Here is a 106,331-nt window from a genome sequence, read left to right on the forward strand (position 1 = left end):
GCCTTATTGTGGTGGGATAATCCAGGATAATTTTTTCTGTCAACACATCCACTGAAAAGAAAGGATTTCAGTTATAGCACTTATTCTGGCTGCTTTTGTTTGTAATGAATCATTTTGAAAGTGTCATGACATTTTGTTCTGTCAGATAATTAATCTGTACTTTTCCTTAATATTCATTGTAACTTTATGAGTCATGTTATAGCTAATAAAAGACAGCCTGTAACAAAAAGCGTGGAATGTGTGAAGATATGTGGTGCCTGTATGTTGAAGTTAAGGCCATACATTCAGCAGGTTTCCTTCATGTCTCCCTTGTACACCAGGGACCATGTTGGTGCTACAAGAGAAAAATGAAAGAGAAGCAACTGTCCCTGTTCTTAAGGACCCCACAGCCCAGGTAAAGAATAATCAATTATGAAACAATGAGAAAGTTCTCTAAGGGTTACTTGTTGTGGTACCCCAGAGCAAAGACTGACTAATTTGTAGGATGTGAGGACTCACTGGATGTGAGTTGGGTTCTACGTGTGTTGGTCCTACAGGATTAACTATGTTCTTTAGAATACGTCCTCTCTTGGTAAGAAAGGAACAGAGATTCCAACTAAAAGAAAGGCAAGATGGACCCCCCAAAACATGGGATCTCCAGATAAAAAGGTTATTTTGTTTTGACAGTAAATATCCCACAAAGGATTATACTCTTTTCAGTTTGTAAATCAAATAATGGCATCAGGGCACTCAGTAATTCTGCATTTATTTGGATTGGAGAAACATTCTGAAGGAATTTATCTCCTGCCAGAAAACTGAATTTATTATTAAAGCCATTAAAGCGAGGCATTTAAGCAGAACACCTCAAAAGAGTGTTTGTCAGGCACTGTGAAAGCTGCTAAAGGGCCTTTTTCTCTCTTTGAAGCAATCCAATTAAAGGCTATAGAGTTAGACCCTACAGAAGGAAAAAAATACTTCTTTTTGCTCCAATTTTTTTCCCCGTAGTATTTCAAGTCCATTTATGTCAGATGAAGTGTGGTCTTATCTCTTCAACTGTGTGGTTTAGCTTGACCCAAGAATGAGATTGAGAGTGAATGAGAGTGAGGGGAAGAGAAGCTATCTCTAGTAACATTTTCATTCGCTATTTTTTTTCTACTTAGGCTGATTTTTTTTTTTTTTTTTTTTTTTTAAGTAGCAGATGTTAGTAAGAGTAAGTTGTTAGTAATCTCCCATGGTTTGTGTTCAGATCTGGTTATCTTCAAATCCTTAGCATATCATGCCAGATAATATCTCATCCACTGAGATTTCAGTAATGGCTGCAAAATGTGTATGCTAGTTAAGTTGCATATCGTTAGTATAATATATGACTAGGTTATTTACCCAATACAGTGTACTCAGAAAGTTCCTTTCTTTTTCTGAAATGTAATGTTATTTTTAAATTTTAAAAATCAGAATGTACCTGATGATAAATGTTTAATGAACAGCTTTTACGTATGTTCACAAAGAGAATATCCCCAAATCTAATAAATTGTGTCCTCTTCTTGGGGATCCTTATATAGGAAATACTTATACACATGGGGTTGCTCAGACCAGCAGATTAGCTGGCATCTGCCACAATACTATTTACTGATTGAAACTTGAAATGCTCCTACCTGTTTCTTCTGACCAGCTCCAGTATTTTCTTATACCACTGTGTCGTCCCTCATTCAGTCTCACTGCTCTCTGTTCTGTCTCTTGAACACATGAAATAATTCCCACCTCAGAACACTTGTACTTGCTGTTTCCTCTGCTGGAATAATTTTCCATCAGATTGATCTTTCTCTCTCTCTCCCTCTCTCTCTGTGTATGTGGTGGGGGGGGAGCATGTGGGTGTGAAGCAGCTCCTTTTGGAACCCACTTGCCATACAGAATAAAGTATTCTCGTCAACAGCCCAAGCAAAGGTCTCAGCCAACAGCCAGCACCAACTGCCAGACATAAGAGCAAGCCTCCAGATGATTCTAGTTCCTAGCCTTTGAGCCACTCTAGCTGATACCAACTGAAGCAGAAATAAGCCACTCTGCAAATGCCCGCCCAAATGTCAGCAAAGTACACATTGTTATTATTTTAAGCCATAAAGTTTTGGAGTTATCTGTTATACAGACATAGTAACTAGAACAGAGTTTTGGTAAGCACCTTGTACAGTACATACACACACAATTATTAAACTGCACAAGAAATACATTATTGTTTTCATGCTTTCATAAACAATGTTATTTTATCTGATCAATACTCATATACTCATATATCTTCCCTTTCCAGTTTTTTTCATTCTTTTTTGCAGCCCCATGCTTCCACCTGTGATCATTTCCTTTGTGTAAAGTATACCCTTGAGTATATCTTTAGTTTGATTCTGCTGGTGACAATTTTTTTTTAAGTTTTTTATTGTTATGTTAATCACTATACATTACATCATTAGTTTTTGATGTAGTGTTCCATGATTCATTGTGTGCATATAACACCCAGTGCTCCATTCAATACATGCCCTCTTTAATACCCATCACCAGGCTGACCCATCCCCCCACCCCACTCCCCTGTAAAACCCTCAGTTTGTTTCTCAGAGTCCATAGTCTCTCATGGTTCGTCTCCCCATCCGATTTGTCACTCTGAGATAATTTTTTTTTTTACTTTTTATTTGAAGATGGTTTAATATTGCCTTAATTTTTGAAAGATATTTTCACTGAGTATAGAATTATGGATTGGACGTTATTTTCCTTTGGCACTTTGAAGGGAAAATTCCTTTGCCATTCTATTGCTCTGTAGAAGATAATATGCCTTTTTTTCTCTCACTGCTTATATATTGCTTCTTTGTCTTTGGTTTTCAGCAGTTTAATTATGCTGTCCCCATGTATGGTTTTCTTTGTATTCATCCTGCTTGGAATTAGTAGAGGCTTCCTAAATCTTTCTTAGCCATTATCTCTTCAAATGTAGTTTCTGCCATATCTTGTCTCTGCTCATTCTGGGACTATAATTTTATACATGTTGGAACTTTTCATCCTAAACCATATAACATGCACTTATTTGTGTGTGTTTTCCATTCTTTTACCTCTCTGTGCTTCAGTCTGGATATTTTCTTCTGATCTATATTCCAGTTCACCAATTCTCTCTTCAGTTTTGATTAAACTGATGATAAACTATTTATTCAATTATTAATTTCAGTTGTCTTTCCAGTTCTAGAAATTCTATGTATTCTTTTTCTTATACTTTTCTTCTCTATCTAAATATCTTCATACTTAACTTATAAAGCATCTTAATCATATTACTTTAAATTCCAAGTTTGATAATTTCATAATCCCAATATATGACTCTTCTGTGTGTTCTGTTGCTCAGATTTTTTTTTTTTTTCTCTTGGCTTTCATTCAGTTCTGGTATTTTTATACATCCAGTTACTTTAGATTGAGTGCCAAATACTGTGAAAGCTCTAAATGATGTTATCTTCCACCAGAGAGGATTTACAATTGCTCTTGGCAGGCAGCTAGGCTAGGCGGAGATTACCATAATCTAATCAGGCACTGATCTAATTTAAAATTGGGCCTCCATTATTGTGAGGGGTAGTTTATTACTAATATACCCTTTCTCCTAGAGATTAGCCCTTTGGGGTTCCAACTAATACCTTCATGTATTTACCGGGGCTTCTCCGCAGAAAGCTCCAGACTCTGGCAGCATCCAGAGACTGCTAAAATTTCAGCTCAGTTTGTCCTCTAAGCCAAGGTTTTAACTTCAGTTTCTCAGTTGCCACTTTTGAATCAGCAAATGCCTCAAGGGGAAAACTGATGCCAAATGTTGGATTCATTTCTGTGTTTCTCCTCACACAGCCTCACTGTCTTGATATCCCTCTGAAGCCATCAAATATATTGTTTTATTTATTCCAGCTTCATAGTTATTCCCAGCGGGAGGGTTGGTAAGAAACAAACTAAGTCTGCCATTACGGAAAACTGAGCCCTGGCGGGCTTATTCTTGAGCATCGGATGACTGCCAAAATGTTACTGCGTTCAGAGAGGCCTTGATTCGCCAACTCATTCTATTCCTTTTCCTTTACTTCCCTTCCTTTTCCTTCGTATCTTATTTATTTATCAATATCTGCAATTACCCTGTTTTATTATTGTGTATGTACTAGTGATTTTTAAAGTCATTGCTCCCAACTAGAACATAAGTTTCATGATAATGATGTGGGAACCAAAGGCAGAAGAAAAATGATTAAATTTCCTTACGCTCTAGAGCCCACGGACAAGTCCTTGAAACAGGCGGAGTGACATGCCTCCAGGGACTCAACTGCCTCCCTGTTAATACTTTGCTAAGGGCAAAAGACAATCCTAGCCCGAAACCCTCCCCCCACCACCAGGATCCTGTAAGTCTACTTTAATGTATAAAAGTTCCTTTGGAAACTTCCTTTATCTCTAAACCCCCCAAGATGCATGTTGGCAATCAGCCCGCAAGCGTATGGCCCACCGATATACATCTGAAGGGTCTCGTGACTAAGGCTTTATTAGACGGTAATCAATGACCTTTCCCCAACAGTAGCTATACCCCTCAAGGTCCCGGAAACCTTGCTTCCAAAATTCCTTAGAGACTTACGCCATCCCTAACCCCCTCCCAACCTGAAAGCACATAATCAGCCATGACCCCGGTGCAGTGGCTCTTTCTGTCCACAGGTCCTGTCCCGGTGCTTTCATAAAATCACCTTTTGGCACCAAAGACGTCTCAAGAATTCCTTCTCGGCTGACGGCTTCAAACCCTAATAACGTCTTTCCTACATCAATAACAGGAACATAATACTCTTCATCATGAATACACCCCACAGCCCAGCACTATCCTGAAAACACTCAATTAATATTACTTATATGAATAAATAAATGATTAAATTGCTTTCTAGTCAGTCAGAAGATTCAAGAGGTGCTTTCCAAAAAGAAATAACTAAATAGGTAACATTAGTTGCAGTGAACACTTTATTCTATGTATTTATTACTAATATAAAGAGTAAGGATGTTGGGATGGATAAAGTTTAGAGAAATCATATCTGAATTCTATGACAGTTTGTCAGCCTTGTCAATCACTTAACAAGTATTTATTGAGTGGCTATTACATGCTGTGCTAATAACATCCTTTCTCTGAAAATTATGAGAAGCCATGGGAGCATTTGGAAACAAGCACTCCTTCATTTTTTTCCTTTACTTAAATCAGTAGGTATTATGACTACCAATATTCCTCTCTTTAGATTACTCTACAATTACTACTACTACTACTACAATTGCAAGACATTTTCTTCTTCCAGTATTTCTTTCTCCATCTTTCTACTTCATATTACTGAAAGTGTTTTTTAGGGAATGGATTTTGTATTTATTTCTTTTGATAAACTTCTCTTACTTTCAGAGTTATTGTATATGTGCATATACAGGCATGTATATATGCAGGGAGTAAGGAGGGAGATAGAGAAAATCAAATGGTGGCAGGACTCTGAAATATATTATTAATGAATTCACTCTAAATTTCATTCAGTTTGCCGGAGTATTCAATTTGCCTGAATCTCTGAACCATGCTCAAGAGGACAAGGACATTTTAATAGAAGTTTGTTTTTATCTCTTCTAATATTCAGGGAGAAATATGCCCTGCAGCTAACCTGAAACTTGGTGTGTGTGAAAAACATAAAGAACGAATTCTTGGAATCTGCTTACAAGATCCGTTTCAGGGCCGATTGTGGCAGCTGGTGATAAAGCACTGCAAGTTTGTGCCATGTTGCTGCCTTAGTGAACCTCTTCACACCAAAGAGGAGATGACCTTTAATACACCACTGATACAATAATTCTTTCCAGGTACTAGTCACAGACAGATCTTCCAGAATGGGGATGTTTTACTTACTTTTCCAGAAGAGTTAGTTCTGTCCTATTACATCTGGATGAGTAATAAAAAGGAAAGGTGCTGAAACCAATCTCACATGTATTGATTACTATTGGAAGGCCGATGGAGGATGTGAAGGACATAAAACATTTCATCCTTCCTTCATGTTCTTCTAGTCACAAAATTCAGCTTCAAACCTATTGAAGATAAAGTGTGAGCTAATTTTTAAACATTGGTCAGAAATCAAAATTTTAGAACAGAGGTTGTAAACTGGCAACCCATGGACTAAATTGACTCTCACATATGTGTTTCCTGGCATAGGCATCTAAAAAATTAAAATTTAATGCTTCTGGATTGGAAATGTTTCCTTCACTCTGCCAGTTGTTCCCTACTGCCTGGTATTTTATATGAAGCATGAGTCAGTCAGTTATCCTGCACGCCTGGCCTCTTACAGGCATTTCAGATTGCAATCTGAATTTTAGAAGGTATGCATTCAGATTTTTAAAATAAGTAAAATTATCTTTAAAAAATTAAATGTATCAAATTAGTTTGCAAAGTCTTCAAGAATCTTAAATAATGATCATTATAATTTTTATTTTAAAGTAAATATTCCATATATTCAATCACTCAAGTTCAATCAATAGCTAGAAACTCACAGTCTAGAGTTAGAAGGAGGCAGAGCATTTGGGTTCCACTTCATATTATTCTGTTGGATTGACCCAAATCCTCTACCCCAATTACACCAGTTACATATTATTATAATGTTCAATTTATCTGTAAAATAGGAATAACAACCATAACACTTCACTGGCGTAGCGGTATACAAGAAAGATTTGTGCTCAGAAGACCGTGGTTTGGCTAGGTGATTTTGCTGATTTGAGTTGGGTTCACTGAGGCTCAACCATGTGTCTGCTGGAGGTCAAGTGGGGATAGGCTGGTCTAAGGTAATCTTAGTTAAGACACTGGTCTCTCACACTCCAGCAGACTAACCTATGGTAGCAGCTCAACAAAAGAGCACAAGACTTCAAGATCTAGGCTCAGAGCGGGGACACCATCACAGCATGAAATTGGAGGAAGTAAGCCTCAAGGCTGGGCCAGATTCACGGGGTGGGGAAGAGACTCCACCCTTTGATGTCGGGTCACATCTGAAAACCTGTATCACAGAGAGGTGTAGAAAATTGAGGCCATTTTTAAAATCAATCTATTTAAGTAGCATTTTAATCTTTTTTTTAATATACCATAAGATCCTTAGAAATAAAAAAGCCCTCAAAGATACAAATGTAGGGATCCGAAGGGGTACGTGCACCCCAATGTTTATAGCAGCAAGCTCCAAAATAGCCAAACCAAGGAAAGAGCCAAGATGTCCATTGACAGATGAATGGATAAAGATGTGGTATATATACACAATGGAATATTCTGCAGCCATCAAAAGGAATGAGATCTTGCCATTGGCAATGATGTGAATGGAACTGAAGGGTTTTATGCTGAGTGAAATAAGTCAATCAGAGAAAGACATGTATCATATGACCTCACTGATATGAGGAATTCTTAATCTCAGGAAACAAACCGAGGGTTGCTGGAGTGGTGGAGGGTGGGAGGGATGGGGTGGCTGGGTGATAGACATTGGGGAGGGTACGTGCTATGGTGAGCGCTGTGAATTGTGCAAGACTGTTGAATCACAGATCTGTACCTCTGAAACAGATAATGCAATATATGTTAAGAAAAAAAAGAAGAAGAAGATAACAGGAGGGGAAGAATGAAGGGGGGTAAATCGGAGGGGGAGATGAACCATGAGAGACGATGGACTCTGAAAAATAACCTGAGGGTTCTAGAGGGGCGGGGGGTGGGGGGATGGGTTAGCCTGGTGATGGGTATTAAGGAGGGCACGTTCTGCGTAGAGCACTGGGTGTTATGCACAAACAATGAATCATGGAACACTACATCAAAAACTAATGATGTAATGTATGGTGATTAACATAACAATAAAAAAATTAAAGAAAAAAAATGCCCTCAACCAATTTCTTAGGAATGTTTTCACATTTAATGTTGCCTTGGGGGTCTGAGGATTCATGTTCTAAGAATATGTTTGAGATTTATAACTTTGAACCTCATAGCAAGACTAAAGAGGCTAAGAAAAACAAAATAATTTAAATTTAGTGAAAGAATTAGAAGTACGTACTTCCTCAGCTACCACTCTGATTATCCTTAAACCTTGTTGTTTTTTTCTTTTTCTTTTCTTTTCTTTTGTTGTTAAGGTTATCTCTTATCTGTAATATAATAATAATTCCCAAGAGCTTTCTCTGCTTCCAATATGGAAACTCTCCAGTGCACCTCACTCACAACTGCCAAAATGACCCTTAAAAATACATCTAATCATACAACTTCACTCTGTAAAATCCTTCAGTAATTTCCCTATTCCCTCAGGATAAAGTCCAAATCCTTGATTCAGCACCATACATGTATACACATACCACACACCACCGAGAACCATCTGATTTCTTCCCATTTCTAACTACATCGCCCCTTACCTCCACACACTCCTTATGTTCTACCTGCACCTCAACATTCTAAGAATGTACCGTGTTGTATCATATCTTTGAGTCTTTGAAATGCTAGTTGTGTATGAAACTGATGAAGATTTAAAAGATAATTAAGGTGTAGAAAAACATACTTAAATACACTATGGTAAGAGTCTAAATTATTGTCAACTTTCTGGAAAATATCCAAATCTTTATTTTATACTAAAATATAAGATATTTCCATGTTAGGGGGAAAGTATATTGCACCTTAATCTTCCTTCTTCAATTTCTATCCCAAAGTTGAATATTAGAATAAGAATGAGAACCAGGAAGTGAAATTTAACTGAAATTTGACAAGAAACTCTGTTAAATAAGTGAGATTCTAAGTAATTAATATGTATCATATAGCCTAAAAATCCAGAAATACACATGTTTATAACCACTGAAATTTAAGTCTTTTTCCTAAGAGTGAAGTTTTTCTTTCAGCATTTCTTCTAAGCATCAGAATATATATTAAAAGAAAACTAAAAGCTTGTAACCTTCATGAGAAAGAACTGGCTCAAAAAGGCAAGCTATTACTAGAGATGGCCTTCGAGCAATCCTGTACCTCTTTGGGCCCTCATTAGAGTTTATTTTTTTGTAAGACATACATTGAAGGTCAGTCTGCTATACTGAGTAAATTGAATGTGAATGCCCCTTTGAGTTTGGTTGTGAGGAAGACTTGGACCAATCCCAAAAATGAAATAAGCTTACTGTTTTTGAAAGTGAAAAGAATGCTGCTAGCACCTTAGTGAAGTTTGCGGTTTTGCTGTCAAGTCCCTTCTGGTGGGTCAGGTGGACAGCACAAGCTGAAAAAGGGTGAGTGATAAACAGATGATAGACCAACATGACCAGAATGTTCAGAGAGGCAGTGAGGCAAATGCTGACCCCCTGGCTCGCTGCATACAAATCTGTGTCATCAGCTAAATGTGGGAGAAAAAGAGCTGACTCTGTCTGCTTTTTGAAAATGACCCCACACATCCTCATTCACCCACCTACTTACCAATCCTTAAAACATGTCTCTTCATTGGAGCCTTCGGAGGATGCACTAACATAAACCACTTTTAAGCAAAGTTTATGGAAAGTACACACTCCAAAGTCTATCCTGAGCAAATAGAAATAAATTGCAGACAAACAACTGGCATTGGGTTTTTTTCTATGCTTTCATAGTTTTATTAAGCACTTTTCATAAATATAACTAAATAATTCATGTCAAGCTTACAAGCAAATACAATTTGGCTATGAAGTATGGGCATTTGAGACAGATATTTACTGATAAATAACTAAGTTTTTACTATCAGCCAATGTATTCAATAGAGTTGAGAACTAGAAGTTAGCCCAGGAACTAAATGTAAGTAGCAAATTCCTTAAACTAGAACCTAACTTCAGATGCCCACAAAGAAAATCATATACCAATTAAATGGCAAAGTGTTAGTAATAGTTTTATAAAGGGATATCAGAAGAGGGAAACAAAACCCTTTTCTTTTTTTTTAAGATTTTATTTATTTATTTGAGAGAGAGCACAAGAGGGGGTAAGGTCAGAAGGAGAAGCAGACTCCCTGCTAAGTAGGGAGCCTGATGCGGGACTCGATTCCGGGACTCCAGGGTCATGACCTGAGCCAAAGGCAGTCGCTTAACCAATTGAACCACTCAGGCATGCAAAACTCCTTTCTACTCTCAGAAAAATGCACCAGCACATATAGACACTGACCTACAATAGCATGAATTTTAATAAATCACAGAATGGTGTTTTAGGGGAAAAAAGTAAAATTTTTTCTTCCATGTATATTTTATTATCATTTCTATTTTTTAGGATAGAATAGATTATTTCATTACTAGTACAATTTAGGAGTCATGTGATTTTTTTTTTTTAACTAAGAGGATAAATCTATTATGTATCTTAACTGGAATTGAAAACAGAGCCATTCCCAAAGCCTTAACAAATACTCCAGACAAACTAGCCCAGTACAGATGACTCCAGCTTACTTAATTTGGCTGCAGTGCTTTTTTTCCCCATTTCTGAATTATAGACTATGTTTTAATCTCATATAAGGAAAAATAATGTCATTTAAAAATTATGGGAACAGGATAAAAGCTTACAAACTAAACTAGGAAAATATGTTCTTCTAGATATAATGTTTGTTATTTTCAATACTTTAACACAAGTATAGGACTCTACTCTTTCCCAATGTGGTAGGCAGAATTCTAAAATGACCCCCAAGATTCCCACACCCTAGTGCATAAGCACCCTGTACATCCCCTTTGAGTGGGAAAGGACCTACTAATATGATAGGCTATCACTCCTGTAACTAGGTTATGTTATTTGGAGAAAAGTGAAGGGATTTTGCATATGTAATTAAGCCCAATGGGTTACTTTAAGTTCATTAAAGAGATCGTCCTAGGTGGGCCTGACCCAATCAGGTAAGGATTTTATTTAAAAAAAAGGAGAGTCTAGAGATCAGAAACAGGAGAAATGAGAGAGGTTCTTCAGCCATGATGTGAACTGAGTGTGGGGAGAGACAGTCTCTGGGAACTGAAGTCCACTGTCCTATGACTGCAAGGAACTGAATTCTGCCCCCAACCTTAATGAGGTTTGAAGGGGACTCCAAACCTGACATGAGATTATAGCCCCAGCTAACACCTTGATTTTAACTGAGTGTGACCTAAACAAAGCTATTTCATACCCGGACTCCTAACTGTAAAACTGTGAAATAATATTTATATTGTTTTAGGCCACTAAGTTTGTAAGTAATGTGTTATGGAGCAATAAAAACTAATGCAACCAATAAGCTATTGGTCAAGTTTTGTGGTATAGTCTCAAGTAGAAAGGATATTAAAAGTCATCTAGTCCAACTCTTTATCCAAACAGATATATACATACTTTCCTGATTAGAGAAATTAATTAACCTATCCTCATTTCTTTCACTACATCCTTTATAATACATTGAAGAGCTGTGTGTAGCTTTTAGAAACTGATTTCATAATCCATTCATTTCCTCAGATATCCTTCACATGCTTACCTATGTGGCTGGAACCAACACAGGCAGAGATCATTATGGTGCTGCAAAGTGGTCCACTTAGCAATGCACGGGGCTACATGGTGCTTAGTTAAAATTAAGTGGTCCAAAACCAGGTCTGAGATTTAGCCATCCAATTTAACTCATTAGGATGTGAACCATTGACCAAGTTCAAAAAACTGAATGTGGATACATTCTAGACAATTATAAATGGAAGGGAATTTATAAATTCACATAACTTTGAAACGGACTCTGAAGATTTAGATACAGATTCTGTTTCCAACGCTAATTCATCATGTCATTTTATACAAGGCCAAAATTTCCATACATAATTTGTGAAGTCATGCTAATTATTAGAGAAACTCTCTAATGTCCCTTCTATTACAAATGTTCTAAGATCATGTTAGTTCATTTCTTTAAGTAGGGCTGAGCCTGCATCTTTTCAGATGATTGCTGTGGTCTACCACCTGAAAAAACTGTTTTATTTTTATTTTTTCTAAATGAAGAATAGCAATGATTAATACTACTCACAGAAATGGCATAAGAGAATCTTTGGCACCCACCCAGCTAGTTCATAGTAGAAAGAAAAGATGGGGGGCTATGAAGGAGAGGGAGAGAAGGCACCAACATGAGAGACAGAAAATACGGATAAAGAGTAGATAGGTGGTAGACAGAAATTATAAATGTTATAGGCATTGATTACCAATTTCCCTAACCTCCCCTCTTTCCAGAAAAGGAATTCCAGAGATGAAATTATTCAAGAGTCCCATATAAAGAGGACTTTATGTAGATCCCAGAATCTAAAACAAAACAAAACAAAAAACTATGAACCAGCCTCTAGCCTACCTGTAATATGAATTCAGAATCTCCCTAGAAACGACTATAGGATACACTGAATCTTAAAGGCATCTCAGATTTCCATTACAAAACTCTACACATATTAGAGAAGATGTAGTCTCTGTGAGATGCCCTGAAATTATGATATCACTAAGACCCTATAAGGTGGAGTAAATGTTTAATAATGTTCTGCATTGTCTAGAACCTTGCTGCATAAAATATTAGTCCCCATTAAGTGCTTTTCAAATCCTACTAGTAAGAGATTTTTAAATAATACCACCCAGAAAAGAATAATTCAACCATCTGTTCCTTTTAAACATCAGTGAGTACATATTTAAAAATCTTAAAATAAGTTGGCAGTGAATGCCTAGGGGGCCGTACGATTACTATAATGTCCCTTAAAGAAATCTTACCCGGGAACCTCATGGATCTAGGGTATGTGAATCAAAAACATACTATCTGGATCTTTAACAGGCATTAATTTCAAACGATCTGGTAACTAAAAGGGAAACAAATGTATTCTTATTAGCAAATGTTTCCATACATGTCATGGAAGACATGATTCATACAATCTACATCTGTAAGATTCTTGTTAGGATAAAGAATTGGTAAAGGGGGAGCTTAAGGCACAGATATTAACAATATTATGAAGAACTAAGACAAAAATTTTTGAACTTTATAGTGCTAATCAAAAATATAATTCAATAGAAAGAAAGGTGTTATTTCCCTCAGATTTCACTTACCTTTCCACAGAAGATAAAAGTAAATGCTATATTGAGAAACTCTTTTGTGGAAGAAAGTGCTAAATCTCCAATTACATCTCAGAAAGAAAAAAAAACTCAATAGTCACTCATCATAGAAAATGACACATATTTTGAGATCAAGAGTCAGCCACCTGCCTGGTACATAGAGTGAAAGAAAGATTAAAAAAACTATCCTATAGTCTGTGATAATATAAGTTTGATAAGAAAAATGATAGGGAAGATTAATACATAGCATAGCTGCATGCACATAGTTAAAATTAATGGCCTTCAGAGTTCTTTTCTGACTCTACTGTGAGTGTCAAAAAAAAGTCCTTTTGAAATTTCCAAGGTTTCATGTTGCATTTTGGGGTCACAAGGTAAAAATCAATTATGAAATAGTTTTGCAAGCTATTTTTAATTTTTGTATGGTAAAAATTACATGTACCTGTGCATACACATATATGTAAACATATATGTGTATGCACACACATATAATTTTCTATGAAATGCTTATACCTTTAATACCCCCCAGTCTTTTAATCTTTATGGTATTAAGCTTTTACTATTATAACAACTAATAATTCAGAGTTTTATCTATGAAATATTTCCTTCTCAGAAAGAGACATAGAAACCCAATGACAAAGAAAGATAAACTACAGGCAAACTAGAGGACAGAAAACTATTTTGAAAGCAAAATTTCAAGAGCCATACAGGACTTCTTGGGAAGATGGCAGAGGATTCTAAGCTCACCTTGTCCCACTGATAGAACTATATAACAGCCACATCAGTGTAAATAACCCAGAAAATGACCTGAAGACTGGCAGGACAAACTCTCCACAGCTTAATATAGAGAAGAGACCACATCAAAGAGGGTAGAAAGGGTGAAGACACAGTTAGGAGCCAAAAGGACTGCAGGAATGTCCCCGGTAGGGAGGGAACGTGCAGGCATGGAAAAGAAAAAGAAACAGACTCACACCAGGGAGCACACACAGGGAAGATGAGTCCCCATTACATTTGGCCTTGACAATGATAGGGAGGGGCCAAATTTTACAAGTTCTTACAATCAGCAGGGCTTAAAACCTGGAACTTTAAAAATCAGCCAGCTGGTGGGAAAGCTGGGAGGGTGAGAGGAAACTGAGTTCCTCCCATCCCCTTAAAGAGACAGCACAAAAACAGCCCCTTTGAAATACAACATAGAAGCAGCAATTTGAAAAACACCTAGGGTATATGGGAGGGAGATTTGTTTACTAATCTCAGAGTGTGTGCTGGAGAGGCAGGGATCATTGGGAGACTTCTTCAGAAACAAAGGAGCTGGTGGGCACCATTTCCCTCCCCTGCTCCCCAACATAAACACATAGACACCTGTGGGTACCAGTAGCATCAATACTCCCTTACCTGGTAATAGCATACCCCACCCTCATGGTTCCCTGTGGATATGTCCCCTCCAGTGAGGCCTCCACTCTAAGTCCCTTCCTATAGCAGACTTGCACAAAGCTTGCTAGTACCACACATTGCCTGTGTGCTTCTGCAGATTCTCCAGCTCCAACCAACCTGCTTTGTCCCAGCAGCTACAGGTCCCCTCCCCACAGCACAAGCCTTGCTGGCACTGCATGCCTGGCCCCATATTCTCCTGCCATCTCTGCATCTCTGGCAAACACCTGTTCTGACTCAACTTAAGCTCAAGGCAGTCCCAGAATGTCTATTAACAGCACAAGGACCAAACCCTTCCCCCAACAAGCAAAAAGAGCCATTGCAGATTACTGGACTGAAGGCAAATGCAGCTCAGTCAAAGCTGTAGGGCACATACAACATACATGGGAGACATCCCTGAAACACCAGATTCTGGTGAGCAGGGCACACTGCACTGCAGGGCACTACAGGACCCCTTTTCACAAGGCCACTCTTTCTTTTCTTTTTTTTAAATTTTATTTATTTATTTAAGAGAGAGATAGCACTAGCAGGGGGAGCGGCAGAGGGAGAAGCAGCCTCCCCACTGAGCAGGGAGCCTGCTGTAGGGCTCAATCCCAGGACCCTGGGATTATGACCTGAGCCTAAGACAGATACTTAACCTACTAAGCACCCAGGAGCCCCGTAAGGCCACTCTTTCAAGAACAGGAAACAGCTGAATTTCCTAACACATAGAAATAGACACAGAGAGTTAGACAAAATGAAGAGACAGGGGGATATGTCCCAAGTGAAAAACCAGGACAAAATCACAAGAAACCTAAACAAAATGGAGAGAAGTAATATGCCTGATAGAGAATTTAAAGTAATGGTCATAACAATACTCACTGGACTTGAGAAAAGAGTAGAAGACCTCAATGAGACCCTCAACAAAGAGGGAGAAAACAATAACAACAACAACAACAACCACAAAAACGAACCAGGGGAACCTGGGTGGCACAGTCAGTTAAGTGTTTGACTCTTGGTTTTAGCTCAAGTCATGATCTCAGGGTCCTGGGATTGAGCCCCACATCAAGCTCCACACTTAATGTGGAATTTGCTTGGATTCTCTCTTCCTCTCCTTCTGACCCTCCCCATTGTGCTAGCTTTCTCTCTTAAAAAAAAAAAAAGGAAAGGAACCAATTAGAGATGAAAAACTCAACAACTGAAATTAGAAATACACTAGATGGAATAAATCGTACACTAGAGGAAGAAGAAGAACAGATCAGTGACTTGGAGGACAGAGTAAATGCTGCCTACAAGACTTATTTCAGACTTAAAGACACATGCAGATTGAAAATGAGGGGATGGAAAAGCATTCTATCCTGCAAACTAAAGTGAAAAGAAAGCAGAGGTAGCAATACTTATATTGGACAAAATAGACTTTTGTAGAACAAACAAAACCTAAAACAAGTAGAAGGAAGGAAATAATAAAGATTAGAGCAGAAGTAAATGAAATACAAACTAAAAAACAATAGAACAAATCAATGAAACCAGGAGCTGGTTATTTGAAAAGATCAACAAAATTGACAAACTTTAGCCAGACTCATAAAAAAAAATAAAGAGAGAGAGGAGGAGGAGAACTCAAACAAAAACAGAAATGAAAGAGAAATAATCTACACCATAGAAATACAAGCAAATTTAAGAGAATTTTATGAAAAATTATATGCCAACAAAACTGGACAATATAGAAGAAATGGATAAATTCCTAGAAACATACAATAGCCCAAAACTGAATCAGAACAAAAAGAAAATTTGAAAGAACAATTACCAGCAATAAAATTTAATGAATAATCAAAAACTCCCAACAAACAAAAGTCCAGAACCAGATGGCTTCACAGGTAAATTCTACCAAACACTTAAAGAAGAGTTAGTATCCATTAACATGATCCATCACATCAACAAGAGAAAGGATTAAAACCATATGATCATTTTAATAGATACAGAAAAAACATTTGACAAAGTACACAGCACAGCATCCATTCATGATAAAAAACTCTCAACAAAGTAGGTTTAGAGAGAACATATCTCAACACAAGAAAAGCCATATATGAAAAACCCATAGCTAACGCCATACTCAAGGGTGAAAAACTGAAAGACTTCCTGCCAGGATTAGGAACAAACTGGGGGGCGCCTGGGTGGCTCAGTCTTTAAGCATCTGCCTTTGGCTCAGATCATGATCCCAGGGTCCTGGGATCGAGTCCCGCATCAGGCTCCCTGCTCAGCCTGCTTCTCCCTCTCCCTCTGCTACTCTCCCTGCTTGTGCTCTCTCTCTCTCTTTCAAATAAATAAGTAAAAAATACTTATTTATTTATTTTTATTTTTTATTATTTTATTTTTTTATTATTATGTTCTAACCTCTTCGACATTGGCCACAGTGACCTCTGTCAAGACATGTCTCTAAAGGTAAAGGGAAACAAAAGCAAAAATGAACTTTTGGGACTTCATCAAGCTAAAAAAGCTTTTGCACAGCAAAGGAAACAGTCAACAGAACTAAGAGGCAACCCACGGAATGGGAGAAGATATTTGCAAATGACATTACAGATAAAGGGCTGGTATCCAAAATCTATAAAGAACTTCTCAAGCTCAACACTCAAAAAACAAATAATCCAGTCAATAAAGGGGCAGAAGTAAAAAAATATTAAAAGAAACAAAAGGAACAAGACAAGGATGTTCATTCTCACCACTTTTATTCAACATAATACTGGAAGTCCTTGCCATGGCAATCAAACAACAAAAAAGAAATAAAAGGCATCCAAATCAGTAAGGAAGAAGTAAAACTTTCACTATTTGCAGATGACATGATACTATATATAGAAAACCCTAAAGACTCCAAAAAACTGCTAGAACTGATAAATGAATTCAGTAATATCACAGGATACAGAGCCAATATAGAGAAATCTGTTGCATTCTATACACTAATGCAATAGCAGAAAGTGAAATTAAGAAAACAATCACTTTTACAATTGCACCAAAAGTTATAAAATATCTAGGAATAAAGTTAACCAAGGAGGTGAAAGACCCGTACTCTGCAAACTGTAAGACACTGATGAGAGAAATTGACAGCACAAACATATGGAAAGATATTCCATGCTCATGGATTGTAAGAACAAATACTGTTAAAATGTCCATACTACGCAAAGCAATCTATAGTTTTAATGCAGTCCCTATCAAAATACCAAAAGCATATTTCACAGAACTAAAACAAATAATCCTAAACTTTGTATGGAACCACAAAAACCCCGAAATAGCCAAAGAAATCTTGAAAAAGAAAAACAAAACTGGAGGTATCAGAATCCCAGATTTCAAGATATACAAAGCTGTAGTAATCAAAACAGTATGGCACTGGCACAAAAACAAACATACAGATCAACAGAACAGAATAGAGAGCCCAGACATAAACCCAAAGTATATGGTCAATTAATCTTTGACAAAGAAAGCAAGAATATGGTATGGAAAAAAGACAGTCTCTTCAACAAATGGTATTGGGAAAACTGGACAGCTACATACAAAATAATGAAATTGGACCACTTCTTTACACCATACACAAAAACAAACTCAAAATGGATTAAGAATCTAAACCATACAAGAAGATATAACAATTGTAAATATTTATGTATCCAACATGGGAGCACCCAGATATATAAAATGGCCAATAACAAACATAAAGAAAGTAATCAATAGTAATACAATAATAACAGGGGGGCTTTAAAATCCTGAAACCATACAAATCCTAGAAAATTGGTAGTAATGAACATAGGCAGTAATCTTTCTGACAGGCAATAATTTGTCTGACATCAGCCATAGCAACATTTTTCTAGATATGTTGCCTGAGGCAAGGGGAACAAAAGCAAAATTAAACTATTGGGACTACATCAAAATAAAAAGCTTCTGTGCAGCAAAGGAAACAATCAACAAAACTAAAAGACAACCTACTGAATGGGAAAAGATATATGCAAATGACATATCTGATAAGGGGTTAGTATTCAAAATATATAAAGAACTTACAGAACTCAACACCAAAAAAACAAATAATCCCATTGAAAATGGTAATTGTCTTTCTCTGCTTGACTTATTTCACTTAGCATAATCCCCTCCAGTTCCATCCATGTAAATGCAAATGGTAGTTATTCACCCTTTCGGATGTCTGAGTAATATTCCATTATATATATGAACCACATCTCCTTTATCCATTCATCTGCTGAAGGACATCTCATCTCCTTCCACAGTTTGGCTATTGTGGACATTGATGCTATGAACACTGGGGTGCGTGTGCCCCTTCTGGGAAAGGGAGGGAAAACTGAATGGGAAGAAATCAGAGAGGGAGACAAACAATGAGAGACTCTGGACTCTGGGAAACAAACTGGAGGGATGGGGTAACCGGGTGATTGGTATTAAGGAGGGCGCGTGTTGTGATGAGCACTGGGTGTTATATGCAACTAATGAATCGTTGAACACTGCATCAAAAACTAATATGTACTATATTTGGCTAATGGAACATAATAATAAAAAAAGAAGCAAACTATGAAATTAGAAGTACACCATGTTCACAAAAATAGAAAACATCCACGGGAATAATCTAAAATGACTGTGACCATCTTAGAGTAGAAGGACATGGATTAATTAAAAAATGTTTCTCTGTTTAGTGAAATTTCTTTAATGTTATTAAATCACTTTAATAATTACCAAAAAAATGGGCAGAAGACATGAACAGACATTTCTCCAAAGACATACAGATGGCCAACAGACACATGAAAAGATACTCAACATCACTCATCATCAGGGAAATATAAATCAAAACCACAATGAGATATTGCCTCACACCTGTCAGAATGGCTAAAATCAAACACAAGAAATAACAAGTGTTGGTGAGGATGTGGAGAAAAAGGAACTCTTGTGCACTGTTGGAGGGAATGCAAACTGGTGCAGCCACTGTGGAAAACAATATGGAGGTTCCTCAAAAAGTTAAAAATAGAACTACCCAGTAATTCCACTACTGGGTATTTACCCAAAGAACATGAGAACACTAATTTGAAAAGATACATGCACCCCTATGTTTATTGCAGCATCCTTTATAATAGCTAAATTATGGAAGCTGCCCCAGTGTCCACTGATAGATGAATGGAAAAGAAGGTGTGATTTTATATATATATATAATATATATATAATTTTATATATACATATATAATATATATATAATTTATATATATATATAATATATATATAATTCAGCCATAAAAAAGAATGAAATCTTGCTATTTGCAACAACATGGATGGATCTAGGGAGTACAGTGCTAATTGAAATAAGTCAAAGAAAGACAGACACCGTATAATTTCACTCATATGCAGAATTTAAGAAACAAAACAAATGAATGAAGATAAAAGGATACAAACCAAAAAAAAAAAAAAAAAATGAAGAGACTCTTAACTATAGAGAACAAAGTGATGGTCACCAGAGGGGAGACAGGTGGGAAGGGATGGATGAAATAGGTGATGGGGATTAAGAGTATACTTACCACCATGAGCACTGAGTAAAGTACAGAATTTCTGAATCACTATATTGTACACATGAAGCTATTATAACACTGTATGTTAACTCCAATAGAATTAAAAATATATAAATAAATATAGATCTACATACATATCTACATGCGTACATACCTCAATGTCACACAGACACCAGACAGGGAAAGAAAATGATCATTGTAAAAATTTAGCGGGAACAAAAAGAAGATGGTATGTGCTCCTGAAAAATCTGAACTCTAGGAAAAATAAACAGAAATCTGGGGACTGAATGGCAAGGATTAGCTGTTCCTAATACACACTTCCTTGCCAATAGAGAACCATCTGTAAATGAATAGAATTATTGATGAGTCACAGCACAAGCTCTTGATTGAAACTTACTTTTAAGTATGAAGAAATAGTTTTGTGACTTGCAAAGCCCACTTTAACCTTACACACATGTACAGTTGTTCCTCATTTGCAAGGTATATTCATTCTTTTGATACTTATCAAATAAGTACTGTATTTATTTACTGTAGTGACAGGGAATGTTACTCAAGAAAAATTCACTGGAAAGAAAAAGTTTAGGAACAAAGTATAGAGTATACTATCCTTTGTGGAAAAGAAGTAGGGCATATATTGAAATGTATATAGACTATCCCAGGAAGGATTCATGAAAACTAGTTGCCTCCTATTTGGAGGTCTAGAGAATTAGGGATAAAAGTTGCAGGAAGACTTACTTTGACTATATACATTTTGTATTCTGGTCTGATGTTTTACCATAAGCACATGTTACTTTTTTAAACAAGTAAAAATAAATAAAAATGGTATGCACTTGCTGTCTATGACAAGTGGTGGGGATTACAAAGAAAGCAGAGTATATAGAGCCAGCCCACATACAACTGTAGAATTACATCCCCATTCCCAAGTGAATGAGGCAGAAAAGCCCTCCAGATTTGGTTGTAGCTTCATCTAACCAGCCATTAGATCACTACGTCTTCACCCGGTGCCTTGTCAGCCCTGCCAGTGTTGAAGTGATGATCACAGAACACTTACAGACATCAGCTGTCTCATCCTGACAATGACCCTGCCAGGTCAGTATTCTTTTCTGCCTTTTAACTGAAGTTTGGTAAGGTAAAGACGCTTGCCCAAGGTCTCACAGATCCCTAGTAGCAGAGTGAGGAAGAACCTCTCAGGATATGTGGCCCCTAGCTACATGCTCCCCTGCTGCTCAAGAGTTGAGGATGCAAGTATTAGGAGAAGCATGATATAAAAAGCAAGGATGGCAGCTGACAGCCTACAGGCTGGAGGGGATAAAGAAAGCAACCTCAGAGTTGTATCATCCATCCTTCAACTCTCTCATGAGGTTCCAAAGTTACTGCTCATGGTTAAAGGCAGTGAAGTATGTTACACCGTATTAACTTTCCTATTGCTGCTGTAATGAATTACCACAAATTTGGTGGCTGAAATCAACACAAATTTGTCTTATGTTTCTAGAAGTCTGTCCAAAATGAGTCTCACCAGACTAAACTCAAGGTGTGAGCAGGGGTATGTTCATTCTGGAGGCTCTAGGGGACAATCCATTTTCTTCCTAGGCTTGCAGCCCCATTTCGTCTCGGAAGCCAGCAATGGTCATTGAAGTCTTTCTCTTGCTGCATCACTCTGACACCAACTCTCCTGCCTCCTGATTCCTCTTGTGATAGCTTTGGGCCCACTTGGATAATCCAGGATAATTTTTTTGTCTTAAAGTCAGTTGATGAACAACCTTAATTCTATCAACAGCCTTATTTCTCCCTTGCCACATAAAAAACATACTTAAAGGTTCCAGGGATTATAATATGGACAGCTTTGAGAAGCCATTATTCTGCCTATCAGATAGACATTTTAGGAAAAATTTTCATCAATAATATTAAAATGAAGTGGCTTTGGGGAGCACCTGGGTGGATCAGTTGGCTAAAGGTCAGACTCTTGATCTTGGCTCAGGTCTTGATCTCAGGGTCGTGAGTTCAAGTCCCACATCGGGCTCCACGTTGGGTGTGGAGCCTACTTTAAAAAAAAGTGGCTTTGGCATTTTAATTTCTGCAAAATTTATATATATGATACCTTGATATTTCTGGGGATAAATGCATTCCTCTTCTTGAAAGTTAGTTTATTTTGAAAAGAAAAGCCATATTGTGTACATAAGTACTTACACATTTAGGAGCTTGGATAAATTACATAAATCATTATGGATAATAATATGCAACTGTGTCGTAAATTTTTAACTTCACATGTTCCTACTTCTTCAACATCCCCACAAATAGGTTGTGAATTCCCTGCCAGGTGACCAGGTGCACCACTGTGACAGACTGGCCCCTGCCCTAAGCTCCTTTTCTTGCCCTCTTCCTGACTGTGGCCTAGGAGCACTGAAACTCAATAATTAAACCCCCTCCTGTCTTTTACCTATGTACCCCCTCAACTCTCCCCCCACACCTGCTCTGAATATAAGGTGCTTTCTCTGGATGCTCACTTTTTCGTAAGTCCCCACCTCCTTGCTTGAGCCCCCTTCCTTGGCCTCTCCCCACGTGGTCTGCTATGTGGTACACATGCTTCCCTCTTCTAGGACCCGTGAGTATGATGAATCTTCTAATTTCATATGCTTCTCCAAGTGTAATTCCCATGAACAGTGTTGCAATGATCCTTAAAGACTTCACAGGGGGTCTTACTCTCCCATTTATACAGCACAGTGACTACTTTATAATTTGCTTATAATGTTCGTAATACTCAGTACAAAAATTCATGAAATAGGGGCACCTGGGTGGCTCAGTCATTAAGCATCTGCCTTCGGCTTAGGTCGATCCCAGGGTCCTGGGATCGAGCCCCGCATTGGGCTCCCTGCTCAGCGGGAAGCCTGCTTCTCCCTCTCCCACTCCCCCTGCTTGTGTTCTCTCTCTCTCGCTGTGTCTCTCTCTGTCAAATAAATAAATAAAATCCTTTTTAAAAAAAAGAATTCACAAAATAACCGGTACTCATCTTGTAACTTTGTATGTAATTTTACCTCTCTATGTATATCAGACATATTCATGTGGCTGAGAAGGCCCTGCCAGGCTCATCTACAATGAATGCCCCATAGGTACAGAGCTGTCATTTATGAATCTTCCTGACCCCACATCATCAGTCTAAGACTTACCTTTTAACATCCCCAAACCCTTACCAGAAACCAACAAATCCAACAGTTTATGTAGTAAAGGAGATCAAATATTTTAAGTGCCCAACTGGTCCATAGTTCCACATTTAGCTAACTGGCCATCTGCCCTTATAGCCATCTGCTGAAAAGCCAAATGGCACCAAAGAAAAAAGAAGAATCTGACTAGTAGAAAAATTATAGAATCCTTAAAGAATCTAGACTCTATTAGAGATAATAATTGAAATTAATCTTTATAGACATAATAAAATCTAATAAAATCACCCAAACTTGTATTTTTCTAACAAAGAACATTGTTGGCTAAAGATATGGCCGATGATTGCTTCCAAAACAGTTGAAACAAAATATCTAATTTGAGAATTTAGTGTATGTATGCATGTTCTAGTTGCAGCAGGTTTGCCCAAACACTAAGTTATGCTGCAAATCACAATTTGTCAGGTGTGGCACTGTGTAGCTTACAGTTATTAGTTTTGGTTCAATGCTTGTAGCCTTAGGAACATAGGCGTAACATTCTATGCACATTTGGAAAGAAATTTCATAAACTTAAAATGCCAACAGTTTCCCATAAATGTTGCTATAATTATTTTAAATCACCTAATAATATTCTAGGAAAAAAGGTGATTTAACTGTGTTGTGCCCAAGTCCATTTCACAGAAAACAACAGCTTGTCCCAGAGCTGAGAGATTTTTTTGTTTTCTTTCTTAATCAAGATGTCTATTGTAGTTCAATTATTAATATGGTTTTCAAGAAGTCATCTTTAAGCAGGCATAAAAATGATTCAATTGATTTAAAGAACACTGACTAATGTGGAAGATTAATAGACTAGGGAGATATACAAAAGTTTTTTTTCATAGGCTAAAAATTTCCAACTTGATCCATATCTACCAGCATGGGAAAATCTTAAGAGATCATTTTACATTCAACTCAGTTACATTTCATTGTTAGCTTATACACTGCTTCCTTCAGAAATCCTATTTTCACTAGTGATAATAATGAGAAAATATGACCTATGCAAATATGAAGAAAAGTCTAAAATAATGATCTGTTAAAGGCTTTTTTCATTAAAGCATCAGAACTTCTGAATAAGTAAACATATTTTCCACCCCAAACAATCAAGGTTTTTTTTTGTTGGTTTGTATTTTATTCTTTATGAAGCATTCTTATTACCTGGGTTTATAGTGACAGTGGATGAAATGTATCTGGATAGCTTTTTCATGCTGTGCAACAGGATCTCATCTACAACATTCTCAGTACTTTCCATAGCCGGCAATGTCCATAGGTACTAGCTGTGATACTTGAGTTTGTAGGATTCAGAAGGTCAAAGAACATATCAGTTCAGCCTTCATCCTAAGCTCACCTGTCAAGGTATACTAGGTAAACAAAATGAAGGTGCTGTTTTATAGTTAATAAAGAATTGAGTACTATTCCCTAAAATATTCTTCAAATTTTACTATGTATTTGGAATTTTTCATAATAAAAATGTTAGAGAAAAAAGGATCAAATATAAGCATATTCATATATGTACCCTATTAGTATTCCCTAATTCTGTATCTTTGAATTTCTGAAAGTAGACTCCTAAACCTTCTGTACTGTGATCCTCAGTTCTGGCTACTTGTACTTAATTGACCAGTGTCTCAGTTCCTATCTGGTGGCATCTATGCATGCTGCCACCCAAAACCTAAGTAAAACAAAGTTGTGAGGTTGAATGTCTGAAAATAAGCCACCAAAAAGTTTCCTGTGCTCAAGCTGCCCCTAGTCATTAACACAGAAGCCATCAGGCTTTTGTTAAGTCCCAGCTTCCTCTGGGAGTTCCTTCACACATTCATCTAAATGTGTTTTATCCACCTGGTTCTCAGTATGTGCTTCCTCTTCAGCTTTCCACCTACACTCAGTGCAGTCCCTACAGCACCACCCTCCAAGCTTTTCCCAACTCAGTCTTTCCTTTTGAAGTACCACCAGTTTCAAGATTCTCTCAGGCATGTCTGTTGATTATGAGGACTTGCTCAGTGCATCCTGCATGTAGACACAAAATAGTCAGTCATATAACCTATTTTGAGTGGTTATAGTCTGTACTTTCTTTTTTTTAAGATTTTATTTATTTATTTGACAGAGAGAGACACAGCAAGAGAGGGAACACAGCAGAGGGAGTGGGAGAGGGAGAAGCAGGCTTCCCACGGAGCAGGGAGCCCGATGTGGGGCTCGATCCCAGGACCCTGGGATCATGACCTGAGCCGAAAGCAGACGCTTAATGACTGAGCCACCTAGGCGCCCCTATAGTCTGTATTTTCAAAATGGCTACACACAGTGAAAAAGGATACCACAAGGAAGCTGAGCCTGCCACCTGGACTATTTGTTAAACATTCAACCAACATTTATTGAGACAATGATCTAACATGATGGCCTTACCAAAAACAAAAAACAAAAAAACCAAAAAACCTCACAAGCTTATGATGACTCCTAATGAATTTCAATGTAAATATTTCCTTTAGTTAAAGTATAAATTTCAATTTTTAATCTTTCCCATTTTTATTTTTATGCAAGTACTAAATTCACTTAGCTTTAAAAGTCTAATGGTACTATAAGCCTAATAATAAAAATTAGCAATACCCCAATCCAACACATTCCCCACTTAAAATTTCCAACAAAAAGGAGAAGCCCCTGTCAATTCTCTTAGCTAAATAATTTATAAGAATTATATAATAATAATTTAAGAACATATAGTTTATTTTAGTGAACAAATACTTTCATGGTGTGTATTATGTGCCCGGAACCTTCTAACATTAACATTGTTTCTTATACAAGGTAGCTACAGGGCAGCTATTCCTACTTTCTAGATAGGAAATTGAGAGAGAGAAAGATTAAGTAACTTTTACCCAAGGTTATATAGCCAGTAAGGCATGGATCCAAAAGTCTAACCCAAGCAAGTCAGGTTTAAACTCATCAGTATAGCCACAACAATGTGTGTGTGTGTGTGTGTGTGTGTGTGTATTTATAAGTATATATATTTTTTACATATAATATTTGTGTTTCTAAGTGGTAATCTTAGACTAGTACTGTTTTAATTTTTCAATTTTTGACAATATTGATTTCTTATGATGAAAAATTAGGATAATTTTCCACACAAAATACAAATGCACACACTCACATACACATATTTCTTCCCCACCTTTCCCCAATATACTTATGATATTTTTGTGAAATTACCATCCAGTTTACACTTTTGTAATAGCTGATCCATTCAGTGCACTTTGATTACATTTTCTATCTTGTATAGATTTTGTTTTTAAGATTTTGTTTTGAAGAAAATTCTTAGATCACACCTTGAAATATTTGATCTGTTTGTTTTGCTAGTCCTCTAAAGCAGATGATACCCCTGTGATCTTAATAGGTTTAGATTATCCCTATTTCCCAATCTAAACAGTTTTTAGGAGATTCATTAATTATATATGAAGAAGAGATTAATCATCCAGAATCTCCTACATCATAATTGACACATACAATGCTGGTAAATAATATAGATTTAACTGAAGGACTATATACATTGCCTTATTTATGTATTTCCTCCCTTTTATCAATAGATATTTTATTGCTAAACTTATTAAAATTGAAATTTGCACATTTCCCTGACTAATGCTGAGCAGACATCTAGGAAATACTAGAATTTCCACAATTCTAGTTTGAAGAATATCCCCACCCCCACCCTCAATATTACAGAGAGAAGCCCCAGAATGCTTGGAAAGAACAACTAACAAACACTTAGTTCCTTTCACTTTTACCCTCCCCCCCACAAAAAAGGCCAAAATTATTTTATAGTTCTTATCAAGCTTTGAAAGTCACAGGAAAAACACAAAAAGAATTATGGAGGAAAAGTCAGATACTTCATTCAAAATTTGTGAATCATAACACATAAGGAAATATTACATTACTAAAATTAAAGGTACATTCAATAGTTAAATGTATAGTATTCCTAAAAGAATTTCCAGATTTGTTAAAAGTTAAAAGTTAACTGTACTACATTAAGTGTACATTATTTGAACTTGGTTTAACCTGTTTTGACAAATACATTTTTAAAAGCAAATTCATAATTATAAAACAAATCTTCAAATTTGTTGAAAAATCCTTTGTAAATAAAGATCTCCTTGTTTATATTGTTTATTTCCTTAAAAACTTATGTTTCAAATAATGAAAAGTAAACATTTAGCTAGACTGCTTCTTTAATAAATACAAACCGTGAATCAGTGAAGTCTATATTCATAACACCAAATTGAAATCACTACATGGTGTTAAAATAAAATATTTTAACAAGTTTACATATCAACTATTAATGTTTCTCATTTCTCAAAATCACCTTTCAATTTTCAAACTGAAAAGCAAAACATAAAGTAAGTAAATCTTAAATATATATTGATAAGAAAGAAATTTGAAAACATATTTCCAATTATGTCAGAAATTATTAGAATTACAAATTCTAACATTTCATTTCTAGATAATTGTTTTTTAGACCATATTATTGTAAGTACCTCACCCAACTGTGGAAAAGTTTGGTAGAATTTAATCTTGTATTCAAAACCCAATCTTCCTGTGGTGCAAGCTTTGAAAATATTAACATTTTCCCCCCAGTATCAGCTCAACACAGTAAGAGAAAATAAATCACATGGCATAATTCATTCTGTCAGGAAGGAATCCATCAAGTCATTGTAGACAGCAAAGACTCAGCAATAGGACATGAGTAATAGATCAAGCTCAGGAACCTACAAATAAGTTTCAAATCATTGTACACATAGAAAATTGGCATTAAAAAAAAAGGCAGCAGGTTTCTGAAAAATAAGCCATCTACACATGCATTCTATATCTTCTATACAAACTAGAACTTTTAGATATAAAGAGGGTAAATTTAACAAAATCATCAAAAAAGGAAAAAAATCAGAGGATTTAAAATTCAATGAATTTTCAGCAACTAAACAAATAATTTTAAAGTTTAGTCATTGGCTCTGCTCTCCTCAGAACTACCTATACCTGATCCCTAAAATTAAATAGGTTTCATACACTTCATGAGCAGATACAGGCCAATGTCCAGGCCTATATCTAACCTGAGAGGAACAGATAATATATTTTGTGAGGCTGGTATACTTGATGGAGATACAATTCCAACTTTAGATCCAGTGACCTAGCAACAGTTGCAGGACTTCTGGTCATTTTGTTGCTCTAGTCGTACCCACTGTCAGGTTCAGTTTTCTTTTTAGATAACAGACTTGGGATCTGGGACACACATCTGAGTGAAGATGCTCTGCCCTACATACAGTGGATGGGATGTTGACAAGCTCTATGATACTATGCTGCAAATTCCAGCTTGGCAATAAATGGAAGAGGCAATAATTCAAATTGCCATTCTATGAATTTCATGCAATTACTCTGTGGACTTATATATATATATATATATATATATATATATATATATATATATATATATTTGAGGAATTGTATGTAACTTACCATAAAACTCATATAAAATGTAAGGATAAAGAATTAGCTAAAAAGATGTGAATGGGGTCTCTACTCTGGCTATAATGTAATAACACAGTTTAAATTCACTTTCCTAATGTAAACAACTAGAAAATGGGACAACATACTTAAAATAACTGTTATCAGACAACAGGCAGCACCGACTATAAGAAATCCACTTTAAATATAAAGACATGAATAAATTGAAGTAAATATATAGAGAAAAATAAACAATGCAAAAACTGGAAAGGCTGTTTTAATATCAAATATAGTAGAGTTAAGAACAATGATTTTTATTTTCTTTCAATGAAGAGTAGCAATGATGAAAACTACACATAATAGAATCTTTGGCATCTCGCCCAGCTCGTATCCTAGGTCATAGTAGAAAAAAAGATGGGAAGCTTAGAAAGAGAATAAAAAAACACTAACAGGAGACAGGAAATAAGGATAAGGGGAACATAGGCTGTAGACAGGAATTATAAATGTTAGGAGCAATTAATACCAATTTCCCCAATCTCCTCTCTTTCCAGGAAAGGAATTACAGAGATGAAATTATTTAAGAATCCCTTATAGAAAATGTCTTTATGTAGATTCCCAGAATCTAAGAAAGCTATAAAGAACTTCTAGCCTACCTATAATATGAATTCATAATATGTCTCCCTAGAATTTTAAGAAATTGGAAATTAAAAATTTTAATGCCATTCAAAATAATATCAATGACATGAAATCATTTAAAAAATTTAGCAGCTCTAAGAGTTAACACATGTGGAATTTAAGGTACAAAACAGGAGGATAGGGGAAAAGAGGGAAAAATAAAACAAGATGAAATCAGAGAGGGAGATAAACCATAAGAGACTCTTAATCATAGGAAACAAACTGAGGGTTGCTAGAGGGGAGGTGGGTGGGGGCATGGGGTAACTGGGTAACAGGCATTAAGGAGGGCATATGATATAATGAGCACTGGGTGTTATATACAACTGATGAATCACTGAAATCTACCTCTGAAACTAATATTACACTATATGTTAATTAATTGAATTTAAATAAAAACCTAAATTAAATAAAATAAAAGATCTAGGAGTTAAGATGGTGGAGGAGTAGGAGGACCCTAAGTTCATCTTATCCCTCGAATACAAATAAATAGCTATCAAATCAGTCCGAACAACCCAGAAATCAATTGGAGATTTGAGAAAAACAATGCTACAAGTCTACAAGTAGAAAAGCGGCCACCATTTGGAAGATGGGGGTGCAGAGACTTGAATCCTATATGATATAGCTGAGGATATGGCGGGGAGAAGGGAGCCTGCTTAAGGAGGCTACCATAAAGTATTATAAGCAGTGGAGTATAAAGTCAGAACTCAGAAGTCTGCTACAGTGGGGGATGTCCCCGGCCTAAAGGTGCTCAGGTGGTGAAGCGGTGCAGAATCCCAGGTGTGACAATGTGGTCTGAGGATCCCTGGGGTTGCAAAAGGAGTGGGTGGTGCCTTAGTGCAGCAGAGTTCCCGGGCAAAGGAGTGGGGAAGCCCGCTAAGAACAGCAAGCCTAGGTGCCAGCTTTTATGCTCTGTATTGCCATAAACTATGAACCGATTCCCGGTCCTGCAACTGCTTTCCTGAGAGGGGTCCAGCAAAAGGCAGAAGCGTGGGGAGATCCTTCCCAGGAGGAATAGTGTGGGTCCACATTGCGGGAGTCCTAAACTTTGGAGTTTTGAAATTCAGTCACATGCGGGGCGCCTGGGTGGCTCAATCGTTAAGCCTCTGCCTTCGGCTCAGGTCACGATCCCAGCGTCCTGGGATCGAGCCCCACGTCGGGCTCCCGGCTCCGCGGGAAGCCTGTTCTCCCTCTCCCACTCCCCCTGCTTGTGTTCCCTCTCTCACTGTGTCTGTCTCTGTCAAATAAATAAATAAAATCTTAAAAAAAAAAAGAAAGAAATTCAGTCACATGCCTGAGATCAAAATGCTTGTGACTACAAGTCAGGTGAACACAGTTTTGAAAGAAACTGGGGTAACAAGAATGACTGATTGCTTTTCTGTGAAGGCTCACTGAAGAGTGGGGGCAATGTGAATTTCCAGCTCCAGGGCTAGAGAGCAGGGCACAACCATATTCATCCTGCCCGTCAGAGCTGAAAGTCTTTGGGGAGCAAAAGGGAGCCACCTAGTAGAGTCCTGCTGAGCCCGGCTACCCTGCACACTGGAGGCACATTTCCACTAGGACAAGTCCACCTGAGATTCAGTGCAACAGGCTCCTCCCCTAGAAGGCCAGAACAGACAACTGACTCACACAAAGTTTACTGATCATAGAGGGCTGCAAAGCTTCAGCTCTTGGGGAAAACAGTATATAGCATTCCTTTTTAAATTAGTTTTTATATATACTATATGTATTTTTAAATTTTTAAAAAATTTTTGGTTCCTTTCCTTTTATTTTATATATATACTTTTATATATATAATAAAACATATATATATATACATACGTGTGTGTGTGTATATTGTGTGTGTATATATATACACACACATATGTTTTCCTTTCTTTCTGATTTTGGGATCTGGTTTCTTTTAATAAGGAGACCAAACATACCCAGGATGTAGTTTTTGTTTTTGTTGTTGTTGTTGTTATTGTTGTTTCTGGGTTTTTTTTCCCCTTTATTTTGTCTTTTCTGGACAAAATGACAAGATGGAGAAATTCACCCCAAAAGAAAGAACAGGAGGTAGTACACAGCCAGGGATTTAGCCAATACAGATATAAGTAATATGTCTGAACTAGAATTTAAAATGATTATAAAAATACTAGCTGGGCTTGAAAAAAGCATAGAAGATACTAGAGATTCCCTTATTTTAGAGAAAAAATTAAAATCTGATCAGGCTGAAATTAAAAATGCTATGACTGAGATACCATAAAAACAAGGATGGACAAAGCAGAAGAGTGAATCAGTGATATAGAAGATAAAATTATGGAAAATAAGGAAACTGAAAAGAAGAAGGAAAGAAAACTATTAGATCATGAAGGTAGACTTAGGGAACACAGCAATTCCATAAAGTGAAATAATAGCCATATTAGAGGAATCCCAGAAGATGAAGAGCAGGAAAAAGGGACAGCAGGTTTATTTGAACAAATTATAGCTGAGAACTTCCCTAATCAGGGGTAGGAAACAGTCATTCAAGTCCAAGAGCCACAGAGAACTCCCCTCAAAAATCAATAAAAATAGGTCAACACTTTCACATATTATAGTGAAATTTGCAAATTACAAAGATATAGAGAAAATCCTGAAATCAGCTCAGGACAAGAGGTCCTTAACCTACTAGGGTAGACACATAAGGCTGGCAACAGACCTGTCCACAGAGACATGGCAGCCTAGAAAGCACTGGCATGATATTTTCAACATGCTAAATGGGAAAAATACATAGCCAAGAATACTTTATCCAGCAAGGTTGTCATTCAGAATAGGAGAAATAGTTTCCAAGACAAACAAAAACTAGAGGAAGTTGTGTACACTAAATAGCCCTGAAAGAAATATTAAAGGGAACACTTTGAGTGGAGAGAGAGACCAAAAGTAACAAAGACCAGAAAGGAACAACGACTATACAAGTAATACAGTGGCACTACATTCATATCTTTCAATAATTACTCTGAATGTAAATGGACTAAATGCTCCAATCAAAAGACATAGGGTATCAGAATGGATAAAAAAAACAAGACCCCCAGATATGCTGCCTACAAGAGACTCATTTTAGATCCAAAGACACCTCCAGATAGAAAGTGAGGGGGTAGAGAACCAATTATCATGCTAATGGACATCAAAAGAAAGCTGGAGTAGCCATAATTATAACAGACAAACTAGATTTTAAACCAAAGACTGTTAACAAGAGAGGAAGAAGAGCACCAAATCATAATAAAGGGGTCTATCCAACAAGAAGATCTAACAATTGTAAATATAGATGCCCCCAACTTGGGAGCACCCAAATATATAAAACAATTAATAACAAACATAAAGAAACTCATTGATAATAATACAATAATAGTAGGGGACTTTAATACCCTACTGACAGCAATGGACAGATCATATAAGCAGAAGATCAGCAAGGAAACAGGGCTTTGAATGACACACTGGACCAGATGGACTTCACAGATATATTCAGAACATTTCATTCCAAAGCAACAAAATACACATTCTTTTTGAATGCACATGAAATATTCTCCAGAATAGATCACATACTGGGTCACAAATCAGGTCTCAACCAGTACAGAAAGGTTGAGATCATACCATGCATATTTTCAGACCACAGTGCTATGAAACTTGAAGTCAACCACAGGAAAAAATTTGGAAGGACCACAGATATATGGAAGTTGAAGAACATCCTACTAAGGAATGAATGGGTAAAACAGGAAATTAAGGAAGAATTTAAAAAATACGTGAAAGCAAATGAAAATGAAAACATGACAGTTCAAAGTATATAGCAATACAGGCCTTCCTCAGAAAGCAAGAAAAGTCTCAAATATACAACTTATCGTTACACCTAAAGGAACTGGAAAAGGAACAGCAAATAAAGCCTAAATCCAGCAGGAAAAGAGAAATAATAAAGATTAGAGCAGAAATCAATGATGTAGAAATCAAAAAAATATTAGAACAGATCAATGAAACTAGGAGCTGGTTCTTTGAAAGAATTAACAAGATTGATAAACCCCTAGCCAGATTTATCAAAAAGAAAACAATGAGGACCCAAATAAATAAAATCATGAATAAGAGAGGAGAGATGACAACCAATACCAAAGAAATGCAAACCATTATAAGAGAATATTATGAGCAATTATATGCCAACAAATTATGCAATCTGGAAGAAATGGATACATTCCTAAAAACATATAAACTACCAAAACCGAAACAGGAAGAAATGGAAAACTTGAACAGACCCATAACCAGCAAGGAAATTGAATCAGTAATAAAAAAATCTCCCAACAAAAAAGAGTCCAGGGCCAGAATTCCAGGGGAATTCTACCAAGCATTTAAAGAAGAATTATTAACTATTCTTCTGAAACTGTTCCAAAAAAATAGAAATGGAAAGAAAACTTCCAAAGTCAATCTATTAGGCCAGGATTACCTTGATCCTAAAACCAAACAAAGACCCCAGTAAAAAGGAGAATTACAGACCAATATCCTTGATGAACATGGATGAAAAAATTCTCACCAAGATACTACCTAATAGGACCAACAGTACATTAAAGGATTATTCACCACAACCAAGTGGGATTCATTCCTGGGTGGCAAGGGTGGTTCAAAGTTCACAAATCAATCAATGTGATACACCACATTAATAAAAGAAAGGATAAGAACCATATGATCCTCTCAATAGATGCAGAAAAAGCATCTGACAAAATGCAATTTCACCAAAAACCATGATACCCCTAGGAATAAACCTAATCAAAGACGTAAAAGATCTGTACTCTGAAAACTATAGAACACTTGTAAAGGAAATTTTTTTTAAAGATGTTATTTATTTATTTGAGAGAGAGAGAATGAGAGATAGAGAGCACGAGAGGGAAGAGGGTCAGAGGGAGAAGCAGACTCCCTGCTGAGCAGGGAGCCCAATGTGGGACTCGATCCCGGGACTCCAGGATCATGACCTGAGCTGAAGGCAGTCGCTCAACCGACTGAGCCACGCAGGTGCCCCACTTGTAAAGGAAATTGAGGAAGACACAAAGAAAAGGAAAAACATTCCATGCTCATGGATTGGAAGAACAAATATTGTTAAAATGTCTATGTTACCTAAAACAATCTACACATTCAACACAATCCATATCAAAATAACCACCAGCATTTTTCACAGAGCTGGAGCAAACAATTCTAAAATTTGGCTGAAACCAGAAAAGACTCCGAATAACCAGAGGAATATTGAAAAAGAAAACCAAAGCTGGAGGCATCACAATTCCAGACCTCAAGCTGTGTTACAAAGCTATAATCATCAAGACAGTATGATACTGGCACAAAAACAGACACATAGATGAATGGAACAGAACAGAGAACCCAGAAACGGACCCTCAATTCTACGGTCAACTAATCTTCAACAAAGCTGGAAAGAATATCCAATTAAAAAAAGTCTCTTCAATAAATGGTGTTGGGAAAATTGGACAGCCACATTCAGAAGAATGAAATTGGACCACATTCTTACACCATACAAAAAAATAGACTCAAAATGGATGAAAGACCTAAATGTGAGACAGGAATCCATCAAAATCCTAGAGGAGAACACAGGCAGCAACCCCTTTGACCTCAGCCACAGCAACCTCTTTGACCTTGACTGCAAAAACTTCTTCCTTAGACAGGTCTCCAAAGGGAAGGGAAATAAAAGCAAAAATGAACTATTGGGACTTAATCAGGATAAAAAGCTTTTGCACAGCAAATGAAATAACAAAACTAAAAGGCAACCAACAGAATGGGAGAAGATATTTGCAAATGACATGTCTGATAAAGGGTTAATATCCAAAATATATAAAGAACTTATCAAATTCAACACCCGAAAAACAACAACAACAAAAATACAGTCAAGAAATGGGCAGGGGACATGAACAGACATTTCTCCAAGGACATACAAATGGCTAACAGACTCATGAAAAAAATGCTCAACATCACTCAGCATCAGGTAAATACAAATCAAAACCACAAGGAGATACCACTTCATACTAGTCAGAATGGCTAAAATAACCACTCAGGAAACAACAGATGTTGGTGAAGATGTGGAGAAAGGGGAACCCTCTTACTCTGTTGGTAGGAATGCAAACTGGTGCAGTCACTCTGGAAAACAGTATGGAGTTTCCTCAAAAAGTTAAAAATAGAACTGCCCTACGACCCAGCAATTGTACTACTAGGTATTTATCCAAAGGATACAAAAATAGTGACTCAAAGGGACACATGCACCCCAATGCTTATAGCAGCAATGTCCACAATAGCCAAAATATAGAAAGCCCAGATGCCCATTGATAGATGAATGGATAACGAAGATGTGTTATATATATGCAATGGAATAGTATTCAGCCACCAAAAAGAATGAAATCTTGCCATTTGCAATGATATGGATGGAACTAGAGGGTATTATGCTAAGCAAAATAAGTCAGTCAGGGAAAGACAAATACCATATGATTTCAATCATATGTGGAATTTAAGAAACAAAACAGATGAAAAGAGGGGAAGGAAAGGAAAAATAAAATAAAATAAAAACAGAGAAGGAATCAAAACATAAGAGCTTCTTAACTATAGGAAACAAACTGAGGGTTTCTGGGGGGACGTAGATGGGGGAATGGGGGAATTGGTGATGGGAATTAAGGAAGGCACTTGATGTAGTGAGCATTGGTGTTATATGCAACTGATGAATCACTAAATTCTACCCCTGAAACTAGTAATACACTATACATTAACTAAGTTGAATTTAAATAAAAAGTTTTTCAATTTAAAAATAAATAAATAAATAAATGAATAATTTAATAAAACATGAACAAGATATAGATACTAAAAATTACAACATATGGAGAGAAATTACAGAAGATGTAAATAAAAACAGATGTATCATATTTATTAATTGGAAGATTTGTTTTTGTTAAGATGTCAATTTTCTCTAAATTAAACTATAGATTCAATGTAATCACAAAATTGCAGTCAGATTTTTTATTAAAAATTGTCAAGCTAATTCTCAAATTTATGTAAGATATGCAAATGATCTAGAAAAGCACAACTTCAAAAAAGACAAAAGTCAAGGATTCTTTAAAAAGAGAGGTACTATATCTATATAAATATCAGATAAAATGAACTTCAGGCTAAATGCATTACTAGAGTTAAACTGGATTTCAGAAAGATGGTCAACTCACCAGTAAAATGTACCGATTTAATTTATAATCATGATGACTTCAAATATACAAAGCAGAGATTCATAGAAGTATAAGAAAATGTAGACAAATCTATACTGGTAAAAGATTTTAATCCCTCTCTCTAAGTAATTGAGAAAACACATAGACCAAAAAAACTCTGAGTATAGAAAATTTCATCAATATTAATAACAAATGATCTAGTAAACATGTATAGAACATTTTAACCAATTTGCACAAAATACATATTCTTTTCAAACACATAGAAAACTTTTACAAAAACTGACCATATTCTGGCCATACATGGATATATATGACACAGGTAGCACTGAAAATAAGTGGGTAACCTAGCAATATGAGAGAAGACTAATACCTCGATAGCAAGGAGGGTTTATCCTTGGAATGCAAGGCTGGTTTTAGATTCAAAAATCAATCAATACAATCCATCATATTTACAGATGATGAAAAAATATCTGATCATCTGAACTGATACCGAAAAGGCACTGACAAAATTCGACATCCATTCATGACCTCTTAATGCCCCGGTATTATACAGGAACTTTCTTAGCCTGATTAAGAGAAACTTGTAGCTAACATCATACTTAATGGTTGGAACACTGAATGCTTTCCCACTAAGATCGGAAACAAGTCTTGAATGATTTTTTCCAGAAAAATAAATAAATGGTAAGCTTTCCAATTCTTGCCTGTATTCAAATGTTTATCTTGCTCTTACCCATCACTGTTTGATTTGTTGAATTATATTTCAACAATTTTAGGAGGAACACTCATCTCCACATATCAACCCTCTTCTCCTTTGAGGGTCCCATCTTTGAGCCTTTCCTCATTTTTCCATCAGAAAAATCTCTTCATCCAGGGAGTCCCCCACTCTCTTTTTAATTCTTTGATACCCAGCATATTCTGTGGTATATAACGGTTACTTTTGCAATTCCTTCTTCTCACTGGTCAGTTAAAATCTCCTTGAATAGACTTTATCTTTCCTATCTTTTCTTATCAGCAGCCACCTGAACCCTCTATGGAAAGTTGGTGATCAATTAATATTTTTTAAATAGGATAGAAAGTTGCTGCTAAACACTGGAGAAGAACTGGTGAAACATTTAACCTTACTTGTCATCTGAAAGCACTGAAGCTTGCTCATTTCATTCATTTAGGGCACCTCTTGCTATCTAGTGCATCTTCTGCTGACATAGTTGTTAAAATTCAAATGAGGCACCAATTAACTGCTACACATTCCCTTTTTACAAGCATCTAGTGTGTTGGTGGCTTCACATAACCAAAGAACTATAGCAGTTAAGTTAAGCAAATAGAACTCTTTTCCAAATAGGAAAATACAATTAACAGTATTTCTTATTTTCCAATTAAAAGAAGAAGAAAAAAAAAAAAAAAACCCTGGTCCCTCACCAAGGGAAATTACTAAACTGATGCTTCACAAAGTTTTGCAATATCAGAGGCCAAAATGAAATTATGGAAGTGTAGGGACAGGTAATATAATTTTTTTCTCCAGTCATGTCACAGATGGTGAGGTAGATAACTTTGAGAAGTCTATCAGAAATGGAACTGGCTCTTTCAGATGCTAGGAAAAAATAGATCATTTATTTATGAGGAACTTCAGATAAAAACTCAGTGTCTTGTGCCAAACACATTTGAAAATATGCTTTTTTAAATCACTATTCTGAAGCACAGAAGTTTTGGAAAGATGAAAAAAATGCGTGAAAAGATCAAGCCTTTCACCAATAACATGACTTTTTTTCAAAGTAGTGATATCCATGCACATTAATAGCAAAATATTAATTTTCTTTACATTTGATATTGGAATCCTTCTGACCTATGTGGATAGTATATGTGTTTAAAACTAGTTAAATATATGAAATAATTATGTGTTCTATGTCTTTATCATTATACCTTATATATAGCCTTTTGGCAAGATTATACAATAATAATTTCTCATTAAAAAGACCAGAATATTTTCTGAAAGATGAAAATGCACAGATCTATTACTTAACACAATGCATGGTACATGGTAATCACTCAGTAAATACTTGTAGAAGGAAGAAAAGAAGGAAGCAAGCAACCAAGCAAGCAAAAAAAAAAAAAAAAAAAGAAAAGAAAAGGAGTCAAATACATCTTTCTACCTCTATTCAAAATAGATGTTTTGCAGTTAGAATCATAAATGAGTCATTAAAAATGGAAGCAACTATTTAGAATGAAGTCAAATTCTTCATTGAATGTGTATATTAATTACAGCAATTTTATTTCAGATTCCTCTAAATGATTCCTTTCCAATCTCAAACAACCTCCATGGGTTTAATTAAGGGTTTTGGGGGGTTTTATTTTCATTTTTTAGACTTCTTCCCTTAATCATAGTATTTTCCTTATAGGTAGCTCTGGAATTGCAAAATTTTGGATTCACTCTTTGTGTAGCTTATCACAGCTACACAAAATAAATGGTGTTTGTTGAGAAGACTTCATCTTTTAATAACAAATTATTTTATTTGATTGAGATTTTAAAGTTCTGTTTGGCTCAACCACTTTGCCTCCAGCTTTTAAGGCAATCAAGAATAAATTTATGTGAACTGCAGTGTTACCAGGAGTTAAAGGGAAATTGTCATATAGGCAGAGACAGGGAAAAATGAAGGCATTCTGTCTACACATTCAAGAAGGTAGTACCTCTTAGACAGGAGGGCCTGGTCCTGTTAAGGAAAATTTATCTCTGTGGTCTTCTACCTATATCCCTGAGATTGCAAGTTCACTTAGCTCCTTTCCAATCTCAGTGTGATTTACCAAATAGTCTTCTTTATGAGAAAGACAATGCACTGATGGGCCTAAGTTAATAAAAGCAACAGCAATAGCAATCGTATCTCTCATTGTAAAGGACTACATTTGCTTTCCAGTGCATGTTATCCTATTGTAAGCTTGGGGATCTATAAATTTTCCTTGGGGACTGGTCACATCTTGAATGACTTGGCCATTCTAATTTTGGAAGGTAGATAGATGAAAGGAAATCCTGATGTACAGAAAAGTAACCAGGCTTTCTTGACCATCATCCTATTTCCCACTAGGACATCTGGGGAAGGGGGAGAGCAAGTGTGACTCTAAAGTCAGCAGGTATGGCAAAATCAGTTACTCAAAATCATATTTGAAAATTCCCTTAGATTTGGTCTAGTATTTGGATGAGTTGTAACGAATGAGAAAAAGACAAGTTCAAAAACATTAGATGCAAATCAGAGTCCCTAGAATGGCCAGGTGCATTGTCCAAAATCAACATCCTTTTGAAATACTTCATATATAATAAGTAAACAGTATGCAGCAGTAACCCTTGCTACTCTCTTTACTTAACTAGAAAATACACAAATTTTCATGTGTACCAACTGTTTATTGTGTCATTACCTATAATAGCAAACTATTGGAAATAACACAGTTGCCCATAAATAGGGGACTATTTGAATAAGCTAGGGCACATCATTAAAATGAAGTACTATGTGGCCATACACTGGAGGAAGATCCCATTTTGATCTGAAGTGGTTAAGATATATTATTAGTTGAGAAAAAACAAAGTACATAATAAAGTATATTACTCTTTTGTGTAAGAAAGGAGGAAAATTCAAGTATGTGCATTCAGATATGTGTATTTGTATCTGTATTTGCTTATATTTTCAGAAAAAAACACAGGAAGATAAGTGATGGCAATTTATAGGAAGAGAGAGATGGAAAAGGGAAGGATACAATTGTGGCTTTTGTCAATATTCCTTGTTATATAGTTTGACTTTGGAATCACGAAAATAATTTACATATTTTAAAAGTAAAATCAAATAAAAAGAACAAGTAGCCCATAAAAAGATGAAACAAACAACAATAAACCTGTGTCAAGTTATCAGAATAACCATGTAAAGGAAGATTTATATCAAGTGACTTTAAAAAAGCAATAATTTTGCTGCATACTCTTAGTGGAATACATACAAAAGACAAAATTTCCTTTTTTACATCTTTTTTTTTGCCCTACAAATTTCATATCAAAGTTTTTAAAGACTTTTTAAAATGATAGCTGTTTCACATTTTCTGGCCAAAAACCATCACATTCTATAAAAGCAAAAATGAATTTGTACAAATAAGAAAGCAAACTATAATTCTGTTCAGAAGCAAATTTCAAAGAGAAACTTGCTGTTTTTGATTATTGTATGTCATCTTTTCAATTTTTTTTTCTCATGAAGGGGATCCCAGATATCTAGTGCATTTTCAGGATAAACAAATGTAGTGTGTAGCGTCAGCCTTTTTAGATTCCTTCTTTCCTTAGAAAGAACTTGCCATCTACAAAGAACTACAACTTTTGAGTTCTACCCTACTTATGGAAACAAACAAGGAAACAAATAAAAAATTGTCTAAGAGTCAATTATAGTGGAAAGAAATAAAAGAAATATAAATCAATATTTGACATGTTCAACAAAATTTTAAATGCCATATTAAATCTCTTACAGTCAGGCCTTTACAAAAGAAGAATGAGATAGGTTTTATACAAGTTTCATTAAGAATAAAGCAGGCTTTCATGAGTCTTTGCTAGAATTCATCAAAATGATATTTATTTTCAGAGTAAAAAGAAATATATATATTCTACTTGGCACAGAATATTAACTAAGAACCTGCTTCAAACATACCATGGCCATCAACTGAGCATTACAATTTCATAATGACTTTAGCTCCATTTTATGTCATATCTTAGAAATAATAGTATAAAAGCCAGGATGCCACCCCAAAGGAGGGCTCAATACGGCCACGAGGGAGGTTGTCCAAATTAGTCATTGGACATCCTGCCAGAACAGAAAAAGTCAAACTGTAGCAGAGAGAAGATAAAACCTGCACTGAATCCAAGCCTCAAGGATAAGGATAGGATGTGATGGAGTAAGAGGCAATAACCTAAGTGGCTGAGAGAACGTGGAAAAACAGGCCAAGGAAAAAAGCTGGGATTGACTTGCATTGTTAAGGAGTTGGCTTCCAGTGAAGGTTGACATCATTTACAAGTGCCTATAAGCACTTAAGTCAAGTGAAACATCATGAGAGAGGTTTCTTTTCCAGAATTTTTTAAAAGTTACCATTCAAATAAATATATTGTAGGAAAAGAAAGAAAACAATTGCAGAATTATAAGCATGCAAATTTGTTGCCAGCTTGACTATCTCTCCACATTTGGAGCCTAACAATGCCATGGTTTCTATCAATAATATTCACTAAGTATCTACTTTAAGAAACTATTTATAATTGAGTATCCACTCTATATGGTACCATGGGGAATAAAATGATGAACAGGACATAGTACTTGACACCAAGAATTTATGGTTATCAATATCTGGGAAGGGCACTCTCTCCAGTTTATAGTCTTTTCCTTTACACACCCACACCCCAAACCCTCCTATTCCCATACTCTTTCACCGAGGAAATAATAATCTAACTGAACAGGTTCCAAGATTCCAACTGAGCCAGCTTTGCAAATACGCAGATTAAACATTTTCTTTGCATGTGAGAACTCAGAAAGTTTACCTACCACACACCCATTCTTGAGGTTATACTTTTAACAAAACAAGGGAGAAAAATCAAGCAATTCAGAAGATGGTGCATTCAACTGAGAAAGTAGTAGCAAAAGGAAGCTCAAGGATAGATCATCTCAGGGCTTGCAAGCAAACATATAAATTGTGACTAAAAGGTCCTGAGAAAGAGGTTTTCCAGAAAAATGGAGACTCCATGCAATAGGCACTAAAACTGAGAGGCTATATGAATGAGGATATGGCAAAGACTCATTTTTTAAAATCGATAATAAAAAAGAAAGGTGAGTAGATTTCAGAGGGAAAAATAAAAAGGTATAAAAGAAAATAATGTGAGATTATACAATTGTTTGAAGCATAAGAAAAAATAATCCATTTTGACTGTTCCTGGAAACATCCTCTTTGAGTAATACAAGAGTCATCATTTTGCATTAATAATAAAGGAAACATAATTGTTAGCAATATTTACATTATTAAAATGTAAATACTGTCTATTAGATTTTTAGTTTTATTCATTCATTGGCTCTCTTCCAGGCACTACTCTAGGAACTGATTATAATTTATTTAAACAAACCTTTAGAGAAAGAATAGAAGACTAATTTTGATTATGGAACAGAATTAAATGTAATAGTGCCACAGTAGTTATGACTCAGAGACAATGAGAAGTAGATGATAGGAAGGGAAGGTAAAGGAAAACTAGAAAGGCCTAATAATATTACACTATATAAACAAGAGTCTATAGTGATTAAGTTAGAGAAACAAGAAATGGAATTAAAAATATGTTGTTTAAAATTCCAATAATTAATAAAATTTGGAGTAGGAGAAATAAGAGAATGTAGAATTTCGTGAATCATGCATCGTAGGGATTCTATAGCTCCTGTCTTGATGGAGTGGATTATCAAGCAAAAGAAACCTGAGCATGTTATGCAGAGGTTTAATTAGAGGTTTTCTAAGTCCCTCTGAAATGACTGCTACATTTTTCATTCATTTTTGTATTAAATATATACAATTATCTAAGACTAACATTATTTTCAATATTAATTGTGTATCCATAAGAAAGATATATATTTATAATGATTCAGATATATTTATGTTCTTTCATAGAGTTTTAAAATCTTCTCTATAAAAGTCTTATGGACTTATTCTTCCAACCATTGAACAAATATTTATTGAGCATCTCCACATGCTATGTGCAAGGCACTGAGGATACAGGAGAGAAAAAGACATATCCTTTGTAAAGAAGCTTGCATTTTTAGTGGTGATTGTTCTTTAATAAGTTCCTAACAGTTTGTAGTTTTTGTAGTGATTTTAAAATTATGTTTTATTTTATGGACTTATGAGTTTGTTATTGCTATTATGGGGGAACGTTATTGATCTTTGTATATTGATCTTCATTTGGCATACTTTCTGAACCCCCTTATTTTAATACTTGGTCTACTGATTCTCTTGGGTTTTTATGTAAAGTCTTTATCATTATTTATCAGTAAACAATGACAGTTTTCTCTTTCCTTTTAATCTTTATACATCTTTTTTTCCCTTGTTGTATTATATCTAGTCTGTCTTTTCAATATTTAAATCCTATTACTTCCCTACTTAAATAGCTTTCTATTGCCCCAACATAAAAAAATTTGACCCTCTCTTTCCAGCTTCATCTCATACCCAATATACCCCTCACTTTCCCCACTGCAGATTCATTTACCTGTCCCTTAGATATGCTCTGACCTCTTCCAACAGAGTGTTGTCGTGGTCCCCTATTTGCCCAGAAAGCTCTTCCATTCATTTGATCCAGTTAACATCCTATGTATCAATTGTACAAATTTCAGATCAAGGATCTCACTTTGTCAAAGACTTTCTCCCTGATCAGTCCAAATCTTTTTCTAATAGGACTTTATTTTACATTTGTTTATAAGATTGTTTTATTAATACTTATATCCTTCTATCTAGTAGGCTGTAAGCAGTCCAGGGACTATCTGAGGGAGGAACAATAACTATTTCCCCCCCTCACCATTTTATCTCAAGATCTTTGCATTATTCCTGGCACATGGCAAAAATTCAGCAAATATGAACTTCTTTTTTTTTTAAGATTTTATTTATTTGGGAGAAAAAGAGCAAGCAGGAGCAGGGGAAAGGGGCAGAAGGAGAGGGAGAATCAGGCTCTCCACTGAGCATGAAGCCCCACATGGGGCTCGATCCCAGGACTCTGGGATCATGACCTGAGCCAAAGGCAGATGTTTAATGAACTGAGCCACCCAGGTGCCCCTGAACTTCTTGAATGAATTAATTAAAGTTAAGAATTTTTTTCCTTAAGAGAGTTTGGATGAGTTTTCATGAGATACTATCTAGAAAAACAAAAATTTCAAGGCCACAATTTTTGTCATTATAAATAGAAAGCATCTTACTGAATCCCATGTAAAAAAAAGTTTTAAACTTAGAAAATCTCCTTTACTAAATAAAAAAATGTTAATAAAAAATTTGCCACTTTTTTTTTCAACTAATATTTCAATGTGGGGCTGAAAGGAAACAACATGAAGAGAACTTTCTGTCAGCTCTTTTATGTATATAGTATTTTAGTGTTTACATTTTCTCATTTCATTTTCAAAACAACTCCACAAGACCTGTATTTATTATGTCTACTTTAAGTTGTAAGAAATGAGGCACAGGGAGGGTATATGATTGCCTTCCAATGCAACATTGCCTGAGGGCCTTTCGGAGGGAGAAGCTAATCACTGTGCTAAGGGTTGAATAAAACCTACTCTCTTCCCTTAGCATAATCCCCCCCCCCAAAAAAAACTACTCTTTTCCATCACTTCCCACCTCATGGTAGGATCTCCCGACTAGCTGCCTGGCCAGGGCAGAGTAACATTAATATATATATTAATTAATATACATATATGTTGGGCGCCTGGGTGGCTCAGTTGGTTAAGCGACTGCCTTCGGCTCAGGTCATGATCCTGGAGACTTGGATCAAGTCCCGCATCGGGCTCCCTGCTCAGCAGGGAGTCTGCTTCTCCCTCTGACCCTCCCCCCATCTCATGTGCTTTCTCTCTCATTCTCTCTGTCTCTCAAATAAATAAATAAAATCTTTAAAAAAATATATATATATATAATATTAATAAGTGTCACTAAGCCTACTGTCTATGCAAAAAGCATTGTGTCTCTGCTTTTGGCACCAATGCAATAAGGAATTAGAAATCTCCACCTAAAGTAACAGCAAAAAACAGTTTTAATAAAACAACAGTACACTCTCAGGGTGGGAGAGCAGGCAAAGTTCCTGGCGGTGTAGGTTCTGGCCCTAGGTTGTTTTAGGATTAGATATTTGTTGTACCTCTCTGGGTTGGGAGGACCTGTGATGTACAGTGGGGTGGTCTCTAATGGAGGCTGCTTCCAATCATTTGGGGGACTCCTCCCACAAGTATTCTACGATGTTTCTATAGAACGGTAAATGCAGCCTTTCTCCATGGGTGGGTGTGGGGGATGGGAGGGTGGGGGGCTATAACTACAGTGCAAATGCATTATAATGAGTCTAGGAGTTACCCTGAGGCAGATGTGGAAGAGGAGAGCTCTATACCTGTGGCTTTTGGTCTATTAGCACCAAATATCTTTGAAGATACGAGGTCAGGATGTTGTGTTCCTTGGGCTTCTAATGTGTAACCTATTTATCACCAGCCTTCACTCTACTAACGTCTCTAACTCCTCCCCCAAACCTAGGCCATACCTGCATTGTCCAACGGCAATCGCTATTCAGTTGCTTATTCTGGAGGAATTTTCTACTTTAAACTCAATGCTTTAAATAAATTGAAAAACTGCCTTTGAAAGTAGCTCAAAACCATATTTTGAAGTTAGGCCAGCTAGAGTGGACTAAGGGCTGTGGGCTGTTTATATCCATCTCAGAGTAAACTGAAATTCAAGTTAAATCATAAGGTCACCTTGACTCTGAGACCTTGAAACCCAGCTGTACATTTCATTCCAAACATGACTTTCACACCAGCTAAGCTTTTGTAGCACTTGGGAATATATAGAATGGCTATTATTATAGAACAACTTTAAAAAATATATATTTTAAATAAATCATATTGAATAGTCCAGAACATATCACTATGTATTTTTGTTCAGTAATATGGGTGGGGAGCATATCACTATATAAAGTATATATAATATAATAATTTATATTATAAATATCATAATTTATATTATGAACTTTTTTGTTCCATTGTAATAAACCATCTTCAGTCTCTGGCCACTGAGTAGAAAATTAAAAAATAAATTCTTCAAACATTGCAATGTTAGAATTAAGAACATGTAGAATAGTGTCAGAGATGAGAAAAAAGTAAACAGGTACATGAATGAAAGTAAGAAATGAGAGGAACTGAAGAGGTAGTCAAGAGATTTTCAAAAGATATAATAATCAACAGTTGGCAACTTGGATAGAGAGATAAAAGAAACTAGTAGTATAGAAAGAACCCGATATTTTTGGCTTGAGCAAATTTCAGTCCGGCCATACTATAGGTAATCTCATTTCAGAAACATAATTTGGGGTGATAAAGAAAATACATGATTTAGTTTTGTATAATTTTGAGGGTTTGTGGGCTATCTAAGCAGAAATACCTAGTAGTTAGATATGTATCTATAACTCAGAAAAATTGGGCCTAGGTATATTTTTTTCAGTTTTATTTGATGTAGAATTTATAAACCATAAATTCATTCATTGCAAATATACAGTTTGATGATTTTTAGTAAATTTTGTAGTTGTGCTAACCATTGTGATATTCTACTTTTAGAACACTCCCATGTCCAACCCCATGCAGACACTGATCCACATTCTGTCTGTATGGTTTAGAAATTTCATACAAATTGGGTAATCCAAGATGTATACTTTTGTGTCAGGTTTCTTTCACTTAGCATAATGAGTTTGAGGTTCATCTGTGTCACTGCATGTATCAGTAGTTCATTCCTTTTCATTGCTGGATAGTATTCCATTCTATGGATATACACTAATTTTGTTTAGCCATTCACATGTTACTGGAAATTGACTATATGTTTGGTTATTATGGACATTTGCAAAACATCTTTGTGTGAACATGTTTTTATTTCTCTTAGGTAAATATGTAGGAATAAAATTGCTGGGTCACATAATAGGTATACATTTGACTTTTTAAGAAACCACAAATTGCTTCAAGTGACATTCCCACTAGCAATATATGAGGATAGAGATATACATTTGATTGTTGGTGGTAGTAGAAACATGGATGTGATCACCCAGCATACTGATAAGATTAGGCTAGTGTATACTGCATCAGCAAACACTTTAAAACCTCATTGATTTATAATAACAAAGGTTTTCTTCCTGGTCATGCAACATGTCCATCAAGAGTTGGTTGCAACTCTACTTGAATTGTTCCTTACTCTGGAATTCAGGCTGATGGAGCAGGCCCTACCTATGTGGAGCATTTGTCTTTTGTGATAGTGAGAAAAAAAGAGAATGTAGCAAAGCAAAAGCTGGTTCTTCATGAGAGACGATGGACTCTGAGAAACAAACTGAGGGTTCTAGAGGGGAGGGGGGTGGGGGGATGGGTTAGCCTGGTGATGGGTATTAAAGAGGGCACGTTCTGCATGGAGCACTGGGTGTTATACGCAAACAATGAATCGTGGAACACTACATCAAAAACTAATGATGTAATGTACAGTGATTAACATAACATAATAAAATTAAAAAAAAACGCTGGTTCTTAAAGCTTGAAAGTAACACATTGCCAGTTCCATTCATATTTCTTTGGTCAATTTAGTCACATGGGTAAGCCTAACTTTAATGAATAGGAACAGTATATTCCTTCTCCAGGGAAGGGAGAAGCAGATATTGGCAAAACTTAAGTTTGTAATCTACCACACTTCAGAAAGACAGTAAGTGGCCAGAAATGGACAAGGACAAAACCCTGTGGAATGCCAGAATTCCTTTCTTTTTAATCACGTGTTAATGAGCATCTACAATGTGTCAGTGATAATGTGTCTCTCATTGTCCAGCACGCTAGCCTGGGCTTGTTCCTATGGTGGTGGCATGGGACCAAGAGGACAAGTTGAAGCATTTAAGGCCCCTGGAGGCCGATGCCTGGAACTGGCACAGTTTCACCACATTATCTGCAGCAAGGCATGAGATCCACCCAGTTTAAAGAGATCAAGACATAGACTCTATCTCTTGATGTGAGGAGCAAATTCACACACTGCAAAGGGCATAAATACAAAAAAGATTAATAACTGTGATCATTTTTACAACCAATTTACCATACATCAAAATGCCAAGTATTGCCCAAAATCATCTATATTGAAAACTTTAATTGCAAATGGATTGTTGAGATTCACCCAAGATATTACAGTTTAAAAGGTAAATACTGGTCGAGTCTCAAGAATTCATGCTGTTTTCTGCTGGGGTGGGGTTTCTGCCCCCAGAAGCTCCTCTGGTTGTCCCTTCTCCCATGGCTCCTCTGACCATTAGTCCCATCCTTTGAAACAAAGTGGAAACAGCTTCTTCCCCACCTCCACTGCACCCTGGGCCACCTCCTACCACAGAACTGTCAGAATCACCTTTGGGCATCCTTCTTTCCTTGACTTGAATAATAGCACAGTTCACAACCAAATAATTACAGTTCAGGTCTAAGAAACTCAACTGTCTCCTATTTTCTGTTTCTTTTGGTCTCAGCCAGCAGTGTTTCCACTGGTATAATCACATCTCTATTTCTGGCTTTTGTTGAGATGGTTGATTAAATCCACGGTTCACACCCATACCAATCTCCTTGCCCAATGCTTGGTTTGTCACATCCTTAGTGTTGTCTTCTGAACAGCTTTCTCGTTTTTTTTGTGCGTTTTTCTTGTTGTCGTTGTTGTTTTCTTTTGATAATATGGACAGGTTGAGAATTTTCAAATCTTTAAGGACCAGGTTCCTTTTTGCTTAATAATTTCATCTTTCATCTTCAGTTCATTTCTCTCTTCTTGCATTTTACAATAAGCAGTGAAGAGGAACCAAGCTCCTCCTTTATCATATTTCTTAGGAATCTCCTTTGCTAAATATCCAATTTCATCACTTATAAGTTCCACCATCCACAAAACACTAAAAAATGAGCACAAGTCAGCCAGGTTCTTTGCCATTTTATGAAAGGTTGCCTTTCTTCTAGTTTCCAGTATCATATTCTTCATTTCCATCTGAGATTTCATCAGAATGGCCCTTACTGTCCATATTTCTACTAACATTCTGCTCATGGTTACTTGGGTTTTCTCTCTAAGAAGATGGAAACTTTCTCTACAGCTCTTCTCTTTTCTGTCTGAGCTCTTACCAAAATCTTTTAAAAATTTGTTTATGGCAATTTAGGCTTTTTCTAACATGCACCTCAAAATTCTTCCAGTCTCTACTCATTACCCAGTCCCAAAGCTGCTTCCACATTTTTAGTATCTGTCATAGCAGCATTCCCAATTCTAAGTACCAATTTCTGTTTTAGCCCATTCGGGCTTTTATAACAGAGTACCATAGACTGGGTGGATTATAAACAACAGAAATTTATTTCTCACAGTTCTGGATGCTGCAAGTCTGAGACCAGGGTGCCAATATAGTTGGGTTCTGGTGAGAGCTCTCTTTGGGACTGCAAACTGCCAACTTCTCACCATATCCTCGCTTGGCAAAAAGAAAGAGAGAGAAATCTCTGGGGTATTTTATAAGAGCATGAATTCTATTCATGAGAGCTCTACCTTCATGACCTAATCATCCCCCAAAGTCCCGTTCTCCTAATACCACCACATTGGGGGTTAGAATTTCAACATATGAATTTAGTTCATAACACCACTGAATTGTTTCCTTCCTTTATAGTAATAAAGAAGTTTCTATATCTCATGAGACCCAGTAATGATCAGTATGGTAACTATAATCAAAATCCCATATGCCAGAGGATTGAAAGTATGCTTTTTTTTTAATGCAATATGAAAGCAGTTTGGCTATAGTCTTATTAAAATTTGCAGATTTGTATGGAATTGTTCAAACTCCAAAATATACCAGAATATAGTCCTAATATATTGTGATACAGAGGTACATGATTTCTGGAACATATCATGTGTAAAAAAAAAAAAAAACATATCATGTAATGCCAGAAGATCTGATTGGGCACTGAATAAGCTAAAGACCAATTTCTGGTTGGAAAATTTGTCTTCCATTTATTTTTCCTCCAATAACCAGAAAAAGCTGTCAGCTTGTAACAATCTGTTTGAGATAAATAGACTAAAATAGAGGATTATCCCAAAGATCTGGAATTAGAAAGATAAAGAGTGATTTGAATGTTACTAGCATTAAGAGCCCAGTAATTACTACATAAGCAAAACATCATTTTAAACTCATCACTTGCTTGGTGAAATAGCCTTAAGAATAGTTTTCTATACTGGGGCACTTGGGTGGTACAGTCAGTTAAGTGTCCAACTCTTGGTTTCAGCTCAGGTCATGATCTCAGTGTTGTGATCTCAGGGTCATGAGATCAAACCCCATGTTGGGCTCTGCACCAAGTGGGAAGTCTACTTAAGACTCTCTCCTTCTGCCTCTGCCCCTCCCCTGCCCTGCTCTCTCTTCTCTCAAATAAATAAATTTTAAAAAAATGAATAGTTTTCTGCACTACTCATGACTGAACCTGCCTGCAAGCTACATGGACTTCCTTTCACATTAGTTCTCACCTATACAGGCAGAGTTAGCCACTGATGCTAGACTGAAGAAGACATTTTATTTTGAAAAATTGTAAGGTGTCACTTTGAGTATCACTTGCATTTGGAAACAGAACAAACTAAAATGAAATCAAATGCCTGAATTTGAAAAAAACAAAACAAAAACAAACCTCACCTTCCATTTTTGATGAAAGAATTATGAATCATTTGCAAAACAATTACCATCCAAGGCAATTTCAAAATGGATAAATTAATATAATTCATATCAAACTAAGTGCATAAATATATACACAAATGTATTTTATATACCTAAAGTCTTGGCAGTTGTTAGCCAAAGAGTTGGGGTAGAGATGTCCACATTAGTGATATCCCGTGATAATGTATGCAATAAGATGGGAAAAGATACAGCTCCACTTTTCTGCTGATTTACTACCACTCAAAAGGCTGACAGAACGTTGCACCCAAGGCATCAATATTAATCACCCCACAGCTGTTCTTAATTTACCTCTTGAGCTTCCCAAATGTTAATAGCATGTACTAGTCCAGAATGGCAAAAAATTTTAAGTAAGATTTAGATATTTATCAGGAAAGATATAGATGACCTCTCTCTCTCATCTACTGAGAGTTTATAAGGCTCTAAATTAATTTTAGATACAAAAATTGATTCTCTTCCAAAGTGGCTTTAAAAAGCCTTAGGGGAAAATAAAACCTTGGGTGGTAGATAATTTACTTAATCTCCCTCTGAACTTTTTGTTTTCCAAGTCTATAAAATAAAAATAATATCATCTTCCTCATAAGAGTTGCTGTAGGATTAAATGTGATAATTTACATTTTTTAAACCTTTAAGAGTAATTCCTATCAAGAATGTATACAATGATGGTCTACTTTCTTTGCTTGCTGGCTGGGTGGCTAACTGAGGGAATAAATACTCCAAGCTTACTCTCTTCACTCCTGATGTCCTTCCAACCAGAAGCCAGTGGGCAAATTCTCCATGGATGTGATTCATATTAGATCAGCCTTGTGTAGAAGAGAAGGATTAAGAATGAATTTGGAAGGGCAAATGGAAGATACCTGGCACATTAAATTTTTCATTGATGTTTCTTGAATACCATGAAGGTTGGATATAACCCTTTACAACTCTTATAAAATTCTTTATTTCTTCTACCATCAACTTCCCACACCACAACTCCTATACCACACTATGTTCTTCCAAATTACCAGAAGCAAATAAAAACTTGCTCTGGAAATCAGCCCTAGCTTTTCCTTCTTCCCTTTCATGACAGCCCAGCAATGGCAGAAATCTCCCCAGAGGTGATGGGTAGAGAAGAAAATAAGTCAACAATTTTGATATCCTCTTTCCCTGTTAAGGGGTAGAGGAAGGCTTAGAATATTCATATGATATTTTTTCCCAGTACAATTGCGTAAGTCTTCTCACAGCTATTTTTGCTTTTTTCTGCTCACTCTTTTTCCCACTGCTATTAGTGTAATTACCTTAAATACAAATTTGATCTTATCATTTATTACAAAACAATTCAGTGATTTTTGCCATAACATAAAACAAGAACAAAAACACATATACCACACACAGTTCTCCACCCAGGCCCCCTTTATAATGCTGATATTGCTGGTCTTATTATTAAGAGGGATAGTCTAATTCCTCCTGTTCCTAGGAACCATGTCACCTTCCGTGAATAAGCCTAAACTGCCTTGCTGGGTAATGAGAGACACTTGTCCTAACAATCTCTGTCACTCTACCTAATAGCCAGCCAGCCACCAGACATGTGTGTAAGGCCATCCCACCCAGACAACCACAGACCATCGAGCAAGTCTAGCCAGTTCAGTGGGGCCTACCAGAGATCAGTATTATTAGCCAGTAAAACCCTTGGCTTATATTAATAAGTGGTTATTAGTTTAAGCCATGAAGTTTTGGGATTGTCTGTTATGTAACAACTGATAATTGATAATTCCCCATCATGTATAATATTAAAACTCTGAACTTCTTATATGACAGTAAGACCCTCACAAAGCTTAACATAAATATCCAGCTTTATACTCCGATCTCTAAACCTATCTGTATTACAGTTTAGTCCTTAGAGTCTAATCAGTGTTCTGCAATCAAGTGTACACTTTCATACCTCTGTGCTTTGCACATAGCTGTAAAACAGAAAAGAAAATTGGAACTAACATGTACAGAATGCCTACAGTTTCCTAAGATTTTTACATGTGTCTGCTAATTATACCTTAACAATAACCCTTTAAAGTTGTAGTTATCCCCATTTTATAGATTGGAACACTGTGGCACAAAAAGATGAGATTTCTCAAGGCTATAAAACTAACAAGTGATAGATTTATGAGATTTCAAAGTCCATGATCTTCCTATTGCAAAACTGGTTCTCAGTTTGGTAGCCAGATGGGGAATGAGCTGGAGCAGAATTCATTTCAGAATTATCCTGATAGTGCTTTCAAAAATGATTTGTCTACTCTATCCTGTTGGACACAAGAATTTTAGCAGGGATGGAAACTGGCTCCTCTAATTCAGCTCTCTCTCTACCACACTCCTCTTTTGGAAAACCACCATACTTGCTTTATCTATATTCTTGTCTCTGCCTGGAAAAACACTTCCTTCTTTTCCATTCTGGATAAACCATACTCACTCTTCAAGGCCCAGCTAAAAATCTAATCTTTTTAGTGAAAGTTAAATAGAAATACTGAAATGAATGCCCACTCCTCAGGGCTTCAAAACCATTCTGTCAATGTCTTTATCAGAGTACACTGTACTTAGTTGTCTACCTTTCCCTTCTCCTTTATGGACTAAGTGAGGACAAGAGCCATGTTTTATTCATTTGCATCCCTGAAACTTAGCACTATATCTGGTGTATAGCAAATGCTCACTAAATATTTGTGGAATTATAGTGACTGCCTTTCCATGTCCTTAACAAGAGATGGAGGAAATATGTTGCTTTTTCAAAATTTAGAGTAAGAGAGCTGGTTTTGACTAGGAAAGATCTTCACTGAAACCCCAAATTCTGCTGCTATTCTTCAATAAGAAAATGTATTTTTTCAGATTCCTTTTATTAGGTAATTTACAGTACAATTAATGTCAATAATTAAAGACTGAAGCCCTCCAGAGAAGAAAAAAACGACAGCAGTGTCTGGGGTAATTGGGAAATGTAATCGTGAATTTACACAATAGACAAATAGAACTATGGAAGAGATCCATCCTCCTAAATGTAGTTATTAGCAAAGCACATATTCATCTTCTCATGCCAGATAAAACTTTGTACTTAAACTTTTACCTAGTTGATTTCTTAGCTAACAAAGTGGTAATTACGGCTGCAAATTTTAAAAGAAATGTCAAGATATTGAAGTAGCCTGGTCTAGAATTGTGAAAGTTATTGGTTTGTGTTAAGCCATTTTGTTGGATAATGTCTTTTTCGGAGAAAAAGAATGAGAATGAAAAGAGTATATATTATAACTAAATGTTGGGAATCTTACCAAATTTCCCCCAACCCACATCTAAACTTCCAAAGGGAAGGGCCTCTTGAACTAGGCTTTCTAAGCAACTGGGGCTCCCTAATGATTTAGTCCCATTCTTACATGGCAATATATATTTCAGAGTTCAATGAAATTTAAACATGTGAATTGGAAAGAAAATTGCCACTTAGACTAACCATGAAAATCTCCAAAATTTAACCTCAATTGTCTAGGACAATGATGGGATATATAACTATGGACTTTTTTTTTTAAGTGAAAATACAAAAATAACATCATCTTCAAACTTAGTTATTTTGTTAACAATAGTGAAAGCTAAATCATGAGAAATTTCATCCTAAATCATATATTTTTATGTCTCTGATAGCTCATAGAGAAATATAATTAAAACATAATTTTGAAACATAATTGAAAACTTGGGACCGATTCTACATGTTTTCTTGTATTTTTCCCCACTAAAGATTTTGGTTTGAGTTCTATTTTCTTTGCTGCTTTCACCTGCCTGAAGTCATAATCTTCCAATTGTAACATAAAAAACCTTTTCTGTAACAACCAGCTGTGATACCTCAAACAGAGGACTACACTTTGAGATTTGAAAAAGCAGCAGGAAATGCCTGTCAAAAGTTAAAAAAAAAAAAAAAAAAAAAAACCCTCTCCCAGCAAAGAACTAAGCAAGAGAAGTTCAGAGAACATAATGTAGAAACAGAAATGACCTTCCAGAGACTAATTTTCCCAAAGAGATTTCACAGATTCTGTTAGGCCCTTTCACAAAATACAATCAGCCAGGATTCATCTTGGAAATAATGACAAAGCTTCAGAATGCAGAGAATTTAAGGCCCAGGAATTGCTTAAAACTCATAGTTCTAAAGAATCTTACTATCCCAAATAGAAATCTCTTGGAACTAATTTCTTAAAAATGATTGGGTAAATATTATTAAGTCAAACTGTGAGATAAATATTAAAGAAATAAGCTACCAAATAGAAATGTTATAATATTCCACTAAGTTATGTGTTGCCTCTATTTATTAAAAGAATTTTTAACAATCATAGAATTGGCACAGTAGGTAACAAAAAGTTGGCCTCTGTTGAAACATGAAATAATTTTGAAATGAAGAAGTATTTAAATTATGTTCTTTGGAAGACATAATTAAATTATAAAAAGAAAATCCTAAATTAACAACTATGTGATATCTATTGCTCAAAAAGAATTCCACAAGCTATTGAGCAACCAAAGATCACTACAACACTAAAAACAAACAAACAAAAACCACACACACAAAAAACTAGATTGTTATAGGAATTAAAAGAGATAATATACATGAAAATACTTTATAAATATGGTGCATTTGGCATATGAAATGAATTCTAATAATCATTTTTGGGGGGTTGACACAAATGATCACACATGAAGATTCTGGAATATTTTACACAATCACCAGATTTTGACTCTTTCAATCCAAATGTATTATTCTTTTTTTCTGATTTGCTCAGGAAACATTTTCTTTTTATCTTCAGTACTACATCTCTTGGTAATATTTTTAAGACATTATACTAGAGGAGGTAAGTATACTACTTGCTTCTGATCTAGCTCATCTAAAGGCTAATAACTCTCTTAGTTTGGAGATCCCTGAAAACAGAGTCTGACATGAGAACCTGTATGTGGGTGAGTTTATTGTGGAAAGAAAGTAAGACTGAGAAGAAGGACAAGCTAATAAAATAGTGAGTTGTTGAGGTTACTGCTGTAGGCATCAGAGGCTTGCTTCTGTGAAATATATGGAATTGTCCACTTGAAGAGCACTAGACTGGAACTTTAATTTACTGACTCTAGCCTCCACTGGGTTAGTGGTTCTTCCAGAGCATTAAGACCCTTATACTTCCAATGTGTCATTACACAGAGCCAAAGAAGACCCTGGGGTAGAAAAAAGATGGACGCACCAGTGTTCTCTTGAGATAGGATGCTGCCACTGTGCGGTACATCTGGGATCACACAGAACTATATACAGAAGTTAAGGCTATGTTAGTTTTCTATTACTGTGTATTAAATTACCACAACCAGCAGCTTAAGACAATACCCATTTATTAGTCTACAGTTTCTGAAGGTCAGAAGTCCAGGCATAACTAGATTTTCTGCTTAGGGTCTCACTGGACTGAAATCAAGTTTGGTTGGGACTGTGGTTCTCCTCTGGATGCTGGGTCCTATTCCAGGCTCACTGGTTATTAGCAGAATCCACTTCCTTGTGGTTGTAGGACTGAAGTCCCTGTTCGGAAAAATTAGTCCCTGTATTCCTGCTAGCTGGCAGCTAGAGACTGCTGTTTGCTCCTAGAACCTTCCTACATTTCCTTGCCATGTGAACCACCCTACGTAGTTCGCAAGACGGATGTGTGCTTTCTTCCAGGCCATTAGGAGTGCATCTCTCTGACTTCCTTTTCTGTCACCAGGGGAGGAAACTCTAATTTTAAAAGGTTCATGTGTTGTGTCAAATAATCAACTGATTAGGACTTTAACTGCAATGCCAAAATCCCTTCACAGCAGTGTCTATATTAGAGATTGATTAAATAATTGGGAAAAGGTGTGTTAGATTAAACCCCAGAGTGGGGGGAAAAAAAAAAAAAAAAACCTCTCCCAGCAAAGAATTAAGCAAAAGAAGTTCAGAGAACATAATGTAGAAACAGAAATGACCTTCCAGAGACTAATTTTCCCAAAGAGATTTCACAGATTCTGTTAAGCCCTTTCACGAAACACAATCAGCCAGGATTCATCTTGGAAATAATGACAGAGCTTCAGAATGCAGAGAATTTAAGGCCCAGGAATTGCTTAAAACTCATAGTTTTAAGCCCACCCCAGAGTGAAATCACAGATTGGTTGAGGGGATGTGACATGGGACACCAAAAGCATCTGCTGCAGCAATTTTAAAAAGTGAGTTTGTTTTTTGCTTAATCTAATTAAGGGACAGCCAAAATCTAGCAAGATGGGTCTGAATTAAGAAGTATCCATTAAGTTTGGTTTAGGGAATTAAGTGGTCATATTTTTCTGGTACTTATAGAACCAAATAGAGCAGATCTCAACATCCATCACAACGCAGGCTTTCAATTATTTTCCATGATGTCTTCTACACAGGATGCATAAATAGGTGCGTCTGTTAAATAAGAACTATGCCATAAAACTGATTGCTCTGAAGAACTGTGCAACTACTGAAGGAGGTAAAGTGAGAGATTTTTTAAAGATTTACTTCCCATTTATCCTGTTTTGTGAGCATTATTTGAATGAATTACAACAGACTCAATTTTTTCATACATAATTGTTACATTTTATCTGGCCTATTAAATCTAACATTTAAATTAAAAAACCTACTATAAATTAAATATCTGCCAATTTTATGGCTATGAGCACATGCTAATCTTCATGCTGGAAGATGAGCCATGCAGATTGCAAGCATCCAAACTATATTTAGAAGCACATTACTTAAGAGCTGGGTATTCAAATTTGAGCTCTGCTAGATCTTGTATGAAGTTCGTTTCCATTTTGTAAAAAGTATGTTCAACAGTGCTTCTAATTGTGTAACTTAACTACTGAAGAGCCTAGGTGGCATTACCTATGGCTCTGCAGACATCAGTGCTGTGTTTGTGGTTACTGCCACACAAAAGCAGCACTCTAATTTTTCCGAACGCATTTCCAGTATTATATGGCATCACTAGTAATCTGTCCCATCGCTTCCTGAGCAGCTCTCTGAGGTAGTGATGAGCAAGAGAGAAGCAAAGAGAAATATAAACCATAGAAATATAAACCTTACTCTCAATGCACCCTGCTCAGTCTACTCCTTGCCAGATTTGAGAGAGGGAGTATCACACAATCCTGTGAAAACTTACTATATGCCAAGTGCTATGGTGACAACTTAATTTATATGGTTTAGTCTCATTTAACCTTCATAAAAACTTTAGGAAATAGGCATTAGTTATACGCTTATTTTACAGATGAGGTTACAGAAGAGCTTATGTGACTTGCATATGGCTAATAAGGTTGCATAGCTAATAATAAGCTAATAAGGATTCAAGCCCAGGCAGCCTAATTCCACAGCCAGTGTTCTGAACCTTTATGCTATAACATCACAGAGGTGGTGAATAAATTTTCTAAAATTATATATTCTACAATTGAGAGGAAAAACAGGTTTTGACAATGACACCCCCTACCTTTTTAAAATCTAATCACTGAAAGAAACATCATGTTTCAAAAAGCATTACAGAGATATTTTTTTCTCTCATTTTTTTATTATGTTATGTTAATCACCATACATTACATCATTAGTTTTTGATGTAGTGTTCCATGATTCATTGTTTGCGTATAACACCCAGTGCTCCATGCAGAACATGCCCTCTTTAATACCCATCACCAGGCTAACCCATCTCTCCACCCCTCCCCTCTAGAACCTTCAGTTTGTTTCTCAGAGTTCATAGTCTCTCCTGGTTCGTCTCCCCCTCCGATTTCCCCCCCTTCATTTTTTCCTTCCTGCTATTATGAACATATTTTTAAAATTCGCTTTCTCTAATGTTGTAGAAATTATAGCATGTGACCTTAAATTTTCTAAAATTGCTACTCAAGGTCTAGAAAATTAGTAAATTTTCCCTCAGATCCTTAAAACCAAGATGACTGGAGGATTCAGATTCGTGAAGTGCTATAAAATGCTGCACATAAATATGCCACCAAGTACAACTTGATATGAAGCACTTGAAGTTCCCAAGGCTTCTTTTCCTCTTATACAATATGCCATTTATTGAGCCATAAACAGAACTTCTATTATCAAATGTTGATTCCCCAAAAGAAACAATAACTATAGAATTATTTTCTATTTTAAAATTTAAAAAATGTGATTACCAGAGCAACTGTCTCACGATCAGAATTTGTTTTCTGTTCATTTTCTTTTCTTAAATGTCAATTACTTTTGAAAAATAAGGCAAAAAATATCTCACGTTCCATATACTCCCACCTGCTGAGCACTCAGACCTCTGGGTCCTATTTTCCCCAAATCCCCAGCCAGTTCTCGCTGCCTTCACTCAGGCAGGATTCATGACAGATTTTAAGGGTAATCATTTACAAAGGCAAAAGACAGAAAACTACTAACATGCACTTACTATTACTTGTCAGAGAAATTATCCTCTTGAAGGTTGGTGCTTATTTGAAGGGAACAAACATTTCAAAAATGAAAAGACTACCAAATGGTGATTCATAGCTCAAATGCCTTGGTTCCATGGTCTAAAAGCAGAATGTTAAGCAAAGTCTTTAAATTGCCCATGTGGATTTTATAGGCTAAATGAGGCTAAGAACTGAACCACGGAAATACAGCGTGGATAAATTTCACCAAACTACTTCCAAATTTAGTGTTATAAATTTCCAATCCACATCTTACAGAATTTTGTATAATATTAGAGAACCAACATGTAAGCTTATGCAGCTCATCTTTTAAAGGGTTCTGATATTCCTGAGATAGAAAATAATGCTCCACAGCTAGAGAAGATCACCCATATTCTATGTTCGCATTAATATATAATCATAATGTAAGAATAAAACTACAGGGTTTTTTTCCAGTTTGCTGAGTAAAACATTTACATATTCAAAGTAAGAATTATAGAATCAGTGAAAGAAATACAATATTTTAAGATACTTGCAATTAAATGCTTAGCATAAGTGATCCACACTATCAGAAAACCTTATTATGCACATAATTTGTGAAGTCCCTATTATAGATTCTACAAAGAGAGATGGTGAGTACAAGATATGATCTTTTAAAGAGAATAATCTACTAATAAACCATTAATACCATAGTGCCATAAAGTTATGTATAAGAAAATTATCTCTTTAAATGAAGCATGTTACTTTGTTTTAACATTTATGTATTTTTTTCTTTAGAGCAGCAATTAATTCAAAGTACAAACTCCAAAATATTATACTCAGCTATTATAGTGATATGATAAATAAACATATCAAATTTTAAATCACAGAGGGATGCCTAATATACCATAATCTGTTGCATTTTGAGAAAGAGCAAAAGTCTTTTTCTGTAAAAGACAATTGAGGGGTGATTTTCTCATTCAGTTTAATATTTATACATTAGGTATAATTCTGATACCTTTGTTATTTAATGACATGTTAAGTCTTATTTAATCATTTTGCTGGAGATACCTGAATCATGAAGGAGTCATACTTCTGATTAAGCTCCCATCCAGAAACCAAGGAAACAAGCCCAGTAAGCAAGTCCAAATCAGAATGTAGAATGAAAAATTTAAAGTTTTATATATATATATATATAAACTTATATATATATATATATATATATACAGATATAGAGAGACAGGAAAAGAGAGAGAAAGACAGAGATGGGTGCGGGGGGAATACATATATGTTTAAAACTGATAAAAAGCAAAGACAACAGACATTATATGTTCTTCACTAGGCAGACAACTGAGGAAGGTGGGAAATGTAGTGTTTGTGACCCCAAGCTTAGATGACAGACCTGTGTTTAAAAAAGAGTGTTTACTGGACCCATAAAACTAACCTCTTTTTCATAAATGGAACTAACACCGTAACTCATTGGTTTGTTGTGAAATAACACATATCAAACAGTGAATGGGAGAAAATACACTTTTGAAACTGTAATTAAAATAGTAGCACTATTATTTAATCATTACAATAACCGAATTACTATCCTAATTTTTTAGATAAAGATATAAAGGCTCAGAGAAGCTAAATAACTTGTTCATGGATGCCTACACAGAACATGATAAAGCTAACATTTGAAACAATATCTGTCTGATTTTTCACTTATACCACATTGCCAACTATATTCTACAATTCTCAAAATCCCCCAAAGGAGGATTTTTATTTTTTATTTTTCTCATTGTCATTTATAGTCTCTGCATTAATTTGCTAGGACTGTTGTGGCAAAGTACCAAAACACGGGTGTCTGAGAATAACAGATACTTTTTGTCTCTCAGTTCTGGAGGCTAAGAGTCCTAGGTCAAGGTGTTGGTAGTGTTGGTTCCTTCTTTTATTATTATTATTATTATTATTAACATATAATGTATTATTTGTTTCAGAGGTACAGGTCTGTGATTCATCAGTCTTATACAATTCACAGCACTCACCACAGCACATACCCTCCCTGATGTCTATCACCCAGCCACCCTGTCCCTCCCACACCCCTCCACTCCAGCAACCCTGTTTGTTTCCTGAGATTAAGAGTCTCGTATGATTTGTCTCCCTCTCTGGTTTTGTCCCATTTCATTTTTTCCCTTCTTCCCCACGATCCTCTGCCTTGTTTCTCAAATTTCACATATCAGTGAGATGATATGATAATTGTCTTCCTCTAGTTGACTTATTTTACTTAGTATAATACCCTCTAGTTCTATCCATGTCGTTGCGAATGGCAAGATTTCAATTTTTTGATGGCTGCATAATATTCCATTGTGTATATATACCACATCTTCTTTAGCCATTCATCTGTTGATGGACATCTAGGCTCTTTTCATAGTTTGGCTATTCTGGACATTGCTGCTATATAGACAATGTCTATAAACATTGGGGTGCATGTACCCCTTCGGATCACTACATTTGTATCTTTAGGGTAAATACCCAGTAGTGCAATTGCTGGGTCGTATAGTAGCTCTATTTTCAACTTTTTGAGGAACTTCTATACTGTTTTCCAGAGTGGCTGCACCAGCTTGCATTCCCACTAACAGCGTAGGAGGGTTCCCCTTTCTCCACATCCTCGCCAACATCCGTCATTTCCTGACTTGTCAACTTTAACCATTGTGACTGGTGTGAGGTGGTATCTCATTGTGGTTTTGATTTGGATTTCCCGATGCCAAGTGATGTTGAGCACTTTTTCATGTGTCTGTTGACCATTTGGATGTCTTCTTTGCAGAAATGTCTGTTCATGTCTTCTGCCCATTTCTTGATTAGATTATTTGTTCTTTGGATGTTGAGTTTGATAAGTTCTTTAAAGATTTTGGATACTAGCCCTTTATCTGATACGTCACTTGCAAATATCTTCTCCCATTCTGTCGGTTGTCTTCTGGTTTTGTTGACTGTTTTCTTTGCTATGCAGTAGTTTTTTATCTTGATGAAGTCCCAATAGTTCATTTTTGCCCTTGCTTCCCTTGCCTTTGGTGATGTTTCTAGAAAGAAGTTGCTGTGGCTGAGGTCGAAGAGGTTGCTGCCTGTGTTCTCCTCTAGGATTTTTTTATTGTTATGTTAATCACCAAATATTACATCATTTGTTTTGGTGTAGTGTTCCATGATTCATTGTTTGTGCATAACACCCAGTGCTCCATGCAGAATGTGCCCTCTTTAATACCCATCACCAGGCTAACCCATCCCCCTACCCTCCTCCCCTCTAGAAACCTCAGTTTGTTTTTCAGAGTCCATCATCTCTCCTGGTTCGTCTCCCCCTCTGACTTACTCCCCTTCATTCTTCCTCTCCTGCTGTCTTCTTCTTTTCCTTTCTTTTTAAAATATGTTGCGTTATTTGTTTCAGAAGTACAGATCTGTGATTCAACAGTCTTACACAATTCACAGCGCACACCGTAGCACATACCCTCCCCAATGTCTATCACCCAGCCACCTCATCCCTCCCACCCCCCACCACTCCAGCAACCCTCAGTTTGTTCCTGAGATTAAGAATTCCTCATATCAGTGAGGTCATATGATACATGTCTTTCTCTGATTGACTTATTTCACTCAGCATAACACCCTCCAGTTCCATCCACGTCATTGCAAATGGCAAAATCTCATTCCTTTTGATGGCTGCATAATATTCCATTGTGTATATATACCACTTCTTCTTTATCCAATCATCTGTCCATGGACATCTTGGCTCTTTCCACAGTTTGGCTATTGTGGACATTGCTGCTATAAACATTGGGGTGCATGTACCCCTTCGGGTCCCTACATTTGTATCTTTGGGGTAAATACCCAGTAGTGCAATTGCTGGATCGAATGGTAGCTCTAATTTCAACTGTTTGAGGAACCTCCATACTGTTTTCCAGAGGGGTTGCACGAGTTTGCATTCCCACCAACAGTGTAGGAGGGTTCCCCTTTCTCCGCATCCCCGCCAACATCTGTCGTTCCCTGACTTGTTAATTTTAGCCATTCTGATGGGTGTGAGCTGGTATCTCATTGAGGTTTTGATTTGGATTTCCCTGATGCCGAGCGATGTGGAGCACTTTTTCATGCGTCTGTTGGCCATTTGGATGTCTTCTTTGGAAAAATGTCTGTTCATGTCTTCTGCCCATTTCTTGATTGGATTATTTGTTCTTTGGGTGTTGAGTTTGATAAGTTCTTTATAGATTTTGGATACTAGTCCTTTATCTGATAGGTCATTTGCAAATATTTTCTCCCATTCTGTCGGTTGTCTTTTGGTTTTGTGGACTGTTTCTTTTGCTGTGCAAAAGCTTTTTATCTTGATGAAATCCCAATAGTTCATTTTTGCCCTGGCTTCCCGTGCCTTTGGTGATGTTTCTAGGAAGAAGTTGCTGCGGCTGAGGTCGAAGAGGTTGCTACCTGTGTTCTCCTTTAGGATTTTGATGGACTCCTGTCTCACGTTTAGGTCTTTCAACGATTTGGAGTCTATTTTTGTGTGTGGTGTAAGGAAATGGCCCAGTTTCATTCTTCTGCATGTGGCTGTCCAATTTTCCCAACACCATTTGTTGAAGAGACTATCTTTTTTCCATTGGATATTCTTTCCTGCTTTGTCAAAGATTAGTTGACCGTAGAGAGTTGAGGGTCCTTTTCTGGGCTCTCTATTCTGTTCCATTGATCCACGTGTCTGTTTTTGTGCCGGTATCATACTGTCTTGATGATTATAGCTTTGTAATAGAGCTTAAAGTCCGGAATTGTGATGCTACCAGCTTTGCTTTTCTTTTTCAACATTCCTCTGGCATTTGGGGTCTTTTCTGGTTTCATACAAATTTTAGGATTATCTCTGAAGGCTGTAAGGAAGGTTCTGTTCTATTCTCTTCTCCCAGCTTCTGGTGGTTTTGCTATCAATCTTTGGTGTTCCTGGGCTTCTGCTGCATCACCTTGATTTCTGCCTTCTTCTTCATATGGTGTTCTTCCTGTGTGTGTCTGTCTCCAAATTTCTCCTCTTTGTAAGGACACTAATTATTTTGGATTAGGGGTGCACTCTACTCCAGTATGACTTCATCTTAACTAATTATATCTTCAATGACCCTATTTCCAAATAAGGCCACATTCTAGAGTATGGAGCTTGGTTAGGGGTGGGGGATAGAACTTCAACATATAAATTTTGGAGAGAAACAATTCAACCCATAATAGTTCCGAAAGAGAAAACAAATCTTCCCATGTAGGCAAGTGTGGAGTTTTGTAATACTGCCATTCACTGATATGATTTGACCACACAGTAGCTGGTGTGTAGATGGGGTCACTTTGTTGCTATGCTGTCTGCTGGCTTGGGCTACTCACTGCATTCTAATTGTACAGTCAACTGTAACACCCAAAGCTAGCTATCTTACTGATCTGATGTCTTCTCAAACCAACATCTTTTGATCATTCAAGGCTCCCACCAGCCCTTATGAATACCTAGAGGTTCTACTGGAAAGCTAGGAAGATCTCAGACCAGTGATTGCAGCTCTCTGGCTGCACATGCAGCTCTAGCAATCACCGACTTCTCAGGGCAACTTCCATACCCTATTTCGGACTTCAACAACTCCTTTAGAATTGCATGGAGCACTGGGTGTTCTATGCAAACAATGAATCATGGAACACTACATCAAAAACTAATGATGTAATGTATGATGATTAACATAACATAATAATAATAAAAAATAAGTATAAGTTAAAAAAAAAGAATTACCTCGAAATTGAATCTTCTGTTTTTCTTTCTGAGTGGCAAATTCTTCTTACCTTAGGGTTGTTATCACTAAAGATTGTCCATTCACATTTCTACTTTCAAAGATTACCTGTCATTACCAAGGTGACATATTCCTGCTTCAAGATGTTTGTGTTTATGCTGCTTTTCACAGCATTATCACTGATTGACTCTTGAGTTAGAAGTTAACCTATACCTCACCAAAGCCATCCCAAAAGATGATAGAGCATTTTTCCTGCAAATGGCCAAATCTATCTTTCCAGGCACCAACAAACTAACTCAATTTGTTCTTAGGTTCTAAGATCAATTATAATTTAGCAACTATGAGCATGTGTTATACTTCTCTTGATATGAAGGGGGCAAGATATCTAGACCTGAAATGTCTCCTTTTTTTGTTTATGGGTATGTCTTGTTTTTCAGATATGGGAAATTTAAAAAAATCCAATATTATAGGATTTATAAATATATATCATATATATGTAAAATAACATAATATATGATACGGTATGATATGATATAATATATATAAAACACCTAGAGTTCCATGGGTTCCCTCAATAATTAATTCCAGTTAATATAGATTCTCATGGAGAAGTAGGATTAAAGTTTAAGTGCTCAAGCTATAGGGTTTGGCAAGGTCAAGTTCAAGTCTTATTTCTAACACCACCCAGTTCTGTGACCTTGAGCAAGTTAATCAACCTCAATAACTTCTTCATGTGTAAAATGAGAAATAAAAATACCACCCACACATAAGCTTGTATTTGTGTAAAGCAGTGTTTCCAAAACTTTTTTAGTGATAAAAATCATCTGGAACACATTAAAACACAAATTCTAAGAACTCTTCCTCCAGGGAATAGAATTCAGCAGATTTGGGTGCAGGGCTCCAAAATCAATATTTTCAGTAAGTACCCCAAAATGATCAGTATCGTAGGCAAGTTTAGGAAATATTACTGTTTTGCACAGTTCATATCCCATTCGGTAAATGTTAGTGTTATTTCCATTTATCAAAATTCATTCCTGAGAGACCCATAGGAAGGAAATTGGCTCCTCCATGTTGATTGTGGGGGCCATGTCTCATATTTCCCGTCCTGATTCTACAGCTCATGTAAGCCCAAATCACTCTTTAGGTTTTCTGTAAAACAAAACAAAACAAAACAAACAACAACAACAAAAACACAAAACCACATGCATTCTCATAGAGTCTGTCTTCCTCAGTAAACTAAATATGAAATTCAACAACCCCTTCATCTATTTCCACAAAAGTTACATCAAATTGTTAATGAGAATGGAACACCTTACTAACGAGCAGGGATCATGAGAAGGAATCACATTGCACCTCTAAGATCCTTACTAGTCATTCCATATATATTTTCTCATCTCACAGAGAGCAACTCAATCTCCTGTTTTAAAACTTTTTTCAATTCTCAGGGTCTTGGGTCTCACCTTTTAATACTAAAGCCTAATAAGATGTTTTTTCCTAACAAAGTTCTCTCCTCTATAAGTCAGGATTCTTTTTGTTGAAAGTTACTAAAGCCAACAAAGTAACTTAAGCCACAAAGGGGGACTTACTGGCTCATGTAACTGGGAAGTTGGGAGTAGATCAAGATTCTCACTGACTGACCTGCTTCTCTTGGGATGTTGGCTCTTCTCTCAGACCTGTCTGTGTTGTAGGAAATATGGCAACTAGCAGCCAGGAGTCATATCATTAGAACTCACAATTCAGTGGAATAAGAGACTCACTTAATATGTTATTGTCATTCTTTAGAAGGAGGATGGATCCTTACCCAAAGTTTAGATCAGATGTCAAAACTGATGACATGACATACATATACCATGAGACTATGAAAAAGTCTTATTACTTACATATAAGGTTTTCTGGAGAGACCAGGGCAGGCTTGCCAAGCTAGTAAAAAAAATGGCTTGAGAGAACAAGGAAAGGAGACTAGCTTGAGGCTTCTATTGTGATTAGGAGGTAGGGTCAGAGTGAGAGTTCCTGTGCCTGGGCAAGAGCTTATGTGGTCTGAATCTCCCACAAGCACCAAAGGAGAAGCACTGGGCTTTCTTAGCTTGCTCAGATGTGATGCAGGTAGGATAAGGGAGAAGTGAGGCCTAAAAGCTTGTCAGCAGTCAAACACCAAAAGACGAAGTCCATCTCTATTACAATATCTCAATTTGAGTTACATGTTCACATGTCAGAATCATCATTGCATTTAGAAGACTACAATACTATTACAGATGTTGTGTTCACATCTGTAGTCAAACGGACAAGATGCTGAAATTGGAGCCCCACCAGATCAAATGTAATGGTAGGGAGAAAATAGTGGATCCTCAAAGAAAAGAGATGTTCTTGCTAGAAGAAGTTAAGGGAGCACATCGAGCAGAAAAATAAATAAACAAACAAATAACATTCATACCATACCCCAATAAAAATATTATAGAGCTACCCAATAAGATTAAAAAAAAAATTCTGTACCTTGTCATGTGTGGTTGGTAGCACAAGTAATCAACAGAGGTGCTTAATATAAAAAGCACTGGGATTTGGATTCAAAATAAAGTAGGTAAGAATATAAGCCCTTTCACTAGCTCTGGGGACTTGGTAAAAGTAAAAGAAGATGAAGGGAAAAAAAGAAGGAAATAAATACTTTTAAAGAGTGCCTTACTAAGTGCCAAAGAGCATACTAACTGCTTTACATGGGTTATCTCATTAAACCTCCCATTAGCAACTTATGTTTTCAGTATAGTTATAACCTCCATTTTATACATATGAAACTGAAGATTAGACAAGTTAAATAACTTCCCCAAATGCTACCACTAGAAAGTTATGGATCCTGAATTCAACTCAAGTGCAAAGCCTACATGATTCACCGCCATGGCTTAACTTCTATAAAACTTAGTTTTATTCCACTGCAAAACAAAGATAAAGCTACTGTATAGATTTATCGTGAAGAGTACATTATACAGGGAGCATTCCATCAGCATCTAACACATAGTAAATACTCCACAGTCATTCGTAAGTTTCATCTCTTCCATATAAATATGATGGTAGTTGAGGTTGAGAGACACGGTATTTGCTAAGGTTGAAATAAACTGCATACTTTGGTTGGATCAAATAATAAAGTGTTCATATTTGGCCAAAAACAATTATCACCATGATAGGTTACATTTCTTTGATATAATAATATATGTAAAATATTGTTATAAAATTTTAGATAATGGTTACAAATTTATTATTAAAAATTTTAGCAGCCAAAAATTAAAACTCTGACATTTTTTATCAAAACAACTATTTATCAACCCTATAAGCTTCCTGATTGCTCCAGAGGTCACTGTGCTGTATGTTTTTGGTAACTTGAGAGAGGAGAAATTTACTTTATAAGCTGCTCATTTTTCCTCTAAAGCTTTCTTCTTTCCTTCATGCTTTTCATACTTTGATTTTAAAATGACTAGTCAATACTTTGTAGGCTATTCTATGCTGCAGTAACAGATTAGCTCTGACATCTCTGCTCCTCAACCAATCTTCCCAACTTCAACTCTAATTTTATTTTCATTATATTATATAAAGTAGATTTCATCTCCTCTTCATCTTTTCCAGCGTCAAACTACTTCTCAAAGAGCTCATCTTCAGGCCCAAACATTTCTTAAAGTGTTTTCAAATTAAGATAATTCTCTTTCTGAGATGAATTTTTGTGGTAACTGTTAAGGAGATTTAATTTTTCTATCTCTTTGAATATAAAAATAAAAATGGTAGAGAACAACAATAGCACTATTATCTCACATGTAGTAGTTGAATCAAGTTTTACCAGGTGTTAGTAAAAATCAGATAAAGTCAAAATTACCTTTAAAAGCCCATTCAGGCCTCTACATGAGACAAACATTTAATTCATAATTTATTAAGTCCAACACAGCCAAATCTTCCTCTGGCACTGAAGAATATCACTCTTTATGATTGAGTCTCATAAAATATTGGACTTGTGTTTAAGAAGTTACCTATGAAATATTTATACCTTTAATCACTAGAATTACATTCAACACGACAAGAAACTCACACCATAAAAGGTATAAGAAATTAGGGTTAGTTGTGGCAAGAGTGGATTCAATGTGTCTTAGAATAAACATGAAAGAGACAAGATCATATTGGCATTTAAGGGGGATTATTCTTTTTTATTTTCTTTAAATTTTTTTAGTGTTATGTTAATCACCATACATTACATCATTAGTTTTTGATGTAGTGTTCCATGATTCATTGTTTGTGCATAACACCCAGTGCTCCACGCAGACTGTACCCTCCTTAATACCCATCACCAGGCTAACCCATCCCCCCACCCCCTCCCCTCTTGAACCCTCAGTTTGTTTTTCAGAGTCCATCGTCTCTCATGGTTCGTCTCCCCCTCAGATTTCCCCCCCTTCTTTCTTCCCCTCCTGCTATCTTCTTCTTTTTTTTTTTTTAACATATATTACATTTTTTGTTTCAGAGGTACAGATCTGTGATTCAACAGTCTTGCATAATTCACAGCGCTCACCATAGCACGTACCCTCCCCAATGTCTATCACCCAGCCTCCTCATCCCTCCCACCCCACCCCCACTTCAGCAACCCTCAGTTTGTTTCCTGAGATTAAGAATTCCTCATATCAGTGAGGTCATATGATATCTGTCTTTCTCTGATTGACTTATTTCACTCAGCATAACACCCTCCAGTTCCATCCACGTCGTTGCAAATGGCAAGATCTCATTCCTTTTGATGGCTACATAATATTCCATTGTGTATATATACCACATCTTCTTTATCCATTCATCTGTCAATGGACATCTTGGCTCTTTCCACAGTTTGGCTATTGTGGACATTGCTGCTATAAACATCGGGGTGCATGTACCCCTTCAGATCCCTACATTTGTATCTTTGGGGTAAATACCCAGTAGTGAAATTGCTGGATCATATGGTAGCTCTATTTTCAACTTTCTGAGGAACCTCCATACTGTTTTCCAGAGTGGTTGCACCAGCTTGCATTCCCGCCAACAGTGTAGGAGGGTTCTAAGGGGGATTATTCTTATTTGGATGTAGAAAACAATTGAGAGAAAAGAGACCAGCATGAAGACTATTGTAAGACTCCCAAAAGAAAAATAATGGTAGTGCAAACTCAGGTAGTTGCAGTGGGGGTGGAAAGAAGGAACTGATTCAAGTATTAATTATTAAGGAAGTAGACATAATAGAAGTTGGAATTTAAGTGGATGTAGGAGTTGAAGAAAGAGTCAAGAATAAAGATTAGGTATTAAGATGATTTATGTATGATACTAGCAACATAGAAACACTGAAACAATTACTTTTCATCATATGGGATACTATCTTTCCATTAAAGCAGCGTAAGATAATTGCTCTTTCTGGGGCACCCAGGTGGCTCAGTCGGTTAAGTGTCTGCCTTCGGCTCAGGTCATGATCTTGGGGTCCTGGGATTGAGCCCCGCATCGGGCTCCCTGTTCAGCATGTAGCCTTCCTCTCCCTCTACCTCTGCTGCTCCACCCACTTATGCTCTCTCTCTGTCAAATAAATAAATAAATAAAATCTTAAAAAAAAGATAATTGCTCTTTCAATATTATATTAATCTTTTAGTCAACTACATCCCCAGGTCTTCTTTGTATATATATATATATATATATATATATATATATATATATATATATACTTCTGCCAAGTTAATGCTCCCCAATCTTGTATTTCATACACATTTTTTAACTCACTGTTCCAACTTGGGGCAATTCTCAGTTTTGACACTTTCATTTGAAAATGTGTGAACTACAATTGAATATGAGAAACATGATTAGATCTATGAATAAATTAAAAATTGTACACTCAGTTCTTTTTCCTCTTTTACTATCTATGAGATATGTCTATCTGTCATGTGGAAGAGGGAACAGAAATTTCTATGTGATTCCGTGGAATAGAAATAATGCTATATGGTTATGAGCTCCAGGAAGATAAATTTTAGCTCTATATAAGGAAAGCCTTCCTAGTACTTGTAGGTATACAATAATGGAATGAGATAGTAGATGTTTTTTCTCTGATGGTGTTTAAGAGGATTCAAGCATTACTAGAAGAATCTGGCTAGATGATCCTTCTTATAGAAATAATGGTGATGATGATGATGAAAAATACTATATTGAAGCTAAAATATATGCTATCATAAAGAATGCAAAAAACGAAAAGCCTTTATTTACTATACTATGACCCTATCTTTGAGCTTTAGAGCTCAAATTCCTGATGATTGCAGTAGAAAATAGTTCCTTCTAGTTTAGTAAAAATATCTTTTCATATAAATTCTGTTGGGTTTTTAACTTCTTCCAAATGGATTCACAGGGTGGCTCAGTCATTAAGTGTCTGCCTTTGGCTCAGGTCATGATCCCAGGGTCCTGGGATTGAATCCTGTGTCAGGCTCCCTGCTCTGCGGGAAGCCTGCTTCTCCCTCTCCTGCTCCCCCCCCACTTGTGTTCCCTCTCTCACTGTCTCTCTCTATCAAATAAATAAAATCTTTAAAAAACAAAACAAAAAAATGGATTCACAATCTTTTTTCCTTTTCTCAAGGTGATATCTGGGTATATAGTTGAGCATAAGAATACACGCAGAGTTTCTTCTTGTGCTGTCTTCCCAATTCTCACTGGGCTACGCTAAGATATCCCAATTCTGTCTGATTACCAGGTGTCCACAGTAGCCACTTACTGATATGTGGGAGGCCTTTTCTGGCTTGGTGGCTATTACACTGAAGCCTGTGGCTGAAATCAGTGATCTCTTTCATATTCTCTTATCACTCTGCAATCTCTTTGTTCTTGTCTTAGGTCAATTCATGTCCACCAGTTCTCTCAAAACTTCTTATCTACCCTGGAACATGTGGAAATTATAAAGCCTCAAAATGTCACATCCAAGCTGAGGACTTTAAACAGCAATCTTAGGACCATCTAATTAGCACCTCCATCCACTGATGCTACTCAGCTGATGCTCCTACACCATATTGGATGTTACACTGCATCAGATAGACAGCTTCTTTGAGAGGTTTACAAGCTTCCTAGGATATACAAGAGAAAGTGAAGCATTGGTCTGGAAAATTGTGGATTCATACAAATCTATGTGATATTTTTACCTGACTTTTCTCATTTCCAGTGTTCTCTCCCAAAGAAAAAGATGGCCAAGACCTTGCCTCTTACTTTTCTTTTCTTATAACTTATTTTCCTGTTTCTTTTTATCAGTCATCTATTGCCACAGTAATACTGTGCAACAAGTCGTTCCAAAAATTAAGTGGCTTAAAACAACCATCATTTATATTTATTCATACATCTGCAAGTTAGGAGTTGGGGATTGGTGAACCGAGACAGGCTTATTTGGCTTAGCTTCACGTTGAAGTTTGGATCCAAACCAGCTTCTCCTGTTTCTCACCCTCATGGGGCCAGGGGGTACAAGAGGTCAAGCTCAATGACAGGATCACATTCAAGCTTGCGTTTATGTCATATCTGTTAGCCTTCCAGTGGCCAACTACTTTCCACCTACTGTAAGGCCAAAGCAAGTAACATGACCAAATCTAACATTCATGAGATAGTGATGTATACTCCATCCATGGAGATGAAGAAGAGGCAGGTAGATATATGTGAATTATTATCTAATAAACCTCTTTCCAGTACCAGAAAAGTTCTCTATTTCCTCTTTCTGTTTGACAGAAAGAGAGGTGACATCGATCCTGCCATTTACCTTCCTATGGAAGAATGCCATTGGATTGCTGAAAAGAGAAAAACACTGGGCACCATTTCAAATATATTATCCTAAAAGTGATTGCTAATATCATTTAGTTCAGGCTTGTAGTAAGCCCTTTACAAGTTCAAGTCATTTAATTCTTTTTTTTCTTTTTTTTTAAGATTTTATTTATTTATTTGACAGAGAGAGAGAGCGCGCACAAGCAGGGGGAGCAGCAGGCAGAGGGAGAAGCAGGCTCCTCATTGAGCTGAGAGCCCAATGAGGGACTTGATCCCAACACCCTGGGATAATGACCTGAGCCGAACACAGATGCTTAACTGACTGAGTCACCCAGGCATCCCAATAATATTTTCATGGGAAGATGTGGCAAGAACTATGAAGGGACTGAGATTTTACCCTTCTTGCAAACTCACAATTAGCCTGCCACAGTTTTCTGGAAGCTGGCAGAAGTCCAACCAAGACTCCTGGGTCAGGGACAAAAGACTTTGTTAATCACCCAGGCAGCATGAACCTCATGTTTGCATCACTTCATCAGCCTAAGTAGATCCTAAGCATATAACTGAGAGTGTGGGAAACTCCACTCTTTTTTAAAAAGTCTGCTAGCAAACCTCACCAATCTTCATCTTAGAGTGGGACATTATCCTTTTTATCCTGATCAGCAAACAAATCCTCCCCCTGCCCCAAAAGGAGATGTTACCTCTCATTTCCAATGCTGTTCTCTCTACAAACATCCTTAAAAATATAGTCTGTAACAAAGGCTGTCAATGCCTCTGCTGGGAAGACAGATAGAAACAGTCATTTAATTCTTAACACAACCTAATTTAACAATTTACTAGTCCCTATTTTACAACTATGGACAATTATAAAGTTCAAAAACTTGACCAATGTCATACAGGCAAATGAAAGAGACAAAACTCAAACCCAATTCTATATGACACAATAATGTATCATCAACAAGAATTCAAGTTCAGCAAAGAAAGTTAAGAAAATACTTTGTAATCCCTGAAAATAGACCAGCAAGAGAAGACTAAATTTATTAGAATTTTATGGCTAAATTTTAACTTTTCCTATAGACTTATTGTTTCAATGAGCATTCATCATATTGTCTTAGTGGTCATTGGCACGCCACTAATTTGTTTTGCTTAGTGACCTCATATTTTGCTCCAAAATTCATGGTTCATGAGTCAGAAACTATGACATTTCATTATTTAGCACCATCTAGTCTCCAGATGTAAGGCATTGCTATCTGTCATGGTAACTTTATATCTTAATTTGAAAAAATCAATAAGAGCAATAGGGGCAGAAGTCCTAGCAGTAACAGATCAGGAATGAAATGTACTTGTGTGAAACAAATAACAAAAGGTCCTTCTGAAAGATGCACACACAAACCATAAACTACCAGGAGAAGTCCCCAAATCTGCCACCATAAGTTATTACTATCACAAGGTGTGATATCAGTAATGACAACAGCAATGATTCAAGTTAATTGAATTCTGAGCTCCTCTACTGTTATCTTCACACCCAAATAGGTGCTCAGGTCTCTCTTTCTCTGACTGAAATCATCTATATAAATACTTTCCACTCTCTCCTCCCAATGTGCATAATATGTAAGAAATAAAATCAAATTTTTCTTTCTGCAAGCAGTTCATAAAATGGCTGAGTCTTGTGCCCTTTGCTCACTTTTTCTGCAAAACTGTCCTCAGTTCAAAATGGTATTTTTCATGTTATGTACCATACATTGACCTAGACTCTGGAATACAAAGGTGAACAAGAGATATAGGTCTTTGCTTTGTAGAATTTCTATTCTAGGAAAGAAATATAGACAATAAATAATAAACAAATGAAAGACAGTTTTATATATTAACACTTACTATGAATTATTATGTGATGATGGTTGAGAAGGGCTGGCAAATTTAGTTGCATATAACGAAAGATTTTCCATGAATGAGTATCGATCAAAACAGCCAGTGTCCTTCTCAATAACAGATAACCACAAAATCTCAGCCAGTTTCTCTGTTCCAGGTCAGAACAACCCTCCAGGGTAAATAATATTTGTATGATGATACAACAACATAGGCTGGTAGGGATCTCCACTTTCCTGCACCTGCACCATCTGAAATAGCTCACTTTTTCACCTGATATAACAGGAAGAGAAAGAGTGAAAGGCAGCACAATCCAAACAGCTTTTCACTATCACTCTCCCTCACAGCCTGTTGGCCAGAACTAGTCACACAGCCATCAACACCAACCATTCATTGGTACTCTGCCCTTGAGATGTGTCCTTAAACTTGGTATATAAGGGCCATTTTGACCTGAGTGCTCCACTGTTCATCTCCCCAACCTCTCCCCCTCCTAAAGCTGGGTGGGGTGTGTTCACTTGACACGTTTGCTTCCAGTTCCTGAGAAACCCTTCCTGACACACTTTACATCCTTAATTTTCTCAGGTATAATTTGTACTTGTGTTTCATAACCCAGGATACTTGCCATCTCCTTTAGAGAATCTTCTGTTATTCCCCAAACCTGGGTTACTGTCCTCTTCTATACTCATATACTACCTACACTTAACTCTGTACTTGTCACACATTATTTGTTTCTCTGCCAGGCTCTCCATTACACTGCAAATTTATAGATGGTGTAACTGTGTCCTCCTAATTACTGTCAACCAAAATAGGTTCTAAAAAACATAACAGATAGTTAAATATTTGTTAAAAGAAAAAATGGGGAGAAAAAGATAAACTGGAAGAAATATAATGGCTTTTTAAGTGTCGTTGACTAAGAATATAGAAACTTTCATTTTAAGAAAATGGAGAGAATCATGAGAACAAGCAGATTTGATACAAGAAGAAAACTATAATTTTTTGAGTGCCTGCCTGCAATATGCCAAGTACTGAGCTAGAAGTATTATGGATATTCAGTTAATGTTTGGACATAATAAGCTTGAGATATTATTGGTATAATGAGAACATGTCCAAAAGATAGTTTAGACTGAAGTCCAGTTGTCATGGATGAAAACTGAGATTTGAGAGTCATCCATATGGGTGATGAATGTTGCATAGTATGGATCTCTACATCTCAAACTCTGCATGACAATACTTGATAGAAATTGATTCTGGTGAAATCAAAAGCCAGCAAGCATTGGGTAATAGTGAAGAAAAAGCACATCTGACATCCTGTAAGATATAGCTGGGAATTGTAAAGGGTATATTCTATGGCAAACGGGAGTTAATGAAAAAATGTGGCTCAGGTTAATTCCATTATAGTTTTTTTGGTGTTCAGCTTGATTTTGCTGCCCTGACTATGCACCACATCAATTTTACATGCCCCACAATCCTATTCTGCATTAAAGGTATCACCATTTCTAAAAATAGTTCAACAATATCTTTATGATGAAGAGAGAAAGAACCATGAGGATTGAGAGAAAGAAGGGAGGAGTGAAACTGGAGAGGGAAGCAGGGCAGGAGAGGAAATTCAGCATGAAACTTAAGGGGCAAATATATTTCAAAACAGGAGAAAAATAGCCAAAGGGCTAGGGAAGAAACAGTTATGCAGATGTGGAGTATAGTCAGGGAGTGTTTCTAGTGATTATTTCCAAATTCATTAAATAAATGAAGGAGCTTGAGGAAGAGCAAGGAAGAGGGAAAGCCAATAGGAAGAAAGGTAAATTAGTTATTACTTGCTTCATGATGAAACAAATAATTTTCAATTTACAATTAACCCCTGGGTATTCTCTGAAAAGAAAATTGTTTTATTTACTAGTTGAAATTCTGCTTCCCTGATTTGATTTTTCACATCACTCATCTTTGATGCAAGGACTAGTTAACTATAAGCACAAATCTGGGAAATGTAACATATTTGCTGGGTCTGCCTGACTGCTCTTCTGCAGTGTGACTGGAACAGTCATTTCAGTATATAGTCTTTCAGTTCGTGACGACAGTCCTTTGAGATAGTGCTTGAAACCTCTCTGTTTCATGCCATTTGTAGAACATATAGGTTGTAATCACTGACAGGCAGGAAATCTTTTGCCCATGTCAACTGAACTCCAGTCCTGTAAATACTGCTGTCATGGAGTTGTCCCATAGATCTCTTTGCTTTTGATTTCACTCATCCAGAATTTGCAATATATTGACTCATTCCTGGATGAAGTTTATTTTTTTCCTAAAATCTAAAAACTCTCTGAGTTTACATTTCTAGAAAGTATGTAACCAAATTATCTTTGAAGTACATTCTGCAGAATAGTCAGTTTTTGTTTTTCTGTTTTATTTTTTTAAACTCAGGAATAAGCAAAGTCAAACAGCTATATTTATAATGAAATTTCTAAGATTTGTTAATATGCTAATGTTGCAGTGGGCATTAACTGTTTCCATAAGTTATTTGAACTTGGAACCCTTTTCACAGAATACATTTTGGAAATATTAATCTAGCTTAAGGCATCCCAGTGCAGATTTCATTTATTTTGAGAGCATCTACTATGTGATAGGCACTGTGCTAGCACAGTCTGAGGAAGCAGACTTAATTTCTGTCTGTGTAAGACACACATTAAATTATAATTAATCTAATAATTCTGAGTGGGCAAATTACTGTTAGAAAAATACAGAGATTCTAACCTAGTGCAGGAGGTGAGGGAAGGTCTTTCTGTGAAATGATGTGTAAGCTAAGACCCATAATATTGGTGTGAGTTTGTTAGATAAAGAGAGGCAAAGAGAATGTTCCAGGTAGAGGAAACAGCAAATGCAGTGGCTCCAAGGCAGGAAAAAGTATGGCCAATTTGAATAATTGATAACAATCCAGGAGAGCTCAAGGCAAGAGACAGCCCTCATGAAACTTATTTTCTAGTTGGTGAGGAAGACATCTTCTATACTTTGCCCTTCTAATTCCAAACCATGAGGAGTCACCTTTTCCAGCAAATGATGAACTAATTGTTTAGGACTGACACACCACTAAGAATAACCTGAAAAGCAGGAATAAACATCTTTTTGAAGGCACTGGAGAGCTACCAAAGCAAACACCTATGGGAATACAATTCCAGAAAAAAGAAAAAAAAAGGGGGGGAAGCTCAGAGAGGTGAGGAAAATATTGGGAACCTCTCTTAACCTGGAGGCATTAGCCAGTTTGAAAGCTTCAGCTGAAAGGTTGGAAGCTTAGCAAAGCACTCAGCAGTTTCACAGGGTTTGGGGAACAAAAATTATGTCCAGGCCCTGCATGGAGAAGGGAGATACCCGTTGAAATATTGAAGGCCTTCATTTGGGAAAACACCCAAAGGACTATACCCTATGTCTAGAGTGAGTGTTCATAAAGGCTCACTCCCAGCATCAAATCAGCTCAATCTTTGTTTAGATTAGAGTGAACTACCCTGCCTTAATTGCCTACCAACAGCAAAAGTAAATTTTCTCAGGAGGAAGAGATCATCATTTCAAGCCTCAAATTATCTCCACAAATTGTAATTCACAATGGAAGTAACTAAAGAAGAAAACACCAGACTGAAGAAGAAAAAGGAAAAAATATGGAAAATATAGAACACTGCCTGAGGAAGCTTTGGGGCTTGGAAAAAAATGTCTAACATACCTTGAAATTTCAGCATGAAAGGAGTGAGGAATGGAGCAAAAGCAATATTTCAACAGCTAATGACCAATAATCTTCTAAAACTAATGAAAAATATTAAGCACAGATAAAAGATGCACTATAATTTCTGAGCAGTTTAAAGGCAAAGAAAACCACATCTAGACATACCATAGCAAAATGTAGAAAACAAAAGATGACGTCAGTCTTAAAAACAAGAGAGAGCAGGACACATTACTTCCAAAGATTCAACAATAATATTGAAGCTGACTTTTAAACAAACAAACAAAAAAACAGAAGCCAAAAAATATCTACAAAAAGTTGGGGGGAAAAAAACCTTGCCAAACTAGAACTATATCTCCAGCCATATTAAAAAATGAAGGTGAATAGGAGACACCTGGGTGGCTCAGTCGTTAAGTGTCTGTCTTCAGCTCAAGTCATGATCCCAGGGTCCTGAAATCGAGCCCCGCATCGGGCTCCCCACTCTGAGGGAAGCCTGCTTCTCCCTCCCCCACTCCCCCTGCTTGTGTTCCCTCTCTCGCTGTCTCTCTCTCTGTCAAATAAATAAATAAAATCTTTAAAAATAATTTAAAAAATAAAAAAGTGAAAGTGAAATAAAAACGTGATCAAATAAATAAAGCTGAGAGAATAACACTCCACTAGACCTCTGCTACAAGAGACACCAAACAGGATTTTCAGGCAGAATAAATTAATGGAAGCATGGAAATGACAAAAGGAATGAGAATGAGGATAAATGTGTAGGTAAATCTAAATAAAAATTGGCAGAATTAAAAATTATGGCTTGAGGTTATATATATAAACATATATGTATAAACATATGTGTATATGTATGTGTGTGTGTGTGTGTATGTATATATAAACATAGGGCAAAAATAGTACAAAAATCTAGGGGAGGTTAAATAAAATGTTCTAAGTTTCTTGCATTGTCCAGGAAATGATAAAACAGTAAGTTTATACTACACATTACAATTCAAGAATGCATGTTGTAAAATGTATGGTAATTCTAAAGAAAAATAAGCGTACATAATTAAGAAGTGGTAAGGAAACACCGAATTGAAGTTCTTAATTGAATTTTGCTTCAATTACATACAGAACTTGCCCAACCATCATAAACAATTAGAAAACCGGACAAATTACATGAAACAACTATTTTAAAACATTAAAATAAAAGCAACACACTATTATGATCCCTGAGAAAAAGAAAATAAATGAGGTAGACTTACTAGCCCTGGCATTCCATATGGAGTCGTTTTCAAGACTACAGCACAGAAAGATTTAACCAAACAGAATATGGATGTCTCACTGAATTTGGAACTGGAAATCAGAGTTTGAGGTGACTGACATGGCTGGCAGTAGTGGGACAAACTAGCATAGAAAAGGAAGATATGCAGAAAAAGAGATCTAGAAATCTGCATAGGGACCTCTTGAATTGGCTGCTAAATAACAAGCTCTGTATAGATAGGGTAAGACTGGACGAGCCCAGGCAAAAAGCTATCAAGAACAAGCCGAGCAATTCCAAAGCTCGCGCAGGCTAGGAGACATTCTAGTTCCAACCAGTCAGCGTAAAGAAGCTCTTTTGATTATCCAGAGCATTCAGTAAGATCCCGGAAGGGTCATACCTTAGCAGCAGAACTAAACTGGCCTTAGAATAAAGACAACTCTCAATCTACTTTCTTTTAAAAAGATGAAAAGAAATAAAGGGGAAGAAAATGGGGGAGGAACTTGAAAGGATCAAGGTGATACACAAAAGTCAGCGCAAGAAAAGACACAAATCTCACTCAGAAAGCTGTGCCAACACCATGGCTCCCTGCTGAACATGCACTCTGGGTCCTTCTTCCAGGACAAGGTGAAAGCAATATTATTGGTTAAAAAAAAAAAACCAGATTGCTTAGAGCACTATTATCCTATTGAAATTTAATGCACACCACATATATAATTTTAAATTGTCTAAGTGGCTACTTTGAGAAAAACAGATAAAATTAATTTTAATAATATATTTTATTTAACTTGGCATTTCCAAAATACTATCATTTCAGCATGTATCCAATGGAAAATAAATTATTATTGAGGTATTTTACTTTTTTTCATGAAAACTCTATAAAATACAGTGTGTATTAAACTTTCAGCAATCTCAATTCAGACTAGCCTCATTTCAAATGCTCTCCAGCCATATGTAGCTAATGGCTACTGTTTTGAACAGCACAGACCTAAAGTTGAGAATTCTGGAATTGTTAACTGTATATATATAGGAGTTGTTTAGGAAAGGCAGTTCCTGGGGACCTTCAGCTCATAGGAAGTTGTAGCCCCTCCATCTGGGGATACAAATTCATGATTCTCTTGGGAAAGTAACCTTAGGAGCCGAGTTTGGATTCAGCTCCTTATGATCTTCCAGAGTTATTTCTGGGCAATACTATTTTTATACCATCGAATAATATTGTTAATATCCAAAATAGTTAATGTGTCTGTCCTCTTTCATTAAAATAATGTAGCTCTTCCATGAACTTCTTTAGACCATGAGATAAACAGGAATAACCCATGGCAAGAATGTCCAATCTTTCAGAATCATTGACTACCAGATGTCACCAATGGCGACAGCAAACTGATGAGGATCATTTCCATAATGGATCATATTTAAAAGACATACTATTCATTGGAAAAAAATTCACCTACTTTACTACTGTCTATAGGCAGTATACTATAAACAGTAGTAAAATAGCGGTTTAAGAACTATAAATAGAGAATGAAAGTGAGTAGCTCCTGGGTATAAAACTGCTTGTTGTAAAAATTCATAGATCTTAGTCACAAAAGAGAGATAGATCTCCTTTGGTCTCTAATAGTAATTGGCCACATTACAGCTAAAAGCCACAGAGCCAGAAATACTCAAAAGGTTTATTTGGTTAAGTGAGTATGAGGTGGATATTGTCTGGCTCCGTGATTATGGAGGTCCTGAAGACTATGGTTAAGCCTCACCAGTATATGTGCTTAATGAGTCTCTGAATTTCTCCTTTCAATTTGATATTCAGGACTTCATTAGCAATTTTCAGGTTCCTTAGAATGCTTCTTTAATCTATTTTAGGAGTATATAAGAAAAATAATAGCATTCCTTTAAAATGAGCATCTAAAACTTCTTCAGTGACTCTCACAGGTTTCTTCCTATAGCCAGGATCCTCAAATGAAAGCTGTGGCAAATGCTCCTTTCTAAATGGCTCTCCTGTTGGGGAGTTCATGCCGCCAAGAACATAACCACACCCCCAGGTACACCCCCAAATATGACTATGTAACTTTGAGCTAGAAGACTTAATATCTGCACACTTTTGGCTTCAATGCAGCAACAACAGTCAGAATAAACCTAATGAGGGAATTTCTGCAAAATTATTAACAACAAAGACAAGATCAATACTGGTATCCTGTATCTAGTGAATGCTTATTACATACAGGCATTGGTCTAAATATGTCACGTTTCCCTAATTCTACATGCGTAACAACCTTTAAAGGAGGTACTCTAATAACTTTCCCCTGAGGGAATATTAGGGGCAAAATAACTTATCCAAACTCACCACACTAGTAATGGTGGAACTGGGGTTTGGACCTAGACAGTCTGTTTTTAGATCTCATGCCACTTCTTGCTACACATACTGTACATAGTAACTCTCACTTGTGAAGATGCTAAATCCCACTGATACAGTAGACTCTTGAACAGTGCCAGGGTTAGGGACTCTGGCCCCTGTGCAGTCAAAATTGTGTGTATAACTTTTGACTTCCCCAAAACTTAACTACTAATAGCCTAGTGTTGACCAGAAGACTTGCCAATGACATAAAGTCAATTAACACACATTTTGTATGTTGTATGTATTATATACTGTGTTCTTACAATAAAGTAAGCTAGAGAAAAGAAAATGTCATTAAGAAAATCAAAAGGAAGAGAAAATACAATTATAGTACTATACTGTAAAAACTCTGTGTATAGGCAGTGGTCCCAGTGGACCCAGGAATCAGCCTCTTGCTTCAACAGTGTTCAAACAGAACAGACTCAGGGACACCCCTTCTTCCAGCCTCCTACCACCCTCCAACCTCCCTCCCAGTTGCAACTTTTGGAACCATCTTCTCAGCCATCCTCTACCTCAGGACCAGCCAACACGATTTTTTTAGCTTAGCTCCTTATTGCCAATCAACTGTGAGCTCTCAAATTCATCAGAATTATTCCACTGAGGTGAAGGCCACCATCAATCACCCATCAGTATGCGTCTGTGGGCCTCCTACACCTACCTCTCTCTGGGCTTCTATTTCTATAGTGACAGTGTGGCTCTAGAGGGCATGGGCCACTTCTGGAGCTGGCTGAAGAGAAGTACAAGGGCACCAAGCAAAATCAAAGCAGCAACTGCACTCTCTTTCAGGATGTGCAGAAGCCATCCCAAGATGAGTGGGTAAAACTGCAGAAGCCATGGAAGCTACCATGGCCCTGGAGAAGGACCTCAACTAGGCCCTTTTGGAGCTGCATGCCCTGGGTTCTGCCAGTGCAGACCCTATCTTTATGACTTTCTGGAGACCCACTTCCTAGATGAGGAGGTGAAACTCATCAAGAAGATAGCAACCACCTGACTGATCTCTACCAGGTAGCTGGCTCCCAGGCTGGGCTGGGTGAGTATCTTTTCAAAATGCTCACATTTAAGCACTACTAGGCATCTCCCGAGCCCAGCAAGCCCACCTGGCATTGCCCTGATGTCAAGGCTTCTGCCTAACCCTCTCCCTGCAGCCATTAGGCAGCTTTTTAACCACCTGGAGCCTTCTCCAAGCCCTGACCAAATGGAAATAAAGGTTTCTGCACGAAAAAAAAAATCCAAATACAAGTGGATTTGCACGTTCAAATCTGTGTTATTTAAGGGTCAACAGTACTTCAAAATGAATCCAGATTTCTCCAACAACCCTCTCTGTACCCCATTCTGGATCTAGAACTTGGCTAATCATCCTTCTTCTTTTCTCCCAAAGCATTACCCATTCACCGCACTTACAGTATTATTTACGTTATCTATTTACTCCTCAGTGTCTCCCACTAGATTTAAATTTCTTTAAGGTAATGGTTTTCAGCTAAAAGTGATTTTGCCTGTCAGGGCACGTTTGGTAATATCTGGAGACACTTTGAATTCTCACAACTGGCAAAAGGGTGCTACCAGTATGTAGTAGGTAGAGGCCTATGAGGCAACTAAACATTTTACAGTGCACAGGACAGTTTCCCACTAGAAAGAAATATCTGGCCCAAAATTTCAGCAGTGTTGAGGTTAAGAAACCCTTCTTTAAGGCAAGACCAACCATAATGTTTGTATTCAGCACCCAAGGCAATAGCTGGTACATAGTAAGTGCTCAATAGATGCTTACTGAACAGACTCAAAAGATATTGTAGGTTAGAAAATTATGCTCCATTTTCTATTCATTTGAAAATCCTTTCCCTAATCTTCCCAGATTGAATTTGCTCCTCCAACGTCTATGAGCTATCATTACCTTAAGTCATCCACCAGACTGCAGAAAACCTCTCTGCATTAACATGTTTGTTAGATGGTGACCTCTACCAGGCTTAAATATCTTTGCATCTCAGTCAGTTTTTAAAGATATTTTAAAAGAGTACATAGAGAAATACCATAATTGGGTGACTTGTTAGGAATGCATAGTTCTTCTTAGTCTCAAATCCTATAAGGCATGTAGCCACAAGGGGACCTACAAGCAGCAGAGTGTAAAATCATCTGGGTGGGGTGAAGGCTGATCCTGATGTACACCACCATTTTTTATTGTCTAGTTTTCTATTAGGTAAGCCTGTAATATTCCATTTTATTACAGCTGTCCCTACTCAAGTTTCTCTTAAACTTATATTTTCCCATTAAAGTTGTGATTTTATTTTCATCTGTTTTTCACAAGTCTGAAAAAGCCTGTTGCCAAAACTGGTGTCAGGACACTGTAGAGTAGGGACTTCTTGCAGAGGTATAAGCAAGCATTTGCCTGTGAACTTGCTTCAGAAAGAGCTGTGATTTTTCTCATTGAAAATGGGTGAAATAGAATCAAGGGCCATAACAGGTTGCTCACATTCAAGAGCAAGAAAGTAAAAGCCTTTCTCATAAAAGGCATTTAAAAATGTCTGTTAAATTTTATTGAGTTATTAACAACATAGTCAGCTTCTTTTCATTAATATTGTGGTTTGATAGCAGTCTAACAGTTTAGTATTGGTAGAATAATGGTAATCCTAATGTCCCCCAAATTTTTGATGAATTATGACCTGTTGTACACTTTTCTTAGTTTAGTATCTCAGTCTTTCTTAGGCTGCTCAATTCTTCTTTCTAGTTTAAGATTTATTTTTTTTAAAGATTTTATTTATTTATTTGACAGAGAGAGACACAGTAAGAGAGGGAACACAAGCAGGGTGAGTGGGAGAGGGAGAAGCAGGCTTCCCGCTGAGCAGGGAGCCCGACACGGGGCTCGATCCCAGGACCCCGGGATCATGACCCGAGCCGAAGACAGAAGTTTAACGACTGAGCCACCCAGGTGCCCTCTAGTTTAAGATTTAATTAAGATGTTACCCTCATATTTTTTAAGCACTAGATTAATGATCTTTTGTCATTAGATCATTCTTTACATAGAAGAAAATGCCATTACAACTTCCACCTTTAGCTATGATAGAATAGCTACCAGCAGATCAAAAGTCATACCAAAAACATACATAGAAGAAAATGCCATTACAACTTCCACCTTTAGCTATGATAGAATAGCTACCAGCAGATTAAAAGTCATACCAAAAGTCATACCAAAAACAACCAAAAGTCATACCAAAAACCAGAAAAGATAGATATTTTTAAAAAATCATTTTAGAGATATTAGAAAGCTTCAAAGCAGACAGGACTTGAAGGGCCAAGCACTCAAAGAAACAAAATGCTTATTGGAATGAGCTTGACATCCTATGTTCCAGTTATCCCCTTTGAGGCATTTACTAAATCTTTAGGATTTGGGCACAAGAAACAAGAGGCTGGTCAGTAGAAGAAGCAGAAATTAGCAGATGAATGGAGCACTCAGTTGTTTCAAATTGCTGGAGAAATAACAATTTGAGTTCAGACCTGACAGAGGCAGCCAGGCCTTGAGAGACCTGAAAATCTGTGCAGTCTGCCTGGCATGGGGTGAGACTGTAAATGTGGCCCTGAAAAAGTGAGCAGAGAGAAGGAGCATCAGTGGCCATTATAGGGCATTAGAGGGAAACAGTGAGTCAATTAATAAAAAGAATAAAGGGAGAAAAATTGGAGCAGAAAGAAAAAGCTAACAATTAGAGCATTTTCAGGAGAAAGGGAAAATGAACATGTGTTCATCTGTATCCAGGGAAGCAAAGCCCAGTTACATAACTGAGCACTGAGTAAAGACTGAATCACTTTACACAGAAAGAAATAGGAAGAGGAGAGAGGAGGATGAGTGATGAAGGCAGCAGATCAAATGCTAAGGCACCTTTCCTCATCCAGGGGGCAAAGCTAAATGCACATTTTTGTGCATTGTAACATCACTGATGTTCAATTTAGCTATTTAGTAAATTCAGTTATTATTTCATTTTAAAGCTAATTTTTAAAAAATTAGCAAGACTTCAAAAAGAATTCTAAAAGACCATTAGTTTAATATATTTTTTTTAGTTTCCAAATTCCAGAGGACTGATGCCCAGTAAGCCTGTACAGAACAGAGGCATGTACCCTCCCTACCCAGTGGAGAGGAAATGGGAATATTATGTGGCAAATTCCCTAAGTAAGGGTGATTTGAAGGATGCCCATGGTCAAGATCACATTTGAAGGGGCAGAGTAAAACCTGGTACACAAATCTTCTGCTTTTGTACCCTGAGTCTATGCAGTTAGGGTTTGGTCTTTCTTCATAAATATGGCTAAAACCCAGTACTGAAATTGTCATTGGGTCAATAGACACTGCTAAGAATTCAAAATTAAAACTAATATTAGAACCTGTTAGACGCTTCTTTTTTAAAAATGCAGGCTCACGTAAAACATACCCTAGGTAGGTTATTAAAGCTCTGAGCTGAAATAATTTTTTTCCATGAAGTTAAAATGTTAATGAAATGTCATTACCAGGGGCAAGGGGAAGGAAAGGATTAAACAAACTACTGTTGTGTAACTCCGACTTAAGGGACAATATCCATGATGAACCTATTATCTCTGTTTCCAGGCAAGATATTTACTGAATCTACTTTTTAAACCAGCCAAAATTGCAAAATGCAATTCATTCTTTAAATAATTGGAAATCAGTATTGTGAATGGATTTTGATTGCTAGAAAAAAATGTTAGCTTCTTCTTATTAGCAAGGCACAGCCAAAAATGAAGATGGAAGACAAATAAAATATGAACTTGTTCATGGACCTTGGAAAAATAAATGAGGTTTTCTTAATTTCTTAGTGACTGTGGAGAGAGTGTTTATGTCAAAATGAAGAAGACAGCTCTGTCACAGCTCTGAAAAGTAAGTAGGAAGCATTAGAAATGAGTGTTGAATTAGGTCTTTTTTTCCTCCCTAGCAACTTTCTAAAAGACTTAAAAAAAAAAAAAAACCCACTACATATTAAATCACTTATTCAGGATTTATTTTTCTTATATTTGTTAAAGTCTTAAATATCTAAGAAATATATTGATTCCAGAGGTCAACAAGCTTTCAAAGTATGTAATTTGATATAAAGTGTTGAGTCTTAAATCTGGAAATAGATGGGAAAAAAGGCTCTACTCCAGAATGAACCTGTAACTGATTGGAGTTGTTCACTTAACTTCTGAGTGTTCATTTACTCATTTGTAAAGTAGAGAAAATAGTATCATCCAACAGATCTCAATACTCATTGTGAAAATCAAATTAGATAACAGAGGGAACAGGTTGTTGAAAGTGATTCTTCCTATTTCTAGCATCTCATTCCTTGGCTGGACTTTTGCTAACTTGCAGATGCTCATATGCCCACTACGGGGTTGCCACTGGAGTAAAGAATGATGAGACTGTGTATTAGCCTTTCTAGAGAAACAGAATCAATAAGAGATCTATCTATCTATCTATCTATCTATCTATCTATCTATCTATCTATCTACCTATCTAGACATTTACTATGAGGAATCAGCTCACAGAATTATAGATGCTAAGTCTCATGATCTGCCATCTGCAAGATGGCACCCAGGAAATCGGGTGGTATAAATTCTGGTCCAAGGACAGAAAAAGATGAGATGTCCCAGCTCAATCAGTGAAACAGGTAAAAAGGGATAAATATTTCCTTCCTCAACTTTTGGTTTAATCAGTCCCTCAACAAATTGGATAATGCCCACCCACATTGGGTAGGGCAATCTACAAAGTCAACCAACTCAAATGCTACTCTCACCTGGAAACACTCCCACAGACACACCCAGAAACAAAGCTTAATCTGGGAACTTGTGGCCTACTCAAGTTGACCCATAAAATAAACTGTCACAGGCTGACATTGAAAGAACTTGGCAATAGTCCTCCAAGAGACTAGCACATACTTATACATAGAGACTGATTCTTACTTCCTGCCTGGAGAACTATGAATACAAAAGTCTGGTTAGAGCACTATAATGTCAAGGAAAGAAGAGAAGCTGCAATGGGCAGCTTCCTGTAAACCAAGTGGACCCACGAAAGTCACCAGACTTAAGCTATATTTACGTTATACCCTTCCAAGGGGGTACCTTGCATTAAAATGCTATGAAGCATTGCCAAAGGCAAGAGCTTGGAAGTCAAGGAAATGCTTCACAAAAGGTCAGCAAGGGAATTCATTCCAGCTTCAGGGAATGATACTTAGTCCATTTGGGCTGCAGGAACCATAGACTGAGTTGCTTATAAAAATACCATAGACTGAGTTGCTTATAAACAACAAGCATTTATTTCTCACAGTTATGGAGGCTAGACGTCCAAGATCAAGGTGCCAGCAGATTCATTTTCTGGTGTGAGCCCTCTTTCTTCTAAGGGCAGGCAGGACTGCCATCATTCTCCAAGTCTTGTGCCAAAAGTAAAGCTAAGAGGACACATGGAAAGGTCCACTGAGAAGCAACACTAGAAGTCCACTGACTGAGAAGCAGGGGTAAATTATGGCATATTCTCCTTGTCTTGAATTTATTTCCTTTTCAGGGTGTTGGCTAAACCCCATTCCAGTAATTGATCATATCTAATTAAACTACCTATACGTTTTCAATTTGTTACGGCATTTTTCAGTGTTCCTACTCTACCAGAGTTGGATAAAATATTTTCCAAGTGTATCATTTTGTAAACCTCTCCAGAGTGAAAAATGAGATTAGTATAAGGTCATAATTTTGATGATGAAAGCATATTCTTACACTTATGTTCAAAATTTTTATAATGATCTGAGGAAAAAAAAAAAAACTCTTGTCATTACAAAATGTAATCAATGAAAATGTATGTCATCCAAACATTAAAATTAAATTGATTAGGTTGATTAATTGATATTCTCTGCTTTGTTTTCACATGGCTTCTGTTAAATTTTCAAGCCCATATCTAAAAAAGACCAGTCAGGTACTTATTAGTCAATTTCCCTGTCAGTGCACTCTTGTTTTAGGAAATGTGGGCCCCACAGTCCCTACTGAGTGGACAGGAAATCGTCTGTCCCTGGGTCTAGTTCATTTGATGAGGGCAATTACCTGACCTAAGCTGGACCAGTTGTAATTTCTGTCAAAAATAATCCAAGTACTCAAAAACTCTTGTCAATCTCTGTTGGGCATTTGACCCAATACAGATGCAATACCAAGGTGGGGATAACTATGTTAGGCTTATAAGCAAATGGAGCAGAAGAAGTCTATCTGCAAAAAGAGAATTATGAAGCAGGCACACACAGAGATTATCTTAGCAGAGAGACCTCACAGCCTACAAGACAGAAAGAGGGAAAGAGACTGCCTTGATTTCTGCTGTTTCCTCTATTCTGCTTCCAAACCAAGTGACTGACAGCTAATTTATTCCTTTTGATTCTAAAAAGATGTCCTTGTATACTTATAAGTTAGACATTTTATTTTTTTAGATTTTATTTATTTATTTGACAGAGAGAGAGACAGCGAGAGAGGGAACACAAGCAGGGGGAGTGGGAGAGGGAGAAGCAGGCTCCCCACCAAGCAGGGAGCCCAATGCAGGGCTCGATCCCAGGACCCTGGATCATGACCTGAGCCAAAGGCAGACGCTTAAAGACTGAGCCACCCAGGCTCCCCTTATAAGTTAGACATTTTAATTATACTGACTTAAGTGGTCTCTAAGATCAATCATCTTTCATAAAGAATAAATAGATTTTACCATCCATAATTCTGTATTTCTATGATGACATTTTGTATGCAGTCCATATTTAAAAATGAAGTTAAACCAAACCCTCATAAGGATCCTGTGATATAGGTACTATTGTAATCACCATTATATAAATGATAAAATTGAGTAACAAGAAGTAACTTGTCCAATGTCATTCAACTAGTGTTTAAGGTCATTCAGTTAGGAATCGAACACAGACTTTGCAGCTCCAGGTTTCACACTCCTAAGAACTATATAACTTACAGCATATCAATTGTTTTGCTATGATCCAAATAATAATATTTTAGAGAAGGCATATGGTAACTCATAATTTATTTATAAATTGCATTAAGCAGAGTAAATTAAAAAAATACAGCCATTAGAACAAGCCTAAGAAAACTATAAGTATTTGGAATTATGAGTTTTATATGCAGATTAAAGTCATAAAACCTTTAACCTTCCTTTATAGAATGCCTCATTGGCCACCCTTTCTCAGAAGAGTTACAAAGAAGATTGATATATGATAAAATCATTATGAAAATTAGGGGATTTATTTTAATTTTCCAATGAATAAGCAAACATGAACTAGAGAGTAATAAGACCAAATATTTATTAATCATTCAAGAGAGTCTGAGTACAGTTCTTGCATGGTTGAGAATCTCTTTCCAGGTTAAAATAATTTCTGTACATAGACTTCCTTCCTCTATAACATATATTTACTTAACATGAGACATATGAAACTAAGACATATGAAACATGAGACATATGAAGCTAAAACAAAGCTATTGTGTGACTGAACTGACATTTTAAAGGTTTGGGAATTTTTGTTTTTTTGTTTTTACTAAAATCAATACCATCTTAAGATAAAACCAAATATAAACTAAAAGTAAGATTTAAAATGTTAATGACCAAGAACATAACAATAATAAGCAACGTTGTGTTTTGGATCATTAAGAATTAGACAATAATAACCTGCTGTGTATACTCTGAGTCCAAATCTATGAGGCCAGGAAAAATAAAGTGCAAAATCCCTGCCACTAAGAGCATACAGTCTGGCTTGGAACAGGAAAGGGGCCCACAAGAAACAAGTGCACACTGACAAAAGAGGGTATGTTTTGTTATTTATTTATGCCTCCCAACCCACTAAAAAGAGAGAGAGAGAGATCTGGTCAACTTTAAATAGAAGCATGTAATCCAGGCATACATTATGTGGTACAAAAATAAAAGTCTAACAGAGAAAGGTAAGAGTGGTGATGTGTAGCAGGAAGGTAAGTCCTTACTTTATCTTTACAAGATGAGAGTATTTCAATAAGCAGAAATCCAGAGAAGCAGCATAAACATAAGCTTGGGGACAGGCAGCATTATATTGTGATTAATCTTCTCAACATCCATTCTTGCAACCATGTGGGTTACAAGATAATGGCTCCAGCTCCAGCAATGAACTGGGCCTCAGGCAATTAGGGTAAATCCATTCTTCTTTCCATAGTGACTGGTCCAAATTGTCCAGGTGTAAGTCAATCAGTAAATGGTGCCCACTGGTTTCCATGGTTCAAGGGAGGACTCTTAATTTTGTTGTGGAAAGGCATGGTTTCTCTCACATTGGTCATAATTAAGCTTGGGTTTCTGGTTATCGTGGGTATTCTTGAGTATTAAAACATAAAAATTATGATTCTTCATAATGATGAGAAACAGAGATGCTTTCTACTAAAGAAATATTGTCAGCATGTAATACCACTGATTTGTTATTCTAGTCACATCCTTAAAATGTGACATCTATAAAGAAGAGTTTGTTTTGATAACATATCAACGATGAAAAAAGTACAGAAGCGATTTGCAAAACATTTCTACTGCGTATAATGTCCAATCTACTTGACTTCAGTGATTATCACTTCATTAATAGTGAAACATTTTTTAAATCTATCTCACAGAGATATTTTGAGTCAGGGTTTATAAAAGGAGCATGTAGTGATGCACAAGTTTTAAGAAGAATATAAGCATAATTGTACTAAAATGAAAATCACTGCTAAGACAGTTAATGGCCAAATTTATATCTCTTTTCAATAAATAAGTTTTATTAATGTGTTCTAGTTCCTAAAATACCCAGGATGCTAGTCTTAAAGCTTCTTTAATCAATCAGAGTTTCTCTGAATCATTTTCTTTTCTTGCATAGTTGAAATATTTGGAGTAGCATAACATAGACAAAATAAAAAAAATAGAGTAACTTTATGTAACTCCCACATCCAATAAGGAAAAGTACAATGAAACTAATCCACATTTCTTTGAAGTCAGTTACAATATTATTTCAAACACCTAAATTCCTTGTTTTTCCTCTTGATATCTAAAGTTCTTTCATTTCTTGTAGTCAGTGATTTCTAACTGGGACTTGAGTCACTTAACTGTCCTCTTTTTCCCCCATCCTAGCTTCCAAGTCTCTAGTTTCATCATTTCACTTCCAGTCAGCACAATTCATAAATACACAAAATCAATACTCAGTGTGATAGATATTGGACTAATTTTAACAAACTTTATCTCAATCAAACCTTATTCCAAATGTGATCCGTATTTAAATGTCCTATATTACTTAGTGTCTAAAGTTCTTTGCATTTCATTCTGAATACCTCTCTCTCTTCACACTGTCAATGATAGCTTGTCTACTTTTCTTATGATTTTTGATTGGGAAATGTATGCCACCGAATAAGCAGCAACAATTGATTTTTTTTCACCTACATTACATCTTTCAAAATGTTTTTAATGTATGGAAATGACTTCATACCTACTGAAAAGAATAATAATTAACGCTTATAGACCAACAATTCTGGTTTATTAGACCTCCATAATATGCTTCGTTTTTGAACAGATTTTAAAAGAGAAAATTTTACAAGTCAATAATGTTTTGTTTTCTTTTTTTAAATTTTTTAAAGATTTTATTTATTTGAGAGAGACAGTATGAGAGAGAGCACATGAAGGGGGGAGGGTCAGAGGGAGAAGCAGACTCCCCACCGAGCGGGGAGCCCGATGCAGGACTCGATTCCAGGACTCCAAGATCATGACCTGAGCCGAAGGCAGTCGCTTAACCTACTGAGCCACCCAGGCGCCCTGTTTTGTTGTTTTCTAAACTCCTAAAATAATCCCTTTTACAAAAACATGAAATCTAAAACTTTATGAGAAACAGAAATTCCATCTTTTTTGAAAGGTATTTGTATAACTTTTTGCTGAGATGCTCAAAATATTACCCAATAGTTTGTTAATAAAGCCAAACCAAGTTTATCTGGACTCACTGCATTGAGGGAGAGCACCTCCTTAACAGTGTCTTAGAAGAATAATGTCAGAAATTAGATATTTTTAAGACTTTGAAGTTTGAGTTCAAGTGATTAAAGGTGGGTCTTTCTAGGCAGGGAACTTACCGGGATTCAATAAAAATTTGTGATTATAATAGTTTAAGACTGGTAGACTTAGCAAAGCAAGTGTCTTGAAGCAAATCTTGGAAAGTAAATTCTTGTTTGATAAGTAAGCAGTATGCCCAGGTGAGTAGATTTTTGTCTGCAATAAATTGATCTGTAGGAAATGCCTAAAGTAATCAGTGAAGTTATTTATTGGTTTATGGCATTATTTCTCCCAGGCAATATTTTCTTGTAACAAGCAACTAAGACAGGTTGACATAGTTGGTCTAAAACCTTATTGAAGTTCTGTTGAAACTCAATACTCAGCCTTCCCTTTTGATCATTCTTCAGCCTGATATAGAGTATAGATGGTTATCATAAGGGGAAATGATTAAATAGATGTTTGTAGAGTCATCATTACATATCAGAGTTCTGTTGGTAGTTGGTGGTCATTTCAACCTTTATATAAATCAGATTTTCTTATTTTTGTTGTTGTTGGACTATCATTTGATGGAGCAGTGCCTATGAAAGGCATTTAAAATTCTAGAGGTTACATATTTGAACATGTAACACAGTCAAGTACTAAGAATACTATGATTAGATTATACAGTCCACATCTAAGCCAAAAACCAAAGGTGGTCTAATTAACTCAAGAGAACAGACTGCATCCACAATAAAGCCTACAAAGTAGATATAGGCATATTACCTAAATTACCTAATCTCATAATTTCCTTTATTTGTTTCTTGGACCCTCTTAGTAATAATAAAATTCTCAGAAATATCTATTGGATTGTAAATACAATATTCTTTCCCTAAAGTGATACATGTAATACCTCTGAAGTCTGGTTACATCTAGGTCTTTTTACTTTGTGAACAGAGAAGGAGTTCTATGGATATCTTGACATTATCTAACTCCCTTTTCAATCTCTGAACCACAGCATGTTAAAATTTCCATGCGTCTAGCACAAAGTGATATAAAGAGGCTAAGGACAGAAGAAAAACATCCATACTTTCCCTTGAATTCAGATCTCTACAGAAATCTGTTTTTTTTCCTCCTTCTTGAAACAAGCTACATAAATAATCTCTTTCCCTGAGCATAAAATAGTAGACCCAAATGTAGACTGTGATATCAGAGACTACTGAGTACTCTGAAACAGGCATCCAATTTACTAAGATAACAAGTACCTGTCCAATTTATCGATAGTAGTCAGTAGGCTTTTGTGTTGCAAATTTTATACCTGTGGTAGGGGGCATTCCAATGACAAGTTCTTAGGCAAAATACCCCTATGTGGATGTCTAGTCTTATTGTATAGTTTTGTACTCTTCTAGGGTATTTAGGTACTAGGTGGGAGAATATATAGTAAAGATGCCATGAAATAGATGAAATGTTATATCTTATAGGAGATTCCAAAAATTTCCTACATAGTAAACCTTGTTTGTAAGGTGTGTAACATGAGACAGGTATTCAATAAATTCCACAGGTTCATTTTCTGAGTCTTACCTCTGTGAAAGTTCAGTTATATAGAGGTATTCTCCTATGAGTGATGTCTGGGTGTTGCAGAAACTTGCCTTCCTACCCTCCTAGGTCTGACATAATAAGGTGTTTTAGTTTTTGATTATCTGCCTGACTTGCTCTCTTACACACACAATAAATAAACAGCAACAACAAAACAAAAAACCACGCATTAATAATTGAGGCAAATGACTGATGAAACCAAATGTTTTATTGTAAAGGACTAGAACTAAAAGGAGTTAGCTGACGCTCAGAAAAGTGGTTGGAAGCCCAGCAATTGGTACAATTTTATGTTTTACCCAAATCCAAATCATGAACAAATTGTATCCAGGTGTTGGACTTATTCATAGGAGTGAATAAAAATACAGAAAGTGGAGTGCCTGGGTGCACAGTTGGCTGAGTGGCCAACTCCTGGTTTCAACTGAGGGTGGTGAGGTCGAGCCCCATATGGGGCTCCATGCTTAGCACGGAGTCTGCTTAAGACTGTCTGCCCCTCCCCCTGCCCTCTCTCTCAATCCCTCCCTCTCTAAATTCATCCACCAATCAATCAATCTTAAAAAATAAAAGAGGAATACAGAAAGCACACAGTTTAAAGAATGACAATTTGTTTCTAAGATCAAGGCTTTGCAAAATTTTATAACAGTCCCAACAAAATGAGTACTTTTATCACTGGAGATTTGGAAACATAAAATCAAGAAATTTGTTTGCTATTGTCAGAACCATAGCTGCCCAGAAAGGAAATGCTACTCTAAGAATAAGCCAGCAATGACCAGGATGACATATTCAAAACCCATATGATGAAGGATGTTAGTAGACTTATTGTGGTAACCATTTCAAAATATATACAAATATTGAATCATTATGTTGTACATCTGAAACTAATGTTATGTTTCAATTATATCTCAATCAAAATAAAACACAGAAGGAGGTAATTATATGACCTCCTTTAAAAAAAAAAAATGTTCACAGGGACTTTGAGGCTTGGGCTCTTGTCCATGTTCCTTCTATGTAGACATGTACCAGAGATACCCTTAGTAATCTTAGTAAAAATATCCCCACCAATGTTGATTGACTGTAGTGGTCAATTTGTCTTTATTGTGGTAAGTAGTTTCAAGTGAAATTTTTGGCAAGATTCTAGTTAAAATCCTCTGGTGTCACCAAGTATCCACTCTGAAGTATCAGAGATATTATTTGTGCAATTTACAACTGCAGTTTCTCTGATAACTCTCCAGATTCTGGAGCCAATCACTGGCATTCTATAATACCTTCTTCAACCTCTCAAAAGAGTTGGCTTCTAGGACTATCCTGATGGCCAGGACCTTAGTAAGGCCTACCTGCTATATTCATTATCTAGGCATGTCCTTTGGCTTTCATGCTATCTGTTTTTGCATGGCTTCAACATTTATGATAGACATCACTTTAGGAAGTACAAGATCATTTAGGAGTCATTTAATCTGTTAACCATTTTAACTGGGTTAATGGCTGGGGTCAAAAACCTTTATTGTTACCAATTCACACTCATTAGGATCGCGATTATCAAAAAATATGAAAAATAACAAATGTTAGTGAGGATGTGAACAAATCAGAACAGTGGTGCTTTTCTGGTAGGAATGTAAAATGATTCAGCCACTGTAGAAAATAGTTTATGTTGTATTAATATGTTTACATTAATATGTTATATGATGCTATGTGAGATAAGCCAGACACAAAAGGAAAAATATCGTAATGATTCCATATATATATATATAACATATATATATATATATAAAATAAAAATTCATAGAGACCGAAAATAGAATAGAGGTTACTAGGGCTAGGGGGAGACAACAATGAGGAGTTATTGTTTCATGAGAAAATAGTTTCTATATGGGATAATAAAAAAGTTCTGGAAATAGATCATGGTGATGGTTTCACAACACTGTGCATACACTTACTGCCACTGAAGGGTATATTTAAAAATGGTTAAAGTGGTAAATTTTTTGATATATGTATAGAATGTTTGAGTCTCCCCCTAAGTTTAAATGCTGAAATCTTAACTTTTAATGTGATGGCATTATGAGGTGGGGCCTATAAAAACAGATTAATGCCCTTATAAAAGAGACACCATAGAGTTCCTTGCTTCTTCTGCCTGTGAAAACGTAATGAGAAGGTGGAAGTCTATAAACCAAGAAGCAGGTCCTCATTAGACACTGAATCTTCTGGCACCTTTACCTGAGAATTCCCAGACTCTAGAACTGTGAGAAATAAATGTTGTTTAAGCCACCCAGCCTATGGTAATTTTTTTGTAGCTTCCCAAATGGACTAAGATATGTGTGTGATTATGTGCGTGTGTGGTGTGTGTGCGTGCACACGTATATGTGTAGTATAACCATAATTTTTAAAAAATCTCCAGTTCTTCTAAAGCATTTCACAATCATGGATTACTCCAATGGCCTACCTGGTATGAGTATATATATTAACTCTTATCTCTTGCCAATTTGCAAGTTCTGGAAAGTACACGAAATTCTACCATCTGGGCTAAATTTACTTCTGATAACAGGTTATAGTCTCTTTTTTTTTAAGATTCCTTTATTTATTTGAGAGAGAGAGAGAGAAAGAGCACACACTAGTGGGGGGAGGGAGAAAAGGAGAGGGACAAGCAGATTCCTCGCTGAGTGTGGAGCCCGATGCAGGGCTCGATCCCAGGACCCTGAGATCATGACCTGAGCTGAAGGCAGATGCCTAACCAAGTGAGCCACCCAGGCACCCCCACGATAACAAGTTATATTCTAAGAGTTAATTGAAATCTGTCGTGGCATGCCTTACCTAAAGTGTTCCAGTTTCGGAATTAAGAGATGGCCAATCAATAAATGATACTAAATCAGGATTTCTAGGGATGTTTATAATAAATCTGTTCAAGGTATAGTCAATTCTTGAACAGAAGGTAGACAGTCATGGGATTCCCTTCCTTTGAGTAATGAGAAAAGATTAGTAGGATTTAAAATAATCCCATGATGGATACAGTGTGTGAAGGGGAAAATGATAAAATTTCATAGCAATTAAGCCTGCTTGCTGAAAATTTTATCTATTTTCAGTAAGTGACAAAGATTACGAAGCATGAGCCACCATCAAGTTAAAGAACATCCTAAAACCAAGTCAGTAAAAGCCTCCACTTGTTTGGGTGCTGCTGCTTGGACAAGGAGATTATGGGTCTAGGGAAAGGTGGAAATAAGCAATTGGTCTGGGATAATTCCCATGGGTTTGCATCAGAACACTAAGGGATAATCCAGGGCATTCATGTACAAATAGGTGGAAAGATTTATAATTAGGAAGACATAGAGAGCAGGGGGATTTTGAAGAGTTTATTTTAAGTCATAAAATGGCTGTTAATATTTAGATTCTCAGGAAAGAGTTTCAGTTACCAAGGACTACCTAAGTCATATAGAGATATGATGATTTTTTTGTAAGTTGGGAACCCACTGCTTGCAGTAACCAGTGAAAACCAGAACCCTCTTAGTTATCTCTTAATAATCTGTCTAGGAAAATTTTGAGTGGCTTGTAATATATCAAAAATAAAAATTATGTTCTTCAGAATAGAGAGCCTGGAAATAAACCCATAGTTATATGGTCAATTAGTCTTCCACGAAGGAGACAAGAATATGTAATGGGAAAAGACAGCCTCTTCGACAAATGGTATCGGGAAAACTGGACAGCTACATGCAAAAGAATAAAACTGGGCCACTTTCTTATACCATATGCAAAAATAAACCCAAAATATTTTAAGGACCTAAATGTGAGACCTGAAACCATACAATCCTAGAAGAGAGCACAGGCAGTAATTTCTCTGACATTGGCATAGAAATATTTTTCTAGATATGTCACCTGAGGCAAGGAAAACAAAAGCAAAAATAAACTATTGGGATTACATCAAAATAAAAAGCTTCTGTGCAGCAAAGGAAACAAACAACAAAACTAAAAGACAACCTACTGAATGGGAAACGATATTTGCAAAAGACATATCCAATAAGGGGATAGTATTCAAAATGTATAAAGAACTTATAGAACTCAAGACCAAAAAACCCCACAAATAATCCAATTAAAAAAATGGGCAGAAGACATGAACAGACATTTCTCCAAAGAAGACACGCAGATGGCCAACAGACATGAAAAGATACTCATCATCAGAGAAATACAAATCAAAACCACAATAAAATATCACCTCACACCTGTCAGAATGGCTGAAATAAAAAACACAAGGAGCAACAAGTGTTGGTGAGGATGTGGAGAAAAAGGAACACTGTGCACTGTTCGTGGGAATGCAAACTGGTACAGCCACTGTGAAAAACAGTATGGAGTTTCCTCAAAAAGTTAAAAATAGAACTACCATATGACCCAGTAATTCCACTACTGGATATTTACCCAAAGAACATGAAAACACTAATTTGAAAAGACATATGCACCCCAATGTTCATTGCAGCATTCTTTACAATTACTAAATTATGGAAGCTGCCCAAGTGTCCATCTATAGACGAATGGATAAGGAAGATGTGTATATATAATGGAATATTACTCAGTCATAAAAAAGAATGAAATCTTGCCATTAGCAACAATATGGATGGATCCAGAGAGTATAATGCTAAATGAAATAAGTTAGTCAGAGAAAGACAAGTACCATATGATTTCACTCATATACGGAATTTAAGAAACAAACAAACAAACAAAAAAACGAACAAAGAAAAAAAGAAACAAAAAAAAGGAAAAGAGAGACTTTTAACTTATGGAGAACAATCTGATTGTTACCAGAGGGGAGGTAAGTGGGCAGATGGGTAAAATAGGTGAAGGGGATTAAGAGTACACTTAACACAACGAGCACGGAGTGATGTATAGAATTGTTGAACCACTATATTGTACACCTAAAACTAATATAACGTTGTATGTTGACTATACTGGAATTAAATATACAATGGAATATTAACCATAAGAAAAGAAAGAAATCTTGCCATTTACAGTGACGTGGAGGGAGCTAGAGAGTATTATGCTAAGCAAAATAAATCAGAGAAAGACAAATACCATATAATTTTATTCATGTATAATTTAAGAAACAAAACAAATGAGTAAAGGGAAAAAAAGAGAGAGAGAAAGGCAAACCAAGAAATAAACTATTAACTATAGAACACAAACTGATGGTTACCAGAGGGGAGGTGGATGGAGGGGTGGGTAAAATAGCTGATAGGAATTAAGGAGTGTATTTGTTGTGATGAGCACCAGGTATTATATAGAAGTGTTGAATGACTAGATATTGTACACCTGAAACTAATATTACACTGTATACTAACTAAGTGGAATTTATATAAAAACTTTTAAAAAACTGGGACTCCTGGGGGCTCAGTCTGTTAAACGTCTGCCTTTGGCTCAGGTCATGATCCCAGGCTCCTTGCTCAGCAGGGAGCCTGCTTCTCCCTCTGCCTATCGCTCCCCCTGCTCGTGCTCTCTCTTTCTCTGATAAATAAATAAAATCTTAAAAAAAAAACTTTTAAAAAATGAAAAATTAAATTAAATTTAAAAATATAAATTATGTTTTAGATAATGCACTCTGCTCTGAGAAAATTATATTTTTTTCTTTGGAAATGATAGAAGTTTTAAAAACTCGGGGTGCCTGGGTGGCTCAGTCACTAAGCATCTGCCCTCGGCTCAGGTCATGATCCCAGGATCCTGGACTGGAGCCCCACATCCGGCTCTCTGCTCTGCAGGAAGCTTGCTTCTCCCTCTCCCACTCCCCCTGCTTGTGTTCCCTCTCTCGCTGTGTCTCTCTCTGTCAAATAAATAAATAAAATCTTTAAAAAATAAAATAAAATAAAAATAAAAACTAAAATAGTAAGGGGACGGCTGTGTGGCTCAGTCGGTTAAGCGTCTGCCTTCGGCTCAGGTCGTCAACCCAAGGTCCTAGGATCCAGCCCTGCATCCGGCTCCCTGCTCAGTGGGGTGTCTGCTTCTCCCTCTCCCTCTGCCTGCCGCTCTGCCTACTTGTGCTCTCTCTCTGTCAAATAAATGAGTGAATGAATGAATGAATGAGTAAATAAATAAATAAATAGATAAATAAATAAATAAAATCTTAAAAAAATAGTAAGTAAAAATAGGAGTCCATTTTCAAGCTCATCTCATCTTGAGAACATAGCAAAATATCACCTACACATTGTATGAAAAAAGTCAGAATCTTGAAAGCTCTAGTTAAAAACCTGTGGAAAATAAGATAGGGCCTCAGTAAATCCCCAAGGGAGAACTGCCCAGTAAATTGCTGAACTTCCCCGGGTGGTAGCGGGGAGAGCTACCAGGTATTGACAATGTTGATCTAAAGGAGCATTAAAGAAAGCAGAATACGTGATTATAATGTTAGTATTGAAGATAAAGTAGTGTTGGGATTTGGTACCTCAGAGAAGCAGAGTACAAATATGAGTCATTTATTTGGGCTTAAGGTCCTGAACAAATCTATATCCTCACTCACTGGTTTTTTGTTTTTGTTTTGTTTTTTGACTAGGAGAATTGGAGTGTCACAGGGACAAGTATAAGGTATGACTAATCTTCTTTGTCTGTTTGGCTTTTGATTATTATATTGACATGAGGTATTTCTTAGCTTCTGGTTTTAGATGATAATTAGGAAAGTTTAAGATCAATCCGAACCTCGATGAGTTCATCCCCCAGAATTCTCACAATATCAGTAGAATTTTTTGTCCACAAAGAACTTGGTAATCTTCTATTTGTAGTAATCTTCTACCTGGGCTTGATTTAGACAAAAAAATACGGGAGAACCAAAGTTCAGTTTAGCTAGGAAGCTGTGATCTGATTATAATAAGGACATCCTAAGAGATCTGAAGAAATATACCATTGGGTGAACTTTTAATCTACCAGTTCCACAGGTTATCTAAATCTGTTTTCCTGTGTAATTCAGAGTCTTCTTAAGCAACCCTTATGGTCTTCCCCATCTTCCTTTTTCATCCAATTTTTGTACATAGAATTCCTCTTAAGATATGAACCAACGGATATTGATCCTGGAGCCTGGGTTTTATGTTCTAAGAACTATCTTAAAGTCCTCTGTAAATGTGTTTATCTTATCTAAGCTTCTAAAAGTCTTTGGCAATGGCTTTCAGCTTAGACCAGTCTTAATATGACTTGCGGCTTAAAATCAACCATAAAAAGCTTACCTTTTTAAAAAGGGGCTTTAACTTTACAAGACAGCTGAATTTCATGGGTTTCTGGATACCCAGAAGAAACAAAAGAGGATTAGAGGCAGAAAGCAATGAGTGGCAAAAGATAAACAAGAGGAATAATAAAATAACAGCCATTAGGTTCAAGTTGTGATTAGGAATATATTTTTAAAAAGATAGGTATAAGTTTTTCACATTTTTTGTCTAAGCAATCCTTTTAAAAATCAAGTTGGAATTGGAATTTCTTTTAGAAGCTTCCTCATAACAATAAAATCAATGCAAAAGTTGGATATATGGGATTTTGCTCCCCTTCCATTACAGCATGCTTCTCAAATGAACAATGTCATGTCAAAGTTCCTCAAGGTGGCACTATAAATTATCCTTGGTGAAATTATGAAGGATAGTCACTTGAATTAAAGTGTAAAGACATGTTAGAGACAGAAGATCTGACCAAGATGGTACACAGACTTAGTTTTAGAGTGAGATAAACCTATGAAATTCTAGCAACACTCCATCTAAATAAAGCATGTGATGCTCCTTGTGTCTTCAGTCCTCAAATGATTGGCTTGCACCTGCCACATCACACAGCTTCTCCATCAGAGTCAGTTAAGTACACAGACTTGAAAATCTGTGACAGCAGATAGAAGTTCTGGAGAGGAGATATCTTCCATAATCATGTTCTCCTGGGAAAAATAAGTCAAGAGTTGCCTTAGTTTTATAAGATTCCCACTGATAAGAACATAAGGTAACGTTTGTCTAAATGAAACTAGCCTGAGTAAAAATTTCTACAGTCCTTAGCCCTTAGGGAGAGTTTGAGAAATAGGCTTATTAGAGCCTATGTCCTTTCTCTTTCCCCTTATGATTCTTTCTCTCTCTCTGTATGTCTCTCTCTTTCTGTGTGTGTGTCTGTCTCTGTCTCTCTCTGTCTCTGTCTCTCTTTCACTCTCTCTCTCATACACACACACAGACAAAGACAAATAGAGTTGTTAGCAACAAAGCAGATTTTCAGTAAGGATAAAAGCTTTCAAATATTATCAGATAATAAAGATATCCATTAAAAAATTCTATTTCCTGGAAGAGAATATACACTTGGCATTTCTTATGACACGGAAAAAAAAAATGGAGCAAGATTTACCCTTTCACCGTCACAGTCAGAGACCACTGAGCTCAAGGGACATCAGTGCTGTTTCTGGGTTTGAGGGTCTTAGCCACAGTGGTAAGATGGGGTCTCAGTTAAATTTCGGTGAAACCTCCAAGATCTATCTTAACCAATATGGTAGAATCTAGCCACAGGTGGATATTTAAATTTAAGTTTAAAGTAATTGATATTAAATAGAATTAAAAATTAGTTCCTTAGTCATGCTTAGCCACATTTCAAGTGCACATGTAGCTAGTGACTACCATATTGGATATTTCTATCATTGTATGAAGCTCTACAGCAAATCACTTTGCTTACTTAGCTTAAGGGATATACATAGAAGAAATTAACAAAGAAAATAAGTACAAATGTGATTCATGAATGAGATAGTGTAGTCCAACCTTATAATTATAAGAATCAAAAATAAAATCAAAGTTATCTAGAACATTTTTAAAGATTTATTTATTTGAGAGAGAGAGAGTGTGGGGGGAGGGAGAGAGGGAGAAAGAATTTCAAGCAGACTCTGTGCTGAGCACTGAGCCCAATGCAGGGTTTGACCTCACGACCCTGAGATCACAAACTGAGCCAAAACCAAGAGTTGGATGCTGAATTGACTGCACGGCCCAGGCGCCCCTAGAAATGTTTAATAAGTGCCTGAAACCTGAAAGGACTTAAAATGCCTTCAAGTAAAAATGAAAAGCAAGTAGCCATTTTAAGATATAGCCTAGTGAAAGGCTTAAGTATCCAGGAAGAATTCTCTGTGCTTCAAAAGCTTTTCCAAAAGAAAAACAATACTATAACCTGAGTCAAAATTTGGATACTATCAGATTGCTCAATTATAATAAACCAAATTATAAACCATGCAGTTGTATTTTCAGAATTATCAAACCAGTGTTCTTATTCTGACCATTTTTGTGAATGTACTTGTATGAAAAAATATATCATGTAATTGCATTTGTGCATTTTCTACACAAAGGGCCCATAGCTTTCATCAGATAAAATCACATATCATTACCCTTTTCTTATATTTTTTGATGAATACGCATATGTGCCGTCTTTGTAAAAATATCAGAGTGCCATCTTTCCCGGGCTGACAAATGAGCATGCAACTCAGCCTAAACCAACCAGTTTTCCTCTCTCCCATCTCTCCTCCCTTCACCTTTCTCTCCTCCTCCCTCTCTGTCTCTTTCACTCTCTTCCCTCTCTCCCCCTTTTGAAATGTAAGTAAAGTGATACAAAGGCATCAAATACTGGTATATTAACAAGGCTCTTCAAAAGATGCTGCTAAGAGAATGAAAATAAAGGCTACAAACTGGGAAAAAACTTGCAAATCACATATTTGATAAAGGATTTGTATCCAGAATATATAAAGAACTCTAAAAATTTAATAATAAAAGAGCAACCCATTTTTCCAATGGGCAAACATATAAAAATATAGCCAAAGAAGTACAAAATATGATTACAATAAAATAATATTTTCATCTATCAAAATGACATATTACTTGTTCCATAGCAAGAAAACATGAGGACAAGCACTCATACTTTTGTAGTAATATAAACTGGTAAAATTTTCTGGAAGGATATTTTGATGTTATTTATTCTAGAGTTTAAATATGTTCATATTTTGACCCATATATTCCCTTTTGTAAAGATAAACCAAGGAAATCATTACACATGTAGTCAAAGACATGTATTTGAAAATATTCTTTATAGCTTCTTTTAAGATAGTGGAGAATGGGAATAAACTAAAGGGACAACAATAGGGAAAAAATCATATAAAATATAGTACAGGGACACAATGAATTTGGCAGCCACAAAGAATATTGTCTAACATGAGAAAATACTTGTTTTCATGTTAAGTAAAAAAAAAAATATATATATATATATACACACACACACATTATATATATATACATACACACACACATACATCACATATATGTTTAAGGGTATTAATATACTCTACCTCAGCAGAGAAAACCATCAGAACTAAAATGTAGAAAATGTTACCTCTTGTTATTTACAAAACATAGGATTCTGGACAATGTTTTTAGATTATGGGTTTTTGTCTTCTTCATACTTTATTCTGTAATGTTTTCTACAATAAACATGTATTTTCTTCATATGGAAAAATACATTTCATTTATTTTGGGTAGTAGAGCCATCATCCAAGTTGGTGGCTTTCAGTCACTGATTCATCACAGAGGACAACAAGATTGAAATATAGATCCTGCTTTGTATTAATCTTTTCAAAACACAGATTAAGAATACTAAACTCCATCAGCATGTTCTTCAAGAAAACTAAATGAAGTGACTCAATTTCTAAAGTTTTATGTGAAAACATTTTTAAGGTTGAGTTTGGGAGTTGAGGGCAGGCAGGCAGGATGAATCAAATAATCTTTTCTTTGGCCCTGGAGGATGGATGAAAAAATATGTATGGCTCAGCCATGGGTTGACTAATAGATTTTTACCAGAAAAAAATAGACCTTGTTTTGTTCAATCTTCTCCTTTTACAGATGGAGATCTAAAAATTTACTATCTCCATGTTTAAAAAAAATCTATTAATTCCAGCTCATTACTATTTTCTATCCCTGGATTCAAAATACCTACCCACTACTCAGAATTTCATTAAAACATGTGACACCAGATAGCTTTCCTATTTGTTGTGATAAAAACACAAATAAGAATCAGTGGCAACCTGCAGAATAAGTGATGGTCACAAATGTGGCCCAAAATACATTGGAATGAGCCTCTACTCTTTGCATTGCTAGAAAACAGCTCCCTTCCAAACTATGCCTAAGTGAGTTCTGATAATCTTCCAGGTGCTACCTCCCATGTGCTCTCGTGTCCTGTCAGCAATTTCTTCCTCAGACCAGCAGTGCTACTTTGATGCTGATGACCTTCCTAAGGTTACCTTACCATTGATCACAACTGTCCTCATCCAGTGGTGGCCTTTGCTACCACTGTTTGGCTTCAGAGAAAAACTCTGCTCATTCATTATCTACTTTATCATAAACATTGGTCAGGTACTTCTTTTTAATCCTCCCTACCACACCATCAAACCCATAGTTACATGGGAAATTGACATTTGTAACATGTCTTTATTGAAAGATCAGGGATAACACAAAGGTAATATAAGGGAACCTACAACTACCATATCCATCATTTGAGTGAATCCGACAAAAGTAGGATCAAGGGGTTTTCACCACAGAAGAGGCAGGGAAGGAGCTGTTACAACACAACTCTATTCCCCCTGCACCACTCTATACTCTAATGAGCAGATAAGCCATGCTCTTTCCAAATGTCCAGAGTCTTACTCTTTCTTGGACATCCATTTCCTCCTCAGTAATTAATATGTCTTAACAATTCCTTAATCTGAGATAGCAATACTTTTCCCATGACTGACTTTTACTACCTTGGCTCACTTTG

The 106,331-nt window shown here is 36.4% G+C and overlaps 1 pseudogene; it reads left to right on the forward strand.

Moving 5' to 3' along the window:
- Nucleotides 1–325: 325 nt before the first annotated feature.
- LOC113927894 lies at nucleotides 326–83,080 on the forward strand (annotated as a pseudogene).
- Nucleotides 83,081–106,331: the final 23,251 nt, after the last annotated feature.

This window comes from Zalophus californianus, chromosome 7 (assembly GCF_009762305.2).
Source record: "Zalophus californianus isolate mZalCal1 chromosome 7, mZalCal1.pri.v2, whole genome shotgun sequence".
NCBI classification, from domain to species: Eukaryota; Metazoa; Chordata; class Mammalia; order Carnivora; family Otariidae; genus Zalophus; species Zalophus californianus.